Raw genomic sequence first — 106,340 nt, 5'->3', positions numbered from 1 at the left:
AAACAGACTAACTCAATAGAAAAATGGACAAAGGATATAAACAGTCCACAAAAGAGGAGATATAGGGCACCTGGGTGGCTCAGTGGGTTAAGCCGCTGCCTTCGGCTCAGGTCATGATCTCAGGGTCCTGGGATCGAGTCCCACATCAGGCTCTCTGCTCGGCAGGGAGCCTGCTTCCCTTCCTCTCTCTCTGCCTGCCTCTCTGCCTACTTGTGATCTCTGTCTGTCAAATAAATAAATAAAATCTTAAAAAAAAAGGAGATATAAATGGTTCTTAAACATATGAAAAGATGCTCCCTTTCATTCTTTTTTTTTTTTTTTTTTTTTTTTATTTGACAGAGAGATCACAAGCAGGCAGAGAGGCAGGCAGAGAGAGAGGAAGGGAAGCAGGCTCCCTGCCGAGCAGAGAGCCCAATGCGGGACTCGATCCCAGGACTCCGAGACCATGACCCGAGCCAAAGGCAGCGGCCCAACCCACCGAGCCACCCAGGCGCCCCCCTTTCATTCTTGATAAGACAAATCCAGATCAAAACTATGGCAAGGTTTTTCACCTACAGAGTGGCAAAAATCAGCAATGTTTGCTAGCAAAGTGTTGGCCACGCTCAGACCCTGCTGGCAGGTCCTCACAACCTCTAAGGACAGCAGTTAGCAGAGCCCAGCGATCACACTCTAAGAATGTATTTTACAAATATATTCTCATACACGCTTAAAAAAATAGAAGCAAGGGTATTCTTTGCAGCATTGTTTGCCGTGGCAAAATGTGGATGTCCATTCATGTGATGGGATACTATCATTCAAAAAAAGTAGGGGGTTGGGGCCCCTGGGTGGCCCAGTTGGTTGGGCAGCTGCCTTCAGCTCTGGTCATGGTCCTGGGGTCCTAAGATCAAGCCCCACATGGGACTCCCTGATCAGAGGGTAGCCTGCTTCTCCCTCTCCCTCTGCCTGTTGCTCTGCCTACTTGTGCTCTCTTTCTCTGTGTCAAATAAGTAAATCTTTAAAAAAAAATTTTTTTTGAAGTAGGCACCTGGGGTGTCTGGGTGGCTCAGTAGGTTAAGCCTCTGCCTTCGGCTCAGGTCATGATCTCAGGGTCCTGGAATCGAGCCCCACATCGGGCTCTCTGCTCGGCAGGGAGACTGCTTCCCTCCTCTCTCTCTCTGCCTGCCTCTCTGCCTACTTGTCATCTCTGTCAAATAAATACATAAAATCTTTAAAAAAAAAAAAAAAAGTAGGCACCTAATATGTCCTAGTATGGAACTAGGCCCAAGACCTATACAAGTGAATTTTATAAAGCCCAGTGCAAGAGAAGGAGGGCGGGGGGGGGACCACCCAATTGCTGATTGCCCCAGCACACCCACCAGTACTGTGTGCTAAGGAAGCTGAGGCTGAAGGGCCCCCCCACCCCGAGCACAGGCCCCTGTCATGTGCTTACACAGTCTTATGTTTTAGTGAAATGTGCAAAAGATATTTTAACCCCATTGTATAAGACTACTGTGTCTTTCCCTTCAGACTTCCTTCTGCCACACTTCCCCAAGGGCAGTTTTGGGATCTGGCAAAAGGGAAGGTGAGATGAGATACATTAATTGTAAGTTTAGTGAGATAGATTTATGTGACTTGTGGTAACTTCCACACAGAGTTAATTTATTGCTCGCCAGCCCTGTGCTGAAATGGCTTTCAGAAATATGCCTTTTGCCTGACCTGGGATGGCCACACAAAGATTGAAGTCACACAAACTCACATCAGGCAGTTTTTTGTTTTTGTTTTTGTTTTTGTTTTTAATTTTATCCATTTATTTGAGAAAGAGAGAGAACATGAGCAGGGTGGAGAGGCAGAGGGAGAGGGAAAAGCAGACTCCTGGTTGGACAGGGAACCCAATGTATTGCTTGATCCCAAGACCCCAGGATCATGACCTGAGTCAAAGGCAGACATTCAACTGACTGAGCCACCCAGGAGCCCAGTTAATAATTTTTTAATACCATGCTATTTTTCCAGATCTGGGGGTGTTTGTGGTATTTATCAGCTTTTTAAAATGTGTGATTTAGGGGCACCTAGGTGTCTCAGTGGGTTGAGCCTCTGCCTTTGGCTCGGGTCATGATCTCAGGGTCCTGGGATCAAGCCCCACATCGGGCTTTCTGCTCGGCGGGGAGGCTGCTCCCCCACCCCCCACCTGCCTCTATGCCTATTGTGATCTCTCTCTCTGTCAAATAAATAAATAAAAATCTTAAAAATAAAATAAAATTTGTGATTTAGGGGTGCCTGGGTGACTCAGTTGGTTAAGCAACTGCCTTCGGCTCAGGTCATGATCCTGGAGTCATGGTATCGACTCATGGGGCTCCATGCTCAGCGGGGAATCTGCTTCTCCCTCTGACCCTCTCCCTTCTCATGCTCTCTCTCTCACTCTTTCTCTCCCTCTCAAGTAAATAAATAAAATCTTTTAAAAATAAAATAAAATTTGTGATTTAGTTTGAGTTTTCTAAGTTTTGTACCAAAAATTAAAAATAAATACAAAATACCTTGCTAACCTCTGTGTTTAATTAAAAAAAAAAAAAAAAAAGCCATTGTCAAGAATACCCCTCCTGTTGGTCTGGACCTCATGAGTCCCAGTAGCCTATTTGTCTCTCCTGTTTGTCTCCCCAAAAGGGAAGCTTGTTGGTGGAAGACCTGCTAGGTGAGTTGAGACTCGGATAAGCAATAGGGAGTGGTGGGAACTGCAAAGATTGGAGATGGAATGTGCAGTGTAAAATGGATAAGTCGTTGCTCAGCTCCAGCAGCTTGTTGCCAAATCTCCTCATTTAGAAAAAATAGTAAATCCGATCTTTATGTAAAGTCTCATTTTGTTTTTACATCACCAACTGTGGTAGACTGCCAACCATGGCCACAAATTCCTCCCATCCCTATAGGCGCACCCTTGGCAATGGGACCTTGCTGTTCTACCCAACAGCAGTGGAGTCTGCTTCTCTGCTCCCCACTAATTCTGGCCTGGCCTGTGTCTGTTGTTGACCGAAAGGATGCAGTGGGAGTGACACAGGCAACACTGAACCAAAACCTCAAGAGGCCTTGTAACTTTGTCTTTTGCCCTTTTAAATTGCTAAGTAGCCCAGGATCACCTAAAGGAGGATGAGACCTCACAGGGGAGAGAGGCCCTAGGGCCAGAGAGAAGCAAATTAATCCCAGCCATTCTAGCTGTCCCATCTAGGGAGACATGAGAGTGAGGCCATCTAGGACCCACTAGCTAAACTGTCCCCTGAATGCAGCCACCTGTGTGTGCCCAGGTGTGACCAGCAGAAGAACCACCAGAGTAAACAACAGAATGGTGAGGGAAAGTAAATCATTATAGTTATAAGCTACTAAATTGAGCTGGTTTGTTACACAGCAAAAGAAAAGAGGCGGAAATTATTAAAACACCACATTAACCAAACTCTTCAAGTCACCATTAGTGATCTCTTCAATGTGAATCCCTGGAGGACAGGAACCAAATCTTACTGATCATAGCAACCCCAGTGCATACTGTTGCCTGATACTTCCTACTTAATAATTCCTTTGTGAAGAGGGTGCCTGGGTGGCTCAGTCGTTAAGTGTCCACCTTCAGCTCAGGTCATGATCCCACGGTGCTGGGATCAAGCCCCACATTGGGTTCCCTCCTCAGTGGGGAGTTGGCTTCTCTCTCTCCCTCTGCCACTCCCCCTGCTTGTGCTCTCTCTCTCTCTCTCTCTCTCTCTCAAATAAATAAATAAATAGAAAGAAATGATGGATTAGTAGTGTAAACTGCACACTAGAATGGAATTCCGGATCACTAATGAACAGTTAAGTCAACAAGAATTTTGGTGACAGTGTGTTACATCTTGGGAGAGCTAGAGAAGGTCACTCTGACCAACTACAACCTCGAAGAAACCACGGGGAGTCTTGATGGAGGCAGGAAACAGAGTGGAGCCAGGCCACCTGAACCTGGGAAGCTCCAAAACCAGGCACAGTGACAGTCAGTGGCTAATGGGGTGGTAAATTAGGAAGCGTTGGGATTTTTAGGATGGAGAAAATAATCCAAAAGCAATCCAAAATGGAACTGAAATGTAATCTTCTCTGCCTTGGAGAAAGCTTTAATGCTCTGCTGCATCATTCCTGTTAGGGGTCATAAAACATTCCAACATTTGGTTGAATTTAAGGACTATGGCTTTGTCTGCACAGCCAGGGTGTGGCAGCTGGCCAGGTACCAAGGCAGGCCAAGGTGTTGGCCCACTTTCTTTCTTTTTTTTTTTTTTTTAAAGATTCTATTCACTTACTTGACAGAGAGAGAGATCACAAGTAAGCAAAGAGGCAGGCAGAGAGAGAGGGGGAAGCAGGCTCCCTGCCGAGCAGAGAGCCCAATGCAGGGCTCTATCCCAGGACCCTGATCCCAGGCCCACAACCTGACGGAAGGTAGAGGCCCAACCCACCAAGCCACCCAGGCGCCCCGGCCCACTTTCTTCTTCTGCCCTTTGCCACCAGGGGGACAAAGAATGAAAAAGACCTCTCTCTGAGGCTGAGCAATGTCCTTAAAGGACTTAAAAGAATGGAGGGAAAAGGGCTTAGTGGGGACTCAAAACAAGATCTTCCCCTCATCTCTACATACACCCAGCCTGTGTACCCCTTCCCTACCCCACACCCTCAGAGGCGATGAGGACATCCTATTGTTTATTTATTTAGGGACCCTGAGTGGGCAGTCTCTTTCTGCAGGTTCCTCTGTCCACTGCCATTTGCGACATAAACTCCTGGAGTGTTAGAGTTGGAAGAGATTTCAGGCACTGTTTGAACCAGCCCAACTTCTGTATTTTTTTCCTTAAGAAGTGAATGATAGCCAGACAAGTGCATGAATCCTAAAAACTTTGATTAAAAGTCTGAAGTTCAGGGGCGACTGGGTGGCTCAGTCAGTTAGGTGTCTGCCACCTGCTCAGGTCCTCAGGTCAAAACTCAGGGTCCTGGGATCCAGCCCTATGTTGGTCTCCCTACTCAGTGGAGTCTGCTTCTCCCTTTCCCTCTGCCGCTCCCCTGCTTGTGCGCTTTGCCACACTCTGTCAAATAAATAAAGTCTTAAAAAAAAAGTCTGAAGCTCAATCTCTGGGCTATCTGGTTACCTCATTCAAAGGGAACCCTTGATGTTTGTGGGTTTTTTGGGGGGTTTTTTAAAAGATTTTATTTGAAAGACGGGGAGAGAGAGAGTACGGGGGGAGGGGAGCAGAGAGGGACAAGCAAACTCCCCCTTGAATGGGGAGCCCAACGCAGGGCTAGATCCCAGGACCCTGACAGCCACCCAGACACCCCTTTGGATGTTTACTTTGAATCTGATTTCACCCATGTATAAGGAATCAGTTAGGATGGTGGGAAAGATCACTGGACCTAGAGTTGGGAGCTAGCCTTCCAATCCCAGCAATGTCCCTGGGGAGCTGTGACTCTAGACATTTCTTAAGTCTTCTGTGCCTCCGTTTCCTCATCCACAAAACAGGGATAATTATAGGAACGTGCCAGTATTGTTGGGAGAGGATTAAATGGGATGAGCTATGTAAAGGGCTTGATGAGGTCCTGGGAGCAGAGTGAGCACCCCTGTTAACCTATTTTTGTCGTTGCTATCCTCGGTGAGTATCTCCGAGCGTTAATTTGGGATTACGGCAAATTTGGAGTTAAAACACAGAAAGCACTCCCTAATATGCACACAAAATGGCAGCTTTTATTATCCACTGTAGAAGGAGGCACAAAGAATTATAAATGTAAACACTGGCTCTGTTCTTTAGGACCTCACAGTCTGGCAGGGGAAACAGGGGAAGCTCCCTAGAAGTACAGTTAATGAGGCAAATTTATGATTGCCAAGCGCCAAACGACCGGTGATTCTGAGAAGTGGGAGCCGGTCTGTGAAGGGCGGTCGGAGAAAACGTGCCAGAGAATGCGATGTGAAGTGCACGTAGGCACAGGGGCGTTGTTTTTCTGACCTTTCTCCTCCTCTCGCCTGCCCACCCCACCTTCCCCTTGGTCACTGCTGCCCCCTGGTGTCAGTCACCTTCCCAGCACTCCTGGGTGATAATCCGGACACTGTTCACCCCGGGGCAGTCTGGAAGGGGAGGCGGCCGCTTACCCACCGCACATCTGGGCAGGACTTGAAGCTGAGCTGGGTCCCCCACCCCGGGAAGAAAGGAGGTCTCTCTGCTTCAGTTCTCCAGCCTGGACAAGGACACAAACAGCAACTGCCTAGGTGAAGGGAAGGGGTATGGAGGCAGGGTCCAAGTGTTTCACATACGCGGGCTGCATCTTCCAAGGTTACAGAATCACAAAGCTTTGGACCGCGCGGCCCCTCCCTCTACAAGAACTTCAGCTTTCCTCCCTTCCGGCATCAGTATATAATTCTGCGTGTGATTTTCCTCGAAATGAGAAAATTGAAACCTCAACCTCTTTCAGGATTTGTGGGTAGATCTTTTGTAGGATGTTGCCCAATTTAGGTTAGACTGAGGTTATGGGATTTGGGAAAGAATTTCACAGAGGTGATGTGTGCTTCTCAATGCATCACATCAGGGGCGTCTGATATCAACCTGAATTATTGCTGATGATGTTAACCTTGATTGCTCGGTTAAGGTGGTGTTTGCTTGGTTTCTGTGCTGTAAAGTTGCTCTTTTTCCCTTTCCATACTCAATGTGTTAGAACAAGTTGCTAAGTCCATACCATGTTCAAACGAAGAGGAATTAAGTAAGCCCTGCCTTTTAAAGCAAGGCATATTAAAGAATCTGGAATTGTATTTTTTTTTAAAGATTTTTATTTATTGACAGACAGAGATCACAAGTAGGCAGAGAGGCAGGCAGAGAGAGAGAGAGAGGGAAGCAGGCTCCCCGCTGAGCAGAATGCCCGATGCGGGGCTCCATCTCAGAACCCCAGGATCACGACCCTAGCAGAAGGCAGAGGCCCAACCCACTGAGCTACCCAGGCGCCCCTCTGGGATTGTATTTTAAAACCATCACAGTAATTAGTGTATTTTGGAAAAGATATTTTATGGCCTGCAAATATCTTGTTCTTCCTTAAAGTTATACCTACTGATTTTAGTTAGCATCCATCGATGGATCTTGCCTGTAGAATTATTAATGTGATGATCTAATGATGATTTTTTTTAAAGATTTATTTATTTGACAAAGAGAGAGAGCACAGAAGGGGGGAGGAGCAGAGGGAGAGGGAGAAGCAGGCCTCCTGGACGAGCTGGGGAGCCCAATGTGGGGCTCAAACCCAGGACCCTGGGATCATGAGCTGAGCCTAAGGCAGACCCCTAACCGACTGAGCCACCCAGCTGCCCCTAATGGTGATTTTCTATTTCACCTATTCCTTCTACATTTATTAAATGGAATTCTTTAAAGGAAACTTGTCCCTTCTCCACCAGTGAGTTATTTATTCAGCCATTTATTTGTGTCTGTACAGACTTACATAGATTTATTTTATAATTTGTGTTATAATCTAATATCATTGTTATTTATTACATTGCTCAAATTGTTTCAGCCTTGGCTATTAGGACATCTTTGAGTTGGTTCCTGCATCCTTTTGCTATCCACCCCACAGCTTGATTTTTAGCCCTAATTTTCTAGAAATTCAAGTTGCTCCAGGTTTATCTTGCATTAGATAGTCCAGCCCTAGAATTAGTCATTTTCCCAAGGAACCCTTGTTCTTTTTATTGAAGAATGGTATTCAGAAACCAACATCTGGATGTTAGGTGTGCTCATTGTTAACGTGGTGCCCCTTCTTTTAGGACTTCTTAGCAGACAAAACTAGCAAATATATGTATGTATATTTGCTCACATATACACACCATTTATCTCTATATTATTTGTATGTCTATATATATAATACAGATATATAATATATAATTATTTATAATATAATTATAAATATATTATATTTTATATATTAACAAGGTTTTATATGTTATATAAACTATTATACAGATATATAATATATATAATAAGTATGTATATATTATACAGATATCTGTGGTTTATGGATCTATATAGAGTGACATCTATCTATCTATATAAATCTATCACATATAGTCTCTAATACTATGTGTATATGTATATAAAACAAGCATGAGGGGCGCCTGGGTGGTTCAGTGGGTTAAGCCTCTGCCTTTGGCTCGGGTCATGATCTCAGGGTCCTGGGATCGAGCCCCACATAGGGCTCTCTGCTCAGCGGGGAGCCTGCTTCCCCCTCTCTCTCTGCCTGCCTCTCTGCCTACTTGTGATCTCTCTGTCTGTCAAATAAATAAAATAAACAAAATCTAAAAAAAAAAAAAGAAAAGAAAACAACCATGAGCTCTTACTGATATATCCAACTCAAATCCAGTCCCACAAGGCTTATTCTAGCCTTTCTCCCCAACCACCACCTCTTTCTCTGACTGTAAGAAACTTATGTCCCATTAGCTATTGTTTATCTACTTATTTATTCAAAACTAATACATATGTTAAATCATTTCAGAATTGTTAACCTGTAACAAATTTGCCAACTCTAATGTCTATATATGATTCCTTTTTTTAAAAAATGTATGGTTCCTTTTGTCTATAGCCTTACTGTATCCAGTCAAAAGATTGTTTTCCAAATTTACTTATTTTAGCTTTTCCCCACCCCCACTACCTTTTTCATATATATTTGTAATACAGTTACATTCATATGTGACATCCTGGGACTGATGATATTTTTTGTTTGGACACAATGAAGTTTAGTCTCCGTAGAGGTCTATGGATTTTGATAATGGCATAGTCATGTACTCACCAACCTATCATACAGAACAGTTCCATGGCACTAAAAATCCCTGTGTGCTGTCCCTTTATAGTCAACCATTCCTTGTTTTCTAATCATTCCCCCTGACAATCACTGGTGTTTCCTTTCCCTATCATTTTGCCTCTTCCAAAATATCAAGCCTAGGTCAGGAGCCCCAGTTTCCACAGTATTATGAGTTTCCCCTGTATTGGCATTAAACTTTCTGTATTCACACTTCTCACCCTTCTATGTCCTTGTGAAGCAGTATATCCCAAATTATCTCAAGCAAATGTTGAGTGAGTAATGTCACTAGAATGTGAGCCCCAGAAGGATAGGGATGTCTCTGTTGTGTTTGAAGTTGTGTCATTGGTGTCTAGAACAGTGCTTGGCATATAGCCAACACCAGTAAATATTTGCTGAATGAATGAATACATGAAGATTCATGTTTGTGGTACCAGCCTCCCAGATGGTTCATATGACCCTCACTTCCTGCTGTTCCCTGAGTAAATCAGGGCTACACTCTGTAACTAACAAAGTATAATGGAGATGACCAAAGGTAGCTTGTAAAGTTTCCACCTTGGCTTCTCGGATGGCTAATGCTAGGGAAAGCCAGCTGCCATGTCATGAGAACTCTCAAGCAGCCCAGTGGAGAGGCCCACGAAATGAAGAACTGAGACCTTCTACCAATAGCCACCATCAACTTTCCAGCCTAACTGAACAATCTCAAAAATGCATTCTCTGATTCCAGCAAAGCTTTGAGATGACTGCAGCCTCAGGAAAGACTCCAAGCCAAATTGCTCAGCCAAATCTCTGACCCTTGGAAACGGTGAAAGATAACTTTTTATTGTTGTTTTAGACCACTAAGTTTTGGAATAATATGATATCTCAGAACAGATAACTAATCGTGTGTTGTCCTAAATAAAAGAACTTCCTGACAAACTGCATTTAGGAAACATTGGATTATGTAGTTAAAAGGATTTATTTAGGGGCGCCTGGGTGGCTCAGTGGGTTAAGCCACTGCCTTCGGCTCAGGTCATGATCTCAGGGTCCTGGGATCGAGTCCCGCATCGGGCTCTCTGCTCAGCAGGGAGCCTGCTTCCCTCTCTCTCTCTCTCTGCCTGCCTTTCTGTCTACTTGTGATCTCTCTCTGTCAAATAAATAAATAAAATCTTTAAAAAAAAAAAAAAAGGATTTATTTACTGGAGGAATCTTCAGAGCTTTTAATATGCTAACTGCTCATTGAGAATGCCCATTCTCATTTAACTGTTTACTCCTTGTTCATCTTGTTACCTTTCCAGTTTGGAGATGTCAGTTGTAAATAAATCTACAATCTCCCAGCATCCCAAGTAAAATGGAGATCGTCCAAAAACAGCAGGAAAAGGAGAATCTCCTGAGGATTAAGAGAGTTGGCCTTAAAATTCCTATTCGTCACTACTTCAAGTAGCTACTTCAAAATCACCTTTCATTTGGGAATTTTATGCCTCATGGCTGCATCTACCCAGCCAGCATCAAAAGCCACTGCTCTCCCATGCACTGCTTGGGTCCCTTGCTTAACTTGCCATAACACAACTGAGATCAGAAAGATGGACAAAACTTTATGTGAAATTCAGTGTGGTAGATTGAATTGGGTCACCAAAAGAGATATGTTCCAGTCCCAACCTCTGGTACTTTTGAATGTGACCTTATTTGGAAATAGGGTATTTGCAGATGTATTCAAGTTAAGATATAGTCATACTGGATGAGGGTGGGCTCTAAATTCAGTGACTGGTGTCTTTATAAGAGAAATTTGGACAGAGACACAGAGGAGACACAAGGAAGAATTACATGTAATAATAGAGGCAGAGATTGGAATGATGTTTCTGCAAGCCAAGGAACACCAGAGATTGCCAACAACCAGGAGAAGTTGGAGAAGAGACTAGAACAGATCCTCCCTCAGAGCCTCCAGAAGGAACCAACTCTGCCAATAACTTGATTTCAGACTTCTGGCCTCCTGAATTATGAGAGAAAAATGTCTATTGTTTTAAGCCACCTAGTTCGTGGTGCTTTGTTATGGCAGCCCAAGGAAACTAAGACATTGGAAAAGGGCTAAAAAGGAAGAGCACTCGGCAGGCTCAGTAGGAAGAGGATGTGACTCTTGATCTCGGGGTTAAAAGTTCGAGCCCCATGTTGGGTATAGAGATTTACTTACATATATACATACATACATACATATTAGAAAGAAAGAAAGAAAGAAAGAAAGAAAGAAAGAAAGAAAGAAAGAAACTTTAAAAAAAAGACCTGGGACACCTGGGTGGCTCAGTCGTTAAGTGTCTGCCTTTGGCTCAGGTCATGATCCCAGGGTCCTGGGATAGAGCCCTACATTGGGCTCCCTCCTCATCAGGAAGCCTGCTTCTCCATCTCCCAATCCCCCTGCTTGTGTTTCCTCTCTCGCTGTGTCTCTCTCTGTCAAATAAATGAATAAAATCTTAAAAAAAAAAAAAGAGCTAAAAAGAATTACTCAGAGGAACATAAAATGTCATGTTACCTACACATGGAACTATCATCTTGCCCAACCTGGGCCCCCTGACCTACTGCCCTGCCAGGATCCTGACCCACTGTGGTAAAGGATGCTTGGACGCACTCAGGTCTAACTAGACCCCTCAAGGTTCAGGCCTAAGAGAGAAAAACAGAACAATGCTCCTTCCAATGCTACACAAGGTCTGATGATAAATCCACATTTCCTGACCCTGGACTCTCTTCATCCAGGATAACTGACATTGTGAATATCCATTTCTTTCAGGGAATGTCTTGTCCACACCCCTCCCCCACCCCTCAAAGGGATGGGTTCAATAGATTCTTTCAAAACATAGTCATCTACCATTACTAGAAGAGATACACAAATAGTGGGAAGAGAAGTTTCAGTGAGCTTTCTGAAAGATCCAGAAGCCCCCAGTACTTCCCCACCATTGCACATTGTTCTGTAACTGCCTATTATAAACTCTTGAGTTCCATGGGAGAAGGGACCATGTTTGTCTCACTTAGAGTTCTGTCCCCCCAGTAGCTCTCCCAGAGGCTGCTGCATAGTAGGATGGTGATAAACATTTACAGATGAGGCAGCTAGCACCCAGTTAGGTCTGGGACATGCTAGAGATCACACAAAGAGTTGATGGTTGAGTTGGTGTCCAAGCCCAGAAACTTTTTTATTCCCCGACCTCCCACCTTATTTGAACCTATTTATAAAGCTAAGCTGATCAGTGGGTAAAGCCCAAAATTCTCTTGCCTAAACTACTGCAAAACTGTTTCTGATCTCTATACCACTAATTCTCCCTACAGTTTCTAAATCTTAAATCACGCATGTGCACGTCCACACCTGTAGACCCTCTAACCAAATCTCTGGTCCTTTGCATGACTGATTAAAGCAGCTCAAGTCTGATTCCTTCCCAGGGTGTGGGACCCCGTGTTTTATCTTGACCTCATGTTTTAACCCTCAGGCAAGACCCCCTCTCATATCTCTTTTGTTTGTCCAGAAAATCCCCCTTTCTCCTTGAAGACTAAGCTCAAAATCACCTGCCTTTATAAAATGTTCTTTAACCCTCCTTCTCAAGCTTAGCTCCCAGTGTTTCCATAGCAACAGACCATTTCTGCCTCTTGGGCAGCTCACATAAAATCACCTCACCCTGGTCTCCAGGGAGGAATGTCTCCCCTACTAGTGACTGGTTTATCTGGTTTATCTACGGCAAGGCCCCAGTGTGATGCCCATGCCCTTTTGCCCAGCATGGGGCTTGGCACACAGTAGGGGCCCCGGAGGGCTTTGTGGGGAGTTGGCCAAGTGAGCAATGAGACACTGTGGCCACTAAAACTAGCTTCCAAAAAAGCAGCCATACCTCTTCGCCCTTCCCACATCTGGAATTTCCAGGAAGTGCCATTTTTTCTGCAACCTTCTTCAAGACAACCGAGATTATCCAAGCAGCAAGACAGAGCCAGGTGAGGGGAAAGATGGGTTGCAATGTCAAGAATGTGTGTGCCCTTCCCCTCTCCTAAGAACACCTTTCTGTGTGAGCCTCACCCAGGACAACCCAGGCAAGAGCTATGAGAAGAGGGCAGGGAGCCATTTTATTAGAGTCTGGAGTGGGAAGGAGCACACAAATGACTCTAGCCCTCAAGCATTCTTGTATTGAATGATTACCTAGAGCACTCTTTTTGTTGTTGTTGTTGTTGAAGATTTTATTTATTTATTTGACAGAGAGAGAGAGAGAGAGAGATCAGTTAGGCAGAGAGGCAGGCAGAGAAAGAGGAAGAAGCAGGCTCCCTGCAGAGCAGAGAGATGCAGGGCTGATCCCAGGCCCCTGAGATCATGACCTGAGCCGACAGCAGAGGCTTAACCTACTGAGACACCCAAGTGCCCCTAGGGCACTCTTTAAAATGCAGGTACCAGTGCACCAGAGTGGCTCAATCCCTTAAGCATCTGACTTGATTTCAGCTCAGGCCATGGTCTCCGCATCATGGAGTCAGCCCAGAGTCAGGCTCTATGCTCAGCGTAGAATCTATGTGTACCTATCCCTCTGCTTCTCTATCTCTCTCTCTCAAATAAATAAATATATAAATAAAATGTTTTTTAAAAATGCAGATACCTGTGTCCTGCCCCCAGAGACTATAATTGAGTAGGTCAAGGGTTGCCTAACAGTTTACATTAAAAACTAAAACAGAGGTAACTGGTTGGCTCAGTCATAGCTTGCAACTCTTGATCTCGGGGTTGTGGGTTTGAGCCCCACCTTAGGTGTAGAGATTACTTAAAAATAAAATCTTTAGGGGCTCCTGGGTGGCACAGTAGTTAAGTATCGGCCTTGGGCTTGGGTCGTAATCTCAGGGTCCTAGGATCAGAGCCCTGCGTTGGACTCCCTGCTCAGTGGGGAGTCTGCTTCTTCCTCTCCCTCTGCTGCTCCCCCTGTTGTGCTCTCTCACGAATGCTCTCTCTCTCTCTCAAATAAATAAAAATAAAATCTTTAAAAATAAATAAAATAAAATAAAATCTTTAAAAAAAAAACAAAACCAAAAAACTCTCCCCAGTGATTCAAATGCAAGAAATCTCAGACCACACTTTGAGAAATCATGGCCAAGAAAGTCTTTTCCGCACCAGCTGAAGATCTGGCCTCCTCCTCTCTCTCTCTCTCTCTCTCAAATCCAGCCTCAGGGACCTAGATGCCTGTAGGGATCCTGGGAAGAACAATGACCTTGAGAGACTGACCCACATCAGGATTCCAATAGGGAAAGGGGTTAAGCCTATAAAGTGTGGGCCCAGAAGGCAGAACAGCCCTGGCACAGCAAGTCACAGGGAGGCGGATGTCAGCCACCCCTCTCAGGAAGACTCATGGCCTATCTATTGGATCCCTCCCATCTTAAGGCCTGCCCTCTAGAGGGAATTCTCCCACCATCCCTGGATAACTCTAAATTCCCTGGCATGGCGACAAGGCCCCTCAGAATCCAGCCCCTGCTCACTTCTCCAGTCCTTCAGAGTCCCCCATTTCCAGAACTGAGCCTGCACCGCACCCCCACCAGACAGAACCTCTTCGCTCCTCCAGGAATGCCAAGCCTTCAACCTATTAGTCCTCCCTCCTCCAGGATTGGACCCATTCTGCTAGCTCGGCCTAACCTGCCCATCCCTTAATTCCATCATCCTGAAATTAGCCCCTTAAACCCACAGCTGGGTGACATGTTCCCAATCTCTGCTCCTTTTATACGCCCTATTAAAATTATTCGCTGCCCACCTCCGCCCTCAAGACCTGACACACTATCTGTACAAGAAATATTTACTGGGGGGCGCCTGGGTGGCTCAGTGGGTTAAAGCCTCTACCTTCGGCTTGGGTCATGATCCCGGGGTCCTGGGATCAAGCCCCGCATCGGGCTCTCTGCTCTGCGGGGAGCCTGCTTCCCCCTCTCTCTCTCCGCCTGCCTCTCTGCCTACTTGTGATCTCTGTCAAATAAATGAATAAAACCTTTTAAAAAATTTAAAAATTAAAAAAAAATAAAAGCTCCCAAAGCCCAGTGAGCTGATCATTTGATGTCAGTTTGGTTCACAGAAATTTGTATTCATGAAGACAAAGGAAATTCATTTCAGTGCAGCAACCCAGATGGAAGGGAGTGGGGAGAAGGTATCACCCTGGTTTTCCAATCCTCCAATCCAGCTTCTGCCACACCTGCCCCTGAAAAAAATAGGTATTTGACCTCCTGGGCATAGAGAGGCCCCAGCAGCCTTAGGTGCAGCAGATTCCTCAAGTACTAATTCCCTGAATATCTTCTGAGTATGGCCCCCTGCAGCCAGTCCTCCCCAGTTCAGCCTGGTAGTACTCAGTGCCTACTGTGTACCAGGCTCCAAGTGAGCAGGACAGACAAGGTTTGAGTCTCTCCAGCCCACTGGTTGGTCCTAGAGCCTGTGAACTGGGGTAAACCAGGTTTCCAAGCCTGGCCTGTCAGTGGTGACATGTGGGTGTACCCTCAAGGTAGGCCAGAAGGTCATACAATGCCCTGAGCCATGGCGAGTGGTGGCCAGAGACTTTAGGGAGCTATTTGGCTTCCTAATCCACCTCTGAATCACAGATCTTTCCAGAACGTCTTCAAGGTCCCCAGCAGTGGGAGAATCCAGTGTAGATGGATCCATGCCAGCCCTCCCTCATCCCCAACCCTACTCTAGGGAGATAAGCCTTCGGTGGGGCTTGAGCCCCACGGGTGAGGGTATCTGAAGAGGGGCTGGGAGCAGGAGCCCAGGAGTGTTTTCAACCTGCTAGTTGATTAGCTGTGTAACCTTGGACAAGCCCCTTTCCCTCTCTGAGTCAAGATTCCTCCTTTATAAATAGGGGAAAGGGACTAGACTGCTGTTTTGTGACCTTGACTATGAATCAGAATGATCTGAGCAGCGGCAAGAGAAAGGAACTTGAAAACACACAAATCCCTGGGCCCCATCCCAAAGCTCCCAAAGAATCTGAATTCCCATGGAGGAGAGGCCTCCTCCAGCCCTGGTCCCCAACCTCACCCCAGCTGGAGAGCCTCTGGAGTCCCTCCAAACCTTCCCTAGCACCCCTCCACTGAGACACTCTTTGGGATACAACCTGTAAGCCTCCTTGGAGGTCTTCCTTGGACCAGGGCTAGAGTAAGCTGCCCCATCTCTCTTTCTCCAAAGACTTCTGGAGCCTGAAGCACTAGTCAGTGAGCAGTTTATTATCCATCAATCTGTCCCCAGCCTCCCAGCACCATGGCTTGTACACGAGACACAGCCTTTACTCCGGTCTGTCCTCACTCCTGGCCTCAGGCCCCACTCCCATCTTAGCCCTCCAAGGCAGCACCAGGCCCAAGGGCCACACCTCAGCGAGGGGTAGAGGAGAGGAGGCATATCAAGCTGGAGAAAGAGGAGCCAGGTCGGCCCAAGTTTCTGAAACCACCAACCCGGGATGAAGGGAAAGTGGGCGAGGCTGGACAGGGCTGGGGTTTGCCAGGCGACGCTTCAGGCAGGAGGCTCTTCTCCGGGAGGTGCAGGGAAGCCACTCAGGTCTCGGCCAATGATTTCACTCACTGTAAAGGAGGGGCAGTTGAAAGACTGGGCTAGGGACTAGTCCCCTCCTTCTCCAGAGACCCCCAATCCATTCCAGGCAGGCCTCAGTCTACGATGCTTCTAGGCTCCTCCTCCACTGGCTTCTCTTCCACTTTCCCCAGTGTGTCTGGATACCTCGTCCCAATCCAATCTCGCTCAGTTCCATCCATGTGGGCTCCCAGGCCCCCATCCCAGCCCTGTCCTGCTGGCTTGGCCTGCAATGTCAGGGCAAGTGCAGTCAGCAGTGCTGCGGGTGGGGGTAGCCAGTGGGAGGAAAGAGATGCAAAATACCAAGGCTTGTCACCACCAACCCTGACCAGAGTCACCATGTGGAGTGGAAAGCTGAGGCAATATGCTCCGGGGGGACCTCTGAGAGCCCCTACCCCTCTCTGAAATACAGTGCCTGAGTCCGCAGATGGAGGGAGCTAGGCTGCATGACTTTTAAAGTGCTTCTAGCCCTGAAACTGATCTGGGGCAGAGAGCCAAGGCAGAAGGGCTGGGGCCGGTACTCCGTGCACCCTTTGGAACTAAGTGGAACTGGATTCAGGTGGCTGCATGCACCAAGCATGTGCCTCCTGAGATCCTCTGACTGGCCCCAAGGGACCAAGGATGCCCAATCACGGAAGCCAAACTCCAGCCCTCAGCAAACATGCAGAGCAACCTCTTACACACACTCACACTCACAGCCCCCAGGCGCACACCCACCTTCCTCCAGCGTGATACCCTGGATAGGGACACTGTCTCGGAAGCCGCTGCCGTAGCCACCCCTGGATTTCTCCTGCTCCGGAGCCCCCTCCCCAGGGCCATAGCTCGGCCCTACCTCATTGTATCCCTCAGTTGGTGTGGAGGGAATGCCACTCTGGGGAGGGAAGGGGCCTTCAAGCGGTGGGGATGAAGGCAGTGGAGGCCGAAAGGGGGCTGGAGGAGGGAATGGCAGCCCCAAGGGAAATGGGGAGCCCCGTCCTCCATAGGGGTCGGGGAAGGGCCGGGGAAGGAAGGAGACTGGAGGGGGGCGGGCACAACCTGTGGCACCCCCAGTCTCAGGGAACATCCGCAGGCCAGGTCTGTAGGATGGTGGGGGCCCCGTCTGGGGGTACAGAGGGGGTGTGCCATAGCTGAAGCCTTCTGACAGGTAAGGAGTTTCATAAGCAGGGTCTTCGTGGGGATAGGAGGGGTAAGGGGGCCTGGGTGGTGAGAAGTCCATGTCAGTGCCAAAGGGGGGACCAGGTGCTGAAGGGAAGCCACGGAGAGATGAGTCCGGTAAGGGCTCCTCCTTGAAGATCACTGGGTAGAAGGGACAGCAGGAGGACACGCTGGTGAGAGGGCGGGCTGTCTCCCCACCGCACAGCCTCCAACCACCCCCCCATCCCCAGGCTTCAGCCACCCCTTGGCCCCTAACCATGGGGGCACTGCAGCCCTCTGCCCCACCCCCACTCCCCGTATTCCCACAACCCCACCATGGGCTGTCCTCGAGCGTACCAGGCAGAAACTTGAAAGTCTGGGTAGGACTGCGCTTCCTCCGCCCATTGGAGACATAAAAGTAGACCTGGACTGGCCGGGACACCCGCTTGTTGCTGTACTCAGGGACAGTCAGGGTCAGCGTCACCTGGAGAAGAGCACAGGATGAGGCAGTCAGCCCTCAGGGATCTAGACTCAGCCCATCCCTCTCAGGGACCCAAGCTCCACCTCCTGGTTTGTTCATTTGCTTAACAGCAAAGTTCATTCTCTAGAGATGAACCTGCTTCCATGGTAGGCAGGCCGCCTCCTCCAGAAAAGAAAAGGTAGCTTCTGGACTCCATTCCCATGGGCAAGAGACAGAGCTGTGAATTTCCTGACTTCTCCCACCACCCGCCCAGGGCACGTGCCCGAGTGACACTGGTACCTCGTTGCTCTGCAGCCGGTTCACTGTGGCCTCCTCCTCCCACTGCAGCTTTCCATCTGTGCAGGAGGAACAGAGAGCTCCAGCCCAACTCCAGGGGCCCTGTCCCCTGCCATTTCCCCTCCTGCTAGAGCTGAGGTCAGACTCAGAAGTCCCCCATGGGGCCTGGCTCACAGAAGAGCCCACTGAGTGTTTATTCAATTGGATGGAAGAGGCAGCAAACTGAAACCAAGAGAAATGGCAGGGCCAGCCCAGGAATCAGACACAGTTCATGACAGAGGCATGAACCCTCCCATCCAGCTCCAAACATCCCCTCCTGTCATAGTGCTGGGAGGAAGTTCAAGGGTAGGAAAGGTCCTCACTTGCAGGAAGTCAATGAGACCCCAATCTCAAGACTCAGAACCTCTGCACCTGCTTTGACATGGTCTCAGGGTGCTATATTTGAGTATAGGAGCTGGGGGTCTCGATAGGCAGGGTCAGGGGAGGTGGTGGTTTTATCCGGACACCTCGGTCTCCCCTTCTCCAGCCCTGCAGCTAACCTGAGACCCCTCACAAGCTTTGCAATCCCAGTTGTGTTACCAAGCCCATAACTCAGGGGGTTCCAGGAGCTGTGACAGTCTAAATCCCCTCTCCCCTTCTCCTCTATAGCCTATCCACGTGGGAGTAAAGTATGTCAAAGCTGACTCCTCTTTAATAAAATGAATGTGGATTTCCTACATTTGTTCATCATCTTGAGCATTTTATTTTATTTTTTTAGATTTTATTTTTAAGTAATCTCCACTCTCAATATGAGGCTAGAACTCACAACCCCGACACCAAGAGCCTCATGCTCTACTGACTGAGCCGGCCAGGGACCACCCCCACCTCCTTTGAGCATTTGAGATTGCTGTCACACCGATCTCCTCTCGGGAAGCAGACAGGACAATAGGAAGGGCAATGTAACTGTTCCCTTTTACAGAGAGGGAACAGAGGCTCAACTTGCTAGTTTAGTGATAGTGCCCGAGATCATTCACCTGCCGGTTCCAAACTCTTCCTGCCTGCCCCCACCCCCGTGTGTGCTCACCAGGGCCCCTCTCGATGAACACCACCTTGGAGTCTGGCAGGAAGTTGGAGCCAGTGAGCACTAGTTCCTCTCCTCCTCTCACGGAGCAGGCACTGGGGCTGTAGGCCTCTACCTGGGGCAGCTCCTGGGCTGAGCGCTGGGCTGCAGAGCAGGGCAGGAGAGAAGCTGGCAGGGCTGCACACAAGAGGACGGCCTCCTTGCCCCCACCCTCCTTGGAATCACTGCCACAGGACTCCGGAGGAGTCCTCCTCAGCAGCAGACACACAGTAAACCAACAGTATCCCTGGGGTCATACAGACCAGGTAAGGAGCCTGGGCAGAGAGAGAGATGAACAAGGTCACCAAAGGCCAGAAAGTTACCCAGACAAGGACACAGAGCAACCCAGGGATACTCTAGGCCAGCCCAGACAGTCTGAGAACACTGCCCCCACCCCCTCCATAAAAGAAATAAGTGCTGAGTTCTTTTCAGGGCTACCTGGGACAGACAGGACACAGGACACGATGCAGAAGAGATGGGAAGCCAGACAGACATAGAGAGGGAGCGGCAAGAGACACAGAGCTGGCACAGGGCCTCTTTGCTCACAGCACTCAATGGGCACTGATGCTGTCTGCACTGAGACGACCTTCCCACTGCCCTGGGGCACGTGCACCCGGAATACGAGCCGCACTCGCGTGTTCTTGCGCCCGATGTCCGTCTCCCCCTTCCGTAGTTCGATGTCTGAATTCCGGAGCTTCAGGATTCCAGCACAGTCAATGCTGAAGGCAGAGAATGGAAGGCAAGCCCCCCGCACCAGCCCAGGTGAACAGTGATGCCCCCACAAGAAGGAAACCCCCACCCTTCATCCAAAGCCCTGAATGATTTCCTCTGGGAGCCTGGGAAGGGGTTGATTTTCTTTTTTTAGATTTTTTTTTTTTAATTTATTTGACAGACAGAAATCAGAAGTAGGCAGAGAGGCAGGCAGAGAGGCAGGCAGAGAGGGAGGAGGAAGCAGTCTCCCCGCTGAGCAGAGAGCCCGATGCAGGGTTCGATCCCAGGACCCCGGGATCATGACCTGAGCCGAAGGCAGAGGCTTTAACCCACTGAGCCCCCCAGGCGCCCCAGGGGTTGATTTTCTAATCAAAGGTGGTCTCTCCAAGGTGCTCCCTAACCCCCAAAGTCCTCTTCTAGATCATGAGAAGCCTGAAACCTGCTCCTAGGGGTGATGTCTAGCTCTTCTGGGAAGAGGAAGACCTCATGGAAAAGGTCAGTCCTAAAGCCTGAAGACTGAGGGGAAGTGAAACGGGGACCTACTTGGCTGCCATGTTGTTCTCAGGAAGCAGGGTCATCTCCAACACTTTGGTACCACTGACGACAGCTTCATAGCTAGCTGTGGCCACCATCTTGCCCGTGATACGGTGCACCTGATAGAAGGCATGAGGCCGCAAGTTCCGTTCATCTGCAGTGCCAATGAACATCTGTAGGGTCAGTGGCTTTTCACTGTAGCCCAGGAGCTGGCAGAAGAAGAGAGCGGCCACCCAGTTGAAATCCCCAAGTCTCATCCTTCATCCATCCCTGGGTTTTCAGTCGACCAGGGGATGAGGATGGTGAAAGATAAAGGATATCCTGGAAGGGACTCCCAGGGGGAATTGGGCATCAGCTGTGGAGAAAACGTGGCCTGGAGTTCACAGTGCTATTCTTGGAATAAAGCCCAAACTGGGTTGGGCAAAGGGGAAAATCTTCCAAGAGAGACTGGCCCAACTCAAGAGACAACCTAACTCCCAGTGAACTTTGGCCTCAGCCTCACCCCATCCCCCACATCTGGCACGCCACCATTTTCCAGAGTAGACATGAGACTGGTGTCCCATGGGAAGAGTGGAGCGGGGGTGGAGGGACAGAGATGTAGAAAGTATATCCGGGTCCTTGAAGTGCACCCTTCCTCCTCTAACTCCTGCCCCTCCCCCAGGCCGCCTGCAGGGTCATTGCTGAGGGAGTGTGGGAAAGGGCAGTGCCATGGGTCGGCACAGCTGGAGCCCATCTGCAGGGATCTGGGACTGGAGAAGAGAAAGTCTATCAGGCCTGCCCTCTGCCCCTTACCTTGACTACAGGGTGACCACCAGGGGCAGCTTTGACAGCTCCTCGGCTGCCCTCAGTCTCATAGTGGGCCCGGTGGTGGGCTCTGGGCTGCACCTCGATCCTCAGCTCCAGCTGCTCATACTGGCTGGGCAGCGGCCAGTCCAGTGGGGGTAGGGCAGAGGTCCTGGAGAGGAGAGAAGAGCACTGACCACCTATAGCCTCAGACCCGTCAGGGAAGCAGTAGGCCCAGCTCCCTGCGATGTGAGGGAGGAGGGGGTGTTGGGTGTGGAAGAAAGGAAATCACAGCAGAAATACAACAGTCCAAAAGCCCAGAAGCAGGGGGAGATAGGAGACAACCCTCTCAGAACCCCTTGAGACGAGGGTGTGGAAGATGGCACCAGGCCTGAGACTCCTTTCTTTCCAGCTCTGAGCACAGGGTTTGGGGTGGCGAGGGTTCATTCACCAGGATACAGCGATCAACCTAGACCTAATCCTAATCCCCAGACCTGGACAGGAAGAGTTAAGTAAAGAAATACCACTTCAAGGGGCGCCTGGGTGGCTGGGTGGGTTAAAGCCTCTGCCTTCGGCTCAGGTCATGATCCCAGGGTCCTGGCATCGAGCCCCGCATGGGGCTCTCTGCTCAGCAGGAAGCCTGCTTCTCCCTCTCTCTGTCTGCCTGCCTCTCTGCCTACTTGTGATCTCTATCTGTCAAATAAATAAATAAATAAATCGTTTAAAAAAGAAAGAAAGAAAGATCACTTTGGACCAGAAAAGTCCTCAGAGGTTCACCCTTTGTTTTTCAAATAAAGAAATTGAGGCTCCAGGGAGTAGAATCCAGCAGGCCAAGCAAGACAGTGACTGACAGAAGCCAGGACTGTTTCAAGCACCTTTTCCACTAGCTGGGGCTGGACAAGTCAGTTCCAAAAAGCCAGGGGTTACAGATGGGCAATTTTCCTGTATTGAGCGGGAAGATATCCTCCAGGTGGTGGCTGGCAATGTCTGGAGACACTTTGAGTAGAACCAACTAGGGGACAGGGTGCCACTAGTACCTAGCAGATAGAGGCCACGGATGCCGTTAAGTCACCCTACAGTGCCCGCCACAGCCCCACACAACTCTACAGAAGCCCAAGGCAACAGACGTTAAGATTTCTTTCCCCAGGAAACTTTTCTGGATGGAGCCAGCTCAGTGTGACATCCCAAGATTCAGGATGATTGAAGTGGGCAGGGTTCTTTGAGAGTGAAAGGGGTGGAAGAACTCTAAGCACCGCTTGTATTAATAGGAATTCTTTGACTTGCAAGCTGTTTTATTCAAATTAGCAGCTACGCTTTTAATCAGTAAGTCATGGCCCTAGAAATTAAGTGAGAGAAGAGAGACTTCCTACTACCCAGCGCAGGGCTTAAATCCAACCAGGCTCACACCCAGTGCAGAGCTGGGGGCGGGGGACGTGCTAGAGGCCAGGCACTCTCTCTTTACCTAAGTGGTCCTCCTGGGAGGTAGGGAGGTTTTTCCTTATTGGTCCACAGGGAGGGATTGTCCTTTTGCAAATTATGTTTGGAGGGGGTGGGGTTTGGGTTTGGTTTGGCTTGGTTTAATTCTCCCCAAAACTGAGTAAGGTCGAAGATTCTCTTTTGAAATGCCAAGGGCACAGAACCAGGACCGTCCTTCTAACCCATTCCTTGACCTTCTGCTCCCTCCGTGGGATGGCTGGAGACACAGGTGGGGCTAGCCACAATCCTCACCTGAAGATGGGGCTGTGTCCCCCAATCCGGGCCTTGGACCAAGCCAGGGGGGAAGGCACTGCCAGATAGTCCATGCCAGCCACCTCCTTTCGAGGCCCCCCGGGGGGTGCCGCAGTCTCCTCAGCCCCTGACTGCAGCTTCCCATTGCATGGGGCAGGCTCCTCAGACCGAGGCAGGGCCACTGCCTGCTCGCTGGAAGTCCGCCGGGTCTTCTGCGGGATGCTCTCCGCCGGCGGGGCTCCCACGTAGTCAAAAGGGCCAGGGGAGCCAGGGTCCCGGGCCAGAGGCAATGGTGGTGGTGGAGGTGGCTCCGGGCCCTCCTCCCCCAGGCTGCCACGGCGGGACAGAGCTGGGGAGGCCGAAGATGGGGTTCCCGAGCTGGAATAGCGCCGCTTGCCACATGGAGAGGCCGGCCGTGGGGAGGCTGGGGTGGGCCCAGGAGCGCTGAGGAGTAGCCAGCTATCCTCTGGCCCCCGGCCTCCAGGGCTCGGACCATACAGGTTCCAGGGATCGTCGGGGGTCCACGGCCTGGGGGAGGCCCGGGGCGAGGGCAAGGGGGAGCCCAGGCCAAAGCGCGAGGCTGCCTCATTCAGCTCAGACTCCACCTCATCGCAGGCTGCGTATAGGGCTGCCTCGTCTGAAGCATCGGAGAAGAAGCTCCACGAGGACAGGCTGCTGCTGCCAGGGCTGGGGCTGAAGAAGGGGCCCCCGCCCTGGCCCCCCGTCTCTCGGTAGCCCCCAAAGCCTTCCGGTGGTGGGTAATCCCTGGGGGAGCCGTCCCCCCAGGCATCAGGGTTGTCCTCCAGAGTGGCCGGCGGGTCAGGGGTGGGAGAGATGGAAGTGATGCGGATACTGGGGCATTCAAGAACACGGCCTCCTCCAGCCCCGCCGGAAGCCCCTCCCGGGCCCCCCAGCCTCACTGACCGGGCAGGCTGGCTCTCCCAAGTGCCAGGTGAGGGGGCTGGACGGGGTGGTGGTGAATGCATGCCAGGCCGAGGGGGTGGAGGCCTGGGAATGCCAATAGGGGCAGCGCCATAGGGAGGGGGCTCCCCCAGGGCCAGACGGCAGCATGGCGGGGCGTCCTCTGAGTCCAGTTCTGTCAAAATGGGAAGGGAGGGGGACAGAGAGAGGGATGCCACAGGAGATGGGGACAAAGAGAAGCAGGTGAGATGTCTGGGTTCCTTGAGCGGCCAGCCCTCCAAATCCTGTATGCCACCCCCTCCTCAGCATAAGGGGGGATCCCTGAGATGCCCTTAAGAGCCACAAAGACAAAAGCAAAGTTGGACCTCAGAAGGTGGAGTACATAGATCCAGACGTCCCAGGCCTTTTCTCACTCGGAGAACCTGACACTCTTGAGCCCCTGGCCCTGGGACCTGGGGTACCAGACGGGGCGGGTCTTAAGGTGAGGGAGGCGACTGGAAAGGGGCTGGAGCTGGGCCTGGAGGCGTGTTTAGGGAGGCGCTGGGCTGGGCTGGGGGCGACTCACACATGAACCCAATTAGCAGCGGTTCCCAAACCCCCAAACGTTGCTGGCAGGAGCCCCAGTTGCCATCGCAACGGTGGCCAAGGGGTGGAGGGGCGCCGGGGCTGTGGCGACAAGGGGAGGTGGCTTCTCCTCCACTCCCTCCATCTGTGGGCGGGGGTGCAGCGAAGGGGATGCTGCGTGCGGGCCCCGGGCCCGGCTCTGGGGAGGGGGGCGCGGGCAGCGCCGATTCCGTGAGAGCGGCGGCCGCCGCCCCCGGCTCAATCCCCGCCATCTGTCTCTCATTGCAGCCGGCGGGGGAGGGGGAGGGGAGCCCTGGCGGGGCCCGAGAGCTCCCCCAGCCCCCGGCGTCGGGTCCGCGGGCCCAAGGCCGGGTCAGCCAGCCGCACGCTCCAGAGACCCACCCCTACCCCGTTCCCCTTCCCCTGGCGGCGCCCGGGGCTCTCGGGGCCGCTCTTCCCGCCCGCCCCCCATCCCAGTGACAGACGGCCCAGCCGAGAGGCGGCGCGCCGCCAACGGCACCCCCACCCCCACCCCAGTCACGACCTAAAAAGGAGAAAGTGGTGCCGGGCCCCCAGCCTCACCTCCGCAGACCCCCGTGCCCCGCGACTCCCCTCCACCTCTAAGCCCCTCATCCTCCACCCCAGGCTCCCCGCCCTAAAATTCCCAGACTCGGGATCTCCCGGCCCTTTCCCTCACTGACCCCAAGACCCCTTCCCAGCCCCGCACTAACCTTCCCCCGACCCCCCCGCGCCCAGCGGGGGGGTCTCCTTTTCCTCCCCGAACACCAGCTTAAATTCCAGCTCCTCATCCTCGCAGCTTGCGGCCCCCATGGAGCCGGCCAGAGCCCCCAGGTCCCGATCTGGGTGGGAGGGGGGAGCTCAGGAGGCTGCCGTATCCTCACCCGTGGCTCCCTCCCTCCCCTTCTTTGAGACGCCCCCTCCTCCGCAGCTGCCTCCTCCCTCCGGACGCCCCCTCGTTATTATAGAAACTTTTCCAAACTTTTTTCCCCCAAACTTCTTCAAAGCGCCCCCCCCAGCCTGTCCCTGATTGGCTGCCCGGGATGCTCCAGCCCCTCCTCCAGGGATGAGATGAGAAAACCACGCACCCCTCGTCCTCCCCCACCCTCCCTCCCTCTGTCCTCTCTCCAGTCCCTCCCCCTCAAAAAAAAAAAAAAAAGAAAGAAAGAAAGAAAGAAAAGAAAAGAAAAAGAAAAAGAACAAAACTGAATTGGAAAACTGTCCTTCAAGCGTGGTGCGACCTTACTAAAGCTTATTGGCCCTCACTCATGACAATCATACCCCGCAGGGAGCACTACCACCACACACACACCCCCAACTTAGTCTAAGCTGAGAGCTCCGGGTCCGAGCTCCTTAGGGCGGTTACATCCTGGGCCTATAGTGTGGAGAGCCCAGGGAGATCCTTTCCTAAGTTCTGAAGAGTTGTGAGGTCAGCAACTCTCAAGGAAGGACACCTCTCCTCCCCTTTCCCTCCAAGCCTTGAGGCCCAGGAGGCTCTGGGGTTCAGAGTAGCTACAGGCTGCTCTGAAAAGGAAAAGGTCATCGTTCTCTTGAAGCCGCCCTGCCTGGGCCTTCTGGAAGCCCTGCCGAGTCAGCCCTCTCAGGCACCGTCTCTCCCAAACCCTCAAAGGTGAAGAACATTTAGGCGTTTGGGGGTACTGTTCAAAGGTCCATAGCCCCTGATTGGGCGGTGATCCAGGCCGGGCTTTACCGCTGCCCGAGTCCCAGCCACCCAGAGGGGCCATTAATTAGCCTCCACGGGAAGTCGGCTCTCCCCTCCCAGAACTGTAGTCTGGAATGACTCTCTGATCCGATAGCATCCCGCTCCGACTAGCCTGACAAATTCTAGCCAGGTTTTCTAGGAGCCCGAAGCCGGACGACCTTGTGGGCCCCAGGGTTGGACACCTGTCACCTGGGCGGGGGGAGGAAGGAAGACTCGGGCTGGAGTTCCAGGAAAGGCAGGCATGGTGGGGCCTGTTGGGGTAAGAGGGAGATACTTGACTCGAAAGGCGGACCGGGGTGTGGGAGGTACCATCCCCCACCCCCGACCAACACCGAAGGTGTACTTCAAACCTCTTTAACAGGCCGCAGCGACCTTCAACCTGTATCCTTCTAGCTCAGGGCTGCGCCCCCTGAGGCGCCCCAACCCCGCACCTAAAGGGTTAAGTTAGGGCCCTCGGGTCAGACGTTTACAAACACTCCGGAGCCGGGCGGGGACCGCGCCCGTTACTCTAATGAGAAACAGGCTCTGCGGGGCAGAAGGGAAGAGGGGAGGGCTGGCTCCGCGGGCCGGAGCTCTGCAGCGGCAGAGGCGGCTCCCCTCCCTTCCCTCCCGTCCTCGCGTCCTCCCGCTGGCCCGCCCTGGGGACCCCCCCAGCCCCCGGGGACCCCAGTGACGTGCGGAGCGGCTCCGGCTCCGAGCCCAGGACCGCGACGCTGGAGGGGCGGGGATAAGAGGCCAGGCCGGCGGGGAGAGAAGAATGTTCCGAGGCCGAGCGGGGAGGCGGCTTGGTTTGATTTTTCTTTCTTCCCCCCCCCCCCCCTTTGGTTGGTCTCCTCAGGTTACATTTCCCTTCCAGCTTCATCTCGGAAATAAAGGAAGGAGAGACCCACGGGGAGGGAGAGCGAGGAACACCCTGAGACCCGCGACAATCCTCCACCTAAGGCGGGAGCGGGGGTGTGCAGAGGGAGGAGGGAAGCGGAGGCTAGACGGGCGCGGGTAGAGACCCCAATCCAGCCCCTGCTTCCCTACACGCCACCCACACGCCCCCCTCCGCTGCACAAGCAGACGCGCACATTCTTTTCAAATGTCATATTTCCTTTGATCCTGGGCAGCGTTTCTCCATGTGTCTGGCTCAGCTCCTGCCCAGCCAGCCACCTCCCCCTCTCACCCCCCTTTGTATATTTTCCTGGAGAACCCTCCCCTCCTCCAAGCATCTGGAAGGCCCTGAGGGCTGGCGTCGGCGCACATTCCCCCGGCGACTCGGGCCTCGCCTCCAGTGACTCAATTTCCCCTCTGCGGGTTTCAGGGGGAGGGTGGGGAACAGAGGGGAGAGTTTTGAGTGCCCAAGTGGTACGAACGAGCCTGAAGACTGCTCAGAGAGCCAAGCTTCTCTCCGGGGAAGTGGAGGGGGGTGTCCCCTGGAGTCTGAGAATCCTCGATCCGTCTGGGGTGCGGCAGAGGGACGGAATTTATGACTTCTGCATTGTCCTGCCTGTGGAAGAGCGGGTATTTGTAGGTTTAAGTTGCCCTACACTTCCGCTCCCTGGCGACCACAAAGACCCAGCCGCCCTCCCTTCGGGTCTCAGGTTTCTCGCCTGCCTAGCCTTTGTTCTCGCTCCGTTGCCCCCTAGCGGGCAAACCTGATCACAGCTCTGCTGTCTTACCTTGTTGCTGCTGGAGCGCTTTACCTTTGGCTCTGCACTTCCACTGGCTTGATTCAATGACCTTGGAGATGGACAATATTGGGTTTTTCTTTTTTTTTTTTTTTTATAATTACACAGATACATTCTCCTTGTAAACGATTTAAGCCATATAAAACTATATAGCAAACCGTGGTAGTCCAATATTTTGTATACATTTATTAGCATATATGTACACACACTTGCTCTCTTTCAGGAACGTGAAACCCTTGCTACAAGCATTTTTCTTGACCTTGGTTTTTATTTTGTTTTTTTCCGTTAACAAATGGCTTGGAGATCTTTTCTTGTCAGTACACGTGCATCTCAAAATGGTAATAAAAGTATCCATCTCTTCAAGGGAGGTTAGTGAACAGCTAGGTCTGTGGGTCTTTTACCAGTGCTAACTCCTCCATGCCACATTTTACATAGGAATCAGTCTTGGCCTGGGCACCCCCAGAAAGGTGAGCCTGAGACAAGAGTGACATGTGGGCAGTTTATTGTGGAAAACAATCCCAAGAGACAAGTCTGGTGGGGAATGGGAAGAGGGAAGCTAAGAAGGCAGGCCCAAGGATGTGATACTGAGTTGGTTGCTGTCTGGACAACTGGAACATTGTCCAGCTGGAACCTTCTGTAGAACCATATAGACTGTGATTCAAGAAACATAGGAGCGGCGCCTGGGTGGCTCAGTCAGTTAAGTATCTGCCTTCGCCTCAGGTCCTGATCCTCGGGTCCCCTGATTGAGCCCCACATTGTCGTTGTCATCATCTTGTCTTCTCATTGCTGTCACAGGGGTCAGGCTCCCTGCTCTTCCGGGAGTCTGCTTCCCCTCTCCCTCTGCCCCTCCCCCTGCTCCTCCTTTCTCTCTCACTCTCTCAAAAAATGATTTTTTTTTAATTTTTAAAAATATTTATATAAAGAGACAGGTATATTTATCCACTCACTCTTACCCCCAATGGCCAAAAGGTGCCCCCTGAGTGTTAATTCCCTCACTCTTCAAGATTTACACAAGTGTCAGGAATGGTAGATGCCCCCACAAGGCTGCAGCAAAGAAGTCCCTGGGGAAAGGCAAAGATAGGAGCTGTAGTTGGGAGCAGATACTGTCAGGTGACACCTGCAAGCAGTTGGTTGCCAAGGTAACAGCTATAGTAAAAAGATGGATGGAGAGTGCATGAGGCGAATAGGATGTATCCTGTACAAGATCATTCATTCATTCAGACAAAAAATATGTACTGAAGCACTTCTATGTTCTGAGGCAGTTCTAGGCATGGGGTACCTATACTTACAAACCAAGCCCCCAAGAATTGCCAGTTATTACCAAGCTGGAAATACATTTCTTACTTGACATCTCCCTCTTCTTTGCCCCTGTAACTGTAGAAAAGTATCAGTTTTATTCATGCAGTATCTATCTACTTCCTTTCTATTCCCTTCATTGCCATCCCAATTTAGACCCTGATTCTTTTTCTGACTTAGACTCGCAATAACAGCATCTAAGGTCAACCTTACACATTTGACAGCTGAAGTTTATATATCATTTTTAAAGCCCATCTCTCTGTAACAAAAAATTATTTTCAGGGGTGCCTGGGTGTCTCAGTGGGTTGAGCCTTTGCTTCAGCTCGGGTCCTGGTCCCAGGGTCCTGGGATTGAGTCCCGCATCAGGCTCCCTCTCAGCGGGGAGCCTGCTTCCCACCCCCCCTCTGCCCCCGCCTGCCTCTCTGCCTACTTGTGATCTGTCTGTCAAATAAATAAATAAAATCTTTTTAAAAAAATTATTTTCAGTATTAGTCATAATCTGAAACATAATCATGACCAGAAAAGAAATACAGAGAGTACAAATTTTCTTTCATTGACCTAATTTGTTCATAGTAATGTCAGTACTATATGTCAGTAATGCATATATATGTATATATCTAACACACATGCATATATATCACACACACGTATGTATGTATATATACATATATGTGTGTTACAGTATAAGAAAGGAAAAAAGGAATGGGTTAACTGTAATTATATATGTATAGTTTATAAATAAAAAGGAGAAACATATTTACATATTGGTTTGTCATAGGAATATATTATAACATTACAATTTATTTTCCAGATCTTAATTTTTGTAAATTTGTCAATGATTTTGTAAAAACTGACCTTCCCATATAGACAATAGAGCCAGATTTATTCATCTATCTCACTCAATGGTTGATCAAAGGAAACTTTTTAAAAATATATTTATTTATTTGACAGAGAGAGAGATGCCAAGAGAGAGAACACAAGCAGGGGGAGTGGGAGAGAGAGAAGCAGTCTTCCCACCGAGCAGGAAGCCCAACCCAGGAACCCAGGATCACGACCTGAGCTGAAGGCAGACGCTTAACAACTGAGCCACCCAGGTGCCCCAAAGTAAACTTTTTAATAATTTTAAGTGTTGGGGAGTCTGGGTGGATCAGTCGGTTAAGCCTCTGCCTCAGGCTTAGGACATGATGGCTCCTTGCTCAGCAGGGAGCCTGGGGAGAGGAGGCCGGGAAGGGAGCCTCCTTTTCCTCTACTTCTCCCCCCTACTGTGTGCGCCCTCTATCTCTCAAATAAAAATAAAATCTTAAAAAATTTTTAGTAATAATTTTAAATGTTTTTAAGATATAACCCATATATTATAAAATTCATCCTTTGAAGGCATACAATTCAGTAGATTTTAGTATATTCACAAAGTTGAACAACCCTCACCATATATATCTAATTCGGGATATTTTCATCACCTCAAAAAGGGTGATTAGTAATCATTCTCCATTTTCCTGTTCCTTAACTGCTGGAAACCACTAATCAACTTTCTGTCTCCATAGATTTGCCTATTCTGGACATTTATTTTTTAAGATTTTATTTATTTATTTGTCAGAGAGAGAGAAAGAGACCATAAGCAGAGGGAGAAGCAGATTCCCCCACTGAACTAGGAGCCTGATGCAGGCCTTGACCCCAGGACCCTAGGATCATGACCTGAACTGAAGGCAGATGCTTAACTGAGCCACCCAGATGTCCCTGGACATTTCATATAAACATACAACTTTTGTGCCTGTCTTCTTTCACTTATCATAATGTTTTCAAGGTTCATCCATGCTGTAGGTATCAGTATGTCATCATTCCTTTTTAAGGCTATCAATTTTAATTTTGAAATTTTTCTTTACACAAAGCAACAGATATATAAATAGTTAGAAAAAACTGTTGCATTGGTTATTATTAAATCCTTCTATTAGTATATAACTTTTCACATGTTTACATCTTATCTCCCAATTAGATAATATATACCTGGAAGGAGCTACTAAGTTTTGGGGTGATTTGTTACACAGTGTTTTCTCAAGCTTGAGGTCCAGGAGCTAGGTGATGAAATCTGGGCCTTTCCACCTGAGCTTGGTGCCATGATGGATTAGACTTTAAGATTTTAAGGGGAGGGATGACTATGAGAGGGATGTGAATTGCTATGACCAACAGGCAGAATGTGACAGACTTTATTTTCCGGAGATGTATGTGTTTTTCCCATTCAACATGCCCTTCTTACAGTGTAACTCCTAGTCCTTCCACCCAGAGATGAGAGGTCTATGTTCTCCCCCTTGATTCTGACCAGGAGCTTGTAACTGGCTTGACCAATGGCAGACAATAACTTTCAAGACTAGGTCATAAAAAGGATATGTCTGGAAATTGACGGCTCGCTTGTACTCTCTCTCTCTTTCTCCCTCTCTCTCTCTCAATGCTTGCCATGTTGCAAAGAAGCTTGATTCAGATGGAGAAGTCACATGTATGTGGTACAGCCAATTGTCCTAGCTGTAGTCTCAGCCAACCATCAACATCAACTGCTATGCATGTGATGATTCTAGCTTCCAGCCTTCAAGCCCCTTACCAGGCATTGTGAAGCAGATAGATAGGAGCCTTTATCAACATCTATTACATGCTAGGCTCTGGGATACAGGGATTCGTAGAAGATAGTTGACCAATTAAAGAGTAGTAAGAGATGATATTTAAATAACTAGGTGCATCCATTAGAATTAGGTTTCCTATGTATATATAAAAACCTGACCTATTAGCAGCTTAAGCAAGATAGAAGTTTTATTTTTCTCTCATATAAAAGCTCTATATGTAGGAACTCATATAAAAGCACTACATATATGACAGCTCCACAACTCTCCGGCTTCCAAGCTCCTTCTACTTTGCTGTTCCACCATTCCTAGCATTCCACTTCATGGAAGACCCATAAAGGATCCAGCTCAAGGTCCAGTCATCATGACCATATCTAAACCAAGAAGAACAAAGAAGCGCAGAAGAATACACACCCTCTCCTTCCCCGCACCATTTATATTTACCTCCAATTGGCCAGAATTTAGTCATATGACCACACATAGCTGTAAGGGAGGCTGGGAAATGTGTTTATTCCAAGTGGACATACATCTAGCTAAAAATGTCATGTTCTATTATTAAGGAAAATGGGGAGAAAGACTCCGGGAGCCAATTAGCAGCCTCTGCAAACTAGAGAAATGGGATTTGGGGATTATTCATAAATTCCAATTACATATATAGTCTCTTTCCTCTAATACAGGATATTTTCTTGACTTACTACATAATTATCCTCATTATGTATTATACAGAACAAATCAAGTTTATTTTATAGCCAAGAAGAAACAGCTTTATGAGATTTATGGCTCTCCTATTTTAGGGATTCAGTCCATGATGTTGTCTAAAGCAAGAGTCCTCACTCTGTAACCAGGGACACTATTCTCTCAGGTCTCAGTGAGACCTACACTTCTCCTGAATTATCATGCAAAAGGCAAAACCATAGAGACATTTAAAATGGTATATGCTGGGGTGCCTGGGTGGCTCAGTGGGTTAAACAGCTGCCTTCAGTGGCTGGAGTCAGGATCTCAGGGTCCTGGGATCGAGCCCCGCATTGGGATCCCTGCTCAGCAGAGCTTGCTTCTCCCTCTGCTGCCTGCTGCTGTGCCTACTTGTGCTCTCTCTCTGTTGAATAAATAAATAAAATCTTTAAAAAAAAAAACAAACCTCACTCTCGAGAGCTTTTTCTATATCTTCATTTAGTAAATTCTTTTGCTTTACTCACAAAAATCAATCAATCAATCAAGTCTTGGAGACTAAATAAATAAGTAAATAAATGCAAAAATCTTGTTACCATAAAAAGTTTAATAAAATTATGTTCTGCCATTTTTAATAAATTCATGATAATGCACATTAAATTTCATGATCACATAGAATTCCCCTTAGAAATTTCCTGCAGCTCCTTCTGAGTATTTTTTTCATTTACTTTGACATGTTATTGTTTCTCACCCTCTGGCTCATCCTGATCACAGGAAAGGAAGTGAGATATGGGGTGCAAAATGGTAAAGCACTCTCCCTTCTGCAAGAGGGACACAATGAAAAAATATTTCAAAGAAGACTATGGGACTGGGTTTTCCCAAAATAACTAGTTCTTTTCTTATGTCCATATTTGTGGGGTTTTTAAAATTTTTTTTCTAAAGATTTTATTTATTTATTAGAGAGAGAAAGAGAGAATGCATGAGAGGAGAGAGGTCAGCAGGAGAAGCAGACTCCCTGCTGAGCAGAGACCCAATGTGGGACTCAACCCCCTGGACTCCAGGATCATGACCCGAGCCGAAGGCAGTTGCTCAACCAACTGAGCCATGCAGGCACCCCTAATTTTTTTTATTTTTAGGTAATCTCTACACCCAACGTGGGGCTCCAACTCACAACCGTGAGATCAAGATCTGAGCAGAGATCAAGAGTTGGACCCTCAACTGACTGACACCCAATCACTGCAGAGTCTTGATCGGTTTGCAAATTTATCTGCAATTCAACAACGTGCGAGATCAGTTTCAGCATTCAGTTTCTATCTGACATCTACAGAGAAAGATGCTCGCAACTGTGCCATACTTTCTTCTGCACTTGCAGATTGATATTCTGTGTTCTAAGATTTTTATTCTCCTAGCTTTAGCTATCCAATACTATTGGAAGAAAAATCAAACCCTAAAATTCCACATCCCTCACCATTTTTAACTTATTCTATTGGAACTGATACCTGGTCCCTTAGAATCTCATCTAGCTTGCTTTGCTAGAATATGGAAGGAGTCTCATTTCCTTTTGCTCAATCTTTACTCCATATCCAAGTCCATATGTCCTGCATATTCTCTGCATACAGTCCTACCTATAGATTAGTGGAAAGGCTTATTGAGCAATCATTTAATTCACCATCACGGAGAGAACATATTGAGGTTACGTGCTCTTTGTACTTTGACCTAAGTCAAATACTTAGTGACTTGTGCGCTCTCGCTCTCTCTCTCTCTCAGTGCTTGCTGTGCTGCAAAGAAGCTTGATTCAGATGGAGAAGTCACATGTATGTGGTACAGCCAATTGTCTTGTGACTAATAAAAGGTATTGTTTATTCAATACTGGAATAGATAGATGGTTCATGAGAAACAAGATGTGGTGGACAGAATAATGGTCTCCAAGGGTGCCTGAGTGGCTCAGTGTGTTAAGCCTCCACCTTTGGCTCAGGTCATGATCTCAAGGTCCTGGGATCCAGCTCAGTGGGGAGCCTGCTTCCCCCTCTATCTCTGCCTGCTGCTCTGCCTACTTATGATCTCTTACTGTCTGTCAAATAAATAAATAAAATCTTTAAAAAAAAAGATTTTATTTATTTATTTGACAGAGAGAGATCACAAGTAGACAGAGAGGCAGGCAGAGAGAGAGAGAGAGGGAAGCAGGCTCCCTGCTGAGCAGAGAGCCCGATGCGGGACTCGATCCCAGGACCCTGAGATCATGACCTGAGCCGAAGGCAGCGGCTTAACCCACTGAGCCACCCAGGCGCCCCAATAAATAAAATCTTTAAAAAAAAATAATGGTCCTCAAATATTAGGTAAGAGTCTGAGGAAAAAATTTCAGCAGTCTTACGGTACTGAGAAAACAAAAACTGGAGTTCAAGACCTGTCAAGAAGGAGGACCCTGGTTAACACACCAGGATTTCAGTTAGGGCCCCTGGAGAACTTATACCCTCAGACAAAAGTTGTATCAGTAGGGTTCTATAAATCACACAAGAATTTGAACCAGGGAAATTTAATATAAAATTTCAACTCTAATAGGGTATTAGAGTACTGAGAAATTGGCTAGTAAGAAGAAAAGAACTCTAAAGAAGACAGGGGTAACAGATACAAGAAAGAGCCACTACCTCTAAGGCTGGAATAAAATGTCTAAGAAGGGGGCACCTGGGTGGCTCAGTAGGTTAAGCCTCTGCCTTTGGCTCAGGTCATGATCCCAGGGTCCTGTGATCGAGCCCCACATCGGGCTCTCTGTTCAGCGGGGAGCCTGTATCCCCCTCTCTCTGCCTGCCTCTCTGCCTACTTGTGATCTCTCTCTCTCTCTGTCAAATAAATAAGTAAAATCTTTTTTTTTCAAAGATTTTATTTATTTATTTGACAGAGAGAGATCACAAGCAGGCAGAGAGGCAGGCAGAGAGAGGAGGAAGCAGGCTCTCTGCTGAGCAGAGAGCCCGATGCGGGGCTCGATCCCAGGACCCTGAGATCATGACCTGAGCCGAAGGCAGCGGCTTAACCCGCTGAGCCACCCAGGCGCCCCAAATAAGTAAAATCTTAAAAAAAAAAAAAAAAAAAAAAAAAGTCTAGAATACCACCCACCCTGCCCCAAACTCCCAGGGCTGACATCCAGACCTAACTTAGAGAACTTAAGAGGACTGTGACTCACTAGGGGGCAGAGGCATCACTGAGATGCCGAGATGCTGCCCTCAGAACTCACTGCAAACCGGTCCAGTCATTTAAGGGAAGGCACTTCATCAGCTGCAGTTCACTGGGAAGCCACCCAAGGAGGTTCCAGGTAAAGCTGTTGGTCCCCGGGCACTGCCGATTGCCTTGTTCTGCAGGAGTCAGCACTGAACGAGTTGTACATGCCACTGGAGACTGGCCAAAGGAACACCAGAACTAGGAAGAGAACTCCTCCTCCTCCAGTGTTCCTCCAGCACCCTCTACTGACAATGCTTCACCTTGTGCCAGCTGGCAAAAGAGAAATAGAGAATCCAGCTCCAACATTGCAAAGCAGGAAGCAGAGGGTGGGTTCAGAGCAGAGAGTTAATTGATAATTGGCACAAAGGACAATTCAGAAACAGAAAAGCCCAGACTAAGACTGAAATGCAGCTTCAAATCAGCTTGACCCCATACTGGAGGAAAGTGATTTTCTTCTAATTGCCTACCAGAAATAGAAGAATTATCTCTGAAGAAACCTAATATTATCCAGAGACACAACTATCTCTATGATTTTTCATACAAAATATCTGTCATTCAATCAAAAATTACCAGGCATACCAGAAGAAATCATTAAATGGCTGAAAACCAAGCAGGAAAAAAAAAAAAACTCCATAGACACAGACTCACAGCTGAACCAATTATTAGACTTATAAGACATGGATTTTGAAATAACTACAATCAACAAGTTTGAGAAAACAAATCATAAGATGGAAATTTTTCAGCAAAGAAATAAAATCTATTAACCAAATGTAAAACCTAGAATTGAAAAAATCCAATTGTCTTTATTTCTCACTTCTCATAGGAGTTGATCCATGCCCAAGTCCCACTTACTCTTTCCCATTCAGAAAATTACTTTATTTAATAATAATTATCTTTGACCACCCATTATACATCAGGTACAGTAATATATGCATCATATACTTCTATCCACCTGTTGACCTTACACAAATACTAGTTTCCCCATTTAATACATAAGAACACTGACACAGATTAAGAGTTTTCCCAAAGACAAACAACTCTGAAATGGTGGGGCTTAAATCCCCGCCCAGGTCTACCAGTCTGACTCCAGATCTGTGTTCTTCCCACTGCTCTATACTAGATCTCTCCTCCCTACTTGTCTGAGCAGATGGAAACTACTTTTCTTCCTATCTCTTTAGCACAATGTAGTATCTTCACTTATTTCCCCCCCGCCGCCGCTTTTTTTTTAATTTTTATAAATTTTAATTTTTATAATATTTTATTTTAATTTTTATAATTTTATTTTTTTAAATTTTTATAATTTTTAATTTTTATTAAAAATTTTTAATTTTAATTTTATAAATTTTATTTTATAAAAATTTTATAAATTTTTATTTTTATAATTTTTTAATTTATATAATTTTTTTAATTTTTATAAATTTTTTTTAATTTTTATATCCTTATTTTCGTGCAAGCCTATTCCTTCTACAGGTGCCCCTGAAACCCACCCTTAGCCACAATTCAGGGTCCTTACTCCCTCCCTTAGGCCTGTGACTCTTCCTTCTACACTGCAACTCCCCCTTCCTCTCCACCGCCCCAAGTCATCCCCCTTTAAAAAAAAGAATCCCTTGGGGCGCCTGGGTGGCTCAGTGGGTTAAGCCGCTGCCTTCGGCTCAGGTCATGATCCCAGGTCCTGGGTTCAAGCCCCGCATCGGGCTTTCTGCTCAGCAGGAGCCTGCTTCCTCCTCTCTCTCTGCCTGCCTCTCTGCCTACTTGTGATTTCTCTCTGTCAAATAAATAAATAAAATCTTTAAAAAAAAAAAAAAAAAAAAAAAAAAGAATCCCTTGATCCTTCTTGCTTCATCTAACATCTGTTCCTCTTTTCCTTCCTTTACTACCAAACTCTCAAGAGTAATCTCTGCTCTCTGCTTCTACTTCTTCAGATCCTACACACTTCACTCACTCAAAGTGAGACATAAAACTTTCCCTCACAAAGGTCACCAAAGTCCTCTTCGCCGGCAAACCCCACAGGCTGTCTTCACCTTATTCATCATTCTAGCAGATGCCTGTGGTGTGCTCATCCCATCTCTGGGTTCAGCCACAGTTATGGTGCCCCATGTGCCCTCTGCATGAGGCCACACTCACCTTGCACGGCTAGGATCCCCAAGGCTGCTCCTTGACCTACATTCTGCTTCACAGCTGTATGAGTCAGGGTTCTAAAAGAGAAACAGAGCCAATAGGGTGTGTGTGTGTGTTTTATTTATTATTATTATTTTTTAAACTTATTTGACAGAGAGAAATACAGCGAGAGAAGGAACACAAGCAGGGAGAGTGGGAGAGGGAGAATCAGACTTCCTGCTGAGCAGGAAGCCTGATGCGGGGCTCGATCTCAGGACCTCAGGATAATGACCTGAGTCCAAGGAAGATGCTAAACGACTGAGCCACCCAGGTGTCCCCAAACATATATTTTAGAGGTGTATTACAAAGAAGTTGTTCACACAAATGTGGAGGCTGCCAAGTCCAAAATCTGCAGGGTTAGCCTGCAGGCGTAAAACCGGGGAGAGCTGAGATCCTAACTCCAGGCCAAAGGCAGGCAGACGGGAGATCCAAGAGCACTGATGGTACAGGTGGAGTCTGAATGTCTTCCGCTGGATAATTCTTTCAACTGATTAGATGACCTCTACCCCTATTATGAAGGCTGCCTTACCGGAAGTTCACTGATTTAAATGTTAATCTCATCCAAAAATACCCTCCAAGTTGACACATAAAATTAACCATCACGGGTCATTTTTCCACACAGTGGGAGCTTGCTCCCTACCCCTCTCTTTGCCCATTCTGATGCAAACACAGCCAGGAAACTCGAGGGAAGTAGTGCCCCAGGTGCGATCCTTGAGCAAGGTCTACAGACCTGGGGAAAGAACAGTCCAGCCTCCCATCTTTCCTGTGGATAATCTTGGGAGGCAGTCTCTAAATTTGGAGGTTCTGCTGGAAGAGAGCTTCTCTTGCAGAGCACTGCAATCTTGATAAAACACCCTTCTGTTGGCTTTTCCTCCTTCCATATCTTCCTTCCCTCCTTCTGCTTCCTGCGATCTCTCTCCAAAAGACTTCCTTGCACCTAAAACTATGCTAAGGTTCCTCTTTGGGGGAACCCCGAACTTAGATGCTTTCTCAGTAGCAGTTGACTCTGATGATTGTCTCCTGATTGTGCTCCTGCCTTACTGACCTGTTTCTCTCACTGGTTTCCCTTCTGTTGGCCTGACCTTGATTACACTGGGTTCTCTTCGTTATTAACTCAAGAGAAGTGAAAGTATATGCCCATATAAAGACTTGTATATGAATATTCATAGGGGCTTTATTTGTCATGGCCAGAAATTCTGTCCAGGAACACATAAACGTATAAAGAAATTGTGGTATAATGGAATACTACAAAGCAATAAAAAAAACGAATCATTGGTAGACCCAATAATATGAGTGGATCTCAAAATAAGCACATTGAGTGACAGGCCAGACAAAAAAGAATACAAATTATGTGATCCATTTATATAAAATAGAAAATGCTCTGGGGGGGGGGGCGCCTGGGTGGCTCAGTGGGTTAAGCCACTGCCTTTGGCTCAGGTCATGATCTCAGGGTCCTGGGATCGAGCCCCGCATCGGGCTCTCTGCTCAGTGGGGAGCCTGCTTCCTCCTCTCTCTCTACCTGCCTATCTGCCTGCTTGTGATCTCTCTCTGTCAAATAAATAAATAAAATCTTTAAAAAAAAAAAAAAAAGAAAGAAAAAAGAAAATGCTCTGGGGCACCTGGGTGGTGCGGTTGGCCAAGCATCCAACTCTTGGTTTCAGCCCAGTTTGTGATCTCTGGGTTGTGAGATCATGCCCCACATCAGACTCTGGGATTAGTGCAGAGTCTGGTTGAGTTTCTCTCTGCCTCTGCCCCTCCCCATCGTGCTCTCTCCCTCTCTCTAAAATGAATAAGATCTTTTAAAGAGAAAATGTGGGGGCGCCTGGGTGGCTCAGTGGGTTGGGCCTCTGCCTTCAGCTTGGGTCATGGTCTTGGGGTACTGGAATCGAGCCCCACATCAGGCTCTCTGCTCAGCAGGGAACCTGCTTCTCCCTCTCTCTCTGCCTGCCTTTCTGCCTACTTCTGCCTGCTTGTGATTTCTCTCTCTGTCAAATAAATAAATAAATAATCTTTTTTTTTTTTTAATTTATTTGACAGAGAGAGATCACAAGTAGACAGAGAGGCAGGCAGAGAGAGAGAGAGGGAAGCAGGCTCCCTGCTGAGCAGAGAGCCCGATGCGGGACTCGATCCCAGGACCCCGAGATCATGACCTGAGCCGAAGGCAGCGGCTCAACCCACTGAGCCACCCAGGCGCCCCAATAAATAAATAATCTTAAAGAAAAAGAGAGCAAGAGAAAAAATGTGGGGCACCTGGCTGGCTCACTTGGTAGAGCATGCAGCTTTTGATCTTTGGATCATGAGTTCAAGCCCCACATTGGCCTAGAGCTGATTTTAATTAATAAATAAATACATGAATTTAATTAAATGAATGGATAAATGAACAAATAAATAGAACCAGTGTAAAGGGACAGAAAGGAGATGAGTGGTTGCCAGGAAATGGGGCATGGCATAGAGGGCGGAAGGGGAAAATTGAAAAGGAAGCTTTGTGGTGTGATAAATATATTCCCCATCATAATCGTGGTGATGGTTTTATGGGCATAAACATATGTCAAAATTCATCACGTTGTACACCTTAAATACATGCACTTTATTGAATACCAATTCTACATCGATAAAGCTGTTAAAATATCTTTAAAAACCCAATAGTCTCACGTGATTCACAGCCCTGCTTCCAGATTCTATCAAAGGACCTCACTCATAAAGGCAAGTAGCTAAAAGAGCAGAGATCTGGGTTTAAAACCCGCTCTGCCATAAAGCCGTTGTATGACCTTGAGCTGGTTACTTAAATTCTCACAGCCTCCAAATAGCTTCCTCATCCATAAGATAGGGCTAATAGTAATATGCCTCACAGGTTTGTTGCTAAAATTTGAGGGCAATAACAGAGAATCCCTAGCACATCCTAGAATACAATTAGGTCCCATCTCTGAGGCAGTTAGATTCCTTTCTGTTCCCTTCCTCTCCCTTCTCCTTCCAGACAGGGAGGGATCCTAGTCACAAAGACAATCAGAGGAGAAACAATGAGGAGGAAACAGGGCAAAGGGCTTGGATTGTGTTCCCCTGAAAACAGTGCCTGAGACCAGAACTCGAGACTTCCTGGAGGGTGGTCCCAGGGACGGGGGGGGGGGGGGGGGGGGGGGGGGGGGGGGGCAGAAAAAAATGTGAGTCAGGAAAAGAGAAAAGGCCAACTGACAGGTACATCTTGAACTAGCCACTGATACGGAGCTCAGTAGTCAGAGACCCTCTGCGGAATTGTAGAACGCACCTCAGAATGGACCCTTTTAAGGACAGGAGGCTGGGGCACTGGCCCGTGTCCTCCGCGGCATGAGTGTGGCCCTCAGTATTAGCTCCTCACATCTCACCACACTTCTGTTAACTGAGGCAGAGACAGGCCTGCTGCATGAGGCACCGGCAGGGTTATGGGACTGTCCACGCAACCTCAGCTCAAATCAAAGGTGGCCAGAGGACATGTGGTGTGGGGCCCCAAAAGGAGCTGCCTCAGGCCCAAAGCCCATGCTGCAGTCGACAACATGGAGTACCTCCATGCCAGGCGCACAACTCAAGTACCTTTTAGCTGAGAAGCTAGAAACCCGGGATTAAAGTCCTCTCTCCCCAAGACTCCAGGCAGGGACACAAGTGACTTCCTCAATCCCTCCCTCAGGACATTTGTCTGGGAGAGAGAGGAGAGAATTCAAGAGGCGTGAGTCACTGAAGGAGCCCTGGGAGGAAAGGGTGGGGCTGGGAATTTACCAGAAGAAGGAAGAGCTATTTCACTGAGCAGTAGTTCAATCACTGGTCTCTCCTCTACAGATAACTCTGTGAACTAGAAATGTTCATCAGGTTGAAAACACAACAGTGTTTATTGCATGAGTGCCTATCACTAATGAAGCACATAATTTGTGCCTGGAAATGCCCGGCGTTCTTCCACGCCTTCTTTCACGTCAGCTCCACAACAATACAATCCAGTAAGGACTGTAATTAACTGAAGCTCAGAAAGGAAATGTCAAACAGCTAGTAACTTGCAAAGCCACAATTCAATCCCACCTAGTCTGACCTCAGAGCCTGGACCTTTGACCATCAGGCTGCACTCAACTCCCTTTGTATCTACCTACCTACCTACCTACCTACATACATACATACATACTCCAGCTGGAAAATCAATTAGAAACAGTGACCTGCCCTCCACCTCACCCCCACCAAGGATGAGAGGGATGAGATCCTGGGATGAGAGGGCCTGGGAGATTATCAAAATTAGATCTTCAGCGTTAACTAGACATAGTGAGCAAAGAGAGGAGGACTCCATATAGATAGAACGTACATTCTGACTGTCATATGTGTGTGGACACTTATCATTGATGGCTGTCCAAAATCGTTTTAGTCCCATCTCACTAAGGTAGAGTTAAAAAAAAAAAAAAAAAAAGATTACCCTTTTAGCCTCCCCTGCCTTGAGGATGCCTGACGGGCAATTTACAAACTGCCCACGGGACATCATGCCCACATTTGCTGTGAGGAAATAGATGACAAATGAGCAGGGATTCCATTTTGCAGGGGCAGATGGCCCTAGGGGCAGCGTGGTTCTTTGTGAAATCATCATTCTCTCACCTTTGCTAAGGAAAGACAAGTTAAAAAGTGCCTTTGATCTGCGTGGACTGCTAAAGGATCCTAGGCTCCAGAAAGGGCTCCCAAAACATCAACCCCAAGGGTCGAGAGTGGCAGGGAGTGTTATATCCGAGTTTTTGCATCCAAGAGACCACCAAGGAGCCAACACTGATGCAATCACACAAGGGTTTATTCTACAAGCTTAAGCTTGGGCCTAAGTATACTCAACACAGTGGAGTAGGGACTTAGACCCCGAGCTTAGTTAAGGCAGGGGTATTTATGGGTTCCTGTTACTAAAGCAGGGTGGGGCTTCCTGTTACTAAATCAGGGTGGGGGTTCTTTTTTTTTTTTTTTTAGATTTTTATTTATTTATTTGACAGAGAGAGATCACAAGTAGACAGAGAGGCAGGCAGAGAGAGAGAGAGAGGGAAGCAGGCTCCCCGCTGAGCAGAGAGCCCGATGCGGGGCTCGATCCCAGGACCCTGAGATCATGACCTGAGCCGAAGGCAGCGGCTTAACCCACTGAGCCACCCAGGCGCCCAGGGTGGGGGTTCTTGTTACTAAAGTAAAGTAGGGGAAAGTTCAGCCCTTGGGCACAGGGGTCTGAGATGGCTGCTGGAGCTAAGATGGCTGTACTTATGCTAAGGCTAAACCTGAGGTGGGATGGCCTTAATTTTTCTCGGCCTCCACATTTCCCCCTCTCAGAGGAACCTAAGGAAAGACCCAATCATGGGTCCAGGCTGGTCTCAGCAACAAGGTCCAGTGGTTGGTATTGTTGTCTGAGTACCATGAGCTGAACTGTACTGTCTCTGTCTTTGACAAAAGATACTAATCTATTGACAATGTAGGGCCCGAAGGTAAGGAGGAGAAGGAGTATAATGAGGGTTACTTTTTACTCCCCGCACTGGCGTAAGAAGAGGGCATAGTATAAGTAACATTAGTGGGGTACGTGAGAGCGGTGCAGTCTCAGCTTTAGGGATTGTCCTTGTCTGGCTGGCTCTTTCATTCTGGAACAAAGTCCTTGAGAATGGCGTGTGGGTCAGCTGGCCGGACGCGGGTGTAGTGGACCCAGGGAGTAATCCTGTCAACCTTGAGAGTGGTGGGAGTGGTCAGGATCACAATGTAGGGTCCCTTCCATCGAGGCTCCAAGTTTTCCACTTGGCAGCAGCGCATCCAAACCAAGTCCCTGGGTTGGTAAGGCTGTGGTTCCAGCTCCGTCTCTGTCTCAGTGTGGGCAGTTAGGATCCCTGTGTGGGCTAGACAGACTGTAATGCCTGCAGTGACTGGGGAGGCTGCTGGGAACTCTGTAAGCAAGGTATCAGGCCAACAGTTCCAAAGGGCTTTATGGCTCCAGGTTTTATAAAGTCAACCTTAGTTCCTTAAAGCTGTCTGGTCATATCTGAGTCTTTTCAAATATGACGTTCCAGTCAAAGCCTTGGTAAAATAACCAGTGTTTCCAATGGTGTCCTGTTACAAGGAGAACAGGTTCTTATTGAACTTATGCAAATGACTGATTGCCATGGAAGAAAGAATACTTACTAAGACCTTTTGGTTTCAGAGGGTTCAGATAGAGAAAAGTTGAATGCCTTGATTCGTTTGCAAATGAATACTTTTACACCTCTGTAAGTTACAGATAACTTAAGAAAAGTTTCCCTAGTCTGGAGGAGCAAACATTACAGAACCAGTCATGTTTAAAATAAGACAAAACACTAAGAGACATAACATTACAATTTCCTTCAGTTCATCTAGTCCCATGTTGCTAATTCTGGTTTAGTCTGAATGCAGCCTTTACTTCTGGAAATTCTTACCCATTTCAGTTCTGATCTTAAAGATATTGAATACCTGTGCTGTCCTGAAAATCCTTTTTATGAATCTCCTTGAAGATAAAACTTTTACAAGAGAATCCAGACTTAGTTCTAGGTTTAATTCTTGGGGAAGTTTGTTAAAACCTTTTAAAGCATCTGCTTAGATAGGATTAGGGATGTTAAAGATCTGATAAAACAAAACATAGAAACTGGTTTTTCTGGGCAGGCAAAGAGAAAACCATTTACATTTTCTTAACAGAGGATCATTTAATCTAAGAAAACTTTGTCCTTTTAAACAGCGAGAATTTCAGTCTTATACCAATGTACCTTTAAAACCCATTCATTTCAATCTTAGTCCGTCCTGACCATCCTAAATTCCATTCCAAAGATTTCCCTTCACTAACATTCTACAACTTTCCTTTGCATTCAGGTTTTGTCCCAAGTCATTTCCTTCCAAACAACCATCTCATTTAGGACAAAATTACCTTCTTTTACTTTCAACAAAATGTACTCCCATTCCTTAAATCTTTCTTACATATCTTCTACTTTCCTACATACAGAGTTGCTTCCTTTATTTCCATCAGTCTTACAGTTAGCAGAATTTTGTACTCTTAGAAACACCTTTAGTTATTAACCTCTAGTCAGTTATTAATCAATTGTGAATGGTTATAACAGAATTCTTTAGATGCCAATTTATGAATCAGTTAAGCACAAACCATGCTTACTAACAGATTTAAATATTCTTATTTTCTTTGCTGTAGGAAGTCAAAAGCACAAACCTATGTTCAGTAATCAATGACTTAGCATTTTATCCTCTTTGGAAAGGACCTAAATGTCCAACAAATTTAATTCCATTTGTCATCCAAGCAAAACTTTAAACTTTCAGGTTACCAAAGACTTTGAAAACTATCTCGGCAATTACCCATTAAAACTTTGAGACAGACAATTAACTCTCAGTTTAGTCATTTCTTTGCTAACAGATTTTAAGAAATAACACGAGCTTATTTGACCTTCAGTAAACTTTGAAGTTTCATGTTTACTGCTGATAACTTAAAAGACATGTATATCTTAATTAAACCAACAAACTTAACTTAGTTCAAATACGGATTTATGTTCCACCTGGGCCCACTCCACTTTGAATGTTTACCTGAGACACGGGTGGGAGGATCTGGAGTGGGGGGTGTTAGGTCCAGGGGTGCTCTTCTTGCTCCTTGACAGTGAGGAGAGAAGGAGCCGTGGTGCATGATCTAGAGGCTGGTCATGCAGGCTGCACGCACGTTGGTGCAGAAACAGGATAAGGGGGAGACAGAAGAAACAAAGTTGCTGCCGGAAGGCAGAGAAAGGATTCCTGGTTTTAGAGCTCATCAGCCCCAACAGAGGAGCAGACACCATGCTTTCCCACCAGCAAGGGGCCAGAGAAAACAGGGAACTTCCCCAAAACAAAGGGAGTTTTGGCAGCTGCTTGGGAATATTCCTTAAAGTCTCTGTCTCGAGTTAGATCAACCCCAGTTGGCTCCAGTTATAGCCATTAACATGGGAAGTGAGTGCGGGAGAAGCCCCCACATCTATTAGGAGGAACATAGAGAGATAAAGTCAGAGTCCCCTTTGCTAGGGATGGCCCAGCAACCTGGGTTTACTAGAAGGCTTATTCTGCAAAAGGCCCTTAGATTGGGGTCCTGGTGTAGAGCAATGAAGGCCTAGGTATGAGCAATGAAGGTATAGCTTTAAGTAGTTAGTAGAAGACACTGACAAGAAACAGTAAAGACTGAAATCCAGCATGGTCTATGCAACATTCCAACAAATGTGGTCCTTATAGCCAACTTCCCTAGCAAACGGTCCCCGGTTACATTTTAATTCAATTGGGTACAAATGGTTTCGGCCGGCTCCCTATGGAGGTCCCGCGGCCAGAAGTGGCTAGACCAGGGATGTGGAGGGGATCACATTAGATCAGTCAGGAGGAAACCACACACGGGAGTCTTAAGATTGGCAGCCGTCTGGTGACTTAGGTGGCTGTCCCGTGCCCAAGAGAGACAACTTCATATAAGAACAGGAACAGAGGGGCGCCTGGGTGGCTCAGTGGGTTAAGCCGCTGCCTTCGGCTCAGGTCATGATCTCAGAGTCCTGGGATCGAGCCCCGCATCAGGCTCTCTGCTCAGCGGGGAGCCTGCTTCCTCTTCTCTCTCTGCCTACCTCTCTGCCTGCTTCTGATCTCTCTGTCAAATAAATAAATAAAATCTTTAAAAAAAAAAAAAAAAGAACAGGAACAGAGAGAGGGCATCAAGTTTCTGGGTTTTATTACCATTCTTGGCCCCCTAGAGACACTTGCCAGTGGGGATTTTCTCGGTCCCCTAGAGACGAGCGACACAACAGGCAACAAAAAGACAAGACAAAGACACCAATCAAAATTAACAAGAACACACTCACACGGACAAACGATCTGGCGCGGCCTCGAAGACAAAACTGAAAGGAAGTTAAGGGAGAATCCGACCGCAATGGCAGCCGACTCTCCTCACAGATGAGGATCTTGTCCTCCAGGCGGGGGTAAGGGACGTCTCTTCCAAAGGGGCAAGGGATGTCTCTTCCAAAAATCCCCATAAACTTAACAAACAGCACAACAGACAACAAAAACAAGACACCTGACCGCCTAGGGGGACTCAAACCCCTTGGCTGCCTTGGGGGACCACGAACTCCCTGGTGACCGCTAAGGGGGACTCTAACCCCCTGAAATGGTGGGGGACTCGAACCCCCTGCAGGGCAAGGGACGTCTCCCAAGACCCCCGGTCGACGGCCCTCCATGCATCCACTTGAGCCAATGTCGACCCAGATACAAGTTGGAATTCCTACGGTAAAAATGCAGATTGGAGCTCCCAAAGTATGCGCGCAAATAGATAAAAACCAGTGCACTCACCAGCCAAGACCCTCCAGATTGGGGTCCTGGGAGTCTCCCAGATCTCGCTGGGGCCTCCAAATGTTATACCCGAGTTTTCGTGTCCAAGAGACCACCAAGGAGCCAACACCGATGCAATCACATGAGGGTTTTTTCAACAAGCTTAAGCTTGGGCCCAAGTATACCCAACACAGCGGAGTACGGACTTGGACCCCGAGCTTAGTTAAGGCAGGGGTATTTATGGGTTCCTGTTACTAAAGCAGGGTGGGGCTTCCTGTTCCTAAGCAGGGTGGGGGTCTCTGGAACCAAAGCAGGGTGGGGGTTCTTGTTACTAAAGTAAAGTAGGGGAAAGTTCAGCCCTTGGGCACAGGGGTCTGAGATGGCTGCCGGAGCTAAGATGGCTGTACTTATGCTAAGGCTAAACCTGAGGTGGGATGGCCTTAATTTTTCTCGGCCTCCACAGGAGCATGGTAGGTGGGATCCTAAATTTCCAGACCCAAGTCCAACTTGTGTAGCAAGAGGAGTTTACCACACCACCGAGAAATTCTCAGACAATAGCAGAGTGTCCTACAATTCAACCCAATTCTGACACTACCTGGGGACAGTATCAGATCCCACAGGTGAAGGGCTCTGTGTCACAGGAGTGACACTCACACATCCTACTAAAGACACCAATTGCAAATTCAGATTGTCATCAGTGCTTCTGACCAAGAAGGCTATCAACTAGAGGTTCCACTGAACCCTGCCTTGGGTTTGATTAATTTGCTAGAGCATCTCACAGAACACAGAAAAAAAAATTTTATTTACTAGATTCCTGGTTTATTAAAAAAAAAAAAAAAAAAACACACATTTTAGATTCCTGTGTTTTTTTTTTTAAGATTTTATTTATTTATTTGACAGAGAGAGAGATCACAAGTAGGCAGGCAAACAGAAGAGGGGGAAGCAAGCTCCCCGCTGAGCAGAGAGCCCAATTTGGGGCTCGATCCCAGGACCCTGAGATCATGACCTGAGCTGAAGGCAGAAGCTTAACCCACTGAGCCACCCAGGCGCCCCAGATTCCTGGTTTATTATAAAGGATTTAACTCCGGAACTGCCAGATGGAAGGGACACATGGAGCACGGTGTGTGGAAAAGGGCACGGAGATTCCCTGCACCATGAGAGCCCATTCTCCCAGCACCTCCTGTTCACCAACCCAGAAGCTCTCCAGAGGTCATCCTTTCGGGGTTTTATGGGGCTTGGTCACACAATCTTGAACGACCAAATCATCAGCCCCTGGGGATGGATTCAACCTCCTGCTCATGTCCCTTCCCACCGAGGTCAGGCTGGAACTGAAAGTTTCAGTCCTCCAGTTGCAGGAGTGGCAACCAACCCCGACAACCGGCCCCCTCCCTTAGGTTATCTCCCCGCTTTCTGAAGGTCACCTCATTAACATAACAGAAGACACCCCTTTCCGCTTTCCTCACAGGAAATTCCAAGTGTTTCGGAGTGCTATTCCAGGAATGGGGGTCGAATATTTATTTCTTATTGTAAATCACAGTATCGCGGATCCCACTCCGAGTGGAACAAACCCTGGCATTTGTTTTGTGACTTTTCCAAGTCTTGTGCAGTCCAGTCCCCCACAGTGACAGCTCATTTGTCTACCATTCGCCCTTGCCCCTCAGATGAGGGATTGTTTTTCAGCAGCTGGGAGCAGAGATAAAGGTGCCCCCCAAGGAGCAGGAGCAGCTTTGCATGGGGGGGGGGGGAGCAGTCTGCACTGCAGCCCTAAATAGCTTCCTGATCACTTTCTGTTTGTTTTCATATCCAGACAAAAGAAGGAGGCCTTTGTGCTTCCTCATCTACAGAACCTGATGGGAGGTCCAAACCCAAAGAACTGGGGTGACTTGCCCTAAGCGCTTTGAGAACTATCAAGTGTAAAAAAGACCAGCTTTTGTCATCCTTGATGACAGAGATGAAGAGAACAGTGCTTGGGGGAGAAAAAAGTCCCTCAGCCAGTCTGAACTCCTGCCTTTTCCAAAGTTCATGTTGTGAACTTTGCACGTTTTTGTTTTTTTTTTTAAGATTTTATTTATTTGGGGCGCCTGGGTGGCTCAGTGGGTTAAGCCGCTGCCTTCGGCTCAGGTCATGATCTCGGAGTCCTGGGATCGAGCCCCGCATCGGGCTCTCTGCTCTCTCGGGGAGCCTGCTTCCTCCTCTCTCTCTGCCTGCCTCTCTGCCTGCTTGTGATCTCTCTGTCAAATAAAAAAAAACAAAACAAAACAAAAAAAAAACAAACAAAAAAAAGATTTTATTTATTTATTAGCACTAGTAGGGAGAGGGAGGAACAGAGGGAGAAGCAGACTCTCCACTGAGCAGGGAGCCCAATGGCGGGGCTTGATCCCAGGACCCCAGGATCATGACCTGAGCTGAAGGCAGACGCCCAATGACTGAGCCGCCCAGGCAGCCCCCCCACCACACTTTTTTTTTTTTTTAAGATTTTATTTATTTATTTGACAGACAGAGATCACAAGTAGGCAGAGAGGCAAGCAGAGAGAGAGAGGAGGAAGCAGGCTCCCTGCTGAGCAGAGAGGCCGATTCGGGGCTTGATCCCAGGACCCCGAGATCATGACCTGAGCTGAAGGCAGAGGCTTTAACCCACTGAGCCACCCAGGCACCCCCCTACACAACTTTTTAAAAAAGACTTTATTTATGTGAACTTTGCACCTTTGTTCACAACATCCTCTCTGATTGTAATCACCTCTCCGGGGTTTGCCCCGGGGTTTGCCCGTCAGAATGCTACTCATCATTGGACTGCCAAGGGCTAAATTCAACTAAGTATCCAAGATGATGCCAGTAGTCCTTAACAGCTGCAGGAAACCAAGAGCCCACATTTCCGGGTTATGGCAGGTGGCAGGCCTTCTCCCCTCCTCGTAAGCGAAGCGTCTACATCTCTGGTAGATGTCTTGAGGGGAAAGAAGAGGCTGAAAGGTAGTGTAAGGACCTATTTAGAAACTGTCCCTGCTCCCTTTCCCCCAGGGGATTTACTTGGAGACAAGTCCCGGAAACCAGCTTCAGGTAACAAAGCCCAGATACAAAGGTGGGTCAGGCCAGGTGGAGACAACCGATCAGTCTGGGGTGGGGGGGGATGCATACTGTCTCCCTGGTTACCAAGGAGTATGGGCCCCGCCCTTTGGAAGCCTTTTGGGTGCTAATCCCAATCAAGGTGTAATAGGCTGGTTCAAATGTCTACTAGGGTAAATTGTAACTCAATTGGTCACCTAGCATCACTGTGGAGTTTCCTGTGTGTGTTACAATCTCATTAGCCACCTGTGCGTGGCCAGGCCCGACTGCATGGCCTTTGCCCTTAAAAGCTAGACTGTGAAACAGAGAAGGGTCGCCCTCTCTTGTAAAAGGTGCGTCCCGAACGTTCGGTTAAATTCTTTTTTTTTTTTTTTTAAGATCTTATTTATTTATTTGTCAGAGAGAGAGAGAGAGAGAGAGCGCGAGCACAGGCTGACAGAGCGGCAGGCAGAGGCAGAGGGAGAAGCAGGCTCCCCACAGAACAAGGAGCCCGATGTGGGACTCGATCCCAGGACTCTGGGATCATGACCTGAGCCGAAGGCAGCGGCTTAACCAACTGAGCCACCCAGGCGTCCCAATAACCGTTCGGTTAGATTCTTTTTTTTTTTTTAAGATTTTATTTATTTGACAGAGAGAAATCACAAGTAAGCAGAGAGGCAGGCAGAGAGAGAGGAGGAAGCAGGCTCCCTGCTGAGCAGAAAGCCCGATGCGGGGCTCGAACCCAGGACCTGGGATCATGACCTGAGCCGAAGGCAGCGGCTTAACCCACTGAGCCACCCAGGTGCCCCATTCGGTTAGATTCTTGATGCTTGGCGCGAAATAAAGCTTTGCTTGACCTTCACTTTATATCAGTCTCGCTCCTTTAATCGCGGACCCATTATTGGGGCATAACAGTAGTATCTGTGAATTCATTTTAGGAGAGTTAGGAAATGCAAATAAAAAAATACAAATGGGGACGCCTGGGTGGCTCAGTTGGTTAAGCAGCTGCCTTCGGCTCGGGTCATGATCCCAGCGTCCTGGGATCGAGTCCCGCATCGGTCTCCTTGCTCGGCAGGGAGCCTGCTTCTCCCTCTGCCTCTGCCTGCCATTCTGTCTGCCTGTGCTCGCTCTCTCTCCCTCTCTCTCTGACAAATAAATAAAATCTTTAAAAAAAAAAAAAAAACAAATGTAACACATAAAATAAAGATCACCTGTAAACTCACCCACCATAACTTTAAAATTTCTCTATTTGTTCACTTAGATATTTTTCTAAATATGTATTATACATTACAATATACAAAAATGTATACATATTATTATATTTTTCAAAATATATAAATTGATGTGGGAAACAAAGGAAAAAGAAAAATTAAACTTCCTTATGACTTACAGTCCTTTGACAAGTCCTTGAAACAGGCAGAGTGATATTCTTCTAGGAACTCAGCTGCTTCGATGTTAATATGTTGCTAAAGGCAAAAGGCAATCTTAGCCAGACCCCCAGGGTCCTGTAAGTCTACTTTAATATATAAAAATTCCTTTGGACACTTCCTTAACTCTGTCCCCCAAGATACATGTTGGCAGTCATCCTCTAAGCAAATGACCCACTGATATACATCTGAGGGATCTCATGACTAAGGTTTTATTAGACAGTAATAAATGGCATTTTCCCAACATTAGCTAGCCCCCTCAAGGTCCTGGAAACTTTGCTTCCAAAATTCCTTGTGCTTCCCTAACTTGTGCTATCCCTAACACCCAACTTGAAAGTATATCATGGGCCACTCTTGATGATCCCAGTGCAGCTCTTTCTGCCCACAGGTCCTGTCCTTGTGCTTTAATAAAACCACCTTTTTCACCAAAGATGTCTCAAGAATTCTTTCTTGACCATCAGCTTTGAATCTAACATCTTTCCTACATCATATACTATATATAAATATATACTTTTGCTTTTTCCCCAGTAAAATTTAATGTTTAAATCAAATAACTAAATAAGTCAAATAACTTAATGTTTATTAACATAAATCTTCACATCTCACTATCTAAAACACAGAGCCATCATTTTAGGAGGTGTTTGTTTTGGCAAAACCCACACAAAATTGGGAGACCTGGGTGGCTCAGTCGGTTAAGCGCTGCCTGCATCTCAGGTCATGATCTCAGGGTCCTGGGATTGAGCTCCGAGACTGCCTCCCTGTTCAGCACCTCCGCTCCTCTCCCTGCTCCTCTCCCCGCTCTTACTCTCTCTCTCTCCCTTTCAAATAAATAAACAAAATCTTTATAAAAACATACATAAAATGTACCATTTTAATAATGGTTTACCACTTTAATGATGTTTAAATATAATTCCAGTGGCATTAAGTACGTTCACATTATTCCAAAACCATCACCACTTCCAGAAATTTCCCCTCCTTTCATCTTCCCACTTTTCATCTTTCTTTTTTTTTTTTTTAAAGATTTTATTTATTTATTTGACAGAGAGAAATCACAAGTAGGCAGAGAGGCAAGCAGAGAGAGAGGAGGAAGCAGGCTCCCCGCCGAGCGGAAAACCCGATGTGGGGCTTGAACCCAGGACCTGGGATCATGACCTGAGCCGAAGGCAGCGGCTTAACCCACTGAGCCACCCAGGCGCCCCTCATCTTTCTTTCCAAACTAATACTCTGTACTCATTAAACAGTAACTCCCCATTTCCTCCCCACCCTCGCCCCTGGCAACCACTGTTCTCCCTCTGTCTCTAATGATTAGAATTTAATTATTCTAGGTATCTCATGAAAGCGGAGTCTGTTTGTGACTGGGTTATTTTACTTAGCATAATAGCTTCAAGGTTCATCCACATTGTACATATGTTAGAATTGTATTCCTTTTAGGATATGGCTCAGAGAGTTGAGCCTCTGCCTTCGGTTCAGGTCATGGTCTCAGGGTCCTGGGATGGAGCCCCCTCGGGCTTTCTGTTCAGCGGGGAGCCTGCTTCCCCATCTCTCTCTGCCTGCCTCTCTGCCTGTCTCTCTGCCTACTTGTGATCTCTCTCTCTCTCTGTCAAATAAATAAAATCTTTAAAAAATAAAAAATTGTATTCCTTTCTAAGGCTGAATAATATCTTCTTTATATGTATATATCATACCTGTATACCCGTTCAACCATTGAGGAGCATTTGGGTTGTTTCTACCTTTTGGCAGCTGTGAATAATGCTGTGATAGACATTGGTGTACAAATATCTGAGTCCCTGCTTTCAGTTCCTTTGGGTATATACCCAGAAGTGGAGTTGTCGGTCGAGGTTTTTATTATTTATTTTAATCTTTATTTTTATTTTTTTAAAGATTTTAAAAAAGATTTTATTCATTTATTTGACAGGGAGAAACACAGCAAGAGAGGGAACACAAGTAGGGGGAGTAGGAGAGGGAGAAGCAGGCTTCCCACAGAGCCGGGATCCTGATGCGGTGCTCCATCCCAGGACCCTGGGATCATGACCTAAGCTGAAGGCAGACGCCCAATGACTGAACCACCCAGGTGCCCCAAGATATTGTTTTTTCAAGTCATCTCTGCACCCAGTATAGGGATCTAACAAGAGTCCCATGCTCCCCAACTGAGCCAGCCAGGGGCCCAGGTATAAGGTCTTTTTTTAAATCAATGAGCCAGCCTCTCCCATTTCTATGGGTCTGATGTGATGCTGATTGGATTCCTGGTTGAATTTTTGGGAAAACTTCTCTTCTTTCTTGCCTTTCACAGGTTCTGTCTGACATAAGTTTTCCTTATCTTCTTGGTTCACATCCACTAGAATTTCTTCAGGGTTGGGTCTGATGGTGTTAAACTCAGTTTTCGTTTATTTGAAAATATCTTTTTATAAAGACTTTGTTCTTTTTTTTTTTTAAGAGGTTTTTTTTTTTTCAGCATAATGTTCTTTTTTTTTTTTAAGATTTTATTTATTTATTTGACAGAGAGAGATCACAAGTAGAGAGGCAGGCAGAGAGAGAGGGGGAAGCAGGCTCCCTGCTGAGCAGAGAGAACCCGATGCAGGGCTCCATCCCAGGACCCTGGGATCATGACCTGAGCCGAAGGCAGAGGCTCCAACCCACTGAGCCACCCAGGCGCCCCCATCTTTTATCTTTTTAAACATTTCCCAGAAGCTTTAGATTCTTCATCTGATTACTCCAAATTCTGAAGTCCTTCAAGTTCCAAACCTGTTGATTTTTTATCTTGCTGATACTCCCTCATGGGGCTTTGAATCCTTACATATTTAGAATTTTTTGTGTGTGAGTCTATATATGGCAGAATTTAATCCAGAAGCTTGGATTGAGCTGGGGTTGAGCATACTTTCCTCTAAGGAGGATTCAGTTTGCTTCTGCCAGATTCCAGAGGGCATTAATAATCTGGGGCCACTTACATTTTTCAGCTTATGGTTTATTGATCAAAGGAAGAGTAAAAATTCCAACCACAGATCCTTGTGAGAGCAGATCTCTCGTGGAAACCAACTTTTTTTTTTTTTAAATTTGACAGAGAGAGATCACAATTAGGCAGAGAGGCAGGCAGAGGGGGGGGCGGGGGGGAGCAGGCTCCCTGCTGAGCAGAGAGCCCGATGGAGGTGGGGGAGCTAGATCCCAGGACCCTGAGATCATGACCTGAGCTGAAGGCAGAGGATTAACCCACTGAGCCACCCAGGCACCCGGGAAACCAACATTTTTTATTAGTTTTAACATCTAGTGCTGCAGCCTAGACAGGCTTCCTTGTAAGTTCCCTTGGTAAGCAGCTGGACTTTTTCCTTTTCACTGAGAATGTAGCACTTTTGAGGGTCTAGCTCTTTGGGGAATAGGGTGTCTCACAATTGGTTCTTCCATCTTCCTAGGTAGGCCCTATGACAGAGTCCCTCTGTGGTTCTCCCCCAACCTTCCATATCCCTTTCCCTGTCCCTAAAACTCTACGCTTCTAGTTAGTTGATTTACTGTTTACTTACTATTTACTTTTTGTTTTGTATTGTTTTATTTTATTAGTTTCAGGAGGATGTCCTTGGGAGATTACCTTTCTTTTCTTGGGAGCTCACTAAAGAATTTTTCTAATGTGTTGGTTATGTTTTGTGTACTATTCAGGGGGCACCTGAATTCCTGCTTCCTCCCTCTCTCTCTGCCTGCCTCTCTGCCTACTTGTAATCTCTGTCTGTCAAATAAATAAATAAAATCTCTAAAAAAAAAAAAAACATGTAGTATTCAGGTATCCTGCTATAGGTTTTTGAGAACTCTGACATAGTATTGAAAGAGAATTTTTGAAACAAACAAACAAACAAAAATGTGATTATATGATACATACTGCTTTATAACTTGCTTTTTCCCCCCACTTGATATATGATAAACACCTGTCATATTAATAAACATAGGTTTAGGGGCACCTGGGTGGCTCAGTGGGTTAAGCCTCTGCCTTCAGTTCGGGTCATGAACTCAGGGTCCTGGAATGGAGCCCCCAATCGGGCTCTCTGCTCAGCAGGGAGCCTGCTCCTCCCTCTCTCTGTGCCTGCCTCTCTGCCTACTTGTGATCTGTCAAATAAATAAATGAAATCTTTAAAAAAAAAAACATAGGTTTAGAGCATCATTTTATTTTAAAGGCTACATGGTGGGGCGCCTGGGTGGCTCAGTGGGTTAAAGCCTCTGCTTTCGGCTCGGGTCATGATCCCAGGTCCTGGGTTCAAGCCCCACATCGGGCTTTCCGCTCGGCGGGGAGCCTGCTTCCTCCTCTCTCTCTGCCTGCCTCTCTGCCTACTTGTGATCTCTGTCTGTCAAATAAATAAAAATCTTTAAAAAAAAATAATAAAATAAAAAATAAAGGCTACATGGTCATCCACTGCATAATTTATTTATAATCTTTATATATATTTATTTCTGTACAATCTTTTCCTATCATTGGATATTTAGGGTTCTATTTTTTTCACTGTGCTAAACAACACTTCAGTGAATATCCTTACAGATAAATTATTGCATACATATGATCTTCTTCCTTCCTTAACAGCTTATAAAAGTAATATATGCTAATAAAAGCTATTCAAACGCTAAGGAAAATGAAAATTCCCCACAATCTTTTTTTTTTTTTTAAGATTTTTATTTATTTATTTGACAGAGAACACAAGTAGGCAGAGAGGCAGGCAGAGAGAGAGGAGGAAGCAGGCTCCCTGCTGAGCAGAGAGCCTGATGCGGGACTCTATCCCAGGACCCTAGGATCATGACCTGAGCCGAAGGCAGAGGCTTTAATCCCCTGAGCCACCCAGGCGCCCCCCCATAATCGTTTTTACCATCACCTCAGTTTATACCATTTGATCTATAATTGGAATCTCTTAACCAAACGACAGAGAAGAATTAGTTAGGGCTAGAATATGTAAGAAAAGAAACACATCCTTTGTCCTCTCACCCCCACAACTAAGGATAGGGAACCAGAGCAATTACAAGGGATGGGCTGAAGGTAACCAAAGACAATCAGGGGCAAAGAACTGAAGGGATGAGAGACACCTAAAAAGACTCCAAAAGCCTGCGACTGGGCAGAGGCTCTGGTAGGGGTCAGTGGCACAAGGCCTCAGGAAAGGCCACGGTTCCCAAACCCAGGGATCAACTCTGTTTCACTAGGTTCCCTCCACTGAGGAGCCGAGAAGCTGAGGGTCTCCTCAGGCACTCACTCCAGGTTCCTCTCGCTGCCCCTCCTTCTTTTAAATGGGTTTGGTTTATTTTGAGTCAAAGAGCAGTAGAGCCTCTGACATTCTCCCCAACCCCAGGCTTTATAGCTGCTGACCCCTGATGCTCAGGGCCTTATCCCAATCGGAAGCTATTTAACAATAAAAAGGTTGGTAAGCACCCTTCTCCTGCCTTTCTGTCTGTTCCCCCTTAAGGGGAGCACAGGGTCTTCTCCCAAAAAAGAATGATGCAAAAGATGGCTGCCCTCTCTGGTGGCTCTTGACTCCCGACTAGACTTGAGGATCTTCCGCACTTGCCTTGATGATTCGTTGAGATACCACCGCGTCTCTGTAATAAAGTTGACTTCAGGTGGCTTCTGTCAACCATGCAGGTACAGGAGAAAGCCCCCAAACCTTAGAGAAGCTCAACCTCCTTTTTTCCTCCCAATGAGTATAGAGCTTCAGCTGGAGTGATCAAAGTTGTAAGGAAGTCCCCAGTCTCGGTTGTTTATGTGTTAACTCAATTCAACCAATATTTACTGGGTGTCAATATAGGACAAACTGACGCCTTCAGAATTCATGGGGTGGATTCTGGAGTTCCCAACTGCTCTAGAAACCACAGTTAACTGCTGGCCCCTCTTGCTCCTTCCAGCAGAGCCCATGGACTACTGGATGGAATGGAAAGTATGTAAGAGTCCAGTCTCCCCATGAAGGACTGAATGCCTAGGACTGGCCACAAAGAATTTCCACAACGTTCAGCCACGGTCAGGCTTGGGTATCCAGTCCAAGAATGGAGAGTAGGGAGTGGGTGAAACACAGACACCTTTTGTTACCCTAAATCCTTAAGGATTCCCAAGCTCCTGAGTTCCCAAAGCCCCTTGTCCAGAGTATATGCTTGTTGGGAACACGTGTTAAGCAGGGAATTGCATGGAAGAGTTGGTATGGGGGGAGAGGGCAGGGATGCGTTTCCCCTCCTGTGTCCACCACAATGCCAAGTGCCCTTGGCTGGGCCAGTTCATCTAGCTGACCACCATGCCCTGGGAGTCAAGTTACTACCAAGGTCAAGGTCTTGCCTCAGCAAGAACACCTGTCAGGGATCCTTCACTACACTATTCACACCTTCTTTAGCCACATTTAGAGCCTGCTGGGAGGTAGAGCCCAGAAGCCTGTCTGAAAATAGGAACACTTGATGGTTCTGAGGTAGGCTTAAAGTCAGCTCCACACTGACTTGAGTAAGGTACTTAAGCTACTTTAAGTACCTCAGTACTTTTTTCCTCATTCATAAAGAATAAAAGCAGGACCAATCCCCTTTGGGTTGATGTGAGCAGCAAGTAAGCTAATACAGGTACCTAACACATTGGAACTTTACAGAATTGTTAACCATGATCGTAGGGGTATCTGGGGGATTGCTGAGCGCAAAAGCAACATAAAACCCTCCTCAACACCACCCCCTCCCCACCCCAAGCTGGGTAGGTGGTGGAGCCCAGAAATCCCTTGGGAGAAGGGAGAGACACCAGCTGCAGGAGTGGACTGTGGGCTCCTGGAAGATGAGGACTCCTTCCGTGGCCCTCTAAATGTCCAGGGACAGTTAAGCTGACTGCGATCCTCAGCAGGTGCTCAGAAAAGCACTCACTTCCGTACTGCCCCCAGTGTCCACCGTGTTGTCAGATGCTCTGGGCTGAGCCAAGGCTTCCGTTCTGTCTCCCTCCCTGATGGGGCGGGACCTAGCTGCACCCGCCTAAGAAGGAAGTGGTTTAGTGACTGGGTAGGAGAGCAACCAGGCAGTCGGAAGTCAGAAGCCCTGCAGTGACATAGAGATTGACCCCTCTCAAGACCCCCTGCCCCTCTCTGCCACAAACCCCACTCCCAGAAGTCACTCCTTCCCTGTGGACTTGCACCTTCCAGCCCGATGTCTGGCGGCAAGTTATGGTTAGTGGAGGACGGGATATATGCACAGTGGGGCCCCTGCCCCCTGGGGGGATAGGAGGCCCGGTGGGGGGGGAACTAGACTTTGAACTGACCACACGGAGTCACCGAGGTCAGAAGTGACCAGGTGGAGTCACTGGGGTCACAGAGGTGGGGCCAGTATAGGGAGCAGCTGGAAGACCAGGCCTCCTCTTTCAGGCCCAGCAGTACCCCAGCCTCCCTGGTGTCTGTTAAAGAATTGGAGAACCCAAAGTTCATCGGTGCAGGCAGGTTCGGGGTGGTGTTCCGGGCGCGACACAGGACGTGGGGTTTAGATGTGGCTGTCAAGATCTTGAAGGGGTGAGTGACCTGAGCCGTGGGCCTCCCAGGGTCTGCCCAAGGAGGGGGGGCGAGGCACTGCAGGCGTGCATGGGGAGGGGAGGGATTTTCCAGGTGTAAGGGGTGGGACTCCAACCCTTTTCCTGGAGTGTAGGAAGGCGATATCCAGGGAGGTGAAAGCCATGGCAAGTCTGCGTAACCAGCACATACTGCTCCTGCTGGGGGTCACCCAGGAGCTCCAGTGGGAATCCGCCTGTGGGCCAGCTCTGGTGACTCAGTTCATGGAAAATGGTTCCGTGGCAGGGCTGCTGCAGCCCCACTGTCCTCGGCCCTGGCCTTTCCTCTGCCGCCTGCTGCAGGAGTTGGTCCTGGGGATGTGTTATCTGCACAGCCAGAACCCCGTGCTCCTACACCGGGACCTCAAGCCCTCCAACGTCCTGCTGGACTCAGACCTGCACGCCAAGGTCAGCCTATCCATATACCAGCCCAGCCTCTGGGCACAGAACTTCTCGACTCCATACCCCCAGCCCTCTCGACTCCATACCCCCAGGATCTCCCTCTGGACACAGGGCTGCTGAGGGTCAAAGCCCAACCAGGAGCTTTAGCCCCTACCCTGCCAGGTGTGAGCAACCCTGATCCATATGGTCAGTTAGTTCCACAGGCCCATCCACCATTCCGTCCAAAGACCCATGGCTAACCTTGCCTGGGAGACTTAGACCTTGACCTAACCCCTTGAAGAGGGGACCCAGACCTCCAATCCAAGGGTCCCACTGGTCCTACCATTCCCCTAACCCTCAAAACCCCCTTTATAAGTCTGGACCTGCACCTTGTGGTCAGAGAAGGGATTATGGAAGCTGCCTGGCCCTGTCCATCCTCTACCTTCTCCCTCTTTCTTCCTTTTACAGCTGGCAGATTTTGGCCTGTCCACATTTCAGAGAGGCTCAAGGTCAGGGGCTGACTCCCCAGAGCCAGCCTACTTGGCCCCTGAACTGTTGTCTGATGTAAACCGAAAGGCCTCCATGGCTAGTGATGTCTACAGGTAAGGTACCCACTCCAAACACACATTCCACACTTCTGTACCTCTCTGGGCCCTTCTAGGGGGCTGTGTGTTGGGAAGGAATCTCTGCCAGCAGTTGGGCCAGGCCTCAGCTTTGTGTCTCCTGCAGCTTCGGGATCCTAATGTGGGCAGTGCTAGCTGGAAGAGAAGCTGAAAGTAAGACTCTGGGCAGACACTGGGATCCTTAACTCTGGGTGCCCTCCTTCTGCAAGTCTCCAAAGCCCTCTTCTTCCAGCTTACCCACTCAGACTGCCTGACCTTCTCCTCACCTCCCCTTGGACTACATTCCTTTCCGGCTTCCTCATTGCAGCAAGTGGCCCCTCCTACCCTGAATGTCTTCTCTTTGCATCCCCCACCCCCACTCCAGCAGTGTCTGGGACATCACTTGAGCAGGAAGCAGGGTGTGAGAGGCAGATTCGGCCCCCACTGACCAAGCTACCCCAACCCAGCACTGAGACTCCTGGCTTGGCAGGACTGAAGGAGTTAATGCAACACTGTTGGAGCCAGGAGCCCAAGGACAGGCCCTCCTTCCAAGGTGAACTGGCAGTTCAAGTGAACTTCAAGGTGAACTGCCAGTTAGCTGGCAGCCAGGGTAGGCCTGGATCTGTCAGCAAGGGGCTTCTCCTTGGGAAAGTCTGGCTCATATGCCTGCCACCCACTCTGCCTTGTCTCCAGAATGCCGACCAAACACTGAGGAAGCCTTCAACCTGGTAAACAAGGAGATAGATGCCGCAGTCTCCACAGTGAGTGTCCAATGCCACCCCCCCAACCCAGGAGTTGGGCAAGGATGGCGTGACATGGCTCTCTTGGCCACGCGATGCCTCCTCACTGGCCACTGTTCTTTGTGCCTTATTCTTTGTCCTCACTCTCGCCACCTCACCACTGAGTTCCCAGGTAATAGATTATGGACCAAGACACTCCTCTCTTCGGTTTAGGCTGCTTCTCCCACCTCCCTGCCCAGAAAGCTCCCTATGTCCTTGCAGGTGAAGAAGTTCCTGCATGAAAACCAGGGCAGCAACGGGATGTCATCTTCGCCTAAGCCAGGCTCAGAAGGGACAGAAATGGAAGGCCCTAGGGGAACCACAGGAAGCCATGACATCATAGCCACGGAGATGCTAAACAAACTAAATCTGAAGGAGTTCCCCAGCTCTGTTCCTAAAAAATGTACAAACCTTCCCAAGGGGATCAGGACACAGGGAGACAAGGTTCAGCCTGCCCAGATAGCAGGGGTGCCTTTCGATTCAACAGCCCCATCTCCCCAGACCTCACCTTTAAGAAATTGGGTACCCAGCGCCAAGTTGGCTTGGACCCCAGGTCCTGGACCTGCAGGGAATCAGGTGAGACACTGGCAGGACTAGGGGATGCACTAGGACTCCCATGAATCCTGTCCCCCTTGCCGGGGAAGACTTGGGCCTGAGGGGAATGCAGCATGGGAACTAGTCCCAGGACAGGGAATCTAAGAGAGCTGTGTTGTTCGCAGGGGGCTGAGAGACATAGCACCAACTGGTCTCCCAGGGCACCACGGCCCAATCCAATACCAGGTACCTGCTCCTCACTCCTCCTTTCTCCTGCTCAATTCTTCCAGTGGCTTCTTCCTCAACACCGTCTATAGATCCGGGGTACCTTAGGTAGCAGGAGGGAGAAAGGGCTAGTGGCCACCTACCTCAAGCTTCTCATGTCATAAATGAAGAAACTGACACCCGCTGGGACTGGGTCCTGCTGGGGTCACACAGCAAAGTCTAGATTTGCCCTGGGCTTTCCGACTTTCCCCAGAACCAGCTCTGTGACTCCCTAATTTCCACCATTGCTATGTTGGTCCAGAGGGGCTCCTAGAAGAAAAAACCCAAATATCAGGGTCTCAGGTATTAGTTGCCACTCCTGAGCTTCCGCAAACCCGGTTTCGAAGGGGCAGCACAAAGGTGAACGCCCAAGGCATATTTGACACAGACACCGGCCGCCCTAGAGATACTTGCATTTCCCCAGGATGGACACAAGGTGCCGCTGCCTCTCCACCCCGCTGCTGCTCCTAATTTTGAGTTTACTATCCCACCAACACCACAATTTCTCTTAAAGGTAACCCTGTTACCATACATGACAGCCACGCGGTGCAGGTGGGAGACAACAACTACTTGGTTATACAAGAAGGAACTGCTTTGCCAACGCAAGGCCTGGCGCCCTGGGGCATGGGTCGAGGCTGGCTGCATGCCCCACACAAGTAGGTTGGAAAGGAGAGCCACAAGAACCAAGAAGCCTGGTGCAGGCTGGTGGCAGGGCCAGTCTGATGCAACTTCTGAGCTACCTCTTGGATGTGAGGTAATTAGCTGAGACTTTCTTTGAAGGCCAACTGATTTGTGCACATGGAAGTCAATAAACATGATGGATTTTTTAAAAAGATTTTATTTATTTATTTGACACACAGAGAGAGAGAGAGCAAGCACAAGCGGGGGAACGGTAGGCCAGGGAGAAGCAGAGCCCCCTCTGAGCAAGGAGCCTGATGTTGGACTCAATCCCAGGGCCCTGGGATCATGACCTGAGCTGAAGGCAGCCACTTAACGGACTGAACCACCCAGGAGCCCCAAACCTGATGGATTGGGAGGCTAAGGCTTAGGCCAGGGGCGGTTGGTGGAGACCTGTATGGGAGACCACAGAACTGACACGGAGGGAGGCAGAGGCCCTGCCATCTAGCTGAGGCCGGAAGCGGGATGCTCAGGGCTGGGGGTGGGCAGGCGTGGCACACCAGGTCAGGGCCCAGCTGGCGGCAGGAAGGAATCCAGGAGGCCTGGCTCCTGGGGCTGCTGTAATCTCTGGGCAGCGCACTTCCTCTGGATCCGGTGAGATCCCACCCTAAACCAAAAACCTGGGGATAGCATCACTGCCTCGCTTTTCCTCTGGGCTACGGAGAGGCCACAGTGGGGTCCTGGGGAGGGCGCTCTCTGGGCATTGGAAGACCGCGGCACATCTTTTGCCTCGCAGTGCCCCCAGCCTCTCAGAGGTCAGCCGGCATACTTATTTCCCTCCACCACAAGCACTCACTACCTACACTCCCAGGCTCGTTGCTTCCCAGGCGGAGCCCTTTGACTCTCAGCTGGTGTCTGGAATGTAAAGCTAAGGTTCCACAGCAGCTGCACCCAGTCAGGAGGGGGAGGGGAACGCGCGCACCCCAACCCTCCATTCCAACCAAAATCCTAGCCCCATTCTGCCCCAAATTCTTCCCTACATTCTTTTTTTTTTTTTAAGATTTTATTTATTTATTTGACAGAGAGAGATCACAAGTAGGCAGAGAGGCAGGCAGAGAGAGAGAGAGAGAGAGGAGGAAGCAGGCTCCCCGCAGAGCAGAGAGCCCGATGTGGGGCTCTTCGATCCCAGGACACTGAGATCATGACCTGAGCCGAAGGCAGAGGCTTTAACCCACTGAGCCACCCAGGCGCCCCCTCTTCCCTACATTCTGGCTAGCCTTCACTCTAGCACTCCATTCTCCCCGTGCCCAAGGGCTCCACCCCTATTTTGACACTTGCTGCACAGCCTGGCCCAACCCCTCGCCTCTCCCAAGGTTGCATTTGCCTTTCTGCAGGGAGCTGAAGGGCGAAGGCAACGACGGTGTTAGGGGAGACAATGAGGGAGGGAGGAGGCCTGGGGAGTCCGCCTCGGCACGGGAAGGGGCCGGGCAGTCCCGTCGGGGAAGTGGGAGGGGGCCCCCCTCCCGGCGCCGGGAGGGAAGCGCCTGCTGCCTGGGGCTCTGAGCCACTAGCTTCTCGGCGGTCGATCGGGACTCCACCACCAGCTGTCCTGGGCTCCCTCCTCAGGCCTGGCCCATTCAAGCCGCGGTAGAATCGCGGGCAGTGAGTTTGGGGGGCGGAGGGAGGACCTCGAGGCTCCCTTTCTTCAATCCCAAATCCTGCTTCTCCCGGAGACGAGGCTTTTGCTAGGGCATCTCTGCGGTCTGGGTTTGACGGGGGGAGGAGCGAAAGATGGGGCAGTGTTCTCACAGCCAACTGAGAAAAGGCTGGGAGGCTACAGGGAGTGCCTGGCGGATGGGATTGCCGCGAGGCTGGGGAAACGGGATGGAAGTGGCTTGGACCCAGTGAGAGAGGCACAACTGGGGTCCGGACCGGCCACAGGCAGTAACGCTACACCTGGCCCTCCCCAGCCCGGGGTCCGCCCTCCACCCCGGCTAGGCACCGGGGCAGGGAGGACTATGGCCCGCCTCTTCAGTCCCCGGCCGCCCCCCAGCGAAGATCTCTTCTACGAGACCTACTACAGCCTGAGCCAGCAGTACCCACTGCTGCTGCTGCTGCTGGTGATCGTGCTCTGCGCGCTCCTGGCGATGCTGGCTGTCGCATCAGCCAGCGGCAGGGTGAGCGGGGTTGCTTCTGTTGGTGCGGGGCTCCCTCCCGAGGGTGGCGGGAGGGTCACCGCCTCGAGGGCGTTTTCTGGGTAGGGACTTAGGGCGGGGTCTTCTTTTCACCGCGCGTTCTTTGCCGGAACCCAGGAGAGAAGCACTGAGCCTTGCTAGGAAATGTAGTGACCCTGGACAAGTCACTGCACCTCTCTGGTCCGTAGTTGCGGAGCCGCTGCGAGAAAGCTGAGCCCTGGGTGTTTTTAACTTTTCTCAGGGTACTGACAGACTTTTTGAGCTTCTGTGATCTGCTGGTTCTAGAGTAAATTCAACACCGGGTTTTCCAATTTTCCAGAAGGGAAATTACACTGGGCCCCGTGGGAATCCGTTTCCTGGTTTTCTTTCGCTCAGAAGGGCTGTGGGGCAGCTGTACCCATAGACTCTAGGAAGGCATCCTCCATCCCACTCACATTTAGTCCCCAAATAAAGCCATTTCCAGTTTCTTTCTTTTTTTTTTTTTTTTTTTTTTTTTTTGAGAAAGGGGGTCTTCAATTCCATTTCTGGAAATATCTTGCTCCAAGTTTTCTTTTCACTTTTTGGAGGCAAGCTGGGGAAGCCACTAAACTGACCAGTTCTTTCTGGGCCACCTGGAAGTCCAGAAAGAGGTGGAGACACAGGACAGGGACAGGGGCAGGAGGTCACGTCCAGAGGTGGGTGGTGAAAGTGTAGGGCTCCCCTGAATCCCCACCACTGCCGGGAAGGGAGGTTCCAGGTGCCCCTTGCTGCTAGAGCACTTCTTGGGGCTGGGAGGGGCTGCTCCCAGACCTGTGCCCAGGGCAGGAAATCTTAAGCAAATTGGCCAGATTTGGATACACTCATTCCTAAGTGTCCCATGAGGTAGGATTTTTCACTTGCATGCGGACCCGAGGATGGTATTCTAATTCCGACCTGACAGATAAGAAAACAGGCTCAGAAAGGTCCCGGATTCACAAATGCGCCATATGGGTAGACTCTGGGTAGATGGCCCAAGCCTTCCCCATCCCGGCTGCCAGTGAGATATTAGGTTGAATCATATGAGACAGCAGGCTCTGTAGATTAAAAACAGATTCTTGGCAACTTCCTATGGTTCAAGCTAATCTGAATGGCCGGCCCAAATGCCCTGTCTCCTTTTCTGACTTGAGTTAAAGACACTTTCCAGAAGCAGGCTGGGGGGCTGCCTGCTCTTCAGCTTGGAGGAGCTCCCCAACCTCCGCACTCCAGTCTTTCCACAAGCACCCCCTACCCACAGGATCTAGTTTCAGACCCGGGCTTCCTGACCACTGTGCTGTGTGCACTGGGTGGCTTCTCGCTTCTCCTGGGCCTGGCTTCCCGTGAGCAACGACTGCAGCGCTGGACACGTCCCCTATCGGTCCTCGTGTGGGCAGCGCTACTTGGGCTAGGCCACGGCTTCCTGTTCACTGGGGGCCTGGTGAGCGCCTGGGACCAGGTGAGAGGAGCGGCAGGGGGAGCAGGGAGCAGGAGCACACTCAGGCCAAGAGCAGCCAGCAGCTTCCGGTGCCTCTGCTTCCCCAGGTGTCCTTTTTTCTCTTCATCATCTTCACGGTGTATGCCATGTTGCCCTTGGGCATGCGGGATGCCGCAGCTGCGGGCCTTGCCTCATCACTGTCCCACCTGCTGGTCCTTGGGCTGTACCTTGGACCTCAGCCGGACTCCCGGCCGCCGCTGCTGCCCCAGGTGAGAATGCACGTAGCACAGGATGCGCCCAGAGGCCCGGTGGCGCGCAGGACTGGATCTACTGGCCGCCATTGGTTCCTCTGAGCATGCGCCGACCGCTCGCCCCGGCTGCGACTCCACAGCAGGGTGCCACACTAAGCACAGGATACAGAACCATAGCCCCAGACGGTGCCCTCAGGGAGCTGGTACATCACTGCAGCCAGAGGATGCAGACACTAGAAGACGCCTCTGGGCCCACGGGGAAGGGACTTCACCAGGGGACCAGAGTTGTGGGGACAGATTTGAATGACAGAACCTTCACAGAGAATGTAAAAATTGGAGCTTGAGTGGTTTTGTGCTCAGGGGCCGCGGAGGGGCTTAGATGGTGGGGTGGTATTCCAGGCAGAGGAAACGTGTGTGCAAGGGTTTCTAGACCTAGGAGTCCTCTTTGGTGCACAACTGAGTCTAGAGCAGAGATACTGGGGCCGGGAAAGCGCCCCCTACGGGCACGGCAGTGTGGCACCGATTGCCTGGAAATACTTAGGTCTCAAACTGTGGAGTCCTCCTCAATCCTCTTGGAGAAACTCCAGCTGCGCTCGTAACCACTGCCCCACCACCTGCGGCCAGCACCCTCTAAGGCTGATCCTCTCCTCCAGCTGGCAGCAAACGCCGTGTTGTTCTTGTGCGGGAACGTGGCTGGAGCCTATCACAAGGCACTGATGGAGCGCGCGCTCCGCGCCACGTTCCGGGAGGCCCTTCGGTCCCTGCACTCGCGCCGGAGGCTGGACACTGAAAAGAAGCACCAGGTATGCTGGGCCTGGGAGGCTAGGCGGGACCAGGGTTTGAGAAAGGAGTTGTTTATATCACACAAGGGGGCTCCTTTGCAAGGCGAATGACTTTGGGCAAGCTACTTGCCCTTTTCTCTCCTCCTTTGTAAAATGTGGCTACCACCCACCTTGGAGAGTTAAGTCTCAAAAACCCTGAAGCTTGTAAAAGCAGTTTTTCTTTTTTTCTTTTTTTTTTTTTTAAAGATTTTATTTATTTCTTTGACAGACAGAGATCACAAGTAGGCAGAGAGGCAGGCAGAGAGAGAGAGAGAGGGAAGCAGGCTCCCTGCTGAGCAGAGAGCCCGATGCGGGACTCCATCCCAGGACCCTGAGATCATGACCTGAGCCGAAGGCAGCGGCCCAACCCACTGAGCCACCCAGGCGCCCCAAGCAGTTTTTCTTTTTAACATTACTCCTTTTTTTTTTTTTTTTAAGATTTTATTTATTTGACAGAGAGAGAAAGATCACAAGTAGGCAGAGAGCAGGCAGGGTACAGGGAAATAGGTTCCCTGCTGAGCAGAGAGCTGGATGCGGGGACTCAATCCCAGGACCCTGAGAACATGACCTGAGCCAAAGGCAGAGGCTTAAACCACTGAGCCATCCAGGCACCCTGTAAAAGCACTTTTATGATACTAAATGAAGAACTTTAATTCTGGCATTGGTGCTGGGAGTTCAGTCCCTAAAGGTGATTAGTCCCTTAGTGCAGGATGGGGTGCTGAAGCCCAGCTCTATGTGATGGGAACACCTGGGGGAGTACTCTGGGGCACACTAGTGGGGCTGGGGAAGTGGGTGAGCTCCTAGATTGTTGGGAGGCTGGCCTTAGGTTGCAAGAAGCTGGTTGTTCATAGTGATCTCCTCTAGGAACACCTACTCTTGTCCATCCTTCCTGCCTATTTGGCCCGAGAGATGAAGGCAGAGATCATGGCACGGCTTCAGGCTGGACAGGGGTCATGGCCAGAGAGCACCAACAACTTCCACAGCCTCTATGTCAAGAGGCACCAGGGAGTCAGGTATGAGAGAGGATGGCCAGAGGGGAAGGGGGGATGGGCTGAGATCTTGGCCCCACTGACACCTTCTGCCCTGCCCAGCGTGCTGTATGCTGACATCGTGGGCTTCACACGGCTGGCCAGTGAGTGCTCCCCTAAGGAGTTGGTGCTCATGCTCAACGAGCTCTTTGGCAAGTTCGACCAGATTGCCAAGGTCAGAGGGGACCTCCCTCCCTACCCAGGGACCTTCAAATGCCCACCCCGGAGAACCCTTTACAAGGGAAACTCCTGCCACCTACGATCCCAGTCCCATTTCAGAGCCCATGTATTCTAATGGAAGATATTCCAATGGAACTAGGAAACCCTTTCAAACAACCCCAGGTATGGAGCTGCTCACCACACACCTCAAACCTGGAGAGACTTCTCAACAATGCCCCACAAATGCCCCAATGACAACACCCCTAAATATGCTCAAGCCCTCAGTGTAGGGGGTCTCTGGACACTACAACCAAATCTAGAGAGGTTTTCAGATGTTTTAATCTTAGATTTTCCAAGGGAAGTCTCCGCCTCATGCAACATCAGTCCTGGCCAGCACTGCCTCCTGTTCAGACCCCAGGGATGCCCCCCCAACAAACCTAATCTTCAGTTTCCCCCAGAAAACTGCAGTCTTGAGGCCACACTCATGTGCTCAAATCTGAATACACCCTACACGTGCCAAAGCTGGGGGAGAGCCACCAACCTCAGCCAGCCCCATATCAAGTTAAGGGAATCCCTAGATCTGACTCAGAGACTTCCAACCTCAGAAGTTGTTCAGGAATACCATTTGCTCCCACTTGTCCCAGTCCCCTTGTGCCTCCTCTGACCTCTAACCAGGTGCCCCTCCTCCCTCTGCACACACACACACTCCCAGGAGCATGAATGCATGCGGATCAAGATTCTGGGAGACTGTTACTACTGTGTCTCTGGGCTCCCACTTTCCCTGCCCGACCACGCCATCAACTGCGTGCGCATGGGGCTGGACATGTGCCGGGCCATCAGGTCAGCTCAGGTGGGCGGGCAGGAGGGCTACCCAGGGATGGATGTGGGGGAGGAGCAGGCAGGGTACTGGAGGACCTCTTGGAGAGAGGGAGGTGTATGGCATGCATAGGTGCCGAAGATAGTGTTCAGACTGTCCCCTGCATACCCTGCTCAGGAAACTCCGCGCAGCCACTGGCGTGGACATCAACATGCGTGTGGGCGTGCATTCAGGCAGCGTGCTCTGCGGAGTCATCGGGCTGCAGAAGTGGCAGTATGACGTCTGGTCCCATGATGTCACGCTGGCCAACCACATGGAGGCGGGTGGCGTGCCAGGGTGAGACATGGGGCTGCAGGAGGCCACAGGAAGAAACCAGCTAGGCCTTGCATGTGCTGCCATCCTATTCATAGTTTCCTAAAATGAGCACAATCCTACCTGGGGCTCAGGGAGATCCTGATGTGCAGGGAGGGGTGCTGGGAGACACCTCTGGGAGCACAGGGCCTTGTTTAAGGTCAGACCTCCAGGAAGTACCCTGGGAAAAAAATGAGAGGTTTGCAGGCCCTCCCTCCTGACTCTCACTGACCCTTCTTTCCAGACGAGTGCATATTACAGGGGCTACCCTGGCCTTGCTAGCAGGGGCCTACGCTGTGGAGGATGTATCCATGGAACACCGGGACCCATATCTTCGGGAGCTAGGGGAGCCCACCTACCTCGTCATCGATCCCCGGGTAAAAGCCCAGCCTGGACCCCATGGGCTGGCCCATACTAACCACCCACAGCTGACAGGCCTGATCTCTTCTCCTATGCCAAACATTGAATTCCTGGATTCCAGTGTGTGCATCAGCGGGGAGGAGAGCCAACCTTCTAAGGGGTGTGGGGAGAATGTAGAACGCATTTGTGATCTTGACTCTCAGCTCTCATATGCCCCAGGCTGAGGAGGAGGATGAGAAGGGCACTGCAGGAGGGCTGCTGTCCTCTCTCGAGGGCCCCAAGATGCGTCCATCACTGTTGATGACGCGCTATCTGGAGTCCTGGGGCGCGGCCAAGCCTTTTGCCCACCTGAGCCACCTAGAGAGCCCTGTGTCCACCTCTACCCCTCTCCCGGTAAGTGCATCTCCATCTGAGCCTGAGCACTTAATAACCCCACCCTCACCACCCCTCCCGACTTTCCTGTCCTCACCACCAGTGAGTCACTTGATGACATCCCAAGGCCCTGAACAGTCTGGGTGACCCAGTCCCTGGTTCAGGCCTTTCCTTGCCCTTCCTTCCAAAGAAAGGGCAAAGATCACTGCCCTCTGAGCTCACCTGAGATACAAAATCCTATAGGCACTATGTCCATTGTTCCCCAGCCTCCACTCGGGAACCCCCTTCCATCAGTACCACAGAGGTATAGCCCACACTCGTCCTGGGTCTGAAGCCAGTGCTTACAGCCATTCCCACTGGGAAATGTCTCTGTCCAACTCCATTCCTGAGATTGGACCCTCTCTTTTCAACCTCACTAGGACTGGGAAGGTGCGGACAAATCGGTTCTTGTCCCACTCTCCAGCATTGGTGTGAGGATAAAATGAGGTGACAGTGAAAATCTCACATGGCCTTGAAGGAAGTCATCCTGAGCAGGCAGGGGTCAGGGAGAGAAGGAAGAGGACACCAGGGGACGGTGGATTACTGGTTGATCCTGTGCGTGTCACCCTCAGCTCATCGGTGACCCACTAGCTAATGCAGGAGCCTTTATCTCCCCGACTAGCTGGCTCTCAGGGTTGATGCTTGGTAACAAGCACCAGAACCCTCTCTTGCAGGGACTGAGGCCATGTCCCCAAAGGCTTGCCCCAGGAATAGCTTCCTCAGCCTGCTCTCCTCCACTTCACCTGATCTTCCCCAAACTTTCCCAGCCACCTTTCTGCATATCTTCTGCTCAGAATCTTCTCTACTGGGTAGACCCAGTTGGGTATGTGGGATGACTTCAGAGTACCCTTTTTGTGTTCTATCTCCCCACCCCACCCACCCAGCAGGAAAGCAGGCCAGAGATCAGTGAGCACTGTGGAGTGGGGTGGAGGCAGGGGGAACCTTGGCAGCAGTGGTTCAGGAGAATACCTAATACTGAGCCTTAACATAGAGTAGGGGAAGGGCCAGAAGGGCTTAGTGGGCAGGAGGGAGAGGAAGAAAGAATCCAAGACCCTTCTGACCCCTGCAGGATGAAGCCCCCCAGGGGGAGATAGAGTAGAGGGCGGGCTTTGATGGGAGCCCAGGGACTGTGAGACAGTGTTGGGTGTAATACCTGTGGTGAGATGCCCCCAAGAATCCACGCCACACCTCCCCAAGACCCACTAGTGTGCAGGCTAAGAAGTGTCAGGGTAGAGAGGTAGGAACCCCTAATTCAAGGGTATCTCCCAAGTCAGGACTTTACCAGCCCAGAAATTCACTTCCCACCCCCTGAAGTGCCAAGCCCTCAGTCAGATGTTAGAAAACCTGAGAATCACATCAGCTTACCCTTACAATGGGGACCTCTGGGGTGTTGGCGCACGGTTTATACTAGTGTATACCATCCATCCATCCAACCATCTATCCATCCATCCATCCTTACACAATCTTAAACCACTTACCATGTGGCAGGTACTAAGCTAGTTCTTGAGAAGACAGAAATGAATAAAACGTTTTCCCTGCCTTCGAATAACATATAGGCATTGAGCAAGGTAGTTTGAAAAAAGTTAGGCTCAGACCGAGATGCATAGATGGGCTCCTACCTAGAACATCCCTTTTAATCTCCCTTCTCCTCCCCTCTCCCTCTCCTATATGTCAGGTTTGGGTCTGTGGGGACGATGTGGCCCCTGTGACCCTGCTGCCTTCACTTGAGCCAGGGGAACAGGAAAGAATGGTCCCCAGACACCTGGCCCTGGGCAGTGGCCGCTGTGCTTCGCTCTCTTTCTTGGGGCTTTACTTGTCTGCTTGCTTTTGATTCTTTGCACACAGCATGCCTTCCTTTTTTTTTTTTTTAGTATTTTTTTAAAAATTTTATTTTTTATAAACATATATTTTTATCCCCAGGGGTACAGGTCTGCGAATCGCCAGGTTTACACACTTCACAGCACTCACCATAGCTCATACCCTCCCCAATATCCATAACCCCACCCCCCCTCTCCCAACCCCCCTCCCCCCATCAACCCTCAGTTTGTTTTGTGAGATTAAGAGTCACTTATGGTTTGTCTCCCTCCCAATCCCATCTTGTTTCATTTATTCTTCTCCTACCCCCTTAACCCCCCATGTTGCATCTCCTCTCCCTCATATCGGGGAGATCATATGATAGTTGTCTTTCTCCGATTGACTTATTTCGCTAAGCATGATACCCTCTAGTTCCATCCACGTCGTCGCAAATGGCAAGATTTCATTTCTTTTGATGGCATGCCTTCCTTTTACTGCAGAAAAGAATGAGTGTGACCAGGTTTGGTTTTTTCCTTCCTCCTTCCCTTCCTTCTAGGTTTTTTGTTTTCTGCTCCCACCACGCCCCAGCTCAGCCTGACCACAAGGGAATCAGAATGTTTGGCATTGTCCCTCAATTTAAACCAACAAGGATCTTTGGGCATGCTGGGGGGATAGGCAAGTCTCCGCCTCTGGGATTTGGTTAGTCCCTAGGGAAGATGACCATCCCTCAAACCTACAGGGTTGTCTCATTAAGTGGTAGAAACTGAGGCAATAAGAGCATAAGAACCCTGGGTGTCTGAAGAGTCCGGAAGAACCTTTAAGGAATAAATGTGGTTTGACCCTTCCCTTAAGGGCAGGTGGGATTTGATGGAAAGAGGAAGTCATCAGAAGCAGGGGAAACACATCAGATGCTCAAGGCAAAGGACGTGTATAGATATGGAATACCTCACCCTAGAGAGGCTTCAGGGATGCTCAGCATTGCCTCATCTCCCCCTCCCCTGTGTTCTCCCAACAGGAGAAGGCCCTTGCCTCCTTCAGCCCCCAGTGGAGCCTGGACCGGTGAGGAGGCCCCAGCATCTCTGTCTGAGTGACCTGCCTCCATCCTCCCTAGGGGGGGCTGCTCCTGCTTTGCCCACATGCTGTGGAGGGTCTCCTGTGGTGATAGGCTGGGCTCTCACTGTGCAGGAGCCGTACCCCCCGGGGACTAGATGAAGACCTGGATACTGGGGATGCCAAGTTCTTCCAAGTCATCGAACAGCTCAACTCTCAGAAGTATGGAGAACAGAAGGCAGCTGGGAGGGGTGTGGGGCTGGGCCCCCAGGTAGCAAACGGGTGTGTTCCCCTGATGACCCAGCCGGAAGGGAGCAGCTTCCCTGCTCCAGCCCAGGAAAACACACATCTGGCCACCATGGCCCCCCACCCGCCTTGCCCTGCCCTTTCCTCTCTGGGGCTCACTGCCCCCCACCTCCCGCCAGACAATGGAAGCAGTCAAAGGACTTCAGCCCACTGACACTGTACTTCAGAGAGAAGGAGCTGGAGAAAGAGGTGGGTGTGGGGGGTGGCAGTGGAGAATTTTCTAGCCTTAGTTCCAAGGCCTTTCTGGCCTTGGAGAGCTGGCAAGCCCCATGGTCATACCTCACCCCTCAGTTTGTGATTCTAGGCTGAGGGACTTGTGCCTCTCTCCAAATGGAGGTAACCCTATAGATTGGATTACTAGGTGGGGATGGGAGGGAGGAGGCCGGCTCCTGGGAGAGCCGTAGCAGCTACCTGAGACTGAATGGGAAGCTGGGATACCTGCTCCTTGCCTGCAGTGGACATTGCCAAGGTTACGGGCAGCCCTGGTCACTCCTGCCGCCACACTGACCCCTGTCCTTCCAGTATCGACTCTCTGCCCTCCCCGCCTTCAAATACTATGCAGCCTGCACCTTCCTGGTCTTCCTCTCCAATTTCATCATCCAGATGCTGGTGACCAACAGGTGAGAGCCCCAGGCAAGGGTGGCCCTGAGTCTCAGACACAGACCACCAGGCTCCTGCTGATCCTTGACCCACACTTTCTTCCTTTACCCACTTCCCTTTGGCTTCAGACGCGGAGCCACAGAGGAAGTATGTATTCTGGGAAAGCAGTGATAATCACAGCCTTCATTTTTACTATCACACATCCTGTGTACTGTCTACGTAATCTGAGCACTTTCACATGCCTATCTCTGGGGTCCTGATCACTTTTCCATGAAACAGGTTCTGTTTCATTGAGAAGCCCAAATCTCATAGCAGATGAGCCTAGGAAGCAGGTCCTCATTTTTAGCCCATGGCTGGGAGGGGCTGCAAGGACTCGTCTAAACACAGCCAGGTGGAAGAGCTTTGGCCTGAAGGCTCAGAGACTGGCTTAATGCAGCCTCGGCCCCTCGTGAGCCCCCTGCCGCCTTCCAGTACTGTTCCTGCCCCACCCCACCACCGCCCTACACCCCCTCAGCTTTCCTGGATCGTTGGCATGCAATGCCTTTTATCAGCGCAGACCCCAGCGGGGGCCAGTTCAGATCCCCAGGACTGTTCCTCCCCACATCTCCCAGCCAGGGTACACAGCACCCTCCCAGCACACAGAGCATCTTCTGACCCTTCAAGGCCTCACTCACTCTTGTCTCCCTTTAGGCCCCCAGCTCTGGCCATCACCTATAGCATCACCTTCCTTCTCTTCCTCCTCCTCCTCTTCGTCTGCTTCTCAGAGCACCTGACGGTGAGGTGGGCTGGGGGGGTGGAAGTGGTGAGCTGGGCCCTTACCACGACCTGGCCTGAGATGGGGTACCCCAGCCACATGGCTAAGGTTCTTGTGCTCCTTCCACAGAAGTGTGTCTTGAAAGGCCCCAAGATGCTACACTGGCTTCCCACACTGTCTGGCTTGGTGGCCACCCGGCCTGGACTGCGAGTTGCCCTGGGCACTGCCACCATCCTCCTCGTTTTTGTCATGGCTATTACCAGCCTGGTGAGGGCAAGAGGGGGCCCCAGGCAGCCCATCAGGGCCTGTTGGACCCATTAGAGGCTGAGTGGGGAACCCCTGGATTTGGGAGAGCAGCTACACTGAGGCCAGGGCATTCTGGCAATGTTGGATGCAGTATAAAGAGTAAAATTAATCTGCCACCTGTATAATTGTTCATAGCTCTCTGGTGGACATCCTTCCTATCTTTTCTGTGTAGGCAGATATTCGCTGTTTAGCTCACTCACGATGATTTTGTAGCTGAGTCTGGCAGATTTTTCAGAACTTACAGAATTCTATCCTCCTAGAATTCTATCTCTGAAAGACACCTTAGGAATCATGCCCTAGCCAAGTCACAGAAGAGGAAGCTGAGGCCCAGAGAGGTTAAGTGGCTGGCAAGAGATCACACAGTGGCTCCACTGGCAGACTAGCACTCAGGACACCCTCACCTCCCATCCCTGACTGCCCAGCAAGGACCCCCGCGCTAAGGCTCCCTCACCAGCCAGAAATGGCAGGATCTCCCCCTTTGGAGAAGTCTGGCCCTCATCCCTAGGTCAGCCGAAACCCAGCACAAGCCACCACTGGGCCCCAGGAGCTGCCTGCCCACCTCAGCTCTTCACCTCCTTCTGCAGTTGTTCTTACCGGCAGCATCACACTGCCCTTCCCGGGCTCCCAATGTGTCCTCTGTGGCTTTCAACCTCTCCTGGGAGCTCCCTGGGTCCCTGCCTCTCATCAGCGTCCCGGTGAGTGTTCCTCACAGCCCTGAATCACTTTATCTGGAGCCTGCCTTTGCCTGTCTGCTACCCGTTTAGTTGAAAAACATTACATCCTGTGAATTGGGATGGATATAAAACACAATTGGTGTGTGTTTGTGTGTATGACACTTCTTGTCCCCAGATAGGACCTGGGCCCTGGGAAGGGTGGGACAGGAGCCCTGAGATATTCTCCGACCCCGGCATGTGGCATATGCCCCACCCCTTGACAGCCCCACCCCACCCCACAGTACTCTATGCACTGCTGCGTGCTGGGGTTCCTGTCCTGCTCCCTCTTTCTGCACATGAGCTTTGAGCTGAAGTTGCTGCTGCTCCTGCTGTGGCTGGGGGCCTCCTGCTCCCTCTTCCTGTACTCCCATGCCTGGCTGTCCGACTGCCTTATCGCCCGCCTCTATCCAGATCCCTTGGACTCCAGGTGTGCATCGCTATGGAACAGAGGTGCCCAAAGCTGTCCTCAACTCACTGACCTGAAAGGGGGAGGGTGGCTAAGGGTTACGTGGGCACTGGGGGTAGGGAGGAGGCCATCGGGAAGGGGCAGGGCAAGGGGCAACCCTGATCCATGGCCTCCTCAGGCCAGGGGTGCTGAAGGAACCCAAACTCATGGGAGCTGTCTCCTTCTTCATCTTCTTCTTCACTCTCCTTGTCCTGGCTCGGCAGGTAAGTCACCCAGCTCAACCCAACAGAGCTTCCCTTTAAAGGGGGAGGCAGGGTCCCCATATTTGTGGCTTGGTCTCTCTCACCCTTTCCCTCAATCTTACGTCTTCAGGGTTGAGCCCAAATAGTGTGTCCACCAGAAGCTTCTAAGTGAACCTTCCTGCTCCCTTTCTTTCTCCTTCACTCCCCAAGGGAGGTGCCCTCAAATTCTCCCTCCCTCGTCCCTCCCACCCCAAGTCCAGGAAAACCACCCATGAGAAAAAATCTGCTGCCAAGTCTGTCTAGTTTGAATCTAGTTCCAAGGTAGCCTCCCCAGGGTAGTCAGCCCTTAGGCCTTCTCTCTAGACTGGGGAGTGGTATGGTTTGAGGCATCATGGAGTGGGTGGGGGGTGAACACTCAGGAGCTGAGGCTCCCCCTGCACCGTGTTTCCACTTGGGCCCCTGGTGACCTTGCCAGAACGAGTATTACTGCCGCCTGGATTTTCTGTGGAAGAAGAAGCTGCGGCAGGAGCAGGAGGAGACAGAAACAATGGAGAACCTGACTCGGCTGCTGCTAGAGAATGTGCTCCCCGCACACGTGGCCCCCCAGTTCATCGGCCAGAACCGGCGCAATGAGGTGACTCCCACCCCTGACTCCTGAGCCCCAGATGCCACAGGAACTAATTTTGGATGAAAATCTTGGCCCTCGGCCCATCATCTCTGGACTCCCCCACATTGGGTTGGGTGGCCGCCTGGGTCCCTGTCCCTGTCAGGTAGGTGCCTCCGTTTTCTTTTCTTTTCTTTTCTTTTCTTTTTAAGATTTTATTTATTTATTTGAGAGAGAGGCAGTGAGAGAGAGCATGAGCGAGGAGAAGGTCAGAGGGAGAAGCAGACTCCCCATGGAGCTGGGAGCCCGATGCGGGACTCGATCCCGGGACTCCAGGATCATGACCTGAGCCGAAGGCAGTCGTCCAACCAACTGAGCCACCCAGGCGTCCCAGGTGCCTCCGTTTTCATAAGCTCTTAGGCTTAGTCTGCTGAGCACAGAACCTCTGCGTTCCAAGTACTTACTTAGAAGGAGTGTCTTCTCCAACCCATGGCCACTCCATACCCTCCAGAAGCTTCTTCGAGTGTTGATGGGAGATGTATGGAGAACATACACCCAGCCCTCTGGACCTGCACTATCCAGGATGGTAGCCAGTAGCCATGTGGGGCCATTTACATTTAAGTTAATTAAAATGGAACATTCAGGGGCCTTAGCCTCACTGGTCACATTTCAAGTGTCTAAGAGCTGCTTATGGCCAATGGCAACCATATCAGACATCACATACTCAGAACTTTCCTACCACAGGAATTTCCATTGGTAGATGTTAATCTCCATCCTCAAATGCTCTCTAGTCAGACCATCAGAGAAGGTCACCCACATATTAGCGCCATTTTGCCTGTACTGCCTGGACTTCTCCCTGTCTGCTATGGAGATACTGTTGGCCTGTCTTGAGGAATGTTAAAAGAAACAGGTCAGGGTCTATTCACAGCTTTATGCCCCCACCAGTTGCTCTCTGCGCTCAAGGTTGGCAGTAGATCTACTTCCGCTACTCTTATTTATACTGGGACTCTTGTAACTGTTCCTGTTTCTGTCTTCACACTGGCTGCTAGAAAGCCCAGAGCCAGAACCTAGGACTGACAAGGACTTCGGGTCACCCCTTTTGTGAACCAACTTTGAATAGGATTCCATCTTTCCTGTCTTACTTTTATTTTTCCTTTGTCACATTTCCCCTATTATTTTATCTTTCCCCTATTATTTATCTTGAAGCTATCTTTGTAAACTGAGTTAACTGGCTTAATACCCATTAGCAGCAAGATAGGACAGAAAGACAGTTCCTACTGATATGATCCCAGTTCTTGAAGAGGCGCCTCTCACATTGCTATGAGGTGACCCTGACTCCAAACCCCTATCTCTCCTGGAATCATAATGAGACCCAATCTTTGACTACCGAGTCACACATCCAGGGTAACCTGGCCCTATCCCTCTCCCTCCTCTCCAGTCCTTCTTAAATAGAGGAGTAAGAGTATAGACACAGGGGGGGCGCCTGGGTGGCTCAGTGGGTTAAAGCCTCTGCCTTCGGCTCAGGTCATGATCCCAGGGTCCTGGGATCGAGCCCCGCATCGGGCTCTCTGCTCAGCGGGGAGCCTGCTTCCTCCTCTCTCTCTCTGCCTGTCTCTCTACCTACTTGTGATCTCTCTCTGTCAAATGAATAAATAAAAAAATCTTTAAAAAAATTTTTTTTTTTTAAAAGAGTATAGACACAGGGAAGGGAGCCCATGCAGACCCACAGGGGAAAGAACGTGGCTTGCTCCCTCATCCCAGCCTCCCACCCTCCAGGATCTCTACCACCAATCCTACGAGTGTGTCTGTGTCCTGTTCGCCTCAGTTCCAGACTTTAAGGAATTTTACTCTGAATCGAACATCAACCACGAGGGTCTAGAGTGTCTGCGGCTGCTCAATGAGATCATTGCAGATTTTGATGAGGTGACAGCTCCAAGGGTCCCCCAGTCCTGGGTGCTAGAATTTCCCACCAGTCCCTCCTGCCCACTTGCTCTCCGGCCAGGGGCCCATGCTCCTCTCCCTGGCCCTGCCGCTCCTCTGATCCCCAGCTCTCCAGCGACTCTTCCCACGATCCAGTCTCCCTCCTGCCACACTCCCTGACCCCACAACCTGGTCCTTTGTCTCTAAAGGCCTGGGGCTGGGCTTCTGAGATGGAGGAGGGAGGGAGTAAGAAAAACTGGGGACACAACCTCCTTTCTGTACAGCTGCTCTCAAAGCCCAAGTTTAGTGGGGTGGAGAAGATCAAAACCATCGGCAGCACTTACATGGCAGCCACAGGCTTAAACGCCACCTCTGGACAGGACACACAGCAGGTACAACCTCCCTTCCTCTCCTACCAGCCCCACTCTGGGCTTGCACTGCTGGGCCCTCACTGCCCCATCCTGGTGGTCCGGCCCATTGCTAGGATGCTGAGCGAAGCTGCAGCCACCTGGGCACCATGGTGGAGTTTGCAGTGGCCCTTGGATCAAAGCTGGATGTCATCAATAAGCACTCATTCAACAACTTCCGCCTGCGTGTGGGTGAGGGCCCTCTCTTGCTGGGCCAGTCTGGGACTTCCTCTTCACCTTCTTAGGCTCTTCCTCCCCCAAGTCATTTGTTAGCTACTCTCCATCTCATCCCTGGACCCCTTCCAGCCTCATCCCTGGAGGCAGAGCATGAAGCTGCTGGGCCAGGATCTCTGGGGGTCAGCTACCCCTTCTCTAAGCCACATCCCTCCAGACCCATTCTCCTTTCTTCTGAGATCTCCAGGTCCTTCACCATAAGTCTTGGAGCTTCCTTCTCCTCTCTCCCTCCTCAAATCTTCCCCCAACCACCTCCCAGGGCCCCTCTTTACCATACCTCTTGTCAGGGTTGAACCACGGACCTGTAGTTGCTGGAGTGATTGGGGCCCAGAAGCCTCAGTATGACATCTGGGGTAACACGGTGAACGTTGCAAGCCGCATGGAGAGTACAGGAGTCCTGGGCAAGATCCAAGTGAGGAGGCACATTGGAGGCACGGGGTTGGGGGAGGGGATAGGGCCACCCCCACACTCCAGGCTCACACCCTTTCAATCACAGGTGACTGAAGAGACAGCCCGGGTGTTGCAATCCTTAGGCTATACCTGCTACAGCCGGGGCATCATCAAGGTCAAAGGCAAAGGGCAGCTCTGCACCTACTTCCTGAACACAGATTTGACACGAACTGGCCCTCCCTCAGCCACCCTAGCCTGAGACCCCCACCCATCCTCTCTATTCTAAGATCTTCAATAAAAAGACTCTGGGGGCACCTGGCTGGCTCAGTGGGTTGAGTGTCCAACTCTTGATCTTGGCTCAGGTCATGATTTCAAGGTGGTGAGATTGAGCCCCACATTGGGCTCAGCACTGAGTATGGAGCCTGTTTAAGATTCTCTCTCTCGGGGCGCCTGGGTGGCTCAGTGGGTTAAAGCCTCTGCCTTCCGCTCAGGTCATGATCCCAGGGTCCTGGGATCAAGCCCCGCATCGGGCTCTCTGCTTAGTGGGGAGCCTGCTTCCTCCTCTCTCTCTCTCTCTCTCTCTGCCTACTTGTGATTCTGTCAAATAAATAAAATCTTTAAAAAAAAAAAAAAGGTTCTCTCTCTCTCCCTCTCCCTCTCCCCCTTCTTTCTCTCCTCTATCTATTAAAAAAGAAGCAGCAGCAGCAGCTCCTGGTATAGCTACAGAACACCTCCTTGCCTCTCAGCAGGATGCTTCTTCCCAAGCTAAACTGAGTGTCCATACATGAGTATGATCATGAGTGTATTAGAAAGGAGTGATTCTGGGGGCGCCTGGGTGGCTCAGTGGGTTAAGCCACTGCCTTCGGCTCAGGTCATGATCTCAGAGTCCTGGGATCGAGTCCCGCATCGGGCTCTCTGCTCAGCAGGGAGCCTGCTTCCTCCTGTCTCTCTGCCTGCCTCTCTGCCTGCTTGTGATCTCTCTCTGTCAAATAAATAAATAAAATCTTTAAAAAAAAAAAAAAGAAAGGAGTGATTCTTCACAAGCTCAGGAAGAGGACTGCCTCGGCCTCCCTGCCTGATTCCAGCATTTTGTACACTTGGAAGCATAAAGAATTTTAGCCACATGGCTCAAAATAAGGATTTGTCTTTTCCTGTTTCCCACCCACAAATATTGGCTAGGAAAATGTCATTTGACCTTTATTCATTCAATAAACACTAAATAAGCATCTACTCTGTGCTTCCAAGGCAGCATGGGCACTAGAAGCCTGGGAAATGATCTGTTGGGTCCTTCCCTGTTGTCGAATTGACCCATGCTTTCCAGCCAAGACCTGTAGACAGTTTGGGGCTTCTCTTGTTCTCAGGTCCCTCAGATACCCTCTAGCTTCCTTCGCCAGGTGCTGATTTAGATGGGTCTTGAAGTATCCCTGGTTCATTCCTCCTTGCTCATATTTGGAGTCTGTGAGCAATATCTTGACACCCTAGGTTTGTTACAGATGTTACCCATGGATTTTTGGTTTTTCTCCTAGTTGCTCTTAATTTACAGGAGAGATTATGAAAGTACACTGCTGCCACTTCTTCTGCCATCTTCCTAAAATGCAGATGGAACAGAACCAGTCTCAGGCTCTAAAACAACAGTCATCACTCAGAAAGAAAGACTTAACTCTCTCACAGGAATCTTAATTTCCTAAGAATGACCAGGGTTACAGAGGGCATCAGAGTGTATTTTGGGTACTGGCAGAAAGCTGATGTGCAGAATTCCACGGACTGAGATCTGATGAGTTTGTTTTCAAGTGAAACCTCTTTGGAAAATGGAGGGAAGTCCCCTAGAACATTGCCTACTGAAAGGACAAAGATGAGTAGCAGGAAGTTGGAGTCATGGTAACAGTGATACCCATCACGAGCTTCAGGGTAGAAGTCCCACAGCAGTGCTAAGTGTACTTAGAACATCCGCTGATTCAGGGAGTCTGGAGTGATAGGCCTTCATGGGTGGTCTTCCTTGGTCAGCTCCTTCAGGGGTCTGTAGCCCTGTATTGTTCTAAGTATGATCTGCAGAACCTCAGAATGGGGGAGGAGAGGGGATTCTGATTTCTGTGCCTTTGTGTCTCTTTCCAAACTGAAAATCACGGGAAACTAAAGGATGTGCCTCTCACCTGTTGAGAAGGACCCCCTCCGCTAAAAGTGCCAGGAGCATCCCTCTTGCCCCTAATGCACATGCCCCACACAGGGCTGACCCAACGTGATACCAGTTTTAATCTCAAAGCTGCTCCAGGCTTTCATTCTGCCCTTACCTGCCCCGCCCCGCCCCGCCCCTCCCTCCTCTTCCGCTCCACCCCACTCCCGTTCTACTCCTCCTCCTCCTCCTCTTACTCCTCGAGGTAAACTGGGTCAGGCCAATGTGGGGAACATTCTGCCACGAGGACCGCCAGCGTCCTTCTACCAGCAGCAGCAGCAGCACCGCCAGCAACCCCCAGGGCTAGTTCAGTTCGCTTCACTGGAGAGCGTCGATGGAGTCGGCGAGGCTCCCAGAGGGGCCAGCCTCTGAAGGGGCGGGAGCGCCCCTCACCGTCTGGCCCAGGGTGCCCCCGCGGCGGGTGCTGGACGCCTCAGAGCCGGTGCCCTCCAAAAGCTTGGCGATGAAGCCCACGCCGGCCGAGCGCAGAAGTCCACCGCCGGCGCATGCATACAGCACGGGGTTCACGCTACTGCTCAGGAAAGCCAGCGCGATGAACACGTGGCGCGCCAGGAACAGCGGGTCTCCCATGGGCGCCGCGCCCCTGCCCGCTAGCACCCGGCCCGCGTCGACTAGGTTCACCAAGTGGTAGGGCAGCCAGAAGGCGACGAAGGCCAGGATGATGAGCACCACCAGGCGGCCCGTGCGGCGGCTGCGGCGGAAGCGCCGGGCCTGCAGCCGGCGCCTGATGTCCAAGTAGCTGGCCACCACCACCAGGAAGGGCAGCAGGAAGCCGGTGAGGGCCTCGAAGAGCAGATGGAATGCCTTGGCTCGCTCGCTGGAGTACGTTGGGAAGCAGCGGGTCTGGTTGTCCTGTCTCAAGCTCACGTTGCGGTACATAATGACAGGTATGGCCAGCAGAAAGGACATCACCCAGATGATTCCTAGCACCCACCAGGCAACGGCCTTGGTACGAAACTTCTGGGACACGAAGGGGAGGGCGACTGCCAGCGAGCGGTCCAGACTCATGGCGGTGATCAGCAGGACGCTGGCGTACATGCTGACTCCGCAGGTATAGTGAAACAGGCGGCAGCCAAACAGTCCAAAACCCCAGGCGCCCTGGGCCACAGAGTAGAGGAAAAAGGGGGCGGTAAGCAATACAGCCAAGTCTGCCAAGGCCAGGTTCAGCACCAACAAGGCAGTGACAGAGCGCTTCCGCATCTTTACCAGGATGCTCCACACCACAAAGCTGTTGCCTGGAAGCCCCACAGCCAGCGCCACTGACAGTAGGATGATAGTCAATGGAATGATGAACATGACCCCTAGTGAGGAGGTACTGCCCAAGATGTAGGGTCCGTGGCCACTGCGAGGACCTGGAGGGTGAGGGCGAACACAGGCATGAGCGTAAGGGACCAACGTTTCCTGACACCTAGCCTGAGTACTCTAGTCCATCTCCAAGATCAGCAGTGGCAGATGCACCTCTGCAATATATTGCCTTCAGCACTTCATCAACGGACCTGTCTTCAGGGGACCTGGCAGAGCACAAAGACTGGTTTTCTAACTGGATCATGGGGCTCCTTCCTGCCCACGGAACCAATTGCAAAATATGGAGCAACAGCAGCCCCAGTACTTTCATACCCTTTCTGCCTCCTTCCCTTCTGAGACCCAGAACCACATGGGGGATGGGGACCTTCCTTACCAAAGCTGCACCCCTCAAAAGCCTAATTTCTCTGTCGCCTGCCAGGCCCTTAGCCCCCTCAGTCCCACTGACTTCCTCCAGTCACTGACCAACTCTCTCCAGAGCTGCCCAGGGCCCACCAGGAAGAACAGAGATGGGGAGGAGTCTGAGGCTACGAGACAAGAACAAATCCTCCCCCGTCCTTTTAACCATTGCTCAGGCCTTCTTTGGAAATTCCTTTGCACCTTCTCTCACGGTTGTATCCTGCCTCATACCTCCCCTACCCCTAGGATACTTACTTCCAGGCTTTGCTGGGTACCGGTGGGAAGCTGGTGCCAATCTCAAGGCTGGGGCAGAGTGGCGTAGCCTATTCCCAGACCTGCCCCTGTTCCAGGGTCCCCAGCCCCAGGTCTGGTTGCTGTCAGCTAAGTTCGCCAGAGAGGAAGTACCAAGAAGCAGAGGAGGGGGAAGACACATCATGCTGAGGGTGGGGCTGAAAGTCCTAGCCCTCCCTTCACTGTGGGGTGGGGGAGAATAGTCTTTGTGTTCCAGAAGAGCCTAGCAGGGAGGAAGACTCCTCAGGGGTGGGACCAGATGAGAAGAGCCCAGGAAGGTGCAGTGAGAGGAAAGGGGTGAGGGGAGTGAGTAGGCTGGGGTGTGGCCTCAGATGCAGGTCTAGACTAGAGAGTTGGATAGAGTACTAAACTGTCATACAGGAGAAGGAGGGAGGGATGCCAAAAAAGGGAAATGGGCTCAGATTGAGAGGCCAGAATATGGGTATCTTTATTTATTGATTTATTAAAGATTTTATTTATTTATTTGATAGAGATTACAAGTAGTCAGAGAGGCAGGCAGAAGGAAGCAGGCTCCCCGCTGAGCAGAGAGCCTGATGCGGGGCTCGATCCCAGGACCCTGAGACCATGACCTGAGCTGAAGGCAGAGGTTTTAACCCACTGAGCCACCCAGGTGCCCCTATGGGTATCTTTATACCACTGTGTAAATAATGTAGATTTTTAGATTAATAGGAAGTGTATGTTAGACCTGTGGCTAAGTTATGGGTTCGGGTTTAGGTAACATCAGGGCTTAAAGAGGACACCATCCTGTCTTTGGCTTGGGTTCAAGCCATGGGTGGAGTTGGCAGGGGAGCATCCGCATTTATTCCCTCATTTAAAGCGGTTGCTTCAGCTCTAGGTCAGTCAGTTCTCCCTTCCCTTTGGCAGAAGCTGAAGTCCAAAGGATCTCCTTAGTATCCCACAGAATTTCAGTTTCTGCCCCCTTCCCCAGCCACTTGCCTTGCACTTGCCGATGTGGCTTCCCTGCCACATGAATCTGGATTTAAGATCTGGGCACTGGTCAAAGAGGTCAGCAGCACCTCTTTCCTACCTTCCCATACTTGGCTGTCTGGTCCCACCTTAGACACACAGAAAAAGTAGAGGCTGAGCAGAGGGAGAGGTGGTAGTGGCAGTGATGCCTCACACCTGCCCTGCCAGGAGGGGAAACCAGGAATGTGCAAGGAGGAACAGCCCCCTGAAATGGTCACTCTTCTCCCTTCCTGGAGGGAGGGCAGTCTCCCGCTTTGACCTCTCCTGCAGGGGCTAACATCCGAAACATCGTTCCTTCAATCTGTGAGCCTTCCTGCTTCCCTGCCAACTCTGTCACTTGTCAGGAAAGATGCGGCCTGTGATGGTGGTCATGGAGGTCCTTTACCCTTCGCAGCAAGCCCACTTTCTTTGCTTTGAGGAAAGCCCAGTGCAGAGCCGACCCAGTAGCTTGAGGCAGAGGATGTGATGCAAAGAAATGGGCTAAAACCGCAGCAGGAAGGCAGGGTTGAGGAAGGGCCTTCTGACCACAGTTGTGAGACGGGGACTTTGGAAGAGAGGAAGTTAGGGAGCCTCTGCCCCTGCACATGAGACCCGGAAGAAGCCCCTGCTGTCCGTGTCTCGGGAGGTTCTGACTCAGGGCTCCAGGGTCAACCAGAGGCTCCATCTGATAGAAGCTGAGCTGTCTTTGCCTCCTGTCCCACACTACTCCCCACCTCCATGTCTCTCAATGGCCTTTCTTTCTCCACCCCAGACTAGCTACTCTAAGTGTACTTCCTGACCCCCACATCCAGAGCTCCACCCCGCCCTAGTTTGGGTGGCCCTGGCATGACCCTGAGGACCAAATTTCCTTAGATATTTCTTGGCCTCTGCCTGGGTGGTGTAAACAAACAGTCACTAAAGCAGAACCTGGGGTGACGGTCCGAGGCAGCACTCAGGTAACCGGCCAGTGATGTTTGCCAGGGACTGAGGGGACTGGGACAAGAGGCTTTCAGCACTAAAACTGGGAAAGTCTTGGGCTAATCGGATGAGTTGGTCAATCTAGTGACCACATGTGTGTGCATGTGGACACCCTCTAAAAATGAATCCTATCCTACCTCTCCAAACCCAAAAGCGTTTGGATCCAAAACAGCTTCAGGACCTAGAGATGGAAAGACTCCCAAAGATGGGGGCCAAGAAGTATTGGAGAGTGCTGAGTTCTTGGGGGGAGTCAAGATTTGGCAGAGAGAAAAAAGAGACAAAGAAGGGGGGCGCCTCCTTGAAAAATTCTTCCTGTCCTCCAGCCATCCACACCATTCCCCATACCTGCTCAGCCCCAGGCCCCAAACGTCCCCAGGGTGAGCATGTGCAGTCTCCTGGGGTCCTTTTTGAGTCAGGTGACCTTTGGGGGAAGAGTCAGATTCAGAGGGGAAGACAAATATGACGCCCAGGCCTCCTTCCCCACTGTACCAGCCACAAGATGGGAAAACTTTCCTTCCAAGCCCCACGGATGGACTTTCTTCTTCCAGAGCCAGGTTTTTCTCCCCTCAGCTCTTTCAGACCTCAGAGAATGGATGCCGTCCCCATCTGTCATTCAACTACCCATAGCTTTCCTTTTTTTCTCCCTTTATTTCCAGAGTAGTTCAGTGGGTTGGCCTGGGGGAACTAGGCCACCTGGGCTGGGGAGGACAAGTCAAGATGCCACTGAAGGCTGGCGGTGCCCAGCCTTGGGCTGACCCAGCAGAGAACCAGGTGGCTTGGGTACAAGTCAGTCATGATGAACCACCAGTGGGGGCATGCTTACGCCATCACGTGATGCCCCCCCTTTATTTCACAGTAGCTTTTGGCAGCAAGTCAGGAGCTCTCCAACAGGGGCCCAGGACAACCTGCAAGCACGCAACACCATCACTCCTTGCAGTCACTCCATTTGGAGGGAGCTAGGCCTGTCCAGAAAGATCCAAACTGTGGCCAGAGAAGGGTCCCCAAACCCTCCAGAGTGGTTCCCTGAGTTCTGGGGGAGGGGCGATGGAAGGGGACAGGGAAGAGGCAGGCCAGGTCGTAGGCTTTGGTGTCAAGGATCCCATCCCTGACTGTCCCTCTCCACTCCACCCCCGGGGTCTCCATCGCCCCGGCCCTGCCCCACCACTTTGAGCCGAGGGGTAGCTCGGAGCTCCATGGTCCCCTCCCTAGAGCGGCCGCCCCCTCGAGCCTCTCCCGAGCCCTCAAAAAGCCGCGTGAGGAAGCGGGGGCCAGCCCGGGGCAGCAGATCCCCGGCGGTGAAGACGTAGAGCACAGGGTTGATGCTGGAGCTGAAGAAGGCCAGAGCTGTAGTCCCGGCTCGCGCCGCCTGGCCCGCCCCGCCCAGCCTCGCAAGGGCCCCTCCGGGCGGAGCCAGCGCGGCCGCCACCTGCAGGAGGTTGACGGCGTGGTAGGGGGCCCAGAGCAAGCCGAAGGCGAGCACGATGGCGCCGACCAGCCGGCCCACCCGAGTCCCATGCCGCCTAGCGCCCCAGCGGGCGCCCCGCAGCCGCGCCAGCGTCAGGCCGTAGCAACCGAGCACCAGCCCGAAGGGGAGCACGAAGGCTGTGAGCGTCTCCAGGCTCAGGTGGGCGGCGGCATGGGCCGGCGACGGGTGGCACAGCTGGCACACGCGGTCTCCCCACAGGTGGCGGTATACGGCGGCCGGCGCGGCGAGCAGCAGCGCGGCCAGCCAGACGGCCAGGAGCAGGCGGCGGGCCAGGGCCGGGCTGCGCAGCCGGGGCGCCAGGAACGGCCGGGTGACGGCCAGGCAGCGCTGCAGGCTGAGCAGGCTGGTGAGCAGCACGCTGGCGTACATGCTGAGTGCACACGCGTAGTACACGGCCTTGCAGCCCGCCTGGCCCAGCGGCCACGCCTGGCCGGCCAGGAAGGCCACGAAGAGAGGCGTGAGCAGCAGCACCGCGCCGTCGGCCAGCGCCAGGTGCAGCACGAGCGTGGCCGCCAACGGTCGCCCCCGTGCGGGCCGCCAGCCCGCCAAGCTCCACACGACGAAGCAGTTGCCGGGCAGCCCCAGCAGCGCCGCCAGCAGCAGGAAGGCCGTGCCCGTGACCCGCGAGGCCTTCCAGCTCAGCAGCGTCTCGTTCCCTGGGGGTCGGTAGCAGGCCAGCATTCTTCCACGCCTGGTGGGGGGAGGGCACGGAAAGGGCCATAGAAGGCATTGAGGGGGTGGGGCAAAGGCCCCTTCTGCCAGGGGAGAAGGGACTGTGTCTCCCCCCACTTCCCTGCCTTCCATCTAGGAGCCTTGACTTTACTTCCTGGTGGACCCTGGCCCCAGCTCAAACACTGCTTCTTGGAACCCAAATCCCTGCTGTCTGCTGACCACTCCCCACCTCCCAGTCCTGACTCCCCAGCTCTCACTACCTCCACCTCCACCCCTGTAGCTGGGCCCTCCTTTGCCCAGCCCCATTCCTTCTACCTCAGCGAAGGTGAGTGGTAGAAGTCCCAAGTGCATGAGCAGATCGACTTACCCAGTCGGGAGCTAGTAGGATCCTGGGCCCACCAGGAGCCTGGGGAAGCTGAAAGGCACAGCCACAGTGGGTAATGTGCCTGCTCCTGTCCTGCGCCTGTCAGGTTTGCCCTGTGAGATGAGAATGGCGAGGGATAAGGTGGAGCTCTTCTCCGGCCTCTCACTGGGGCCCCTCCGGCACTCTCCTCTTTCCCATCACTAACACGTCCAGGCGTGTGAGAGTCCGCCTCCCTAGGAAACAGGATAAGCTGCAGGGTACAGATTAGGTTCCCAGATCATGTAGGTGAGTAGGGACACTGCTGAGTCCTGAGTTGGGGTCCTGCCTCTGTACTCATTCCTCCCCCACTTCTGGCCCCAGTTGTCCCAGTCCTGCTGCCCGCCTGTTACATGCTCTCAGCCTTCCCGGGCCTGCACTTAGCAGAGAAGGTGACCCAGATTACTCATTCCCCCGGCTGCTCTGTCTTGGCCTATTTCCAGACTTCTGATCCTTCTGAGCCCTTGTTTTTCCTCACTTTCCTACCTACTCCTCTCATCTCTAACCTTAGGCCCTGCTCCTGTCATCCCCCCGCCCCCACCGGGGTCTCTCACTGGGCTATCAGTGACAACTTCCAGTCATGGTGCTGAGTTCTGGAGGACTCATGGAGGGGCTTATAACCTCCTTGAGGAATCACAACATACAACCTCCAAGACACCCTGCTACCAGGCTCCACCAGGATACAAGCTAGGAAGAAAAGAAATGGTGCATTGGTAGAACCATGCCGACAAGAAACTTCTCTGGGTGAAGAGGTCAGGCAAAGCCTGGAAATGCAGAAAATTCAGGTGGACCTGGTACACTGAAAAAAATGGAAGTAAGGGGGCGCCTGGGTGGCTCAGTGGGTTAAAGCCTCTGCCTTCAGCTCGGGTCATGGTCTCAGGGTCCTGGGATCGAGCCTCACGTCGGGCTCTCTGCTTAGCAAGGAGCCTGCTTCCTCCTCTCTCTCTCTCTCTGCCTGCCTCTCTGCCTATTGTGATCTCTGTCTTCAAATAAATAAATAAAATCTTTAAAAAAAAAAATGGAAGTAAGGGGGAAGACACCTGCCCAGTCAACAGCTGGAACTGGGGGCTCCCAAGGAGCCAGGACACCAGTGCCCAAGCCCTGCCCACCATCCCACCCTCAGCCGGGCCCCCCTTTTCCCAAAGCTGCAGTTTGTGGTTCTCACAGTAGGTGGCAGAAAGTCCAGCACAAATCACAGAACGCCACTGAGGGCTGGGAGCCAGAAACAATCCCTAGAAATTCTCTCCATAGAAAGAAAAAGACCAGAGATCACATCCTGTCCTCTTACATTATTCCCATTTATCCTCAGCACACACCGCCACCACACACACACACACACACACACACACACACACACACACACACACAAGCTTCAGTGACTTTTGCAGGCAACTCTGGGCCTCAATCCCTCCTCCATGGTCCCATCTAGGCCCCTCCTTTTTCCCTCCCCTTTCCCTCCCCTTAGACTTTGCCCTTCTTACTGGCCTAGCAGGGGAGGCCAGAGTCCGGGGTGACTCATCCTCCATCTCACTGGGGCTGAGATCTAACAGAAAACACCACCACTTCAACCCCAGCACAGCAGAGAACCACAGAGCCCAGAAGTCACTGGGAGAGGCAACACTCCTGCTCCTTCCCTCCACCATGGAGTACCTCTCAGCCCTCAACCCCAGCAGCCTGCTCAGGTGAATTCTAACCCTCCTCTCTACCCTCCAACTCTGAGGATAGTGCTTGGCAATCAAATTCCATTCAGCCCCTAGGAGACTCAGAGACTCATGTACCCTTTCCCCTCTCCCCTCCCCACCACTTCCATAGCGGGCTTGTCCAGCTATGGAACCACCACTCACCACCCCCACTCCATGGTCTCTCCCTCTCTCCCTAGGCTACTCTGATCTCCAAACCTAGATCCCTCCCTAACTCTCCAAGCACCCCACCCCCAATCATCCCCATTGAAGTCACCCAACTCCTCAGTTCAAGACCTTTCTTCTCAACTACCAGGTCGGTATCCAGTATGGGCTCTGAGTTTGGCAGGAAAGTCTGGACTTCAGCTTCACCACCGCAGCGACCTTTCCGAGTCTGTGATCACAAGCGGACCACGAGGAAAGGTCTAACAGCTGCCACCCGCCAGGAGCTGCTTGACAAGGTAAGTGAGCCAAATCCCTAAGTTCCTATTGCAGTGGCAGCCAGAGGGCTAGAGAAGAGTAAGAACTTGGAGTGAGCAGAAAGGTTGAGGTTAGGTACAGGGCTGCCCCTCCCTCTGAGGACTAAAAGGGGGTTGGGGGGAGACGGTCAGCCCAATGACCAATGCTGTACTTGGATCAATTCATTTCTTTTCCAGGGGGTAGAGGAAGGAGTAGAAAGGGAGGATTGGAGGAATGGCATTCAGAAATCAGTGTGGAGTGATTTGTATGACAAATCAAGTTCAAGTCCTGATTCCATCAGGACTGGCTGGTTTGCTAATGTCAAACTGTAGGAAGTTGTTCAATCTATCAAAACTTCAGTTTCTTCATCTACAAAAAGGAAATAAGGATACACCTTCCTTCTAGAGTTACTGAAAGGAGTCAAAGAGGACAATGTATGTAAAGTGCTACATAGATATGTGACACTAAGACTCAAAAAGGTTAAGGGTCATTATTATTGAAAACAGTTCTAGAGGACTCTCTGAAGGTGGGGGACAGTGAGGTAGGACACTGAAGACTGAAGGATGGACCTCAGCAGAAGCTTGGAATTTCTCAATTCCAAGCCGGTAGGAATGCCTCAGAGGGGAGGAGCAGGAGAAGACAATGACATGGAGAATGACATAGGAACAATTAGGAAAAGAAGTCAACCCTTAGTGAGGGTCCGCCAGCAACACTGAGAACACTGAGCATGGGAGCCATTTGAAGGGATGGCAGTTTTCCAGGAAGTAGAGTTGGCATATCAGCCAGTATCTAGGACCAACCAATGGATGCAGGGTCGCTGGAGGGGGAAGGGCATGGCTAAGCTCTGCCCTTTCCCTCCTGCTTCTGGTGGCTGGGCAGGCATTGGAGGCCCTGCTCCTGAGCGGGATGCTAACACTGGTGCTGGAGGAGGATGGGACCGCTGTGGAGAGTGAAGACTTCTTCCAGCTTTTGGAGGATGACACATGCCTGATGGTGCTGGAGTGTGGGCAGAACTGGAGCCCCAGCAGGGTGAGAGGCCCACAGTGGGGCTGTTGTTGGCCACCAGTCCTTTCTGGCTCTCTCTTCTAGCTTCTCTAGCCCAACCATGATCTTGGGGGCAGAGGCACTGGGAGAGGCAAGGAGTTTGCCAAGGACCCCTTATAGGGGACCAACAGTCCAGGCAAGGGTGGGTCTGACCCAGTGCTGCTGGGGCATAGTGGTGGCTCCCTGTGTGTGGGGTGCATCGCACTGATGGAGGTGCCCTACAGAGTGGGATGCTATCATATGGCCTGGGCCGGGAGAAGCCCAAGCACAGCAAGGACATCGCCCGCATCACCTTCGACGTATACAAGCAAAACCCTCGAGACCTCTTTGGCAGCCTCAATATCAAAGCCACATTCTATGGGCTCTACTCCATGAGCTGTGACTTTCAAGGACTCGGCCCAAAGAAAGTACTCAGGTCAGAGACCAACAGGTCATGTCTCCCTATCCCCCTACAGTTGCAGCCCCCTAATTCCTTCTGCACTCACCTACCCCATTAGCTCTCCCTTGTGGAAAACCCCCCCAATGGCCTCCTCCCACCCATCTGACTCCATCTTGTCTCTGCCCTTCAGGGAGCTCCTCCGTTGGACCTCTGCACTGCTGCAAGGCCTGGGCCATATGCTGCTGGGAATTGCCTCCAGCCTCCGCCATGTAGTAGAAGGGGCCGAGCAGTGGCACTGGCAGCGGCAGGGTCGCCTCCATCCCTATTGAGAAGGGGCTCTGAGCTTTCTGCCCCTAGACTCGTTCCAAGAGACACACTGTGAGGACTGTGACAGCATTGGCTTTGGAGATGTGAGGACAGTGCAGATGAGATAACTCACCTGATTTCCCCACTGTCTTCTAAGCCCATTGTTATGGCATACCATGGTTAAGGCCTTCGAGTCCTAGCCTATACCCTGTCCTGAAGAATGCTCTTTCCTTCCTAGCCACCTTTCCGGCCTCCCACTTACCCTGAAGGACCACAAGCCCATCGGCATGCATCTCGATTCCACCCTGATCATTGCTACATCTCGATTCTTTGCACCTCCTCCTGCCCCTCAGCTTCCCAATGCACTGAATTCAGCTCTCTCTGCCTCTGAGACCTTGATTTCTTTATACGCTTCTCCCCCAAATAACAAAACAGTTCCAATAAAAATATAAAAAAGTATTTATTATTAAGGCTTTTGACTCCAACTTAAACTACAAAGGGGACAGGACAGATATGCCCTTTACCACTCAATCCCACATCCAAAGGCCTCAGTCTTCAAGTATTGAGTTCAAAGCCCGCCTCCGCTTGGCCACTGTCCCCTGCTGCTGTTCCCAAGCCTCTCGGCGCTTCAGGAAAGTAGTCAGGGCTACATTTCGAGCCACATGGTGGCCAAAAGGGTCTCTCATCAGCTCCTGGTTCCGCTCACCTGCAAATGGAACCACTCATGTTCAGTATCCTCATGCAATCACCCACCATGCTCAAAGGGACTTTCTCTGAGTGAGGGCCCCTCCATGTTTCCTGGGCCCTGGGATGGTCTCAGGATAACTAATACCTCACTCTCCAAAAAGAAGCCAGGGGAGGCATGGGTGCACAGGGCTGCATAATTAACAGAGGAGAAGGGGAGGAGAGCAAACTGCTAAGAACTCATGGCCATCATCACCTTTTAGAAACAAAGTCTCTGCTAAATTTAAGTCCCTTCTCTAGCTACCCAGCTATCTGAAGTGAGGAAAGTTTGGAAAGGTCAGAGAAAGGGGCCAGTACTCACCCAGCTCAGTAGCAATCTCCTTCCGGGCTCCCAAGGCTGCTCCACTCCAGATGGCATCTAGTACACGGCTGCCATGGCGACTACAGGCCAGAGCCACATATTGTCCCTACAGTGAGACAAGCAAGGAAAATTCCCTTAGGGCAGTTCACAAAGGTGTGCTGGGGAGGGCAAGGGGGAAGTGAAGTTTCCGAAGTCTACAGGTGGAGTCAAGAGAATCTTAGAACTACATATTCTCTCTCTGACTCTGAAGGACAGTACTGGGGCAAGCTCATGTTCTCATAAATGGATGCTGGTAGGGGCATCAGAGCAGAAACAGAACCTTTAGGGTCTTCAGCACACGGCGGCGCTGCTTGCGCGTCACAGTGGGGCTGCTCAAGACAGCATCGAGCACGTGTGAGCCAGCAGGGCTCTGGGCTAGAGACAGAAGCTGTGGTCCCGTCAAGGCACCCAGACTTTGAAGTATGATACCAGGACTAGAGAAATGCAACAGATGCTGGAGCAGGAGGGACCCCAGGACTGTCACGTCCCCCAGGGCCCTGGCTGTGGCCACGTCCACCTGGAAGGACAGAGAGAGGGCATTAGGAGGCAGCCACTGAACTGCCATCTCTGCCTGGATGAAGCCAGAGGCCTCAACACCCTCATCACAAGGGTGAAGGACTTTTTAAACCCCGGCTCCCAGTTAGTCACTGGCTTGGCCCCGCTCCTACCTCACCTGGTGCTCTGCAGGCACCGCCCCCTCCTCCTCCAGCAGTCCATAGTACACCTCATAAGCCATCAGAGTGGCAAAGAGAGGCACACAGGCCACTTGCCGGGAAGAGGGCTCTGCACAGTGGAAGGCCTAGAGGGGAAGACAAAAACATGATGAATCTGAGAACAACTTCACCCCTAACCCCGACTCCGTAGACAGGGGAAAGCATTCAAGAGACGTGAGAGTGTAAACTGTGGGAGAGGGCAGGATCTCATCTGCCTTGCTGTATCCCCAGCCTCTATATACATGACAAGGGCTGAACAAACATTTAGTCCTTAAGTTGCTTAGATTCTGGGAGACCATTTTCATGCCAGGGCTATGAGATGGGTTTGGCTTCATTTTGCTCCATATCTGTGAACTCCTCGGGAATGAGACCTCCTGAGACCCAAGATACAACCACCAAAGATAAGAATTTGAATGGAGGGCATAAACGAGTGGCAGGTAACATCACCTCCAACAACAGCTGCAGGACCTGGGCTTGGTGGGCCCCAACTCTGCGGCAGGCCCCCACAAGGGCAATGACCACCCCTGGGTGACCTTGAGCCAGCACAGCTTCCAGGGCAGGGCTCAGCTCCTCAAACACAGGTGACAGCTGAGGAGAGACACAGAAAGAAGAATATTTGGCATTTTGTAACAGTGGACTAAGTTATTCAGAGAAAATCCTACTGAAAACTAAAAACATTAGATCAACATTGCCAATATCAGGGTTTTGGTTTGGTCACACAAAGTCCAGGACCAGGGTGTAGTCTTCGAGGTACCCCCTCACTTGGGGGGAGCAGGGTACGTTAAATGGCCACCCTCTCAAGATAAGAGAATAGTAGAATTAAATATGCCCTTATTCCAACTCCCAACCCATGAGGTCACAGGCAAGCATGCATTGGTGCTAAGCAGCAAAAGCAAAAAGAAGCTATGGCCATAGCTCCAGCACTCATACAGATCTGTCGCTAAGTACCCAGCGTCTGAATGGACCATGGAACCTCAAGCTGCAAATCTGGATTAAGCCAGTCTCCTGCCAGGCACCTGAGAAGCTAACACAAATCCTTTCTGGGAAGAACGTACTTTTGTCCTAAGCTCTGAGAAAACCCCAGGAATAACCTTTCCAAGGGAATGGCCAGCACACAGTCAGAGACACCGAGGTAGGCACACGATAAAATAAAGCCCAATGAACAAGAACTAGCGGAAACAACAGGGTACAGAAAGAGATCCAGCCCCATTCTCAACTCACCAGCTCAGGGGTAGTAACAGCATCCAGTAAACGCTGCAAAGGGAAGTTGGCAATTGGGTGTGCAGCCAGGGCCTGCAGCTGCCCTTGGAAGTGATCCTCAAAGAGGCTCTGGAGCCTCAGGGGCTCCAATACCAGCAGGACCTGCTCCAGGAGTCTGGAGCTTGTCTGATCCCGCAGAAATAGCAGCAGGGGGCTAGGGACAAGGAGAAGGTGATCAGGCAGCCTTACTCTACTTCACCTAAAATACCCACGTCACTCCATTCACTTCACACAGTCTGAGCATACCTGCTGTCTGCTGAGGGGTTGCGGCTACTCAGATAGCTGATCACAGCACTGCAGACATGAGCACAAAACTGGGGCAGTTTGCGGTGTAAGACTTGTAAAGCCACTTGAAGGCAGAAGCTGGAGATCTTGTCAGTGATAAATACTATGGGAGAGAGCAGAAATAATCAAAACAGCTCTTCCGAAATCCAGACAACCTGTACAATCTCAAACCTCAAGCAGTAAGGTACCAGGGACTATGGGCATAAAGGCTCTATACAAAGTCTGCAATATAAACCAGATCAGATTCGAAGAGAAATACGACTGATCTAAGTGAGGGCTTTGCAGGATGACAATCACCTCCAGAAAAATGGGTCCTAGACCCTCCTTCTCTTAGCCTCCTTACCAGCAATGTCCTTCAGAAAGCAAGAGCTCAGGTCCCGAAGACAATTCAAGAAAGTTTCAGGGACCTCAAAATCAGTTGGCTTACACTCCCGAGCCAGGGCCCTTCGTGCATCTGAAAGAACAAAAACCTGTGCAGTTCTGGGATCAAAAAGGACCATCCAGGAGAGAGAATGAGTCCATAGATGATCAAAGATTCAGCTTGGAGATGCAGCATATGTATGAATCTGTCTTCTCATCTGGATGACTGAACTGAGACTCTGTTTCTGTTTTAATTTTTCTAAATTTCAACCAGCTCTCCAGTGGTCCACAAGAGATAGGCCAAACTCTCAATCAGGAATTCAAGCTGTTCAGAAATCAGGCCTCCTTTAAACTCTCTAACCTTATTTCCCAGAGTTTTTAAAAATGTAGGGCACTGCCTATGACTGCATCATGAAATCACTTTAGTGGATCTTAACCAGGTCTTTTTCAATGGAACAAAACAGAATAAAATAAAACAGAGAAGGGGTGCCTGGGTGGTTCAGTCATTAAGTGTCTGCCTTCAGCTCAGGTCATGATCCCAGGGTCCTAGGACGAGCCCGACAATGGGCTCCCTAGTTGGTGGGAAGCCTGCTTCTCCCTCTCCCTCTGACCCTGCTCGTGTTCCCTCTCTCGCTGCGTCTCTATCAAATAAATAAATAAAACCAGAGAAAAAATATCAACTAATAATATTGTTTCTCAAAGTTCTGGTTTGAGTCCAGTATCTATATACATACACATAGGCAGTTCGGTGATGTTTAAAAAAAAATTACATAAGTTGTGGTTAAAAAGAAATTGACATCCGTTGCCCAACTGAATCACCTCTTGCCCCTGGCCCATTCCACTAGCTGTCCCTCAAACACACAGATGCAGCCTCACCTGTGGGCCTTTGTTCACGCTAATCTTTGGTTTGTTAAGCTTTGTTCTCATTTCTCTGCTAATTCTTCAAAGTCATGAGGAATTACTCCTCTGCTTACTCTCTCCTTTTGGACTTCCTAAACTCTCCTCTAGGTCCACTTCCCTCTCTTGTAATACTTACCAGGTGACTGAGGGCCACGGTGTCTGGTTCTCTCAGACTCCAGAAGAATCCCTCCCAACACCTGCAGCAGAGTTCTAACCACGAAGCTGGCATGTATGTCTCCACAGTAGAAAAGAAAATCATCACACACTTCAGAGGCTAGTCCCAAAACCAGCTCCTCCAGGGTCTCCAAGGGACCATCCTTGCCATTCTCCTCCTCCTCCAAATCCTCCTCCTCCTCTTCTGCCGGGCTCCCCAGCAATCGAGGCAGCTGCAGCAAAGCACTCTGCAATACATGCACCCCGCATCGATGACAGGCCACAGAGCGCAAGCTGGAGCGCAAAGCAGCCCAGACTCGACAGAGCGATTTCAGGGGACTGAATCCCAACAGTTCCTGCATAATCTCACTGCCAGTCCTGTCTGTGGCCAAGGCTAGGGCCTGAGCCTCCACTTCCTTCAAAACATTGTGCACCATCAGTTCTGGATTGACAAGAAAAGAACTATTTTAGAGACTGAGAGGAAAATAGTTTATGTTCCATCAGTTAACCGAGTGAGGGAGAGAGGGGGGAGCGATAAAGAGGGTATGGGAGATGAGACTAAGTCCCTTCGCCCTGGGGACCCATGAAAATTTCCCTTCCTGTCCTGGAATTTATGCCCAACGAATCCCTCCTAGTCCCACCCTGGGGTTCCTCCCCACCTCGTTCTTCTCCCGTCTCGGGAGCCTCTTTCAGCGCGGACAGCGCCCGGCGGAAATACCCGAGAGCTTCGGCACTCAGGTGAGAGTGAGCATCGAGTGCCGGCCCCGGGCAACCGTCCGGAGGCGAACAGGATGGCCGCTGGCGGCCTGGTCGGGGGCGCCCCGACCCCTTGGCCCCGCGCCCTCGTTTGCCACCTGCTGGGAACCGGCGCCCCGCCTTGTTGGGGGAGCGCGGAGCCAGCCCCATGGGTGCTAAAGCCAGTGTCCGTCCGCCAAAGCTTTCCAGCGAAAAGGGAACCTCAACCAGCCAGGCGCGTGCAGTGACTGGACGGCACGTAGTTTATAAACGCGGTCGCGCTCAGGGCGCCGCCTATACGTCATAGTCGCGCGACGGCCCCTACCCCGGCGGCAGTGGGCGTGCTCCCAGATCGCCCCGCCTCCGTTCGTCCAGGGCCTGGACCGCACGTAGTTTAGAAACGCGGTCGCGCTCAGGGCGCCGCCTATACGTCATAGTCCCGCGACGGCCCCTACCCCGGCTGCAGTGGGCGTGCTCCCAGATCGCCCCGCCTCCGTTCGTCCAGCCCTGTCCCTCCTGAGAATCAGCCCAGACCGACCCTCTCCTCCACGCCCCCAGCTGGTCCTCGGAGGTAACGCAAACTGGCTCCCCAGCCTCATACTCTGACTCAGTTTCAGTCACCCCATCCTGCCCCCGCGGCTAGAACTGAAGTTCTCGAAGACCAAGGACTTTGAGAGCCAGACGGCGCCGAGACTCCAAGACCGCACGAGTAGCAGGTAAGGAGTGCGAGCTCGCACTACTTAGGACTCAGGGTCCCTGGGCTTCTCGCTTACCCTGGACCTGGAAGCCGCGCCTCTGTGCTAGGCCTGACAGGGCCAGGCCAGAGCCCAGAGCTCCTGATAGCCCAGCAGCCTGCGTGGACCCGCAGTGAGGGGCAGCCGCGCCAGAACCCCACCTTGTCAGCCGCTTTCAGAGTTCCGGTAGATGTCTAGCCCTGGACAGTCCTACTCAGCCCCTGGGGTCATAGTGCCTTGACGGCTTCTAGCCAGCGGCAAAGGCCAACTCGTTCACCTCCCAGAAAGGACTAACAATCTTTCCCTGCAGCCTGCACTGTTGTCCCGCTCTGAAACTTCTCTCTGCTCAAAGGATTCCAACCTTGCCTCCCCCTCCTACCACTATCAGGATCATCCTTGCGCATTCAGTTTGCAGGCCTCCCTAGAGCAAGTCTTTGCTTCCACAGATTTCCCCCTTTTGCTTCTGAGTCATGGCAGCTCCTATGAAAGGCCAAGTGTGCGTGGTGACTGGTGCTTCCAGGGGTATTGGCCGTGGCATCGCCTTGCAACTCTGCCAAGCAGGTGCCACAGTTTACATCACTGGCCGCCATATGGACACCCTGCGGGCCACTGCTGAGGAGGTGGGTGCTTCCCCTGGGACCACAGGAGCAGAAACCACCTGAGGTAGCCCTTCCCATTAACCACTCTGTCCACTAATCCCTTACCTGAAGCCATAATATTCCTCAACACAGTGTCAATATTTATTCAAATTAGAATAAATAAAGCCGATAAATAACTTCAGATCAGGTCAAAGTTTGCCACTGAGTTTTATGAAGAAACTTTCTGTTTAAGACCTTTAGGAATTGCAACTGAAGGGTTGTCGACCTGTGGTTTCCTTTATTTTAGGCAAGACTTTATTGAGCTGTGCACTTTCGCTTGACTTTTCTACTGGATTTCGGTTAAATAAATATTTGGTTTGCCAGACATTGCGTGAAGCACTGAGGTTAACCAAGACTAGTGAGAGGTCACTTCTACTTTTAAAAGATAGGGCCTTAGCAGGAAATCAGAGGCACAGAATGCGCTGGGATCTTGGGCGAGCAGTTAGGAAGCAAGGAGGTAAGAGGGTGGGACCCAGAGCATGGATCGGAGAGCAGGATTGGTCTTGAATAAGGTGTTTTTCTTCCCGTGAAGTTGGAGGATTGGGACACATTTATGGAAGGTAAGATAGAACGGAAAATAGAAATAGTTCATAGCTGAGAGTTTTGGTTTTTCAGTTGCTAGCTGGGAGCATTGGTGAGGTGACTGTCAGAAGGCGGGGACTGAGTAGGGGTTGCAAGTGAGTGGTGAAGGGTGGGAGCTCAGAGCATGAGAGATGGGAATGACTGAGAAGAAGGAAAAAGAGAAATACTCCGGGGCACCTGAGTGGCTCAGTGGGTTAAGCCTCTGCCTTCGGCTCAGGTCGTGATCCCAGGGTCCTGGGATCGAGCCCCACATTGGGCTCTCTGCTCAGCGGGGAACCTGCTTCCTCCCCCCACTCTCTCCCTGCTTCTCTGCCTACTTGTGATCTCTCTCTGTCAAATAAATAAATAAATAAAATCTTTTAAAAAGAGAGAGAGAGAAATACTCCTTTCTTGGGAGCAGCCCCCCTGCCTTATTTGTGCCTTGCCTTCCACTAGCAGAGTATAATGCCTTGCCTGTGGTAGGCCCCAGTAAATGTAGATTTTATTTTTATTTTTATTTTTAAGATTTTATTTATTTATTTGACAGAGATCACAAGTAGACGGAGAGGAAGGCAGAGAGAGAGAGAGAGAGGGAAGCAGGCTTCTTGCTGAGCAGAGAGCCCGATGTGGGACTCGATCCCAGGACCCTGAGATCATGACCCGAGCCAAAGGCAGCGGCTTTAACCCACTGAGCCAGCCAGGCGCCCCCTAAATGTAGATTTTAAACCTGAAATCCCGGGGCGCCTGGGTGGCTCAGTGGGTTAAAGCCTCTGCCTTCGGCTCAGGTCATGATCTCAGGGTCCTGGGATCGAGCCCTGCATCGGGCTCTCTGCTCAGCGGGGAGCCTGCTTCCTCCTCTCTCTCTCTCTGCCTGCCTCTCTGCCTACTTGTGATCTCTCTCTCTGTCAAATAAATAAATAAAATCTTTAGAAAAAAAAAAAAAAGAATAAGTATTAAACCTGAAATCCCAGTACTTTGGGGTCTGTAGGAAAAGGACCTAACATTCCTGAAGTTCCTCAAACAGACACCAGAGGGCGATATTGCTCATTGTCTTCCCTCAGCGCTGGCTCTGATTACTCCTCTTGCCCTCGCTGTCCCCCCCAAGCTGGGAGTTGAAGAGAGTTGCCTCGTGTCACACATTCATGTGCAACTCTAAACTCATATCCCCTCTGTCCCTCACCAGGCACAATCTCGAGGGGGCCAGTGTGTTCCTGTGGTGTGTGATTCAAGCCAGGAGAGTGAAGTGCAAAGCTTGTTTGAGCAAGTGGATCGGGAACAGCAAGGGCGTCTAGATGTGCTGGTCAACAACGCCTATGCCGGAGTCCCAGTACTCTTTAAACTTTGATTCCAGTTCCACATTCCTAACCTCCCCCTCTGACCCTGGAATGCTCATTCCCACTCACCGTCCCTTTCATTATCCAGCCCCTCATGCTTTCCTGCCTTCAGATCGTCCAACTCACCACATCTCCTGTGACTTCCAGGCACTTATGAAGAACATTAAGAAGGCATTCTGGGAAGCCCCTGCCTCCATCTGGGATGATATCAACAATGTTGGACTCAGGTGAGTGTTCCCTTTCTCCCGCCACAAGGGCTGGGTGTGCCTGGACCTCTCCCTATGTGCCCTTTCCTTGTCCCTCTGACCTCCCCATCTCTTCTCCTTGTCCCATTCATTTTATACCCCTGGATAATTTCCATCCAGGTGGCTCTGTACCTGGGAATATTGAGTTTTACCTTGCTTCTGTCAGTAATTTCATCTGAACTTGCTCTTGGCCTCTCTCCTGCCTTATTCTGCACATCCAAATGCATGGCCCAGAAGAGAGCCTCCTTTCCTCAGTCAGGCACACAACCTGTAGTTGATCTTGACAAAAATGCTTAGAGGAAGAAGTTCTTTTGTTTTAGATCAAGAGATAGTCATTGAGAGTGAGTGCCTGCTGTTTTAGCCTCCATATCTTCACTCCAGATCCGCAGGCAGGGGCACTCCCACGTCAGAGTTACACATACTTCTGGCATGGGAGCGAGATGAAACACAGCAGGCAGAGTTCCCCTAGCATGATACACCAGTTGTGTCTCTTTTTTTAGTATTGGAACGATGGTGCCCTTTTGGAAACTGCACTCCGTGGGTGTGATCAGCCACCTGTGGGAGTAACTAAGAGATTATCTGAAAATCTGTGACTAAGGCATTTAGGAACACCCACAGCTTCTAGTGGCAATCCCAGGGAAGCAGGATTAGAATCCAGTTGTGATTTCCAAGGTAGAAGAAAGATGATGAGGACAGGGAGGGGTGGTCAGCTAAGAGGCAAGAAAAGAAAACCCAAAGACTGGTACTGGCAATGCCCGCATACTTAGCTCTCCAAAGGGAAAGCCCCTCCACACTCTCATCTTTTTTGAGTCAGGGTTATGAGCCTATAAGGCAAAGAAGTCCAGACCTTGGCCCCTGAGCCCTGATGAATTTTCCAAAATAAAAGCCACTTGGTGAGCCTCTTGAAGCCCGGCAACATGTCCTCACCCCCCACATTTATGTACACATTGATCGTGCCTTTCCTCTGTATTATCTTACATTGGGCTTTCCTTTTGAAACTATAATTCTCTCTCCTTGTTTCCACTTGGAGGGACCCGTTTTCCATGCAAATGAAATGTTTTTCTGGTTACCAAGTATGTGTGCACTGGGTTTTCCCTACATAGAAAGGTGTTTTTCCTCTATACTCATTCATTGGTGGTTCGTTTTACCAGTGTTCATCTCAGAAAGTGGCCTCTAGCCCTTGATTCCCCAGGTCCATGGCTGCCCCATGTGGCCTTCTGTCAGCTGTCATAACCACTAGAGGACAGAGGAAGCTGCCAGGGCTACGGCAGCCAGGCCAGGGGTGGACATCATTTACTCCTTCTCCTTCCTTGCCCCACTCTCTAGAGGCCACTACTTGTGCTCGGTGTACGGAGCGCGGCTCATGGTTCCAGCTGGCCGGGGGCTCATCGTGGTCATCTCCTCCCTTGGGGGGCTGCAGTATTTCTTCAATGTCCCCTATGGCGTGGGCAAAGCTGCGGTGAGGATCCAATAGCACAGGGGTTAGGGAGGCCTCGGACCGTGACGGTACCTCTAGCTCAGGAGCTACAAGTCCCAGTGGTCAGAGTAGTAAGGCCAACTGGCCCTCTCCTCCCCGCCATGCCCCTCCATAGACAGCTCCTCTGCTCGGGCTGCTCCTACGTAGCCAGAATAGGCAGCACACTGGGGAGGTAGACAGCTGAGACAGGGCTCTGGGAAGGGTAAGGGGGCTGGGCGTCCCCAGCAGAAGCAGGGAAGGCAGGGGAGGAAGGGGATGTGGCCACATGCCCTGGCTCTTACCCTGCCTTCTGTCCTTCTACAGTGCGACAGGCTGGCTGTGGACTGTGCCCAGGAGCTGCGGCGCCATGGGGTCAGCTATGTGTCTCTGTGGCCAGGGTTGGTGCAGACAGAACTAGTGAAGGAGGTCGTGGTGAAAAACGACGATACTGATGATCCCTTGTTGAAGGAGGTGGGCAAGGGGGGGCGGTGCGAGGGAGGCAGAGGATGCAGAGGACTCAGCCTCTCCATCCCCAGTGATAAGACAGTAACACCAACAGCCAATCCCCTGGTGCCTACTGTGGCAGGAGCAGGGCTGAGCACTGGACACACATTATGCCCTTTTATCCTGTAAGGGAGATACTATCTCCATTTTCCAGATGGCAAAACCGAAATGTTAGAAACTTGCTCAAGGTTATATATACCATAGTGGAAAGGCTTCGTGCCCTGAAGCCCATGCTCTTGACCCCTGCACTGAACTAGCCTAGGTGGTCCAGACGTAGTTGACATCCCAAGATGCTTCCACTTAGGAGAGGCAGTGGGTCCCAGCTTCACCTGGATGTAGGAAAGAATTGCTCCAGCACCTTCCGGGATTCTGAGTCCTGCAGGTGCAGTGATGAGGGCCTGTCTCTCCTGGAATAGGAGCTGAAAGTGGGGAAGAAATGTGGGCAGTTCTCTTGGAGATTAGCCCTTTCCTTCTCTGCCCCTGTGTTTCAGCTTAGATCTAATTTCTCTTCTGCGGAGACCACCGAAATGAGTGGCAAATGTGTGGTGGCTCTGGCAACAGGTAAAGAGGTTGGGGCAGGTGGTAACAAGAAGGGGGCTGGAGATGGGACACTCATGGGGCTCAGTCGGTTAAGTGCCTGCCTTCAGCTTGGGTTGTGATCCCAGGGTCCTGGGATTGAGCCAGCATCAGGCTTCCTGCTCAGGGGGAAACTGTTTCTCCCTCTCCCTCTGTGTGCTCTCTCTCTTTCTCTCTCTCTCAAATAAACCTAAAAAGAAGAAGAAGAAGAAGAAGATGAAAGGAAGGGAGGGAGGGAGGGCAAGCCTGGAGAATCTGCAGGGAGCTGGCATCCAGTCCTGAGTCCTGGCTCAAGAGGTGGTAGAGGAACGGGCCCTTCTTTTCTCTGGCTTCTGGAGACCCAAAATGGCCCAGTCTGAGGTTTTGGGAACCTCAGGAACTGGCTTACAGGAAGTGTAGCCAGGAGCCAGAGGTCTAAGAACCTTCCTAGAAACCGGAACAATTCTGGGCACCTCAGCCTGTCTCAGTGGTGCCCTGTCCCATTGGGCCCAAACCTTGTCACACTGCATCGCTTCCATGCCTCCTGAGCTCTATCTGTGCTCACAGACCCGAATATCCTGAGCCTGAGTGGGAAGGTGCTGCCATCTTGTGACCTTGCGCGACGCTACAGCCTTCAGGATGTGGATGGTAAGAGCTCCGGCCTCCCATCCTCTGTTGCCTGCTCACTCCTCCTCCCACACTCTCTTCCAGTTCCTTCTTTCCTCACATCCCACTCAGGGTTTCAGCCAAGGCGGAGGTGTCTAAGGAGTGGGAAATGAGGATCTAACCCTCCTCCTCTTCCTGTGGTCCACAGGCCGCCCCGTCCAAGACTATTTGTCTTTGAGGTCCGTCCTCTCCCATGGCTCCAGCCTGGGCTGGCTGGCCTCCTACTTGCCTGGCTTCCTCCGTATGCCTAAGTGGATTATGACCCTCTATGCTAGCAAGTTCTAAACCTCCTGGACTGACGTCATAACTCTGCTCTCCCTCAGGCTACATGGTAGGGCTTCTTGGTGTAACAAGGCAGCCCCTCCTGCCTTGCTCATACCCTTGCTAGGGAGAGAAGGCCTCCTCTGTGTGTCTTGGGTGAGCCCTGGGGCCTTTATGAATCCTCCTTTATGCCTTAATTTTACCTGCTCCTACATATTACTTCTTGCCTTAGTATTGGAAAACACTCTGGGGGCTAATAAGTCTCATTTCTTGGGGTGCCTGGGTGGCTCATGGGTTAAGCCTCTGCCTTTGGCTCAGGTCATGATCTCGGGGTCCTGGGATCAAGCCCCACATCGGGCTCTCTGCTCAGCAGAGAGCCTGCTTCCCCGTCTCTCTCTGCCTGCCTCACTGCCTACTTATGATCTCTCTCTCTCTCTGTCAAATAAATAAATAAAATCTTTAAAAAAAAAAAAAGTCTCATTTCTCTTTCGGCAAGTTTTGACTATTGATTGTGTGCTCAGCAAAGTGTTAAGAGCTTGAGAGAAAAACTCCAAGATACACAAAATGTTTAGGTCCTCAAGGAGTTCCCTTGCCAGGACAAAGCCCCTTTCCTCCAGATGTATTCCTGCTCTTTCCTGTAGAGCTGCCCATCTCAGGCCACGAGGCCTGTTTCCACGCCTCCCTGGGGAACAGGGTCCCTTTGCAACCAGAAGCAGGCACACCCCTGTCTTGCAGTCCTTTCCCACCCCCACAGTCCACCATCTCCTCAGGGATGCCCGCTGCCTTCTAGCTGGGCCTGATCTCAGGGCGCAAAAGGCAGATTCTTTGGTGTTTATGATTCCCTGGCATTTAGGGGGAAAGTACTGTCCATATCGAAGCGAGAGGCGGAGGAAGAGCTGCAGGCACCTTCCTCTCGGGACGGTATCACCCAAATTGCTTCCCGAGGAATTGGCAGCAAGAGCCCTGTAGTGCTGCCTGGCCTTCTCCGGGAGCTGTCCCAGCCTGATGCAAGGTCACCTGGGGTGTGTGGCCAAGGGGAGCCCAGGGCCACTGTGAGGGAGCCTACCCAACAGCAGCCTAGATGGCCATCAACATAATGGGACGGCCACTGTCCATCAGAGTCACAAAGACCATTTCTCTTCTTTGCAAAAGGCAGAGTGAGAGCTAAGGCTTCTCAAAGCTGCCATAGCCTGAGCAGAAGCTGGGCTTCCTGTGGCTTCTGGGGACAGCACTGCTTACCCACTGTTCTATGTGCCAGCAATGTGCGCGAGGGCAGCTCCCTGGCTCGTGAGCATGGACTCTGTGCTCTTCCAGCTCTGCAGTCCATGGTGACTTCAAAATTTGCGGCTTGACTTTAGCCTTAGCGACAGTATGCATGCCACAAAAACCAAGAAAAGCTACTAATCAGGGCTTCTATTTATTTACTTATTTAGAGCTGGCTTAGCATGTGATTGGAGCCATATACCTAAAT

General features: G+C 50.5%; 8 protein-coding genes across 20 annotated transcripts; 4 read left to right on the top strand and 4 right to left on the bottom strand.

Annotated features, from left to right (window-relative positions):
• Positions 1-15,921: 15,921 nt before the first annotated feature.
• Positions 15,922-26,316, bottom strand: NFATC4 (nuclear factor of activated T cells 4). Of its 3 annotated transcripts, XM_047738581.1 has the most exons (11): positions 26,028-26,316; positions 25,263-25,391; positions 23,047-24,142; positions 21,328-21,490; positions 20,545-20,744; positions 19,837-20,009; positions 19,255-19,395; positions 18,195-18,250; positions 17,792-17,918; positions 17,018-17,596; positions 15,922-16,293 (listed from the first exon to the last, which is right to left on the bottom strand). In XM_047738581.1, the coding sequence occupies exons 2-11, from the start codon at positions 25,360-25,362 to the stop codon at positions 16,226-16,228; spliced, it is 2,703 nt and encodes a 900-aa protein (XP_047594537.1). In that variant the 5' UTR covers positions 25,363-25,391; positions 26,028-26,316; the 3' UTR covers positions 15,922-16,225. The 3 variants fall into 3 exon arrangements, with proteins under 3 accessions (XP_047594537.1, XP_047594538.1, XP_047594536.1); XM_047738582.1 differs by lacking the exon at positions 26,028-26,316 and having other exon boundaries at positions 20,545-20,654; positions 25,263-25,600; XM_047738580.1 differs by lacking the exon at positions 26,028-26,316 and having other exon boundaries at positions 25,263-25,599.
• A 32,312-nt stretch (positions 26,317-58,628) lies between these two features.
• RIPK3 (receptor interacting serine/threonine kinase 3) lies at positions 58,629-62,535 on the top strand. 3 transcript variants are annotated; one of them, XM_047737503.1, is made up of 10 exons: positions 58,629-58,776; positions 58,901-59,112; positions 59,246-59,555; positions 59,997-60,130; positions 60,258-60,304; positions 60,519-60,683; positions 60,824-60,891; positions 61,132-61,485; positions 61,629-61,689; positions 62,222-62,535. In XM_047737503.1, the coding sequence occupies exons 1-10, from the start codon at positions 58,774-58,776 to the stop codon at positions 62,365-62,367; spliced, it is 1,500 nt and encodes a 499-aa protein (XP_047593459.1). In that variant the 5' UTR covers positions 58,629-58,773; the 3' UTR covers positions 62,368-62,535. The 3 variants fall into 3 exon arrangements, with proteins under 3 accessions (XP_047593459.1, XP_047593458.1, XP_047593460.1); XM_047737502.1 differs by having other exon boundaries at positions 60,516-60,683; XM_047737504.1 differs by having other exon boundaries at positions 58,633-58,776; positions 58,972-59,112; positions 60,516-60,683.
• A 1,229-nt stretch (positions 62,536-63,764) lies between these two features.
• Positions 63,765-80,214, top strand: ADCY4 (adenylate cyclase 4). Of its 6 annotated transcripts, none has more exons than XM_047737500.1 (25): positions 63,770-63,972; positions 64,296-64,502; positions 65,773-65,970; positions 66,057-66,218; positions 66,854-67,003; positions 67,886-68,034; positions 68,113-68,224; positions 68,921-69,048; positions 69,203-69,361; positions 69,621-69,753; positions 69,956-70,129; positions 72,957-73,000; positions 73,127-73,213; positions 73,417-73,486; positions 73,820-73,917; positions 74,588-74,918; positions 75,542-75,652; positions 75,913-76,097; positions 76,255-76,339; positions 76,794-76,952; positions 78,699-78,845; positions 79,127-79,234; positions 79,327-79,441; positions 79,771-79,895; positions 79,980-80,214. In XM_047737500.1, exons 2-25 carry the CDS (start codon positions 64,344-64,346, stop codon positions 80,130-80,132), a joined length of 3,342 nt encoding a protein of 1,113 aa, XP_047593456.1. In that variant the 5' UTR covers positions 63,770-63,972; positions 64,296-64,343; the 3' UTR covers positions 80,133-80,214. The 6 variants fall into 6 exon arrangements, 3 of the variants coding, with proteins under 3 accessions (XP_047593456.1, XP_047593455.1, XP_047593457.1); XM_047737499.1 differs by having other exon boundaries at positions 63,770-63,987; XM_047737501.1 differs by having other exon boundaries at positions 63,774-64,502; positions 74,588-74,672; positions 74,781-74,918.
• Positions 80,215-82,195: 1,981 nt separating this feature from the next.
• On the bottom strand, positions 82,196-86,343 carry LTB4R (leukotriene B4 receptor). The gene is given in 5 exon segments (XM_047737078.1): positions 82,196-83,416; positions 84,021-84,146; positions 85,429-85,494; positions 85,497-85,745; positions 86,334-86,343. Coding segments are annotated over 5 exon segments (1,506 nt in total). The 3' UTR covers positions 82,196-82,361.
• Positions 86,344-86,644: 301 nt separating this feature from the next.
• Positions 86,645-90,567, bottom strand: LTB4R2 (leukotriene B4 receptor 2). 2 transcript variants are annotated; one of them, XM_047736922.1, is made up of 3 exons: positions 90,520-90,567; positions 88,526-88,635; positions 86,645-88,177 (listed from the first exon to the last, which is right to left on the bottom strand). In XM_047736922.1, exon 3 carries the CDS (start codon positions 88,165-88,167, stop codon positions 87,091-87,093), a length of 1,077 nt encoding a protein of 358 aa, XP_047592878.1. In that variant the 5' UTR covers positions 88,168-88,177; positions 88,526-88,635; positions 90,520-90,567; the 3' UTR covers positions 86,645-87,090. The 2 variants fall into 2 exon arrangements, with proteins under 2 accessions (XP_047592878.1, XP_047592877.1); XM_047736921.1 differs by lacking the exon at positions 90,520-90,567 and adding an exon at positions 89,113-89,213.
• Positions 90,072-92,884, top strand: CIDEB (cell death inducing DFFA like effector b). Its single transcript, XM_047736942.1, has 5 exons — positions 90,072-90,240; positions 90,554-90,698; positions 91,576-91,725; positions 91,965-92,155; positions 92,310-92,884. Exons 1-5 carry the CDS (start codon positions 90,200-90,202, stop codon positions 92,446-92,448), a joined length of 666 nt encoding a protein of 221 aa, XP_047592898.1. The 5' UTR covers positions 90,072-90,199; the 3' UTR covers positions 92,449-92,884.
• NOP9 (NOP9 nucleolar protein) lies at positions 92,867-98,198 on the bottom strand. Of its 2 annotated transcripts, XM_047736898.1 has the most exons (10): positions 97,840-98,198; positions 97,164-97,622; positions 96,111-96,221; positions 95,729-95,870; positions 95,444-95,636; positions 94,670-94,810; positions 94,183-94,308; positions 93,790-94,026; positions 93,471-93,576; positions 92,867-93,131 (listed from the first exon to the last, which is right to left on the bottom strand). In XM_047736898.1, the coding sequence occupies exons 1-10, from the start codon at positions 98,084-98,086 to the stop codon at positions 92,974-92,976; spliced, it is 1,920 nt and encodes a 639-aa protein (XP_047592854.1). In that variant the 5' UTR covers positions 98,087-98,198; the 3' UTR covers positions 92,867-92,973. The 2 variants fall into 2 exon arrangements, with proteins under 2 accessions (XP_047592854.1, XP_047592856.1); XM_047736900.1 differs by lacking the exon at positions 93,790-94,026.
• A 205-nt stretch (positions 98,199-98,403) lies between these two features.
• Positions 98,404-105,262, top strand: DHRS1 (dehydrogenase/reductase 1). 2 transcript variants are annotated; one of them, XM_047736931.1, is made up of 9 exons: positions 98,404-98,631; positions 99,118-99,269; positions 101,032-101,175; positions 101,330-101,409; positions 102,754-102,886; positions 103,208-103,354; positions 103,879-103,948; positions 104,510-104,590; positions 104,757-105,262. In XM_047736931.1, exons 2-9 carry the CDS (start codon positions 99,120-99,122, stop codon positions 104,891-104,893), a joined length of 942 nt encoding a protein of 313 aa, XP_047592887.1. In that variant the 5' UTR covers positions 98,404-98,631; positions 99,118-99,119; the 3' UTR covers positions 104,894-105,262. The 2 variants fall into 2 exon arrangements, with proteins under 2 accessions (XP_047592887.1, XP_047592885.1); XM_047736929.1 differs by having other exon boundaries at positions 98,405-98,631; positions 99,096-99,269.
• Positions 105,263-106,340: the final 1,078 nt, after the last annotated feature.

Source organism: Lutra lutra, chromosome 7, assembly GCF_902655055.1.
Source record: "Lutra lutra chromosome 7, mLutLut1.2, whole genome shotgun sequence".
NCBI classification, from domain to species: domain Eukaryota; kingdom Metazoa; phylum Chordata; class Mammalia; order Carnivora; family Mustelidae; genus Lutra; species Lutra lutra.
This window is presented reverse-complemented; position numbering and strand designations above follow the sequence as displayed.

Excerpts from the sequence above, each read along its gene's own strand:
- DHRS1 (XM_047736931.1), top strand. The coding sequence starts at position 99,120 with ATGGCAGCTCCTATGAAAGGCCAAGTGTGCGTGGTGACTGGTGCTTCC. Across the intron at positions 99,270-101,031 it reads TGCGGGCCACTGCTGAGGAG|GCACAATCTCGAGGGGGCCA; the intron begins GTGGGTGCTTCC and ends GTCCCTCACCAG. Across the intron at positions 102,887-103,207 it reads ATGGCGTGGGCAAAGCTGCG|TGCGACAGGCTGGCTGTGGA; the intron begins GTGAGGATCCAA and ends GTCCTTCTACAG.
- ADCY4 (XM_047737500.1), top strand. The coding sequence starts at position 64,344 with ATGGCCCGCCTCTTCAGTCCCCGGCCGCCCCCCAGCGAAGATCTCTTC. Across the intron at positions 76,953-78,698 it reads GCCAGAACCGGCGCAATGAG|GATCTCTACCACCAATCCTA; the intron begins GTGACTCCCACC and ends CCCACCCTCCAG. Across the intron at positions 79,235-79,326 it reads CTGGACAGGACACACAGCAG|GATGCTGAGCGAAGCTGCAG; the intron begins GTACAACCTCCC and ends GCCCATTGCTAG.
- LTB4R2 (XM_047736922.1), bottom strand. The coding sequence starts at position 88,167 with ATGCTGGCCTGCTACCGACCCCCAGGGAACGAGACGCTGCTGAGCTGG.
- NOP9 (XM_047736898.1), bottom strand. The coding sequence starts at position 98,086 with ATGGGGCTGGCTCCGCGCTCCCCCAACAAGGCGGGGCGCCGGTTCCCA. Across the intron at positions 96,222-97,163 it reads CCGTGGCCCTCAGTCACCTG|ATGCACGAAGGGCCCTGGCT; the intron begins GTAAGTATTACA and ends TTGTTCTTTCAG. Across the intron at positions 95,871-96,110 it reads CTTTCTGAAGGACATTGCTG|TATTTATCACTGACAAGATC; the intron begins GTAAGGAGGCTA and ends TCTCTCCCATAG.
- CIDEB (XM_047736942.1), top strand. The coding sequence starts at position 90,200 with ATGGAGTACCTCTCAGCCCTCAACCCCAGCAGCCTGCTCAG. Across the intron at positions 90,699-91,575 it reads GCCAGGAGCTGCTTGACAAG|GCATTGGAGGCCCTGCTCCT; the intron begins GTAAGTGAGCCA and ends GTGGCTGGGCAG. Across the intron at positions 92,156-92,309 it reads GGCCCAAAGAAAGTACTCAG|GGAGCTCCTCCGTTGGACCT; the intron begins GTCAGAGACCAA and ends TCTGCCCTTCAG.
- RIPK3 (XM_047737502.1), top strand. Across the intron at positions 59,556-59,996 it reads ACTCAGACCTGCACGCCAAG|CTGGCAGATTTTGGCCTGTC; the intron begins GTCAGCCTATCC and ends TTCCTTTTACAG. Across the intron at positions 61,486-61,628 it reads CTGGACCTGCAGGGAATCAG|GGGGCTGAGAGACATAGCAC; the intron begins GTGAGACACTGG and ends TGTTGTTCGCAG.
- NFATC4 (XM_047738581.1), bottom strand. The coding sequence starts at position 25,362 with ATGGGGGCCGCAAGCTGCGAGGATGAGGAGCTGGAATTTAAGCTGGTG. Across the intron at positions 24,143-25,262 it reads CGCGGGGGGGTCGGGGGAAG|AACTGGACTCAGAGGACGCC; the intron begins GTTAGTGCGGGG and ends CCATTTTGACAG. Across the intron at positions 20,745-21,327 it reads GTGGTCACCCTGTAGTCAAG|CTCCTGGGCTACAGTGAAAA; the intron begins GTAAGGGGCAGA and ends TTCTTCTGCCAG.